The sequence below is a fragment of the Melospiza melodia genome, chromosome 7, assembly GCF_035770615.1.
Source record: "Melospiza melodia melodia isolate bMelMel2 chromosome 7, bMelMel2.pri, whole genome shotgun sequence".
Classification (NCBI taxonomy): domain Eukaryota; kingdom Metazoa; phylum Chordata; class Aves; order Passeriformes; family Passerellidae; genus Melospiza; species Melospiza melodia.
In genome coordinates, this window is record NC_086200.1 from 26,957,585 (window position 1) to 27,063,638 (window position 106,054).

Consider the following 106,054-nt stretch of genomic DNA (forward strand, 5'->3'; position numbering starts at 1 on the left):
CCCCTGGAGAAGCTGCAGGAAATCACTGAAATCCCTGGGGAGGAACTGGAGCTCTCCCTGGGCTGCCAGCCCAGCCCAGCTCCATCAATGACAAGATTTCCCTCATGCTTGGTGGCCCTGTGACCTTCCTGCAGGGGTGGTGGGGAAGATTAATTAATGTTTGTGAAGAGCTTTGTGATCCTCACATGAAGGGAGGCAGTGAGGGATAAAACATTAATTACATTATTAAATAACCCCACCAGAAGTCACCCCTGCCGTTATTTCTTATCTCACTCTTTGATCACTTTTTTCTTTCTTTTACCCCAAAAGATCAACTTCCCTCTTGCTCCTGTGGGTAGTGCTTTGTCCCAACACCTCAAAGACACCACTGGCTAGGCATCCATCCTCGTTCCAGGTCAAAGGGACCCAAACACCAACAGCACCTCAGCCCCTGCAGCCAGGAGCTTGCCCAGACCCATAAAATCCTTCTTTACCACCCAGGACTTGGTGCTGTCCCTGTCCTTGGATCCTAAATCACACCCTGAGCTCAGCACACACAATGCCAGAAGGTTTGGGTTGGGAGGGACCTTAGAGCCCATCCCATCCCATCCCATCCCATCCCATCCCATCCCATCCCATCCCACCCCTGCCTTGGGACACCTTCCATCACCCTAGGCTGCTCTAAACCCTGCCCAGCCTGGCCTGGGACACTCCCAGGGATCCAGGGGCAGCCCCAAATGTTGTTTTCTTTGTTTTCACAAACAAAAATGAGGAAGGGAGGGTTTCAGGGAGCTGCTGGGGGCGGTGGGACAATCCCAAAAGCTCCCACTCCCATTTGTCCCACAGGTAAGAGGGAGCAAGAAGAACAGATGGATCCCTGGATGGATGGGATCTCTTCCACACAGAAATCCCACAGGAGCCCCCCAGACTGGCTGTGACCATTTAGTTTAGGTAAAACAGGATTTGACACAGAGCAAAGCCAATCCCCCCCTTCCTCCCTGCTGTGCCCACTCGTGTCCCAGCTCTCCCTGCAGACAGACAGACAGGGCTTGATCTGACCCCACAGGGACAAAGGCAGGACAAACAAACCCCTCACAGATCTCCGTGGAACTCCTCAACACAACAATTCCGCAGAAATAATGGCAGCAGGACTCGCCAAAAGGCCACGGTAAAGTGGGGAAAATTTGGGCATAAAGCAAAATATTGCCCAGAGCCTGTGGAAAATGTGACAGCACCGAATCTTTGCCCAAGGTGCAGAAAAGGGAGACACTTTGCAAATCAGTGATATTCCAAATATGGCACAGATGGAAATCTTTTACAGGGAAAAGTGCTTCACAGTGAGGGAAGCCACACTGAAAGAATACAAGTGTTAATGATGATTCAAGAGCCCAAAATGTCTCTGAAAACAGAACATTTGGGGAACTTTATTCATATCCTATCTGCAGGGTCATCAGCTGATTCTCCAATTTTTCAGTTTTGGGGATTGTTAGTAGTGAGCTTATAACCTTTCTTATTTCTGTTTTCTATACCTAACATTGATAAATAGTGACTGCTGTTAATATTACATAAATGTTTTAAAAATATTGTCTCAACCCCTGCAAACACTTGCTGCTAATATATTGACTGATTAACGTGAATTCACTGATTTTTGTGATAAGAATTATTTATAATGTTTACAGCTGGCTTTCATATATTTTACAATCTCTCTGTGTACAAAGGGACAAAGGAGGGACAGCAAAGCCCTCCATGGGCTCCTGGCAAGGACACTTCCCTCTCTCCTCCTGCCAGAGAGATTGGGATATAGGGGATCCCATAAACAGGATGAGGGATACAGGCCCAGAGGGAAAAGCCCACAGGAGACAAGGCAAACCTCAGGGAATGGGGGAAACTGCTCACAAACCCTGATCCCATCCCTGGCAGTGCCCAAGGCCAGGCTGGACAGGGCTTGGGGCACACTGGGATGGTGAAAATGTCCCTGCCATGGCAGGGGTGGCACTGGATGGGCTTTAAGGTCCCTCCCACCCCATTCCAAGGTCCCAGCCAGGGGTGGCACAGCTGGGACAAGCCCTGAGCCTCAGCCAAGCTCCTGATGGAGAGGCCGAGGCTCAGGCTGGGAAGGGCAGAGTCAGGATTGCCAAGGGGACACAGGCTGAGGTGACACAGGGCCCATCCATCGGGACAAGGCAGCCCCAAGGCCCAGGAGTGTGGCCAAGCTCAGCCAGACCCACCCTGGTCCAGAACTGAGCCCTGGCTGAGCTCCCCCAGCCCAGGGTGGTGGTAGGGGGTCCCAGGGTGGTGGTTGGGGGTCCCAGGGGCTGCTCAGGGCCAGTAACCCTGGCTGTGCCCTCAGGGCTCTGATCTGAGGCTCAGAACACCCCCTGCCTGTAGGGGGACACAGGATGGGTAAATGAAGGTGGGATAGAATGGAATCTCATCCCCTGAAGAGTTGTAGCTGAGCCAATTACTAAAGATTAGGAGCAGGCCTGATGTTAACAGGTAGTAACATTGTAGTAAATAAGAACAGTGTTATAAAAGAGTGGATTGGTGGGATCTGGAGTTGGATGGCTGCTGCAAGGACCAGGAGCAGTCAGTGCTTAGAGGAGCTGCCTATGAGAAACATCAAGGAGGTACAAAACTCTGGCAATATGGAATCCTTGCACTATAGTGATAGTGGAACTCTTGATACATAAGACAACGCCTGCCCTCCCTCCTTGCTCCAGGACACCAATATTTAGGGTGGGGCTGACAGTGAGAAATGCCAATGTGTTTTCCTGGGCTCTGCTTCCAGACCAGCCTGCCCTGAGCTCCACACTGGAATTCCTGGGTTTATTTGTGTTTATCCTGGTGCCCTCATGCTCAGGCCTGAAGCTGCTGATCCACCATGTCCCCACCTTGCCTGGCATCTTTGAGCCCAGTCAGGATCACCAGGATGCCCAACCAGGCTCCACTCAGCAGCTCCACAGAATCCAAACGGTGCCAAACAAAAGCACAGCTTGTTCAGCACCTGCAGCTGGCACAGACTGGGCACTCCACGGGGCTGAGTGCCCTGCAAAGGCAGCGGGGGGTGCTGCCTCTTGCCAGGGCCTGGAGCAGGGGGAAAGGGGGGAAAAAAGGTGAATTAAAGCACTGGAAAAATATTTTCAAGCAGGTATCCAAGAAATCTCGGTTCCAAGAAAGCTCTTGACAAACGTCACTCATCAGCTCAGTAATCAGAGATTAAAACTGCACTTTGGGGAGGCTGGAATTGGTGCCAGGGCTCCCTGCCAGCCCCAGCCCCACGGGGGGACAGCCTGGACAGACAAACCCTGCTCTGAATCCCAGGGAGGGCTGGGGATGGCCAAAGGCACAGGACACCCTGTGAACACCTGGGGACATCTTGTGAGCACTGTCCCACAGCTCAGGACACCCTGTGAGCACTGTCCCATACCTGGGGACATTCTGTGAGCACCTGGGACACTCTGTGAGCACTGCCCCACATCTGTGAGCACTGTCCCACACCTGGGGACATCCTGTGAGCTCTGTGCCACAGCTCAGTGAGCCCAGCAGTGAGTCCTTACCCCAGGGGATGTTCCCCCAAATCCCCACCTGGGATGAAGCCACCCGGACTGTCCCATCCCCGGTGTCCCTAAAGCATCCCCATGCTGCTGCCGGCGGCTTAGAAGCCCCAAAACAGAACTTTCTCATCCCAAAACAGAACTTTCTCACCCCAAAATGCCGCTCCGGGCTCCTGCAAGTTCGCGTGGCTGAGCAGAGCCGGGTTTAGGGAGGGCCGGGCACGGCGCCACCGGGGTTTGGCCGGGGCTGCTGAAACCGCTCAGATTTCTGTCCCTGCCCGCTCCGAGCGCTGCCACGGGAATTCTGTGCGGGTTTTGTTCTGAAATCCCCGGCTCAGCTCCGTGCAGGGGCTGCGTGAGAGCTCGGGGCAGCGCAGAGCTCCCGGTGCCCTCGGTGCCCTGCGGCTCCTTCCACGCTGGGCACACGCTGGGGACAGCACCAGCCTGGCCCTGGGTCCCTCCCGGGGCTGGCACACAGCCCTGTAACCCTCCTGGGGTGCTGATGTTGTTTCCTGACCCCAATGTCCCCCTGGGACTGCAGCCAGAGCCACCCCGGGCATGTCCCCACGGCCGCCCCGCCCCAGTGTCACCCAGCCCCAGGGCCACCCCCCCAGTGTCACCCACCGCGACAGGCGGCACTGAGCGGGGGGTGGCTGTCACCTCCCGGGCCCGGCACGCCGGAAACGCCCCCGCGCTCGGCCGGGCCATCATTAAACCCTCTCGGTGTTACTGCCCAGGACGTGCCCGAGCCGTGAGTTTCCCTCCTCTCGCCCCATTTCCAGCTTGGATGCGCTCCGGGGTGCAAAGGCGGTCCCCAAACGCTGCTCCGTGCCCGGAGGGGCTCCCTGGCACCACAGGCTGTGTGTGTGTCCCCCCGGTGTCACCGTGCCACCCGCGGGGTCCCCGTACCTGCCCCGGTGCCGGGCACAGCCCCGGGCAGCGCCGCGCTCCTGCCGCTCCTGGGGACGGGACTGCCGCCACCTCCCTGTCCCCCGAGCTGCCACCAGCCCTGCCCCACGCGGGACCGTGGCACAGCCCATGCCACACCTCCCTGGGCCCTGCCCGCCTCCCTCCGGCCCCTCCTGCCCCCGTTCATTGTCCCGCTCAAACCGAGCCGAGCCGCGGCTCCGCTGGCTCCGCCACACGGTGACACCGCCCGGGTGTCCCTGCCACCGTGCCAGGGCAGGGCAGGCGGTGCCAGGCTGATCCCGGGCAGGTTTGGGCAGCCCCGGGACTGGCTGGTGTCCCCACTGGTGTCACTGGTGTCACTGTTGTCAGTGGTGTCCCCACTGGTGTCACTGATGTCGCCGGTGCCCCCACTGGCGTCACTGGTGCCACTGGTGTCCCCACTGGTGTCACTGGTGCCACTGGTGTCCCCACTGGTGTCGCTGGTGTCGCCGGTGCCCCCGGGTGTGGCAGCAGCTCGGAGGGACTGGGCTGTGCTTGGGCGCTGTGAAAAACGCCAATCACTTGTTTTTTAAAAAAATTTAAAAGTTTAATAGTAATAAAATGGTTGTAAAAATAGGAATACAATTGGAGTGATAATGATTTGGACAATTTGAATTAGGACAATATGAGACAATAAATACAAAGAGTTATGGATGTCTGGGTGCCTTTTTCTGGGCAGCACGAGCCTGAAAAAGGACACAGTTAACAAAGGATTAACCCTTAAAAACAACAGCCTGTTGCATATTCATACACTTCATACATGATGCATAAATTCCATTCACACACAGGATTCAGTCTGGTCATCATCAACTTCTTCCTCCGAATCCTGATAGCACCTTCGAGTGTGAACAAGTTCGTTTCTTCTGATAATGGGGCAATAAATTCTCTTTCTCTGAAAGATTCAGGTGTCCTGTGGCTGCTATCTCGCTGCGAGTCCTTTCTTTAAAAAAGTATCCTACATAGCATCGTTTCTATTTTAACAATTTTTATAACTATATTACTATAGTTACTATACTATATTACTATTACTATATATTACTATACTATACTATATTACTATAACTATATAACTAAAACTATATTTAACACAGTACTTAAGAGAATTAATACAGGATCACTTTCTAACACAACACATATAATATTCATTTGAATATTTGCGAAAAGCCAATTATACAATACATGCATTTTTCACAGGCACCAAGCAAGGCGGGAGGAGGGGACAGCGAGGAAGAGGAGGCCGAAGGCACAAAGGAGCCGCTCCGGGCAGTGCCAGCAGAGCCCAGCTGGGGACAGGGACACCTCGTTAGTGACGGCAGCTAATTAATGAGGCCGTGTCCGCCCCGCACACTCGCAGTGGTCCCGCATCGCCGGCATTGCGTTAATTACTGCCGGCAATTAACGCGGGGACCCGGAGGCGATCACACAGCGCCCGCCCCGCAGCCCATGAAGCGTTTACTGCACAGCTCGGTCCCTGTGTCCCCATTTGTGTCCCCACACGTGTCCCAACACATGTCCCCTTGTCCGCATGTACAACCTTGTACACAGAATTTACAACACCGAAAATAACAATCCCAAACAAAACAACAACCCTCCTAAACTTTTAACTGAAAATTCAATTAAAAGCTTAGAAGTCCCAACTCCAAACCAAGAACTGTTATACAAATGTCTTACATCATTACTAAATATTGTCCCTTAAAACAAAATAACAGCACCTGACAAAGTTATCACACAACAAAATAACAACCCCCAATGCCAGCCATGCACAGCAGCACAAACACCATTTTACACCCATCAAAACCACCAACCTCCCACTGCAACACCCCCCTTGACCACTCCTATTATTGCAAAGAAAAAGAGAGACAAAAAGTTCTACACAGAAATAAAAAAAAAAAAAAAAACCCACATCTACAGAAACAACTCAAACATGTCCCCATATGTGTCCTCATGGGCCTGTGTCCCCATAGTGGCCCTCACATCCCCCTGCTTCCACACCTATCCCCATGTCCCTATGTCCCAATGTCCCCATACATATCCCAATGTCCCCACATGTGTCCCCATGTCCCTATACATGATGTCCCCACATGTATCTCCTTGTCCCCATACATCTCCTGATATCTCCACGTGTGTCCCCATATATGTCCCAGTGTCCCCACGTGTCCTCTCGTCATCACAGATCTCCTGATATCTCCATGTGTCCCCATGTCCCCATACATGTCCCCATGACCCCATACACATCCCAATGTCCCCACATGTGTTCCCATATCTCCATACATGTTCCCATTTCCCCATGTGTCCCTGTGTCCTTACACATGATGTCCCCGCATGTGTCCCCATGTCCCTATACATGTCCCAATGTCTTCCTTCCTTCCTTCCTTCCTTCCTTCCTTCCTTCCTTCCTTCCTTCCTTCCTTCCTTCCTTCCTTCCTTCCTTCCTTCCTTCCTTCCTTCCTTCCTTCCTTCCTTCCTTCCTTCCTTCCTTCCTTCCTTCCTTCCTTCCTTCCTTCCTTCCTTCCTTCCTTCCTTCCTTCCTTCCTTCCTTCCTTCCTTCCTTCCTTCCTTCCTTCCTTCCTTCCTTCCTTCCTTCCTTCCTTCCTTCCTTCCTTCCTTCCTTCCTTCCTCCCTCCCTCCCTCCCTCCCTCCCTCCCTCCCTCCTCTCCCTCCTCTCCCTCCTCTCCCTCCTCTCCCTCCTCTCCCTTTCCTGTCGCTCCTGTCGCGATCCCGCAGGTCTGGAGCAGTCCCCACAGGGAATTTCGGTGTCACAGCCATCACCTGCCGTGTCCCCCGCGCTGTCCCCTCCCCTCGGGTGGCACCGCAGGAAGCTCCAGCGGCCCCTGAGCCCCAAACCCGCCGTGCCCCGAGGGTTTCGCTCCCTCTCGCCCTTTCCGGATCCCTCTGGAGCAGGGACAGGGACATTCACACCCCGCTCCTAGTGGTGGCTTTGGGCGCCCGGGGACGGCCGAGGTCACCCTGGCAACAGAGGCCGGTGACGGTGACATTTTCCCAATCAATCGCCCTCTGCAATTAGCGGACACCCCCCCCGCCCTTGCAGGGTAATTAATGAGCGCCGGGAGGCCGGGCCAGAGGGAGTCCCTGGGGCGCTGCGGGGTTTGTCCTGCTGTGTCCGTGTGTCCCTTCCCTGGGCACCACGGGGTTTGTCACTGTGTGTCCTCTCCCCACCACCGCGGGGTTTGTCCTGCTGTGTCCGTGTGTCCCTTCCCTGGGCAACACGGGGTTTGTCACTGTGTGTCCTCTCCCCAGCACCGCGGGGTTTGTCCTTCTGTGTCCGTGTGTCCCCTTCCCCTGGCACTGCGGGCTTTGTCCCCGTGTGTCCCCTCTCTTGGCACCGCGGGGTTTGTCTCTGTGTGTCCTCTCCCCAGCACTGCTGTGGCTGTCCCCGTGTGTCCCCTCTCCAGGAGCTGCCCCCTGTCAGCACAGGGATGGGTTAAACCTCCGAGCCCCGTCCAACCCGGCTCTGTGTCCTCCTGTCCCTCCACGAGCGTGGGGCTGGCTGAGCGCTGCTCCCTTGGGACCGGGGCTCTCATAACCCTAAAAATCCCACCTGCCTCCACCCTCGCCCTGGAGGAGGCTCGAAGGGTCCCTGTCACCCTGCAGGCTCCAAAAGAGAAAAAAAAAAAATTAAAAATAAACAAAGCAAAATGCTTTTGTCACTGCAGGCGTTCCCTGATGTCACCTGGGCCACCAGGTGAGCTGCAAGGGGGGAGCAGAGGGACCCTCGGGGATGGCGAGGTCACTGTCAGAGCAGGCAGTGCCACAAAAGCCCTCGGAGGTGGCTGAGAAGGCTCCAGGTGTGACTTTTACAGCCTCGGAGCGGCCGCTGCCATCGCCGAGCCATCAGCCGCGTTAAATAAAACACATTGCCTGTGAGGTCATCTAATGGGCCATTATTTCTTTATTTGAACTTTTTACCTTCACCTCTTCCTCCGTGCTGAATCAGCTCCTTGCCTTGGCACTTCCATTCCTACCCCATTTGGGAGATTGATGCGGGCTCTGGGGGGAGCCTGGCAGGGCCGGGGATGCCGATGCTGTAGTGAGTTTTTATGTTTTATTATGGTTTTGTCTTTGTATCTCCTTATTTTCCTCAGAGGTTTTGTCTTTGTATCTCCTTATTTTCCTCAGACTGTGTCCCCTCCCTCTACCTGTGTGATCCCTTTCCTTTGCTGAGATCATCCCCAAATCCCCACCCTGGCTCTCTGTCAGTCCCTCACCATCCCATCCCCTCCATCCAGAACTTTCCATCCAGGTGATCAGCCAGAGGCCAGGGGTCACCCCCAGGTGTCACCCCATATCCTGTCCTAAATGTCCATCCATCCAAATGTCCTCCATCCCTCAGGGTCACTCATTGGTCAGTAAATGTTTTCTACTTTGGGTTTCCACCTCCCTTTCAATGTGACCCTGGCACCTCTCAGCAGGAGCCCCCTGAGGTTTGTGGGGACTCCTTGGAGCTCCTGAAATAAATTTTGGATTAACCCCTGATAAGAGTTGGCTCCTTTATCCTCTGCCATTGTTCCAGCATCTCCTCTGCTGCAGGGGATCAGCCTGGCTGCCTTTGGTACCCCTGGGATCAGCCTGGCTGCCTTTGGTACCCCTGGGATCAGCCTGGCTGCCTTTGGGGCTCCCTCAGCAGCACTCAGAGGCACCAGAACATGCCGGGGCTCTGGGGGGAGCGTGGCAGGGCTTGGGATGCCGAGGCTCCGTCCCGGCCCCGGGATAAGGCAGGAGGAGCTGGGATGTGCCCGGGAACCCCTCGGGGTGTGGGGTTGGCACAGAGCGAGGGTCCGGCCGCGACCCCTCCTCCTGGTTCAGTCCGGGGGGTTGGGATCGGGCTCTGTCCCAAAGGAGAAGCACCGATTTCATCCTTTTTTCTTGGGATGTCCTGGAGGGGCAGGGAGCAGCGGGAGCGGGGGTGGCCTGGGGGAGGCTGGGCTGGGCTGCAAAACCGGCCAGGGGCACACACAGGAGTGACTGACAGAACCAGAGCACACAGCCTCGAGCTGTGCCAAGGGAAATTCAGGTTGGATATCAGGAAAAAGTTTTTACACAAAGGGTGATAAAGTTCTGCAATGGCTGCCTGGGGAGGTGGTGCAGTCCCCATCCCTGGGTGTGTTTAACAAAGCCTGGATGTGGCACAGGGTGCCAGGGTTCAGTTGAGGGGTTGGGGCTGGGATGGACTCGATGATCTTGGAGGTCTCTTCCAACCCAGTGATTCTGGGATTCTGTGAATGCTGTGATTCTGTGAGTTGGGGTGTGGGCTGGGGGCTGTGGACAGCTCAAGGACTGAACAGGGGTCTGCAAAGTGATTCTGTGATTCAGTGAACAGCGGCTGTGAATTGAGGAGTAGAGGAGTCACGGAATGGTTTGGATTGGGCAGCAGCCGGGTTCCAAAAGGGCAGAGGGGGGACAGGATGGGACACCTCAGGGTTGGGACCCCGCTCACCCCTCAGCCCATGAGGCACCTGTGTCACCCTGTGCCAGAGCGGGGGGGGGGGGGGGAGGTGGGGGATGGGACACACCTCTAGGAGCCCCACAGGGCCACCCCCAGGCCCCAGCAGCAGAATGGGGTTTTGTCGCTGCTGCTGTCACAGAATCATGGAATAGTTTGTGCTGAAAGGGACCTTAAATCCCACCCAGTGCCAGCCCTGCCATGGCAGGGACACCTCCCACTGTCCCAGGCTGCTCCCAGCCCTGCCCAGCCTGGCCTTGGGCACTGCCAGGGATCCAGGGGCACCCACAACTGCTCTGGGAAATCCATTCCAGGGATGGATTCCACAATTCCTGATTCCCAATCTCCCATCCAGCCCTGCCCTGTGGCAGTGGGAGCCATTCCCTGTGTCCTGTCCCTGCAGGCCTTGTCCCCAGTCCCTCTGCAGCTCTCCTGGAGCCCCTTCAGGCCCCAAAAGGGGCTCTGAGGTGTCCCTGGAGCCTTCTCCTGTCCAGGTGAGCAGGCCCAGCTGTGCCAGGCTGGCTCAGAGCAGAGGGGCTCCAGCCCTGGCAGCATCTCCGTGGCTCCTCTGGCCTGGCTGCAGCAGCCCCACGTCCTCCTGCTGCTGTTGCCCAGGGCTGGGGCAGCTCTGCAGGTGGGGTCTGAGCTGAGCCCAGGGGCAGAGGGGCAGAATCCCCCCCTGCCCTGCTGCCCATGCTGGGGCTCAGCCCAGCACAGGGGGGGTTTCTGGGGCAGCCTGAGCCCCTCACCCACCAACAGCCCAAGTCCTTCCCTCAGGGCTGCTCTCCCTGAGCTCATCCCCAGGCTGTGCTCAGGGCTGGGATTGCCCAGACCCAGGGGCAGCACCTTGGACATGCCGAACATCCAAGGTCTTCTCCAGGTCTTCTGCAGCTTGGGAAGGATCTTCTGGGAAGCCTCTCCAGCCCCTCCCAGCCCCAGGATGCCTCCAGCACCCCCCCATCACAACCCACCAGCAGGCAGAGCAGTCCCAGACTCGGGGATGTGCATCTAGTCAACACTCTTTTATTAAAAACAATTACAAAAAGTTACAGGTTACAATCGTTCTGTACAACCCAACCAAACCTCTGGTGCCTGGGGAGGTGATGGCAGCCCTGGGCCAGGACAGGCTCTGAGCACACCCATGGATGTGGTTCCACCCTCCCAGGGACATCCCTTGACACAGACACCCCCTCACCCCCACCCCAACAGCCTCAGTGTAGGCTGACCATGGGGACAGGATGGAGGATGGAGCCAAAGCTGCAGAGCAGGGCACAGCACGGTGTGCCCATGGCTGTGCCAGGGCAGGAGCTGCTGTGGGAGGCTGGGAAGGAGCAGGGGCTGCCTGTGAGGAACAGGCAAGAGGCAGCTCTGCTCCAGGGACATTCCATCCCTGCAGCCAGGGGTGAAGATAAACGGGGGATAAACGTGGCAAAGAGGCAGAAACAGAACAAACCTTCCCTCCCCAGCTGTGAGGCACTGAACTGTCTGTCCCACAGCCTGGGCTGGGGCAGCTCTGTCCCTGAGGCACTGGGACACAGGGACAGCCCAAGGGCTCCCAAGGCAGGGAAGGAGCAGAGCTGGATGTGGAGCACTGGGGGAGCTGCATCCCCAAAACCTGGGGTGAGGAATTGGCTGCCAGAGAGAACAAGGATGGGCTCAGCAGCACCAGGAGTCTGTAGAGCCCCACTGCTCCTGGATCTCCTGCAGAGCCTGGCAGAGGAATCACCTCCCTGCCTCTGAGGGCAGCATGGGATGGGAGAGTCCACCAGGGCCAGAGAGGGGCTGGAGCAGGGACATCCCTGTCCTGACCCCAGCCCTGCAGCAGGGACATCCCTGTCCTGACCCCATCCCTGCAGCAGGGACATCCCTGTCCTGACCCCAGCCCACAGCTGGGCCAGCTCAGCAGGACCTGCAGGGGACACAGAGCTGTCCCCAGACCCTGAGCCCAGCAGGGGCACAAAGCAGTGAGCAGGACCTGGCTCTGACAGGAACCAGAGCCCAGCAGCTCGTCTGTCCCCAGAGTGACACAGCCAGGGGCACAGCAGCCACCAAGGGACACAGGGACACAACTCCAGTGCTGCCAGGGGGGCTCAGGGTCCCTGCTCTGGGGTGAAGGTGCTCCCTGAGCCCAGCTGAGAGACCATGGGCTCCATGGGCATTGCTCCCCTCAGCTCTGCTGTCCCCACAGGGAGCCACCAGTGCCACCCAGTCACCCCAGTGACAGTGACACCCAGCAGTGCTCCAGTCCAGGTGCCACACACACAGCTGGGTCCCTCACTCTCTGCAGAATCCCAACACGTGAATGAGGTGAAATGAAGGAATTTTGAAGAAATAGGTGAATTTTTCCCCTATTGCTTTTGCCTGGGCCAAGTCCCTGCAGCAGGGCCAGCCTGGTGGGGAGCCCTGCACTCTGCTGAGGCCACCCTTAGGTGCAACCCCCAAAAACCTTGTTCCCTGAGCACGAGCTCACCGGGGCCCTGCTGGCAGCTGAGGGTGAGGGAAGGATCCCTGTCCCACCCTGCAGTGATGGGGTGCAGCCTCTCCCTGCCTCTGGAGCTGTTTGTCCCTGTCCTGCCTCGTGGCTCCCTGAGGTCGGGGCAAGGGGAGACACTGGTGGGTTCCCCCTTTGCACTGCCTGCAGAACCAGGTGCCAATTCCCAGATCCCACCTCATTGCTGTCCTTCAGAGCCTTCCTCTCCTGCAGCTCCACAGTGGGATTGCACCAGGATCCCTTCCCAAGTGCTTGATCCCCAGCTCTTGCTTCCCACACCAGCTCCACAATCCCCTCAGAGCTTCCTGCCCAACCTTCTTCCATCTCCCCCCTCTCCAAACACTGCTTTGGAGTACAGAGGCAATTTAAGTTACATTTGGGAGAGAAAAAAAAAAAAACAAAAAAGTAAACAATCTACCTTTAACTGAACCAGAAAGATCCTTCTGCACATCTCCAACCTACCTCTAACAAGCTTCTCCTAGGAACCAACAAGTTCTGCTTGTGCTACTCCAAACCACCTTGCCAGGCCCAAAAGGCAGAGCTTGGACCACAGAGAATCCCTCAGGTGGAGCCTGAGGATCTGAGAGCCACCAGCTGGGCAGGGGGGCTGCAGGTGTGAGTGCAGGAGTCCTGCTGGGGTGGTGGGGAGCAGGAACATGCTGCTGGCACGGGGGACAGAGTGGCTGTGGGCATTTATTGCACTTCTTCTTCTTCCAGAGGTGCAGGAGAACGGCAGAGACGCCACACGAGGTCATCGCTTCACCTTGGCATCCTCTCTGATCTTCCACACCATCAGCTCCATGCAGGCTCTGGCATCCTCACTGGAGTCGTGTCCTTCCACTGGGGACACAAACACAATGCCACTGACCCCTCTGCCTGCTCAGCCCAGCCCAGGGAGCTCCCCAGGCAGAGGCAGCTCCTCCCTGGCCCTGCAGCCACAGCCACACCTGGGAGCCCCCTGAGCACAGCTGGGATTGACAGGATTCCACACAATCACAGAATGGTTTGTGCTTTATGGTTTGTTCAAGCCCACCCAGTGCCACCCCTGCCATGGCAGGGACACCTCCCACTGTCCCAGGTGCTCCCAGCCCTGCCCAGCCTGGCCTTGGGCACTGCCAGGGATCCAGGGGCAGCCACAGCTGCTCTGGGAAATCCATTCCAGGGATGGATTCCACAATTCCTGATTCCCAATCTCCCACCCAGCCCTGCCCTGTGGCAGTGGGAGCCATTCCCTGTGTCCTGTCCCTGCAGGCCTTGTCCCCAGTCCCTCTGCAGCTCTCCTGGAGCCCCTTCAGGCCCCAAAAGGGGCTCTGAGGTGTCCCTGGAGCCTTCTCCTGTCCAGGTGAGCAGGCCCAGCTCTGCCAGGGAACAACTCCTGCCCAATAGCCCATCTAAATGGGATTTTTTCCCATCTAAATTCCACTTCTTTAAGTGGGAAGCCATTCCCTGTGTCCTGTCCCTCCATCCCCTGTCCCCAGCCCCTCTGCAGCTCTCCTGAAGCCCCTTCAGGACTTTAAGGAGTCCCCAAAGCCTTCTCTTCTCCAGGCTGAACACTCCCAACACTAAACATGTATTTTTCTCCACTAAACCCACACTTTTTGCTGGGTTTGAGCCTGACACCATCAGCTATGGAACAGCTGGCAGCTTCCCCAGCAGTGTTTAGAATGACAGGAGGAAACAGGCCCCACTTCCAACAGGAGGGTCCATCCCAGCTGAGCAGAGAGAGAAGGGAGGGCAGGACCTGACCTCAGTAGAACCACCCTCATCCTTCCCACATGCCTTCCTTGGTCCCACTCAGCACAGGGAGAGCTCTGCCCTCGGAACAGGGGTCAGACAAATGAACTGTGGCTGAGGTTCTGTTGTGGTGTGCTGTAATGTCCCATTTTGGCCTTCCAGGTCATTTCCCCAGGTGTGCCTATACCTCTCTCCCTTTCCCCTTGCCCCCATGCTGAGTGAGTCCTGTCAATCAGGCTGAACATTCCAGCAAGGCGTCGTGTGGTTGGTCAAGTTCAAAGGATGCCCCTATGCCCAGAGGTCATTGGCCTGTCTGGGTGTCATCTTCCCCTGAGACCCTGCCCCTCTCACCTGGTTGGGGCTCACCTGTACCTCCCCTCCCCCTGTCCCTGAGCTTAAAAGGTGAATGAGACCATGCGGGGGGATTCTGTTGGAGCAGTTGCTCACGTTCAGACCTCTGTAACCATGGAATAAACCTCTGGACATTAAACCCTCCAGCAGAATCCTCTCCTTTTTCTCTTCACCATCACCTGAAGCTTTCCTCCTGAGGTAAACGGGGTTCCTAACAAGCCTGGACTTGTTCAGTGCCCAGCTGCAATCTCCAGCAAGCCAAGGTATCTCTGGGGTGACACACCACAGTTGCTGCCTTTGGCCCAGCAGCGAGGGTCAGACTGGCCCAGGCACAATCTAACTGGGAATATTGGGAGCCATATTCCAATAAGGTTCCTTACACCACACACATGCAGGGCAGAAAACACAGTGCCAGGAGGGCTGGGGAGAGCAGAGGAAGGCAGGGCTGAGGAGAGCAGAGCCAGCAGGTCCCTCAGGGCTCACCATTGTCCTGGATGATGCGTTTGAGGTAGTCGGCCATCAGCGTGCGCAGCGCCCGCTTGTAGGGCAGCCCCAGGCGGTGGGGGAACACGATGGCTGTGTCCACCACAGTGCCATGGATCAGCTGGGGAGGAGCACAACGACAGCCTTAGACCCCATTCCCACAGGTATTGTATTGTATTTCATATTTCTCCAGTCCCATACTCTTGTTATGATATTCTTAAAGTCACAGAATCACAGAATTTCAAGACTGGAAGAGACCTATAAGATCATCCAGTCCAGCCGATGTTCTAACTGTTCAACTAGATCATGGCAGCAAGTGCCACATCCAGTCTTTTTTTGAATTCTTCAAGGGATGATGCCTCTACCACCTCACTGGGTAAATGATTCCAGTATCTGACCACTCTTTCTGTGAAGTATTTCCTTCTTACTTCTAACTTACATCTGGCTTGACGCAACTTGAGACTGTCCTCTTGTTCTATCCATTGTTGCCCGGAGAAAGAGGCCGACCCCCAGCTCTAGCTGGTTTTCTACCATGTAGCTCTTCTCTGTAGCACAGTTCCTCATGGCTTCACAGGGGCTCCTCCTGGGCTCTTGACCCACCCCCTTTTATCCCAGTTATCTTTGCAAGCCACAGCTGCTGCCCAGCTAAGGACTTCACAGCTGTGGCTCATTTGGAATAACTGGGACCCACGTATCCAATACATAGGACTCTCACTACACACAGGGACAGGCTCTCCTGGGGATCAGCAACCTCCTGGTCAGCTCTGGGCTCAGGGCAGTGCTCTGTGCAGCTTCCAGCCCAACCAGTCTGGCAGGAGGCTCTGGCTGGATGTGGGCACCCATGCAGGGTGTGGGCACACAGCATTCCCACTGCTGTGCCAGCCCCACAGCCCTGGAAGCTCACACTCAGGAGGTTTCCTGAGTCTCAGCAGAGATTGGGGCTGATCCAGCGGGACAGGGCCAATCCTGAACCCCCCCCCAGCCTGGAGAAGCTGGAATAGTTCTGGAGTATTTCCCAATTAAAAATGAAACTGAAGAAGCAGCTGACAGCTCAACAGTCCCTGTGGGAGCTGCAGCAACCTTCCAGCTGCTTCTCAGGCTGGTGAGGGGCACCCTGCCCATTGGAACTGGGTAATCTTTGTGGTGCCTTCCAACCCAACCACTCTGGGACAGAAGTGGGCAGGATGTGCACACATGACAAAGCAGGATGTACATCCCAATGCTGCCTGGCCTTCAGGGTGCAAACCAACCCCAAATCCTCCCATCCACCAGCAGTGACTCAACAGGAAGTTTTTAACCAGCACCAGCTCAGCAAGGATGGAATGGGAGAGGGAAATTCTATCACTGAATCATATCAGAGAGTGTTTTGAGTTGGGACTTTTTAAAGGGCTTCTACTCCATCCAGTGCCATGGCAGGGACATCTCCCACTGTCCCAGGCTGCTCCAAGCCCTGTCCAGCCTGGCCTTGGGCACTGCCAGGGATCCAGGGGCAGCCCCAGCTGCTCTGGGAAATCCATTCCAGGGATGGATTCCACAATTCCTGATTCCCAATCTCCCACCCAGCCCTGCCCTGTGGCAGTGGGAGCCATTCCCTGTGTCCTGTCCCTGCAGGCCTTGTCCCCAGTCCCTCTGCAGCTCTCCTGGAGCCCCTTCAGGCCCCAAAAGGGGCTCTGAGGTGTCCCTGGAGCCTTCTCCTGTCCAGGTGAGCAGGCCCAGCTGTGCCAGGCTGGCTCCAGCCCTCTAATCCAACAGCTCAGCTCTGAATTGTCACCAAGCTGGAGCAACTGGGGATGCTGACCAGCTCAAAGTGCTCCCTGCCCTGCACCAAGGGGGCTGGGGACAGCCAAAAGGCCCCACCTGAAAAGTCCATAATCACAGGGCAGGCTGGCTTTGCCTTTTTTAACACTGATTTCTTCCTCTCAAGTTAAAACAAGATGAATTCTCTGCTGTCATGAGCTGCATTCAGTGGGAGCTGGAGGAATGTGGGTGAGGGCAATCCCACATCCTGAGCACAGCAGTGAAGGGCAGGGCCTAAGAGATAAACCTGTGTCCTGTCCCAACAGGGATAACTCCAACAGGACCCTGATAATCCCCTCTCCTCTCTGCCCCCAGGCACCAGCTCATGCTGCAGGACAACCCATAACTCCATCAGGAACAGCTCCACAACTGCACTTCAACAGGAACAACCTGCTCCTCTCCTCAGAATATAAAACTGCCAATGTTATGGATAATCTCCCCTGGCCTGCACTCAGCCCTGGCACCCTCCCAGACACACTGGTAATTACTTATGTAGATCAGGAAGAGTGAGGAAACAGGATAATAAAGCCTTAAATAAAACTTGAAATGCCATCAGCACTTGGAAGTTGCCACAGCCATTAGTGAGATATGGCTTTAGTGCCACAGCCCTGGGCCATTCTGCTGTGACACCCCACACTGCTCTGGGCTCCTCCTCTTGGCAGCAGCTGTGGTGCTGAGAGAAAATCAAGCCTCTAAGAGGCCAAGGCAGTCATCTCGAGCTGATCTAACTGGAAATAATGTCTTTCTGATTATGATGAAGCCTCTCCAAGGCTGGGATAAAGGGTGCCACGGAGAGGTAAAGTGTTTTACAGGCATTAAAAGCTCCTGCTTCCAAGCCAGCCCAGCCCTAGGAGCTGGCAGCCACAGAGGCTTCAGCAGGAGAGGTGTGGGACAAAGAATGGCTGAGGGCAGTTCTGGCATGTGAGCACAAAGACTTGGCTCCTGCCTGCCACATGCCCTCCTGGTGAGCCAGGACAAACCCCCCAGTGCAGGACACACACCCTGGCAGGGCCCTGGGCACACCAGGCTGCTGAGGGCCAGGCAGGAAACAGGACAGGTAAAAGGTAAAAATAATTTCACCAAAGTAACACCACAATTCCTAGAAAAGCTGGCACAGGACAGAGAACAGATCAGGCAGGGGTGAGAGGCAAATTATTCGGGATCAGTCACAGAATCATGGAATAGTTTGGGCTGGGAGAGACCTTAGGGACCATCCTGTTCCACCTTCCAGCAGCCCAGGCTGCTCAGAGCCCTGTCCAGCTCTGTCACCCTGGGCAGCAGCAGCCACTGAGAGTTCAGGTGACACCAGGAGTGACAGACACGACCCCACTGCCTGCACTGCCAGCACAGGCAGCTCCACACAGGCTCAGAGACTGGACAGACCACGGAATCCTGGAATGTGCTCAGTGGGAAGGGACCCTCAGGGATCATTGATCCCAGCTCTGTCCCTGCCCAGCCACCCCAACAGCCCCACCCTGAGCAGCCCTGGGAGCTCCTGCAGCTCTGGCAGCCTTGGCACCATTCCCTGGGCAGCCTGGGCAGTGCCCAGCAGCCTCGGGGGGCAGAACCTTGCCCTGAGCTCCATGCCAAGGCCTGGCACAGCTGCAGCCCTTGCTGGGCTCCTGTGTCTGGTCACGAGAGTGAAAAGATCAGCCCCTGCCCCTCCTCTTCCCCCATGAGGATGCTGAAGACCACAATGAGTCTCCTCTCAGTCTCCTCTAGGCTGAACAAACCAAGTGCCCTCAGCTGCTCCTTATGAGGCCCCTCCAGACCCTTCCCCATCCTCACAGCTCCTCTGGACACTCTCTAATGGGTGCATGGCTTTTTTATATTGTGGTGCCCAAAACTGCACACAGGATCTGAGGTGAGACCACCCCCCCGATCCTTGGAAATAAACTGCTCCTAAATCCCACCTAACACCCCCAGGGTGGGAAAGCAGCCCAGGGAGATGTGGAGGGAGAGCCCAAGTTACCTTTAGTGCAAATAAGTCGCTTTCCAAGCTGTGCCCTATCAGAATGGTGTCTGCACTGAACATGTTCAGGAGGACGGCTTGGACATCTCGCAGGGTGATGCTCGTGTTCTCCAGGTCCTCTTCTGTCACACCTGAGAACCTGCACAGCAACAGCACAGAACAGGTTCTGTTCCTTCACCTGAAGAAACACCTCAAAGCCCCTCAGCCCTTAAGGAGTGGTGGTCAGTGGAGTTTCAACAAGTTCCTGAGAGAGCACAAAGCTCTGTGCCAAGGGAGACCCTCCTCACCTGGTGTTGTAATCCACCACCTTGGAGTCTGGCTTGACAAAGGTGTCATACACCACCTTCAGCTCTGAGTTTATCACAGTCACTCTTGTCAGCTCCAGTCCTTGCTTAGTGTAGCACTGCAAGAACAGGGCAGATGTGATGAGAGGCACAGGCCAGAACAGTGTGGGATCAGTGGAGCCCCTCAGCCAAAGGCTGCAGCTCCCAAAATGTCCAAAATGCCCAAATAAAAAAAGCCAAAATGCCCCAAAAAAATCCAAAACGTTTGGTGCAGCAAGGCCAGGCAGCAGCACTGCCCAGCATGGGCCAGTCAGAGCCTGCCAGGGCTGCACAGCCCTCAAGCCAAACACAGCAATCAATAAGAGCTCATTTGCACCTCCAGCACCAATATTCAGAACAGAGAGAATCAGGTCAGCAAGCAGCTTCCCTCCAGCCACTTGTGTCACACCTCAGGCAGCCCCAAAAAGCTTTGTTTTGGCTTTGGACCCACCATTTCACAGTCTAAGGCATAGATCCCAGGGTAGCCATCAGTTGTGGGCAGCTTCTCAAAAGTCTTGACAAAACCATCCAGGCTCTCCTTGCGCCCATCGTGCACGTGTTGCTGAGAGGAAAAGAGAGACAGCTGGTGAGCAGAGGAACAAAAAGCCAAAGAGCCCACTGCAACAAACCTCCACTTCAACAAAAGTGGGGGTTTAATGATTTCTTAATGAGGAATAAGTTTTGAGAAGTTCACAACCACAGCAAACACACCATGGGCAGCCCTGATTCCAGTGGCACGTCAGGGCTGGTGGCATCGTACTGACAGCACATGGAGGAGCAGGACATGTCTGGGGAGGGGGAGCTTTCAGTCTGGAGGAGAATTAGTCAGGGAGGGTCACACTGAGGCCTGGCTCTGCTGGAACTTCAGCTCCTGGTTCCTGTGGCCAAGACAAGGCCAGGATCCTAAACCCAGACTCTCTTGGGTTTTTGGTTGTTAATTGCTGCCCTGAGATGTGCAGGGTGTCTCTGCTTCAGCCCACACAACTGAAGAACGAGTCTGGACTCTTCAGTTTTCTGTCTTGAGGTTGTTTATTAATTCTTATCTATAATATTTTCTTTCTGCCCAGCCGAGATCTGCTCAACAGGGCAGCCACAGGCACTCTCTGTGTTGTCTTTTATACTACAAACTACATATAACATATTTACACTTAATTCCCAATACCTATCACCTGTGTTAGACAGTGAGCTTCTACTCTAAACCAATCCCAAAGTGCCAACATCAGACAACTGCAGAAAATGGAGAACAAGAAGAAGAAGGAGAAAGGCTGGACATGCCCAAGTTCCTCCATCTTGTCCCCATTACCCCCATACCAAAAATCCTAAAATCTACATTTTCACCCTGTGATCATTTTGTTACTACACCATTCAAACCTCTGTGACTTTCGGGTCCTCATTCAAAGCTGATAACTTGCTCCAGGGGTCAAAATCAAATCCCCAGGTGCTCTGGGCTGCGTGCCAGGGTGTCCGAGCCCCCTGATGGGGTCCCAGCAACTCTGGACACCCAGAGGGATGCACTGAGCTCTGACAAGACTGTGTGCACCCACACCCAGCCAGCCACACCCACAGCAGCTCCAGCCCACCAGGACTTGAGGCAATAATGGGCATTTCCAAGCACTCTGCATTGTTCCCAGCTCCAGGGTCAACAAGATCCAGCAGGAAAACTCAGCGAGTGATTTCACAAGTGGTTTTAGCCAGTGCATGACTGAGCTGCTGTTGCAACACAGGTACTCCCACACTCCTCCACAGCTCAGATCCCACTGGTTACCCTGAAACCCTCCTGGCAAGCAGGGGATCTGAGCTGGAGGAAGCTTAAAGGGGAAGCAGGAACAGGTAACAGAGGGCAAGGCAGAGCTGGGACTGCCCTTTTGCCTGCTGACATGGTTTTGGTACAACCAAGCTGCACCACACCCAGAGGTGATGCTCTCCCTCCCTTATTCCCCAGTGGGGTTTTTGTTGTGCTGAAGTTTTGCCTGTCCCTAAATCTCCATGTACCTGTGTACAACCACAGCAACCTGGGCACAGCCTCCTTTGCCATATCCAAAACCAAGGAATCACTGAATCCTTAAGGCTGGAAAGGACTCCCAGGGTCATCAAGCCAACCCAGCAGCCCCACCATGGTCACCACTAAACCATGTCCCCAAGTGCCACACCCACGAGCTTCCTGAACACTCCCAGGGATGGTGACTCCACCACTGTCCTGGGCAGCCCCTTCCAATGCTTTACAAACCTTTCAGTGAGGAAATTTTCCCAATATCCCACCTAAACCTCCCCTGGCACAGCCTGAGGCCGTTCCCTCTCCTCCTGTCCCTGTTCCCTGGGCTGTCCCCTCCTGTCAGGAGCTGTGCAGAGCCACAAGGTCCCCCCTGAGCCTCCTTTTCTCCAGGCTGAGCCCCTTCCCAGCTCCCTCAGCCTCTCCTGGTGCTCCAGACCCTTCCCCAGCTCTGTTCCCATCTCTGGACATGCTCCAGCCCTTTCAGATCCTTCTTGTCATGAGGAGCCCAAACTGCGCCCAGGATTTGAGGTGGGGCCTCAGCAGTGCCCAGCACAGGACGGAGCTTCCCAAAGGTCTCACCCTACAAAGAATGAAACTGTTCTGGTTTGTCCCAGGATTAAAGGCTGGAGAGAGGAGGAACTGAGGCCCTTGTAAAGCTGCCATGTGTGGGCAGAGAGGAAACCAAAGCAGGATTTGCATATTTTCCTGCACAGGTCACTGCTGCAGGTACAGCCAGAGCACAGGAACTGCATCATCTGAAGTTAATGAGGCAGCTGGGCCAACACTGAGGCCAATCTCTCCCAGATTCCACAGCCAGCACTGCTCAAAGGCCTCATGGATCACAGCTGCACTTGTCCACTCTGCACCCATGGCATGGAACTGCTCTGCTGAGGAACTGGGGAGAGCAGCTCAGCAGCCAGGAGACACCAAACACTTCTCCCTGGCAGCTTCAGCCCTTCCCTCCCTCTGTGATACAACACAACTAAGCTGTGAGTGAAAAAAAAAAAAAACCATTAGGTATTTTTGTTGTCATGAAAATGCCCAAATCTTCCTGGCTGGGAGGAGGGCAGGGAAGTTGCTCCTGTTTTTTGAGGAAGCACAAAGAGCAGCCTCTGCAGGCTCCCTGGAGCAGCACAGCTCCCTCCTGCCATCTCCTGCCTCCCTGCCTAACTGCAGCAAACCCAGCTCACTCACACAGCTGAGTGCCAAATTCTGGGTTTTCCCACCACTGCAGGGCAAAACAATTTAAGTTGCACTTGATTTATCCATTTAAGGGAAGCCACTGTTCTGCTAAAGGCTTAAACAAAGATTTCCCTGCCCTGTGCTTGAACACACACAAGTTTTCTGACCAGCTTACTGCTCCAGTTACTGAGAATGGTGTCTCATTACAAATATTTTCTGTTTTCAAAGCATTTCTTCAAAACTGAAGGATTCTGTGCTCCCTAAAACCCTAATATCCAAAAATTTCACTGCATGCTCTGATGCTGAGCAGGCTGTGGATTCAATCTTGAATCTACCAAAAGGTGCTGTGAAAACTGGGGGCTTATAAAAAGGAGGGAGAGAGACTTTTTAATACTGGTATGGAAGGACAGGACACAGGGAATGGCTCCCACTGCCACAGGGCAGGGCTGGGTGGGAGATTGGGAATCAGGAATTGTTCCCTGGCAGGGTGGGCAGGCCCTGGCACAGGGTGCCCAGAGCAGCTGATTTTTTAAAAATCCCAAATTCATGTGGAAAAGAACAAAAAGTAATAACCTGATGCCATCCAATCCAACTGTGCAGGGCAGGCTTTTATGGTGTAAACAAATAAATTGTAACAAACCTGGAATTTTGCCCAGAATCACCTTCTACCTCTAGCCTTTGGTTCTCCCCTTGTGTGGCAGCTGCCAAATGTAAAAATGCCCCTAAAACAATGACAAGAAACATGCCCAGAGACCTGGGAGAAAGGCACAGGACAGACTGGGGATGTGGGGTGGCACACCAACTCTCCTGCTGCCTAAGGGAAAGAAAAATGCACCTGTGCAAAGGTACCCAGACCCTCTGCTCCATCAAACTCCACACCTGAGAAGCTTTTTCATTCTTTTTCTAGTGCTGGGCTCCCTCAAAAGGAGTTTTGTGATATTTTGGAGTTACAACAGGCTCCTTGGGAAGGTTCTTCCCCTCATTACAATCAACAAAACTTGTGAGAAAAGATCTGTCCACCAGGATAAAGTTATCTTAGAATGGGAATCTGGAAAGGAAAAGATGGGAAAAAGGGTTTGGCACTGTTGCCAAGGCCATGAAACTGCTGCTTAAAAGGAAATCCCTTATTTCTCATTCCTTCTGTGATTCACTGAAGAACATGAGCTTTTCTATGTCCCTCAAGCAGATGATAAATGATCAGGATAAATGAACCCAGCCCACTCCAGACAGCTGAGTGTCAAATACTGGATTTTCCTACTACTGCAGAGCAAAAAAAAAAAAAAAAAATTAAGTTGCACTTGTTTTATCCCCTTAAGGGAAGCCACTGTTCTTCTAAAGGCTTAAGCAAGGATTTCCCAGCCACTGCCACTGTGAGCAGGGCACAAATGTCACAGAGAATAAAGAGGTGTTGTTCCATCACTTACTTTAGCAACCTGGCAGCCTGGTGACCCCACAGCTCCAGAGCAGCAGCTGTAGTGAGTTTCCCACCCACCTGGCACTGAAAGAGAAAGAGAGGAAGGGTCAAGGAGAAAATTCTTGTTAACAAGAGACCTGAACTTCAGCTTTCACTGCAGATCCCCTGGATAAGCACGACAAGAATGTGTCAAACACAGGGGGAAAATAACTGTGGATTCACAGGCAGCAATCTAAAGAGTTTAAGTCTCTGGTACTCAGCCAGACAAACTCCAGAAGCCACTCAGTGATGGAAAACCAGAGCAGAGCTCAAACTAGGTTAGTGCCTTGCTGCAAATGAATTCAGCCAAGATCAGTGAACTCTCCTGGGAGTGACAGACCTCTAGTGCTCCCAGTCAGCCTTTTAAAGGGCTGATTCATTTCCAAAAGCACAGGGAGGTTTTTTCCTTTACTTTTCTGAAGAAAGATGAAACCCCCTGCTGCAGCCCCAGTGTCACATTCTGAGGGCAGCCAAGCCCAGCAGCTCTTGGTGAGGTCATTGCAGTGACAGGCACAGAACTGCCACCACCTGGGGGTGTGACAAGCCCCAAAATCAAGCTCAAAGCTGAGGAAGAGCCTGTGTTTGAGGCTGGAGCATGGGCAGCAGGGCCAACCTGTGGTTATTAATTATTGTGGGGTTGTTGTGGGTCCCAGGACAAGGTGAGAATTGACTCCAAGTTCTCAGAAGGCTGATATTATATTATATTATATTATATTATATTATATTATATTATATTATATTATATTATATTATATTATATTATATTATATTATATTATATTATATTATATTATATTATATTATATTATATTATATTATATGGCATTATTATAAAATTATATTATTTACATTTATATTATATTACATTATTATATTATATTATATTATATTATATTATATTATATTATATTATATTATATTATATTATATTATATTATATTATATTATATTATATTATATTATATTATATTATACTATATTATACTATATTATGTTATACTAGATTATATTATATTATTATATTAAAATTATACTAAAATTATATTAAAATTATATTATATGAAATATATAGTATATAAAAATAATATTATATTAAATGGCATTATTATAAAATTATATTATTTACATTTATATCACATTTCATTATTATATTATATTATATTATATTATATTATACTATATTACACTATATTATGTTATACTAGATTATATTATATTATTATATTAAAATTATACAAAAATTATATTAAAATTATATTATATGAAATATATATTATATCAAAATTATATTATATTAAATGGCATTATTATAAAATTGTATTATATGATATTATGATATGATATGATATGATATGATATGATATGATATTATATTATATTATATTATATTATATTATATTATATTATATTATATTATATTATATTATATTATATTATATTATATTATATTATATTATATTATATTGATATACTAAAACTACACTAAAGAAAGAGAAAGGAGACATCAGAAGGCAAGCAAAGAACGATAACAAAAAACCATGACAGACTCAGAGAGCCCAACACAGCTGGCTGTGATTTGCCATTAATTAAAAACAATTCACATGCTGGGTAAAAAATTCTCCAAACCACATTCCAGAGCAGCAAAACATGGAGAAGCTGAAGTTTCCCAGGAGAAGCAATGGTGGCAAAGGGATTTTTAATAAAATAAATAAAATGTGACAGGGCTGTACCTCTCTGCTTGCGCAGCCGCCCCCAGTGGTGCACGCACTCCTCCCTGCGGATGCAGCTCCCCGAGGCTGACACCATGTACTCGGTGCCACAGCGACAGCAGATCCTGCATGAGGCTTGGGGACAGGAGACAAACAACAGCCAGGTCACTGCAAGCAGCCCTTCCTACCCCTCACCTGGCCAGAGCAGAGTAAATCACCATCACTCAGCCCCAAATGCTGGGAAATTATGTTTTCTGTTATAAACTATTCCAAATATTGTTGCAAACTTCTATGAAAGCACAGAAATCCCTCTGAAATCTGCCCCCACCCAGAGGCAAACACAAAGACTCTCCAGTGGCTTTGGTTCACATAAGCTGCCCCCAGTTCCAGCAAGGTTTGCTGCATTGTTTCTCCATGCACAGCAAATTACGTTGGAGTCTAACACAGTTATTTTAAGAACAGGATAAATAAGTCATTCTTTGGACACCAGAGCTAATGAAACCTGGTTTCCAGGGGATCTGTGCCTTGTCACTTCCAAATGACATTTTAGCCCTTCTAGGGCACAGCTTTTCTGTCAGGATTTTCCAGCAGGAGCACTCGGGTCAGGGCCTGGCAGTCTGCAACAGCTCCCTCCTACCACCTCAACTTTTACTGCCCAAAATTTGGGGAAGGGAGATGCAAAAAGCCACTGGGAAGGAGCTATCATCCTTGAGATCTCCATGCAATTCCATGATTCCACCAAAGTTCCATTTTTGTGTGAGCATTAAAGCTGTTAGCACATTCCCAGCTCTGCCCAATTGGTCACAGTGGCAGCAACAGCTTTAGTTAAACAAGGAGAAATTCAAAGATCCTGCAGCATCTGCAGGAAACTACAGGAACAAAACCAGGAACATGGGCTCAGGTTCATCAAGGAGCTGGCTGGTTTCTGGGAAAAAAGGGCTCTCACAAATACAGCACTTGACAGTGTTAATGCAAGAGAGCTTTTGCCCAGGTTGCTTCAGCAACCACAGGACAAATGTAGGCACAAGGTGTTAACATGGATGAGCACTTAACACACTTTAGTGAGGTCTCTCCACACACATGCTCAGGGGAGCGTGGCAAAGCACCTCAACAGAAATCACCAGTCTGGATTTTATCCTGCTGCAGCACAGCCTGCTTTAGGCAGGGACTGAGGAACAGAAATCTTGCCATGAGTTCAGAAAATTCAGAGGAAGACCCCATCCTGTGGGCTGACCCAACCTGTGGGTTCAAGGCTAGGTTGGATGTGGTTTGGAGCAACCCAGTCTGGTGGAAGGTGTTCCAGGGAGTGGAATGAGATGGGCTTTAAGTCCCTTCCAATTCAAACTGTTTTGTGATTTTATGATCACTGCACAAAGGGCTCTGGGGAAGTGTTTGGCCCAGCAGTGCCATGAGATCAACAGAAAACTCTGCAATCCAGAGCAGCAGAGCAGGACCCACTGCAAAGCCAGCCTGGTCCTGTGTCAGTCCTTATCCCACCAGAACAGCAGCTCACACAGACTGAGACAGAAAAAAATCCTTCCCCTGGGAGAGGGGAGGGTCACCAAGTGCAGAACAGGAGCCTCTTCCCAACTGGTGAATTGCTGTTCTTTGGCAGCACAGAATCCTGGAACTGCTGAGGTTGGGAAAGAGCTTTAAGATCAAATCCAACCATCAGCACCACCACCATGGTCACCACTAAACCATGTCCCCTGTGCCACATCCACACATTTTTTCAACATTTCCAGGGTGATGACTCCACCACTGCCCTGGGCAGCCTGTTCAATGCTTCACAACCTTTTCCACAGAGAAATTTTCCCTTATATCCAATCTAAACCTCCCCTGGTGCGACGTGAAGCTGTTTCCTTTCATCCTAACACTTGTTACCTGGAAATTAGAAATTAGAAACCTCCCTCAGCCTCACAGACTATAAACTCTGGGTCAAAAATAGCATTCTGAGGATGTGAAAGCTGAAGAAAGAAACTCTCCATGCAGCAGAGCTCTGCAGCCACACTCCCCATCCCAACAGCACCAAGGGGCAGCTCCTGCTGTGTCCAGCAAGCCCTGCAGAAGGAAAGAGGCAGCAGAACTTACAGTCAGTGACTTTCTTCTCCTCTGCAGTGTAGAGCACAGCCCGTCCAGCCTTCTCAGGGTGAGGCATGGGGTACCCATTCTCCTTGAGCTGCTCCTCAGTCATCAGGTACTCCTTGAGGCGCCGGTACAGGGCAGCTCCTGCACACAAACACACAACTCAGCTCTCAGCACCAAAGCACTGCCTGTGTTTCTGCCTTTACAAACTCTCCTGCCTTGATAAATTGAACTTCCCCCACTATTCTGAGCTTGTCTCAGCTCAGGATGGACAGGGGAATAGGTGTTGGGTGGTCATTTTTAAAATCTGGCCATTATTGTACAAGTTGATTTTTAAACTCTTTGAACAAGGAGCATTAAGTCTGGAAAGCACAGCTGGAAGAGAATTCCTCCAAAAGGTCCATCTTCAGCCTTGCTGTTACTGATAGAACCAACACAATTTGGGTTGAAGGGACCTTGCAGATCAACCCATTCCACCCCTGCCATGGCAGGGACACCTCCCACTGTCCCAGGCTGCTCCCAGCCCTGCCCAGCCTGACCTTGGCCACTGCCAGGGATCCAGGGGCAGCCCCAGCTGCTCTGGGTACCCTGTGCCAGGGCCTGCCCACCCTCACAGCCATGAATTCCTGCCCAATATCCCATCCATCCATTATCCCAATATCTTATCTATCCATTCCCCATCAAGCCATTCCCCCTTGTCCCATCACTAAATGTGAGATTTCTCCCATTTCAGTGTTTAAATGCAAATATATCTGATAATTGGTAACACAGCCCTCAAATACCCCTCAAAGGCCACCCACAGCTCCCTAAAAACTTCATTATCCAAAGTTTCTTCCTGCTACTGATCTCAGGCTGCTTGTTTCATTTCACTGAATAATTATAACTTCTTGCACTCTGCTCAATATCTCCTTTGGCTGCTGCATTAAACCCTTCCAATATTCCTGGGTGCCCTTTGATGTTGCTTAGCTGAGCTATATTGGCCCTTTTAAGCTTTCTCAATGTCAATTCCTTCTGCTCCATGGCCTCCCTGGCTCTCCTCTGATCTCCTCCACAATTTGCCTACATCTCTTGGCAACCAAAATACCCATAACTGATTTGAGCCCACATGAAAAATGCTCGTGGCACAACCCTTTGGCTACGATACGACCTTACTGTGACATTGGTGAGAGTGAAACTGAGCCCTGCAGAGATGGAGGTTTTTAAGTTTGCCTTTTAATCTGACAGGCACACTGTAAAGAACTGCTTCAGGGCAAGAAAGCTGAAGTAAAATTATGCCCAAAGCACAAGAGGCAGCTCTGAATGGTTATTGATGCTCCATCAAAGCCAGCCAGGCTGCAGCAGTGACCTCAGAGCCCCAGTGAGGATGGAAGGAGGGCACTGGTCAGTGGTGCCACCATCCCCCAGGGGACCCTGCAGCTCTGTGGTGCAGCCAGAGAACAGAGAAATCCCAGCAGTTGAGGTCATAAAATCCTGAATGGGAAGGGACCCACAGGGATCATTGAGCCCAGCCCCATCCCTGCCCAGCAAGGGCTGCAGCTCTGGCAGCCTTGGCACCATTCCCTGGGCAGCCTGGGCAGTGCCCAGCAGCCTCGGGGGGCAGAACCTTGCCCTGAGCTCCATGCCAAGGCCTGGCACAGCTGCAGCCCTTGCTGGGCTCCTGTCCCTGTGCCAGAGCAGAGCTCAGCCCCTGCCCCTGTGCCTGCCCTGGGGAGGAGCTGCAGCCCCCGAGGAGCCTCCCCTCAGTCTCCTGGGCTGCAGCTGAACGAGCCAAGTGCCCTCAGCTGCTCCTCAGCCCTTCCCCAGCTCCGTGTCCCTCCTCTGGGCACTCTCCAACAGCTTTGGGTCCTTCTGATCTCGTGGTGCCCAGAGTGCCCCCAGCACTGGAGCTGAGGCTGCCCCAGGGCAGAGCAGAGTGGGACAATCCCTCCCTGGGCCTGGTGCCCCCAGCACAGGGGGGCCCTTGGGGCTGCCAGGACCCAGCAGTGACTCAGATCCAACTTGCACTGACCAGGACCCCCAGGGCCCTTTCTGCAGTGCTCTGGCCCCAGAGCCAGATCTGCTGAGATGCCTGGAACAGTTGCTGTGCACATCCCAAGGGATGCTCCAGCCTTAGAAGAGCTCAGCTTGGGCACCTTGGTCTGGTTCTCTGGGTGTCTGCTGATTTCCAGGACATCTGGGTCCTGTTTGGCTTTGGGATTTGCTGCTGCATTTCTTTTTTCCTTCCCCAACTCCAAGTCCCTCCTTTGGGCACTCTCCACCAGTTTTAGATCCTTCTGGCAGTGTGGTGGCTAAAATGCCCCCACAACCTGAGGTGAATGCACCAGCCAGATCCTGATCCTGCCCCCCCAGTCAGTGGCACAGCTCAGCCCCCCTCAGCAGGGAGAGCCCAGCAGGAGCAGCTCTGACCTGTCAGATCCTCGGCTCTCAGGCTCCCTGAGCGGTTCAGGGTGAAGCTGGTCTTGGCAGCAAGCTTCCCTCCCAGCACAGCCTCGTGGGACACCACCTTCTTGTTGCTTGTCTCTGCAAGGAGAGGGAGCAGCACAGGGGGACAGAGATCAGGTACCCAGTGGGTGACTTCAGTCCCAGTTTGGGACACTACACACGGGCAAAAGGATGATTCTGTTTATTCTCTTTAACTCTTGTTTTGCTCCAGAAATGGATTCTCTGTGCCACATGCTGGCCCAGCATTTCCATCCCAGCACCACAGAGAGTATTCTGTTCACACTGTCAGCCCACAGCAATTTTAAGGGCAGCAAAGACACTTTTCCAGTTCTGCTAGACTTGTAGCTCTCCCAGCTCACTCTGCACAGCAAGCCCTCTGACTGACCAGAAGAGAGGAGCCAGCACAGAAACAACTTGACCCCTTCATGTGCTGTGTGAGGGCATCACCCACCCTCAGGAAGCAGCTTTGATTCTGGGGCTCTGCAGACCAACCTCCCACACAGGATCCTTCAGCTTCTTTCAGAAAGGAGCTTCAGAGCTCTAGAATATGCTCAACACATCAGACAATGGCAGAGAGGGGCTTTTTACTAATCATTAACTGGCAGCCCTCTCCTAAAGGCCAGCCTCCAAGTTCAGCTGCTCTGCCTAATGGCCAGGAACGTAATGAAGACAGAGGGGAGAAAAGGGAAGAGACCAAAGAAAAAAAATTCACAAGAACAGCACAAATTGATTGTTTAATGTACCCTCTCGAGAGCCAATAATGAAATGTCTTAACCCTCTTCGTTTCTCTCTTGAAGCTTAATGTGTGTAACAGATTTCTGTGGTGATGGACGAGTCTATCACTTTGAAGGCATCATGTGAAAGTTACTCCATTAGCAGGGCTTTTCATTTGAAAGAACTTGTGCTAAAAAAAACCCACCCATGTGGCATTATCTCCATTTAGGCTGAGAAAGCCAACAAAGCATTGCAGGACCTGCCTCTTGAAGGCCCATTAAGGCTTGCCAGGCTATAAAAAGCTTAAACTGGAGCTGTTTGCCTTTCAGCATAATGCTGCTGAGAAATGGGTTCTGGCCTTTTGAAACGAGTTTCTCTGTGTGGTTTGTAATCCCAGCAGGGCTCCAGCTGCCCAGCTGCAGGGTTGGTACCTACTGTTGGTGCTGGCTGGGGAGTTGGGCACGAGGCTGCGGAGCTTCTTCAGGGTGTTCACAGCCACGTTCAGGTAGATGTTGCGGCTGGTGCTGCGCTCATAGGCCACCTTCTCCTCTGCCAGGGCCTGGGAACAGCACAAATCATCACCACACACCCCCTGCACTGCTCACAGAACCCCAGAATGGTTTGGGATGGGAGGTGATGAGGTCTCTGGTGTTCAGATGACCCCAAGGTGTTGGAAAGTCTCTTTTTCCCAGCCCCGGGATAGAAGAAGGCAGCAGAATTCCTTGGCTCTGGTTCTCAAGGTTGTTTATTGTGACTGTGGTCACAGGGGCTCTTGGATGAGGGAAGAGATGAGAATGTTGACTCCATGTTCAGAAGGCTTGATTTATTATTTTATTATGTATACATATATATTACATTATAACTATACTAAAGAGAAATAGAAAGGAAGGATTTCCTCAGAAGCTAGCTAAGCTAAGCTAAGAATGGAATGGAATGGAATGGAATGGAATGGAATGGAATGGAATGGAATGGAATGGAATGGAATGGAATAGAATAGAATAGAATAGAATAGAATAGAATAGAATAGAATAGAATAGAATAGAAAACAATGATAACAAAGGCAGCTCTCTCAGACTCTGTCCGAGATAGCTCGATCCTTGATTGGCCATTAATTATAAACATCCAAGGTGGCCCAATCAAAAATCCACCTGTTGCATTCCACAGCAGCAGATAACCATTGTTTACATTCTTTTTCTGGGGCATCAGCTTCCCAGAAGGGAAAATCCTAAAGAAAGGATTTTTAGTGAAAAAGATGTCTGCGACAGTTTATTTGTTCTTATCTAACACATTGTCTGTCTGACTTGCTGAGATCTGTCTGGCAGGTCAGGTTGGGGCACACTGACCACCCTCAGGGCAGGGTTATCTTTTTATACTAAAAACTTTGTGTACTTTATTTATAATAATTTTCCAATACCTATCACCTATGTTAGACAGTCTGTCTCTACTCTAAACCAACCCAGAAGTGTCACGATCACAGCAGAAGATGGAGGACAAGAAGAAGGAGAAAGACAGAACACACCCAGATTCCTCCATCTTGCCTCTTGAACCCCCATTCTAAATCCCCAAAATTCTACTTTTTCACCCTGTGGTAAATTCACTATCATTCTATTCAAACCCTTGTAACTCTTCACACAAAGTTGGGAATTGTTTCCATGGGCTAAAATCAAAGGCACAGGTGTTTGTGACTCTGTGCCAAGGTCTCTGAGCCCCCTGCCAGGGTCTGGAGTGCTCCAGAGCAGCCAGAGCAATGTCCTGGGTTCTGACAGGGAGGAACCTCAAAGATCAGTTTTTTCCACCATCCACTACCCCAGATTGTTCCAACCCCATCCCACCTAGCCTTGAACACTTCCAGGGATGGGGCAGCCACACTTCCATGGCTTCTGGATAAAAGAAATGTTTGGTTCTTAAATACAGACTCCAAGTAGTGATGCCTCAGGTTTGAGCTTTTCCATTTTTCACATTCTGTGCTGCTTTAGTGGCTGGGACTGGGTTCATATTATGGGATGGTGAGCTCTGTGCACAGAACAGGGAGACAAAACAATTCCTGCTCCAGCTGGGCACCAAGGACAAAGGATCCAAATCTCAGGCCAAGAGCACAAACACCGTGGGCTGGAGAGAGAAAAACAAGCAGGGTGGGACTGCATGGGCTGGGGCTGGAATTGGACAATGAACTGCAATGTGCAAATGGAGCAGAACTTAAAAAATTGAGACCCTGTGACCAGGTGTTCATTTTGTGACAATTTTGGTTCACCTGGGGTGCAGCCCTGGCTGGGCTCTTGTGCTGCCCAAGGTGCATCCACTGAGGCCTTCTAATGAATCCCTGCTTTATTCTTTAGTTCCATCTAGTCTCTGTTCTAGCTCAGCCCTCACAAGGCATCAGTAGGACCACAAAAAAAAAAATGCCTGACAAGGAATTGACTTATAAAGCAGAATATGGCACCAATATTTGCTGGTAAGTAAGAGGAAAAAAAGTAATTTTATTTTAAGCAAAGTGCTGGAAAAAGCACTTTCATGTGAAAATTTCCTGAAGAGATTAATAAAACTTTCCTACTTAGCAAAAAAATTTTTTTTCAAACTTTAACATATTTTAAATTGGTATCATCCCTTTTCTTTTCCCCCAGTATAAAGTCTGCTGCCACCTTGGTTGAAGTATTCCAGAGCTGCTCTTGCTCCCAGGAATATCTAACCTTGCCATGTTTTCATCAAGTAATTCTTGATTCTTGTTCTTGGAACTGCCTGGGCAAGGCTGCTTTCCCCACTTTGGGGCAGTGCAAGATCTTAACTGGTAAGGGAAGGAGGTTTGGCAAAGGGTGACTCCTGGGGAAGGTGGAATCCCACAGCAGAAATCCTCGTGGTGTCTGCTTTGTTTTGGGACACACCACACAATGCCCCACATTTACCCAACTACCAACCAAGCTTTTCCAAGAAAATGTATTACTCTCTCCACTCTGCTTTTGGATATCCTACTGTACTGTCCCTACTGCTAAAAAGCTCCTTAAAGTCTCCTTAAAAGCCTTCAGAAACAGCAAGGAACCAATTCCCAACCAAACACACCTATCCCCAACACTTCCCTGGGCTCAACACTGATTCCAGGAGGTGTTTCTGGCTGCAGTAAAGCAGAAACTCTTTGACCACAATGAACATTCCTCTGTTTTCCTCTCCTGGGGTTATTAAAGCGCTCAGGCAAGATTTCCAAATGAAGGGAAAGATGGGATTTCCTACTGGAAGCCCCCACTGGAATGACACTTGCTGTTGTTCATTGTGGTGATATTTAATGCCAGTTGTGGATAGGGGAATCTTCAGGGAATCAGGGAATGGTCTGGCTTGGAAGGGACCTTAAGATCATTGAGCTCCCACCCTGAAGTTTCTGCAAGCATAAATGCAATTCAGTTTTCTGGATTTGCTACCATTTCAGAAGGTTTTTGTTGCAGACATCTTTTATAGAAAATCCTTTCCTTAGGATTTTTCCTCCTGAGAAGCTGAGAGGCCTCAGGAACAAAATGTAAACAATTATTATCTGCTGCTGTGGAATGCAACAGGTGGATCTTTGATTTGCCCATGTTAAATGTTTGTAATTAATGGGCAATCACAGTCAGCTGGCTCAGGCTCTCTGTCCAAGACAGAAGCTTTGTTATCATTCTTTGCTATTCTATTCTTAGCTAGCCTTGTGATGAAATCCTTTCTTCTATTGTTTTAGTATAGTTTTCATATAAAATATATTTTATTCTATATTTATATAATAAAATATAAGTTATATAAGTATAATATTAATATATTTATATATAGTTTTAATATAATAGATATTATATAAAATATATATTATAGAAAATTTATGTATTATATAAAATATATATTCTATAATATATGTTTTATATTATATAATATATAATATATATTTTATATATTAATATATTATATATAATACATATTATATGCATATAAAATAATAAATCAAGCCTTCTGAAACATGGAGTCAGATCCTCATCTCTTCCCTCATCCAAGAACCCCTGTGAACACCATCACAGGTTCTGGCCAAGGCAGAGGATGCCATTCCCTGCTGCAGTCATTACTCCTGAGAAGCAGGGATGTGTACAGACCTTGTCAAAGGCTTCCTGGGAGGAGGAGCAGAATTTCAGGCACTCATCAATGAAGAGATTGAGATACCTCTGACGAATGTTGGTGGGGACTTTAGCACCAAACTCTGTGGGAATAACAGGCCTCTGTAAAGTGGTGCTCTGGAGGTGAGACAGAGAGAGAAAGAGGCTGGTCAGGCTCCAGGAGGTTGCTCTGAGGCTCTCTCACTTCCTGTTATTAATCATGGGGTGAGTTCCTTTTTGAAAATCTGCCCAAAGCCAAACTTAACACGCAGCACTTTTGGTACTAAGAATACCACTTGAGGCTTCACCACCTTCAGTGCTCTAAGTCCTTCAAACCCAGCTGTATTTCACTCTAAGTCAGCCAGGAGCCAGGGACTCCAGGGGCATTAGTCACACACAGCATTCCAGAGCAGGGCATGCTGACATTTCCAGTGAGAGGGCCAAGGTGAGGATGGCACCAAGCACCACTGGAGCCATGAACACACACCACAGTTATGGGCACCACACACAGGTTTGGTTCTCTGGCTGTGAAAAGAGAACAGGAGGCCCCACCTATCCCACCCCCATTCCTGGAGCATTCCTGCAAATTGATTGCATTGGGGGTTTTCCTCCATTTTTAATGCCAATCATGATGATCCTAAAAGGATTTACCCCTTCAAGTTACTGGCATGTTCTTCAAAAGCTGCATGTTGGGCTGAGCTGTGACTCACCACTGCAGCTTTCCATTTCACACCAGTTTATCCCCCCATCACAGCACACCTGCCCCTTTTTCAGAGAGGAAAATGTTCATCCATCTCTAAAACACCCAATTGTTTTGTCAGTTGTCCTCCATCCCACCCAAGAGATATCCATTAGCCAAGCCATCTGCTGCAATCTGGAATGAAAACAGCTCTGTGGAAGGTGTGAGGTTGTTCCAAGCTGGTCCTCTCTCAATGGGAGAAGTGCTCATTTTCCCCAGGAGACTCTCACCTTGATACTCTGTTCAAAGGGATTTGGTCTTTTTCATTAAATATATAAATTCTCAACCTCTAATATTATATCCTTAAACACCTCTGTAACTCTGCTAGATATTTTATCCTTTCAGTTATTTCTCTTATGTTTAATCAGCTTCAAGTTCTTTGTTACTATGGTGGCAGTTTGGGTGGAAAGGAAAAAAAATTACTTTTCACTCTTCTAGAAATAATCAGAGCAAGTTATGACAGATCTTGACACAAACCATCATCAATAAATGGATTTTTAACCAAGTCCTGGCACTAACCAGTTCTGCCATCCACTCCAGCAAACAGCTCCTTATGCCATCCCCAGGCTGCTCCAGGAGAATTCTGCTCTCAGTTGTCTTAGCAAATAACAGATTCCCAATGCCCATGGAAAGGAGGGAACTTTACAGAATCCCTGAAAGGTTTGGGTGGGAAGGGGCTCTAAAAATCATCCCATCCCACCCCCTGCCATGGCAGGGACACCTTCCACTGTCCCAGGCTGCTCCCAGCCCTGTCCAGCCTGGCCTTGGGCACTGCCAGGGATGCAGGGGCACCCACAGCTGCTCTGGGCACCCTGTGCCAGGGCCTGCCCACCTTCACAGCCACCAATTCCTTCCCAATATCCCATCTAACCCTGTTCTCTGGCAATGCTCTCTCCCTGTGTCCTCTCACTTTGCTTAGGAACTCACAGCAAAGGCACCCAAAGGCTGGGCAGAGATCCCAGGGGATAAAGAGAAACAAAACAAAAGCAACTAACAAAGACAAAATAGTCTTTTCTTTAAACACCAGCAGCAGCATGAAGTTCAGTGCTCACATTTTACTATCTAGGTCACAGAGGGACATTATTCATAACCACCAGTGTGGCCCACAGAGCCTGGCAAGGCCATGAATCCATCCCTGGCTTTTGAGCACAGGAGGTTCCAAGCCCCTGACCCAAACACACCCAGACCAGTCAGCACAAGAGAAGGCTCAAATTGGAGACAAATTATCAATATTCACAAAGATCAGAGCAGCATTTAAGTATTTCTACCTTTTTAAGCTCCTACCACTTGAGTGTTTAATTTTTTATACAATGCTATCTAGGAAAACCACAGGAAGAAACAAACCCACTCAATCAACATAATCAAAACACCACTCTCAGGGAGTGCTAAGTTTGGAACAGCAGGATCAAACATTCCACCCTCCCTGGGGAATGGCAGGAAAAAATTCAAACTCCCCTTACCTGTAAGGAGGGAACATGTGCTACCCTTTTGGGCACGATGGTGCTGGTGGTCTTGGAAGCCATCCCAGCCAAAGTGCAAGGCTTCAGAGGAAGGGTGGAGGCTTCAGAGTCATTGGAAGGTGTGACACTCCTGCCACCAACAGCTGCCTTGCTGCTCCCAAGGCCTGCAGGGAACAAAAAACACTCAGGGACAAATCCTGCCACTGGGCTCCAGGCTGCCAGAATGAACTCACTATCAAAGGCCAGTACTGCAAGCTGTGATTTTCTCAAATCCAGGTCTCCAAAGGGACACAAATTGGGCAATTTTACCACCTTGCAGGCAAGGATGAAGAAATCATCTGCCAGGAAACGTGTCTCATTTGGGTTTGTTTGGGGTGACTGAGTCAGCAGAGTTTAAAGAGGTAACTCTGGCAGCTGGAGGCACTGACACCCCACACTCAGCTCTGAGTCCTTCCACCACAAAGGCTCAGCAATGAGCCTTCATTAGCACTTCCCTCCTGCTCTGCCCACCCCCCGAGGCTTCAATGGAAGAGGGAATGAAGAGCAAACACAATCCAAGGAAGAAACAGAAAAAGGAGAGGCTGAAGTGAGGGAGGTTGGGTGAGACACATCAGGCTGGACACGTCTGACCTGCTGCTTTTCACAACAGGGTGGAATTTCTCAGGGAAAGACCTTCCACTGGATGCTACCAGCAGAGATTCGATGCATGGCCAGTCCTACACATCCCCTGACAGTTTTACACGTGCTTAGGAGAAATGTAAACCCAGGGGGAGGAAGGACAGGACAGCGACCCCAAATCCCACCGCTGCCTTACTTTGCTTGGCCGCTGCGGTGAGGGCTGCATTTGGCACGTGAGCAATCCTCCTCTTTTCTCCTGGCAAACAGAGAGAGGTCTTTTGAGCAGCCCCAACCAGCTGTGCTGCCTGCTGCTGAGCCAGCTGGATCCTCTGGTAACACACCTCCTGGGCCGTGGGGGGACGGTAGGGCCGCACCACCGGCTTGCTCGGGGTCTCTGCCTGCACACACAAACAGCATTTAGGGCCAGCAGCTCCCCTGCTCCATCCACACCCCCCAGAAAGGTCTCTTCTCCTCAAGCCCTCTGTTAGTTTTGAGAGGACAACATCCCAAGTGTGTTCCAGAATGAAATAATTAAGAGTCATCCTTTAACAAGCATGGCATTAATGATTCATGCTATGGGAAGGCCTCCCAGCTCACTGGCACGTTCCTCAATTCATGAGCTGCTTTTAGTGGCTGTGCCCAGCCCAGTCCTGGGTTCTATCAACACCCTCAGCCTTGCCCTAGCACACAGATCCTGTGCTGCCTACTTTGCTTTTTACAGCAATAAAAAGGTGACACCAATTCTCCAGTCCTCTTTGCCACAGGACACTGAGCTCCACTGCTCCCTCCCTGAGGACACCTGCACCCACCTCTGCACCACAGCAGCTCCCACCTCTCTGCAGCCCTGGAACTGCTTAAAAGCCTCACAGAGAAGTATTTATGGCATCAGAGCATTACATAAACTGATTTTCTGAATTTCAAACAGGCTCTGTCCCTGCCCACTTCTGGAGGTACCTCAGTTACAGCACAAACAGGTCCCACACGAGTTTCCTTTGATGGCCAAATTTAGGTTTGCAGGAAAAGTGCCAGAAATTATGTCAGCAAAGAGAGAAGTTTCCTAGCAGCAGAAGTGCAAGAGAAGCAGCAGTAGTACAAACTTCTCCCTCTACTTCACAGCCTTTGAAATGTGAGGAACAGGCCTTGAATCTCCTTGGAGGAGGGTGGCCTGTGAACACCTGGGGGCAAAGCTGGCACCTCCTGCATTCCCGGCCTCTGATGCTGACAGCAGCTTCTGGATACCAAACTGGGTGCAGTCAGACATTAAATTATAATTACAGACTTCCAAGCAGCACAGGCCACTCATTTTCTGCCTCACCTGCAATTCCTTTGGCCCCCATTTCCCCTGGCAACCAACCCTGAACTCGCTCCCTCCCCTCCTCCTGCTCAGTCCCTGAGCCATAAATCATGAGCAAGACTGAGCAAATATTCCACTTGGAGGGACACAGCAAGGCACGTTCTGAGGTGAAAAGTGGCAGCTGAGGTGTTCCAGCACCTCCTGGGCAGAGCTCTGAGCTGACAAACTCCAGGGAATTCAGGTGCTGGAGCTGAGCACACCAGATCAGCTCTGTTTGCCCAAGCAAAGGCTCTGCTGAGGCTCCCATCTTTGGAAAGCATTTTGGGATCAGCTGTCACATTCAGAAAATATATTTGAAGGTTTGTACATGTCTAAAAGGTGCCTCTTTGCAACAAATATTTGAGTTAATGAATTTCCAAGCCATTTGCTTCAGTCTCTTATCTCTTCACTTTGGAAGAAAGGGCCCTTATCAAACCACACGAACTGGCTGGAGATATGTAGTTAAATAAAACCCATTGTATTGACCCCAGGGCTTCAAATTATTAAAGGCAAAAAAATCCTTCCTAGGCAGAGAGGAAAGGCAGAACAATTAATTTGGACTACCCAGCTCAAATTAGTGCACAAGCCTCCACTCTTATCCTGCTGCAACATAAAACTAATCTGAGATCAGCACCTGGAGGGAAACACATTAAACCCTCAGAGAAAACATGAATTAAAATCCCAGGGAGAAAGGAATAAAAAAATCAGATTTTTTTGCTTCTTCTTTGCCTTTTTTTTTTTTTGTTTTGTTTTGTTTTAATTTTTCTCCTCTGTATTTGTACAATTGGGAAAAAAGAGTATCCAAACAAATACTGCTGAGATCTTGGCTGATTCAGAGGAGATGTAAGGTAATGGTTTCAAACATCTGATCATATTCCTGTAGTATCTTAGTATCTTTTAGATCCACAAGGCACAGAAAAATACCAGCAGATACAGAGTGACCTTGTGTGCAGTTAATTTTTATTGAAATCTCTAAATTAAGCTGTACTGGAGAAAAATGAACACCCCAACCTATCCCAAAGGGTTACCAAGAGCACAATCCACTCACTCTTCCCAGCCTACCCTTGGTTTTAGGAAGGTTTTTTGTTTTGCTGCCACTTTTAACAGATTCTAAACATGGGAGATTTTTGAGGAATTGGAAAGAGAGGAAATAAAACAGCCATAGATTGATTCCAGCACAAACAGCTCCCACACTACTGCCTGGCCCTGGGAGTGCAGCCTTTGCCTGGGTCAGGACAGAAAATCCTCACTTGGAACAACCTAAACTCATCTGCTTCTAATCTGCTTTTAAATCTGCACTTACATTTCCTTGTTTGACAAGATGAGAGATCCTTCTTTTTTGGCCAGGAAACAAGGTAGTTAAATTATCTTCTGTCTTTTCTTCATTTCCTTCCTCTTTGGATGGCTGGAAAACAAAAGAACAGAAGAACAGACTTGAAGATCCCTCACAAGAGGGAGATGTGGAAATTCTCCTTTTGGGTTAATCTTGCAGAGGACAGGTGGGAACACGTGGCCAGTGACAAGAACCTTCCAGAAGCCACCAAGGAACAGCAGCAGGACATTCCCAGCCCAGCAGCAGCTCCATGAGCTGGCATGGGGCAGGATCAGCCTTACCTGGCACAGGAGCCTTGACCAGCCCTCCCCTGGCAGCCACTCACACTCCTCACCTCCCATGGCATTTTCAGAGTCCAGGGGGGTTAGGGTGGATTGGTTTTTAAGAAGTTGGGAACTGACTCATTCTGCCCTGGGCAGTTGCTGACACCTGCTCAACACTAAACCATGGTGTCCTCACCCCACATTTAGGGAAATATTTCCTGCAGGCTCAGCCACAGCTGTCACTGCAGGAAGACTCTGGTGACACAGTGCAGGTCACATCCAGACACTCAGCAGGAGGCAGAAACACCTCTCCAGCCAAAGCTACTCCAAGGTGACACCTCAGAGCAACTCCTGGACAAGGAGAACCCCTTGGAAATCTGCTTGAAATTCAACTCAGTTGTTAATTGATAGAAACTTGTTAAGTGATTTGTTTCTCAAAACCCCAGCTGCTCTCCAGACAATCTTGGTTTGAGTTTCTCAAAACAACTCCTGGCAAAACTCTGACATGAGCCTGACAATCTCTGAAATTCAGCAGCAGAGCCAAGGCTGGATTTAGGGATGAGCTTGGGCACCACTTGGGACAAACCTGTGTTCATCACCACAAGGGCACCCCGAATCACCTGGTTCCCCAGGAACCCCAGGGTTTGTTAATTCACTTCCACCCCCAATAAACTCTCACAATGCAATTCTGCCAGGCAGAAATCACTGCACTGCCACATGCAGCTCCTGCAATCACAAACCCTGGAGTATCCTGAGCTGGAAGGGACCCTCAGGGATGATCAGTGCAGACCCTGTCCCTGCACAGCCACCCCAACACCCCCACCCTGAGCACCCCTGGGAGCTGTGATTCTGTTGTCCAAACTCTCCTGGAGCTCTGGCAGCCTTGGCACCATTCCCTGGGCAGCCTGGGCAGTGCCCAGCAGCCTCGGGGGGCAGAACCTTGCCCTGAGCTCCATGCCAAGGCCTGGCACATTATTGAGCCCAAACAACACAGGGTTGTGCTGGTTTTGCACAGCCTGGTGTTTGGTAGTGGGGGAGGCACAGAGGTGGCTTCTGTGAGAAACTGCTGGAAGCTTCCACCATGCCCAGCAGAGCCAATCCCTGATGGCTCTGAAGATGGACAGGCTGCTGGTCAAGGCTGGGCCAATTAGAGGAGATGGGAACACCTGTGTGATAACAGATTTAAGAAGAAAATCAAAATAAAGTGAGGCATGCAGTTTTCATTCCAGCTAGAGAAAAGGAGGCAAGACATGTGAGGGAAACAATGTGGAGACACCAAGGTCAGTGGAGAAGGAGGGGCAGGAGGTGCTACAGGCACCAGAGCAGAGATTCCTCTGCAGGCTGTGGTGATGACCATGGTGAAGCAGCTGTGCCCCTGCAGCCTGTGAGGATCCATGGGGATGCAAAGATCCACTCTCAGCCCTTGGGGATGCAGAGATCCACTCACAGTCCATGGGATCCACAGGGGATGCAGAGATCCACTCACAGCCCACGGGTGAGGCGCCCATGCTGGAGCAGTGGATGCCTGGAGGGGGCTGTGATCCAGTGGGAGACCAAGTGGAGAGAGAGAGAGAGAGAGGGGCTCTCCTTCCAGGCTGGAGCAGCCTGGCCTTGGATGACTGCACCCATGGCACAGCAGCTTTGGGGGGCTGTGTGCCCATGGAAGGGACTCTCATTGCAGCAGTTTTGGGGGGCTGTGTGCCCATGGAAGGGACTCTCATTGCAGCAGTTTTGGGGGGCTGTGTGCCCATGGAAGGGACTCTCATTGCAGCAGTTTTGGGGGGCTGTGTGCCCATGGAAGGGACTCTCATTGCAGCAGTTTTGGGGAGCTGCTGCTCCTGAGAGTGGACCCACATTGGAGAAGTCCATGGAGAGCTGTCTCCCCTGGGAGGGACCCCACAGCCTCACAAGGGAAGGATTCCTCTCCCAGAGCAGTGGAAGAAAATCTCACTGATGAACTGACCAAACCCCCATGGCCTCTCTCCCTGCGCTGCCTGTGGGAAGGAGGGGAGGGCTGAGGTGGAAAAAGCTGTTTTAAGGGCCTGTTTTACTTCTCATTAGATTCTGATTTTGTTAGCAATAAACTCACTTTGTACCTCTAAGCTGAGCCCTTGGAGTGCTCTCTCCTGGTCCTTACCTCAACTCATGAACCCTTGGTTTGAATTTTTTCTTTCCTCTGTGCAGCAGGGGAGGGAAGTGAGTGATTTCCATGGGTGCCTGGTGTTTGGCCAGTGTCAAACCACAATGGGTCCATCTAGGAAATCACTCCATAAACAAAAACAATGTCCCATGACCAATCCCACCCAGACACCCATGTCCCAAAGAAGGATCCCTGTGCTGCAGTGAGCCTCCTTCCCCAAGGAGCAGGAAACCAAACCTGAGCACAGGGATGCAAAGGAGCCACATGTGGCTGCTGACAGCTGAGCTTTTGTCACTCCAGGCCACAATTAACTCCAGGCCTCTGGTTCAGCACTTTCTGAATTCACTGATCAGTAACTCACAAAATTTCACAGAATCACAGAATTTTCAAGACTGGAAAAGACCTATAAGATCATCTAGTCCAGCCGATGTTCTAACTGTTCAACTAGATCATGGCAGCAAGTGCCACATCCAGTCTTTTTTTGAATTCTTCAAGGGATGATGCCTCTACCACCTCACTGGGTAAATGATTCCAGTATCTGACCACTCTTTCTGTGAAGTATTTCCTTCTTACTTCTAACTTACATCTCCTGCTACAGATCATGTGCCCTTCAACTATTTTCTTGTTATGTAAATACTGTCTGTTTTATCTCCTTAGTCTGAAGCCTCTGGTGCCATTGGAAGAAATTTTACCTTCAATTTTTTGCTTGCACCACCCACAGGTATCCAGAGATCCTGAGCAACTACCTGTAATACCCATTTAGAATAGGGAAGATGAATTTGGAGAGTCTCCAAAGTGTCTGACAAGTACTGGACTTGCACCAACACCCTGTCCAGGTTCTACCTCCCCCATGTTCCTTAAACTCTGCTGCAAGAAGAAGGCAGTGCCCAGGCTGGCAACCTTAGATTGGCATTGAAAACCCCAAAACTGACTCCCTGCAGCCTTTTCTCCAGCCATCTACATCCACAAGGTTCTCAGGCCAGATGGAGACAGAAGTAATTGATAATCTTGAAAGCCTTCCACACAAGAGGGGACTGAACCCTCACATTTCACAGCAGCTTTGAATCCAGCAGGTAAATTCAGGAGCAAACACTTCCAGGCACTCAGTCACAACAAGGAAGAGATTCTACCAACACATGGAGTCTCCCTCTTCAGCTACTTGAGATAAGCAGCACCACTAAACCAAACCAGAATCCTTCCACCTTTGGAGGGGAGAGAACCAACACCCCCAACCCAGCATTACCTGCTTGCCCAGCCTTCCCTTGTCTTCAGTTTTCACATCTTTAGATTCATTAAAGATCCTGAGACACTCCTCCATGGGATCTGACTCAAAGTCCACATCTTTCTCAAGGATGGAATAATCAATGTCATCAGATGTAGAGGAGGATGATGAGGATTTGGATAACTTGGAGCGCTTTGCTTTCTTTGTCCTGTCCCTGTCACTGTCAGAGGCTGAGCCAGAGTCAGCCCCATCCAAGTCTGAGCTCACATCAAGCAGTGAGGAGGACAAAGGCCGGCCCCTGTCATCCTCATCTCCACTCTCATCCCCAAACAGGTCCACGTGACTCAAACTCTGCTGTTTCTGACCCTTCTTGGGGTCTCCTTGTCCTGCACAAGTGACCTTGTCCTTCTTTCTCTCCAGGGAGCTCTTGGTCCCTTTCTCCTTGCTTTTACGACCAGAGCTTTCCTTGCCATTTTTCACATCAGCAGTTTTGCTCTGAGGATCCTTCTTGCTGCTCCCCACTTTCTCTGTGCCCTTGGTGACACTCTCACTCTTGCTTTTCCCTGAACTGCTGCTGCTGGACTTGGATTTTTCTTTCTTACACCCATCCACTTTTTCTGACTTGTGTTTTTCAGGTTTTTTCAAGTTCCCATCTGTTTTCACTTTGATGCTTTTGTCTTTGCAGTTTTTCTCTTCATGCTTGGTTTTTAATTTTTCTTCTTTCTTGAGCACTTTGTCTTTGTCTGCATTTTTATTTTTCTCCTTCTTCCCAGCCTCACTGAGGCCTGCTGTTTTACTAACATCAATTTTCTTCTTTTTTGTTTTGTCTTTGGATTCCTTGTTTTTATTTTCAATGTCCTTGTTGTTCTTACCAGAAAACAACTTCACTGCCTTTGAGTTCTTGTCTGATGAGCTCTTGGCAAGGTTTTTCTGTGAATTTGGAAGGTCCTCCCTGTGCTGTGCTGCTTCTTTGCTCCCCTGGGAAGCAGAGCCTTCCAATTTTGTGCTCTGCTCTTTGCTAGAGGACTCATTTGACTCACTCTCTGAACCAGCTTTTGAGGGTGAACTACCAGAAGCTGTTTTATATTCCACCTCAGCCTCATCTTCAGAGGAGGAGAACCTGGCCAACACCTCATCATCATCAGGATCTTCACAGAGCTTCTTCCTTGACGGAGAGTAGGAATCCTCATAATCAGAGGCTCTGTCCCTTTTGGACCCCTTGGTTGTGCCTTTGCCCAGCAGCCTGGCAGAGTAATTGGAAAGGGGGTCATATTCCAAGTCTGTGGAAGGCTTGGAGTCATCAATCACATATTTGTTGTTGGTGACAGTGCTGCTGTATTTTTTATTCTGCACCACAGCCTTGGGGACGTACTCCAGGGAGCTGCCCTTGGAGCGGGAGGAATCCAAAGTGTATTTACTGGAGCGGGCAGCAGCAGCCAGAGGAGTGGGGTTGTAATCTGAGTTATTATTGAAGTTGTAGCTCCCTGGATTGTACTCCAAGGAGGCAAAGGAATCACTCTGAGGCCCAGCAGCTGACACAGGTGTGTTTGAAATGAGTGAGGAGCCCTCTGAAGCACCAAACTCCTTCGTGGTTTCCAGCAGCTCCTCGTACTTCTTCTGCTCCCTCTCCACTTCGTTCTTCACTGCCTCAATGGCCTTGTTGACCAGCTCCAGCTCCAGAATTCCAGGTGTGACATCTGTGATGTCAGCCAGAAAGCCATCTTCCACCTCCAGGGAGGGCCTGGGCAGCTCAGGGTTGTAGGGATCATAGCCTCGCTCTGCAAAGAGGAAAAAATCATTTACTGCCAGCAATTCAAGTAAAATTTAAAATGAGATCTTTTTAAGGTGTGTTTTGATCAAACCCCAACACTGAATGACACAACCAAAAGCCACATTCTTACACCAGAGAATAAATACCAAAAGCCACCAGTGATGTTCTCTGGCCTGGACTAAACCAGATTGTAAAACTTACTCCCAGGACCAAAGATCTGCTAAGTGCTTCTAAGACTCATGAAAAAGCTCTAAGAGCTCTATAAATTAAATATTCTTCAAGGCATCAAAGAATAATCCCCTGTATTAGGAGCTGACTGTGCACAGAACTATCTGCTAAATTCAATGAAGCCACCAAGAAGGAAAGAGGAGAAGTGAGAAACTGTGGATTAGGTTCTCACCTCCCAATGCCAACACCTAAAGCCACCAAAAGCCTCAAGGCTCAGAGATTCTTATGGCTGCTGCAGGAAAATCACTCTGATCTCAACTGACAAACTGAGAACTGCTGGTAGGAAGGAAAAACTGCAACAGGAAACACAACTCAACTACTCATAGCAGCCACCAAGACAAGAACACCGAACATCAAAATATTTCCCTTTTCCACATTCCCCTTTCCAGAAAAGTCCCTTTGATGGCCTCTCTTCCACATCCAGCCTGGACAGGAGAAGGCTCCAGGGACACCTCAGAGCCCCTTTTGGGGCCTGAAGGGGCTCCAGGAGAGCTGCAGAGGGACTGGGGACAAGGCCTGCAGGGACAGGACACAGGGAATGGCTCCCACTGCCACAGGGCAGGGCTGGGTGGGAGATTGGGAATCAGGAATTGTGGAATCCATCCCTGGAATGGATTTCCCAGAGCAGCTGGGGCTGCCCCTGGATCCCTGGCAGTGCCCAAGGCCAGGCTGGACAGGGCTGGGAGCACCTGGGACAGTGGAAGGTGTCCCTGCCATGGCAGGGGTGGCACTGGATGGGCTTGAACAAACCATAAAGCACAAACCATTCTGTGATTGTGTGGAATCCTGTCAATCCCAGCTGTGCTCAGGGGGCTCCCAGGTGTGGCTGTGGCTGCAGTGCCAGGGAGGAGCTGCCTCTGCCTGGGGAGCTCCCTGGGCTGGGCTGGGCTGAGCAGGCAGAGGGGTCAGTGGCACTGTGTTTGTGTCCCCAGTGGAAGAACACGACTCCAGTGAGGATGCCAGAGCCTGCATGGAGCTGATGGTGTGGAAGATCAGAGAGGGTGCCCCTGGATCCCTGACAGTGCCCAAGGCCAGGCTGGATGGACTTGGAGCACTCTGGGATGGTGGAAGCTGTCCCTGCCCATGGTGGGGGGTGGCACTGGATGATTTGAAAGTCTCTCCCAACCCACACCATTCCAGGACTCCAACAATGACAGAAGTTTCAGGAACATTAACAGCTGCTTTTTGACTCTGAACCGTTTTCAATCCTTGTTTTATCACAGCATCTCTGGATGCTGACATTCCAGAGGAGCTTTTTGTTCTCTGCTACAAGGACAGTACAAAACTGGCTCTCTAACATGGATATGCTAAAAACCAAACAAAGAGCAAAGAGAAAGAAAACAGAAAATTAAAAACCTCTCAGGTCTAAGAGGGATGAGAGAATTTTTCATAACAGGGTTAAAAGAGCTGTTTCTACCATTCTCGTAAGACTGAGGGGTTTGGGGTTTTTTTTGGGGGGTAGGGGTAGTTTTGGGGGTTTTTAGAGAGAACACATAAATGCAAAGCTTCCTTTGGCAACAGGAAAAGGATCTCTCCAGCAGTTGGCAGAACTGGCCCCCGAGGAAGCAGAATGAAAGAGGCTGGGTTAAAATCAAGGCAGCAGTTTCAGAAAATACTTTTTATTCCTTTGGGTTTGCAAGGTTTTTTTCCAAACCAATTAGCTCCTGATTGAACAGGGACTCTGGGCAATGGCAGAGTGATGTCACCACCCTCCACAGGCCTGCCTGAGCCCTGCTCAGAGCCAGAAACGTGGAGAAAGAGGAACAAGGTGCTATTTCTACAGCCAGTTCCCCTCCAGCTATTGCAGAGAGCTGTAATGATGACACAAAGAGTGTTCCCAAAGCCAGGGTGTGCTCCTCCCTGGGACACAGGGAGGGAGCAGGTGACAAACCAGGGACACAGCAATTCCTGGTTAGAAACCTTGAAGAAAAGCAGCCAACAAGGCAAAAACATGAACAAACCCATATGCAAACAGCAGCAGCATCAAGGCAAGACTATGTAGAGGTTATCAGAATTGTTAGGGATAAAATCAGCCTAAGGAGTGAGAAGGAGCAGACAGCTCATGTCTGACCATGGGTGAAACATCAGCTCCACGCTGGCAGAAAGCAGCAGGAGTCAGCTACTACCCTCTAAATCTGGATTGAGACCTCACATGCAGCACAAATATTTGAAGGGAACAGCTGAAAGGCTGATCATTCATGCAGGGCTAAATATCAGATGGCCTGCAAACAGAGAACACAGAGTCTGGATCTAGAGACTTGCCAAAAAACAAAGCAACAAACCCTAACTAAACAAAAGCCACCTTGTACATGCAGAAAACCAAACTATTTTAAACATATCAGGATCAGGGAGAGCAGAGGGCAAGCCCAGCACAGACATGGTGGCTGCTGCTTATCTCTAGCACAAAACTGCTGGCACATTTTCTGTGGCTGGAATGATGAAAACACACATTATAACCTCAGGACATGCCACAGGCTGGGAGGCAGGGCAGGGAAAGAGCTCTGTGCAAGTGTGGGGGAGGCCTGATGGGTTCTCCAGCACTGCTGATCAAAGGCTGCCTGCCCATGAAAGGCTGTGAAAGTGGCTCCAGGATGCCCATCAGCACCAGCCCCTCAGGCCACCAGGCATCTGCAGAGAATGCAGCAAAAACAGGGCAGCAGAGGTTTAATTAATACAAAAACAAATATACAAAAAAAAAAAAAAAAAAAAAAAAATATATATATATATAACATTTTAATATATTTTTGTACAAATGTTACAATATCTATAAATATGTATTATATATAACATTTTATATAGAACAGTCATACAAAAATATTTATATATAAATTGAAATGTATATTTATATATTTATTTATATGAATAGAAACAAATATATTATTATAAAATATACTATTTTATATAAAAAATATTTTAGCATATAGTATGTATAAAATATATAAAAATAAATAGATTGTTTATATAAATATATATAAATATATATTATCTATATAAAATAGATATCATTTATGCTGTATATAATATATAATGTACATTTTTATAATTTATATAAATTCTATTTATATAAATATATTTATATTTTATAGAATATGTTTATATTATAGTATAGTTGTACTATACTATAATATATAGTATATTATACTTATAATATACTATATTTAGTATATTATATTTATACTTTATTATTTATATTATATAAAATATATATTTATATTCATATAAATATTAATATTTAGTATAGTTGTGGAATATTTATATTTTAGTATGGTGGTGGGATATTTATATAGAATTGTGTTTACATTTATATATTATATATTTTATATGATTATTTATAGTTCTACATTTATATATTTATTTAATATCAATTTTATATCTATTTATATGTATACATATATGATGAGGCAGAAGCACACAAGTCTCCAAACCACAGATGCTCAACCTGCCATTTGAAATCAGCTTTTCAGCTGCCAAACTAATCCCAGGAAGCAGGAAAGGGAAGGATCCTGACCTCAAAGGAGTCTGCTTTGTGTTTTCCTTTCTTCCTCTTCCCTTCCCCAAGCTGGGCACTCAGAGGTGCAGGATGAGCTGCACTGGGTTTGCTGCTCTGAAGGATTGAGGCACTGCTAGGGAAGGAATTTTTTTTGGAGGGATGGAAAGCAGAATCTGCTCTGACCCTTGGGAATCACGAGATAATGAGACTTGAGATGCCAGCTCCTGGCAGGATTGTGAACTAAACACTTTATAAAGTACAAACTATTAAAATAAATTATTGTACCTCAGACACATGAGAAACAAAAGGTGAGGTTACCATCAATATTATAGAAAACCATTTATTAATATTAAACAAGTTATTGATATTAATCTTATTAATATATCATTAATAATTATATCCATTATATTAATAGAGACACAGAGGTCTCTATGCAGAACCTCAGTGAACATTTTATTTAACCTCAGTGAACATTGTATTTAACCCAGGACTGCTTTAGAACACACCCAGCTGAGCTGTGCTTCAATCAGCCACTGCAGCAGAGAAAATACAGAAACACAGAATAAGATTTTACCTAAAAAAAACAGGCTGATGGGTTTTTTTTCCTGGTTACTGTCAGGATGATTGAGGGACACAAAGCCTCAGTTCCAAGGTGGAGCTGGATTATTACAAAGCTTCTCTGAGCCAGACTCCTCACTGGTCCTTCTAGTTTGGGCAACAGGCAAGGGCAGTAAACAAAGCTGACATTAAAGAAGAGTGGGAGGACAAGGTCACCTGTGTGAAGGTAAAACTTATTTTACAGTGAATCATTCCAGAGAAAAGTCTTTATTTTATTTGTCCAGGCCTACCACAGCACATAGCTGAGATGCCTGAAATACAGAAAAGCCCAAACGTGTCACAGGTGAGCTGTATGATCATGGCAAACCTGCAGGTTTTGGAAAAGGACTCCAGCTCTTGAATGTATGTGGGAGACAGAATCCCAGACTGGTTTGGGTAGGAAAGGACCTTAAAGCTCACCCAGTGCCACCCCTGCCATGGCAGGGACACCTTCCACTGTCCCAGGCTGCTCCCAGCCCCATCCAACCCTGGACACTCCCAGGGATGCAGCAGCCACAGCTGCTCTGGACAGCTGGATGGCAACTGCTTCTCCCAGGTCCAACAGAGCTACCCAGCTGCTGCTGCTGCCAGACAAAAAGGCTGCAAAAATTAGAAATTTTCAAATTTACAGCAATTAGGAATTCAAACAAAAGGCTCTGCTGGCCAAGCTGCAGAGGGACCAGCATGGGTCAAAAGACATTGAGCATTTCTTGTAGTGAACCCACAAGAAGGACATTGAGGGCGTGAGGGTGTCCAAGGGAGGGAATGGAGCTGGGGAAGTGTCTGGAGCACCAGGAGAGGCTGAGGGAGCTGGGAAGGGGCTCAGCCTGGAGAAAAGGAGGCTCAGGGGTGACCTTGTGGCTCTGCACAGCTCCTGACAGGAGGGGACAGCCCAGGGGTCAGGCTGTGCTCACAGGGAACAGGGACAGGAGGAGAGGGAACGGCCTCAGGCTGGGCCAGGGGAGGTTTAGATTGGAAATTGGGAAAATTTCTTCACAGGAAAGGTTGCCAGACATTGGCACAGGCTGCCAGGGCACTGATGGAGTCCCTGTCCCTGCAAGTGCTCATAAATGGTGTGCATGTGGCACCTGGGGACATGGTTTAGTGGCAGGGGTGGCTGCTGGACAATGATCTTACAGCTCTTTTTGATTTCCAAGCCCTGCTGCTGCTGCTGCTGAAGGCACCCACTGCCCTGGGTCACCTGCAGCTGGCAACAAAAGGTGCATTCATGGGGAGGTGGGGAAGGTGGAAGCTGTTTGGAGACTCTTTGGGAAAGGAAAAAATAAAGGCATTTTTATTTCACGTCATCGGAACAGCTTTGTTGGCTTAAGGGCTCGCTGTGTTTACAGTGCCAGCACTCAGCAAAGGGACAGCCTCTGTGATTGCAGAAAAATTATCACCACTGGAAAATCATTCTGAGCTTTGCATTTAACACTTGACAGAAGGGACAGTGGTGCCTCAAGAACAGAATGTTTCAGAGAGGTTTTAGCAGCAGCCTGAGTTCTGCTACTCTTCAGAATTAAAGAGCACACAAGAAATGGCAGGTTTTGGCACAGAGCTCGTTCACCAGGACCCAAAGCAAATTTCCAACAATTAATTTAACAATAACATGCAACCACTTGGAAATCATTAACACTGAGATTTAAAGTAGTACATTTCAAATAATCATCCAGAGGAAATGGGTTAGGAGGGCAGCAAAGGGGAGCTAAGAAAAATGTTTCTTCAACTTCAATTCCAAACCTAGTCCAAGGATTTGCTTTGATCCTTTTTTGTGTTTTTCGAAAAGTAAATCTAAGTATAAAATTAAGTGTTAAATGCAGAGATAACCCTGTGTTGGTCAAGGAGCACCAGGAGCAAGGTTTGAGATGCATTAGAGGCAGAAGAATCCCAATGTTTCTTCAACTTCAATTCCAAACCTAGTCCAAGGATTTGCTTTGATCTTTTTTTGTGTTTTTGAAAAGTAAATCTAATTATAAAATTAAGTGCTAAATGCAGAGATAACCATGTGTTGGTCAAGGAACACCAGCAGCAAGGTTTGAGAGGCATTAGAGGCAGAAGAATCCCTGTGCACTCCTTGGATTTGTTCTCCAGGGGAGGTATTTAATGCCACAGCCTCAAAGTACATCATGAACCTCTACAGTCATTTCTTTAATGGAAAAAAGGATGCTAATATGAGAAAAGAAAGTCTGATATTAGCAAGACTGAAAAACAGTCTGAACAGTCATCTCTCACTCCAAGGTATTTTTAGCCTGCTGGGTTCCAGCAGGGCAGTGCTGGTTTCCCCAGGTGTTGTGGCCAATGGGGCCACCTGTCCCCATGGGCTGAGCCCCAGGGGTCACACTAAGGGACAGGAGCAGCCAGACAGCACCTCTGCACTGCACCCTGAGCTGTGTGCTCAGCCCAGCCACCCCAGACTGAGAGCAGGCAGTGCCCAGAGAGAAATCATGCAATGGTTTGGGTTGAAAGGGACCTTAAAGCCCATCTTGCTCATGGACACTTTCCACTGTCCCAGGTGCTCCCAGCCCTGCCCAGCCTGGCCTTGGGCACTGCCAGGATCCAGGGGCACCCACAGCAGCTCTGGGAAATCCATTCCAGAGATGCTGTGATAAAACAAGGATTGAAAACAGTTCAGAGTCAAAAAGCAGCTGTTAATGTTCCTGAAACTTCTGTCATTGTTGGAGTCCTGGAATGGTGTGGGTTGGGAGAGACTTTAAAATCATCCAGTGCCACCCCCTACCATGGGCAGGGGCAGCTTCCACCATCCCAGAGTGCTCCAAGTCCATCCAGCCTGGCCTTGGGCACTGCCAGGGATCCAGGGGCACCCTCTCTGATCTTCCACACCATCAGCTCCATGCAGGCTCTGGCATCCTCACTGGAGTCGTGTCCTTCCACTGGGGACACAAACACAGTGCCACTGACCCCTCTGCCTGCTCAGCCCAGCCCAGGGAGCTCCCCAGGCAGAGGCAGCTCCTCCCTGGCCCTGCAGCCACAGCCACACCTGGGAGCCCCCTGAGCACAGCTGGGATTGACAGGATTCCACACAATCACAGAATGGTTTGTGCTTTATGGTTTGTTCAAGGCCACCCAGTGCCACCCCTGCCATGGCAGGGACACCTCCCACTGTCCCAGGCTGCTCCCAGCCCTGCCCAGCCTGGCCTTGGGCACTGCCAGGGATCCAGGGGCAGCCCCAGCTGCTCTGGGAAATCCATTCCAGGGATGGATTCCACAATTCCTGATTCCCAATCTCCCACCCAGCCCTGCCCTGTGGCAGTGGGAGCCATTCCCTGTGTCCTGTCCCTGCAGGCCTTGTCCCCAGTCCTGATCTCCTGAGACAGGGACCTGCCCAAAGGGGTTCATTCAGCCACAGCAGCTCCAGAGGGTCCTTCCAAAGCTGGAATTGTTATCAGGGAACTCATCAGGGCACATCCCACAATGCAGCTCAGACAGAAACAACCTGGGATGCAGCACCCACCTCCTCAGTTTATTCAAGGCAACACAACTTTGGGCATGTGAGAGATGAGTAATGCAATATTTGACTGTCACAATTAAAAGGCAAATATCCTGTATATGTATTAAGAGAAATTTTATAGATTTATAGTTGTGTTTTACCCCTTTTGTGCTGTTATCAGGGTTGCCCTGGGTTTGGGACATTTAGGAGGGTGGGATTGTTACTATGGCAGCACCTGAGCTCCAATCAGGATTTAAGGCAGTGAATTGCACAACTGGACAGCAAAGAAACCAATGGACAGAACTTTGGGGGGACTAAAGGGTTAAAAGGCAAAACCTCCCCTGTGTGGGCAAGCACATGGTGGGAAAAATCTGCGACAGGTGCTGGAATATTTTCTCTATTCAGTCTGCTGTTGTATTTTTATAAGGTTTTAATAACCCTTTTACATTTTTGGAAGTGAGTATAACTTCTCGCAGGCAGTTTTGTCTCTGGTGCAGCAAAAACAAGAATCTGAAAGATCCTCGAGCCACTGAGCATGGCAGGGAGTCCCCAAGGCCACCTGGGGCTGTCACTGCCTCCCACAGCAGCACCACCTCAATCCAGGGATGCAAAAGCCAGGACAGGATGACCTGGCCCACACCAACCCATCACTGCCACCCCTCCGTGCCCAGAATCACTGACAGTCCCACCCACCCTGCTGCAGAACAGCAGCAAGGTCTGTGAGACATTCTCCTAAGAGGAAATCACAGCACTGGCACATTTCTCCCATAACTTAGGAAAAATGTGAGAATCCCAACTGGGTGGATTGGCCAGGACAGGCAGAGGACAAAGACAGGCACCCAAAATACACCCTGACCCCACAGCCTGTCATGCACAGGCTGGAAGGAGTGTCACCATTTGAAAATCTGGATATTTGATGTTTGGGTTCTTCGGAGATCTTTCCATTCCCCCTCTCATTTTTGCTATAAAGTTACTCCTCAAAATACAGGAGAAGTTGAAATTCTCTTTGGGGAAAAAAAAAAACAAAACAACAAAACAAACTTAACAGAGACTTGGCTTTTTCCTCTGAGGAAAAGGCCAGAAACCATTTCCACATCTCCTGTGTAATAAAATTAAAGATATACTCAAAAATATAATTAGCAGAGCAAGTCTTCTTTTCAAAGAAAAAAAAAATTAAATATTTCAGGTATTCTGGTAACTTCTCTCCATTCAACTTCACCTTGAAAGCTTACTCCAACCAGCACAGTCACAAGCAGCAACACCAACCAGTCCTTTAATTTTCCAGCTTTTTTCTGCATGCTCCAGATAAGTTATCTTCTCAACACCTGTCTGATTCTTTAACTATTGTGGGGGGGTAAATTCCCGCTTGAGACAAGAAAAAAAGAAAAAAAAACAAACCACAAAACCCAAAACTCAACTATTTCAACTTAGTCACGACTGAACATTTGGAAAACAAAGTTAAAAGCTAAAGAAAAACAAACACCTTTCAAGCTGTATTACATTAAAATATTAAAACATTTTAGGTGTGATGTATGAAAACGTAAAAGCAAAACTTCAACTGTTTTTAAAACCTGTCTGGCTTTAAACAATTCAAAAGCTGGAATTAAAACTCTGCAGCTCCTTTAGGTCTCAGACACCTGCAGCTTCACAGCCACCTTTCACCACAGAACCCAACACCCCAGCACAAACCTCCCTTCAATAAAATCCCAAAATCCACAGGGGGATTAAAAACCCTTGTAAACCAAACCCTCCAAAGGCAATGTGGGCTTTTTGCACAGCATAATGAATATCCCAGAGGCAGGTGACACTCAGGTCCCTGCTCAATGAATGGCCACCATGTGAAGCCTCCCTGGAGAAGTCGCTTCTCTCCAGCTGCTCCTTCCCAGCTGTGCCCCCCAAACCTCCACCAACCCCGCAGGACTCCAAAAACCACAGGAAGAGTTACCTGAGCTGCCGGGGCTCGATAAGCACTGCAGGTATTTGTTCATGCCGGAGCTGGCCGGCCGGGCTGGCGGCAGCACGCGGTGCGCGGATGCTGACACAGCACTTGGTGAGCACCGGGGCAGGACCGGCCCCGGTCCCGCCTTCACCCGCCCGTGCTCCCGGCTCGCTGGGGCCCATCAGAGCTTCCCGAGCCCGTTCCTCTTTCCTAGAGCTGCTGCCCTTACTTTGGGGAGTTCCTGACCTCCTCCTCCTCCTCTCCCCAGTCCCCACCTGCGGCTGCTTTCGCCTTGGTCTGAGCTCCGCACCCTGCGCGCAGCAGCGCCGCAAACTTCCATCCCCGGCCGTGCCGAGCCAAAGCCCGCAGCTCTGCAGCCCCCGGGACAGCGGGACAGGAGGTGACACGGCTGGGACACAGCCTGGGGAGGAGGTGACACGGCTGGGACACAGCCTGGGCCAGCAGGGCAGGAGGTGACATGGCTGGGACACAACCTGGGCCAGCAGGACAGGAGGTGACACGGCTGGGACACAGCCTGAACCAGCAGAACAGGAGGTGGCACGGCTGGGACACAGCCTGGGCCAGCAGGACAGGAGGTGGCACGGCTGGGACACAGCCTGGGGAGGAGGTGACACGGCTGGGACACAGCGTGAACCAGCAGAACAGGAGGTGACACGGCTGGGACACAGCCTGGGACAGCAGGAGAGGGGGTGGCACGGCTGGGACACAGCCTGAGGAGGAGGTGACACGGCTGGGACATAACCTGAACCAGCAGAACAGGAGGTGACACGGATGGGACACAGCCTGGGCCAGCAGAGCAGGAGGTGACACGGCTGGGACACAGCCTGGGCCAGCACGGGAGGAGGTGGCAGGGCTGGGACACAGCCTGGGCCAGCAGGGCAGGAGGTGGCATGGCTGGGACACAGCCTGGGACAGCAGGAGAGGGGGTGGCACGGCTGGGACACAGCCTGGGCCAGCACGGGATGAGGTGACACGGCAGAGACACAGCCTGGGGAGGAGATGACACGGCCAGGACACAGGCTGGGCCAGCAGGACAGGAGGTGGCACGGCTGGGACACAGCCTGGAGAGGAGGTGACAGCACTGGGACACAACCTGGGCCAGCAGGGCAGGAGGTGGCACGGCCAGGACACAGGCTGGGCCAGCAGGACAGGAGGTGGCACGGCTGGGACACAGGCTGGAGAGGAGGTGACAGCACTGGGACACAGCCTGGAGAGGAGGTGACAGCACTGGGACACAGCCTGGGGAGGAGGTGACAGCACTGGGACACAGGCTGGAGAGGAGGTGACAGCACTGGGACACAGGCTGGCCCTGCCTGTCGCCGCCTGCCCCAGCCCACGGGAGCCACCCAGCGTCTCCGCCCCGGGAAGCGCTGCGTTACTGAATTGTGCTTCCCAGTGCACGGCGGGGCTCGGCTGGAGATTAAAAACATAAATTAGAGGAAGTGTTCACATGTCAGGGAGGAGAGGAGTTTTTCAATCCCGGGAATGCAGAGAGGAGCCAGGGACTCACCAGCACTGGCACAACTCCAGCTGTGCCAAACTCAAGATCCTGCTGGCTTGATGAGATCTGCTCCTACCTCCTGCTTTTCACACACCTGGAACTGCCCCACGTGGGGAGACTCAGATGCAGGACAGAATCTGCCCACAGCCACAGAAAAACCAAATATGAGAAGTGTCCTGAGAGGCTTGATGGAGATCTGCTCCCACCTCCTGTTTTCCACACATCTGGAACTCACCCACATGGAGAGACTCGGATTTTTAGGGAAAAATCTCCCCACAGCCACAGAAAAACCAAATATGGGAAGTGTCCTGTGAGGCCACACTGATATCCTGGCACTAAGGGCACGTGCACCTGTCCACCCACAGGAACACCCCAAAAACAGCACAGGGAAATCACCACAAATCCCAAACTGCTGAAAAGACTCATTCTGACCTCATCACCAACTGGTTCTTCACTCTTCGTTTCAAAACTTGGTTAAAAATAAAATCCATTGGTGGCATTTTGGTAATTATTCTCCTAAACACAGATGTGGGGGGGGAAAGCAGAATTGATGCCCCCTCCCAGTTCAGACTGGAGCACCCAACACTGAACACCTGTGCTCTGCTCTGTCAGTGAAATGATACTGAAAACACTTGGGGTTCCACTTCTGCTGCAGCAAATACAGTAATAAAGCTCTCTGCTGAGATGATCGTGCACAACATCAGCTCCAGGAAGGAAAATGCACTGGGAAAGATGTTTTTTCATCTCTTCTCCAACACAGTGTGAGCATGGCCTGCAATGTGAGTCATGCCAAGGCTCTAAATCCCAACCTGTGCCAAGGCTGCTCCCACAAACAGGCACAGCCCCTCAGCAGTGAGGAACTCAACAATGGCCCTGAACCATTTGGGGTGATTAAAGATGGGTTTTAGCTTCTAAAAAGCCTCTCTAGGTTTTACAGAGTATCACAGAACCACAGAATGTCCTCAGTTGGAAAGGACCCTCAGGGATGATCAGCCCAGCCCTGTCCCTGCACAGCCACCCTGTCACAGACATCTTTTATGAAAAATCCTTTCCTTTGGATTTTTCCTCCTGAGAAGCTGAGAAGCCTCAGGAATAAAATGCAAACATTGATTATCTGCTGCTGTGGAATGCAACAGGTGCATCTGTGATTGGGCCATGTTGGTTGTTTCTAATTAATGGCCAATCACATTCAGCTGGCTCAGACACAGAGCCTGAGCCACAAACATTTGTTATCATTCCTTCTTATTCTATTCTTAGCCAGCCTTCTGAGGAAATCCTTTCTTCTAGCATAGTTTTAATGTAATATATATCATAAAATAATAAATCAAGCCTTCTGAAACATGGAGTAAGATCCTCATCTCTTCCCTCAACCTGTGAACACTGTCACACCCGCCCAACATCCCCACCCTGAGCACCCCTGGGAGTTCCTGCAGCTCTGGCAGCCTTGGCACCATTCCCTGGGCAGCCTGGGCAGTGCCCAGCACCTCAGGGGGATCATCCTGGTCACAGCCATCCTCTGTGGCTGCTTTTGGGCAGAAGAAGGGAGAGGTGAAATGATCCTTGCACCAGTGACAGGACCCAGGGTAAAGCTGGGGAGATAAGCCCAAGGATTTCTCCACACTTGACCTGAGCCCCACAGTGTTGCAGCAGCTCAGTGTGTCAATCACACAGAGGAGCAGAACTCTGTCCCTGACACCTCCCACAGATTTGATCCAGGTCTAACCAGCAAAGCTTTGTACACCCAGAGAGAAAACTGCTCCACAAGCTTTGGGCCACATCAGAGAACTGCTGAGCAGCTCAGTGCACCCCACTGCAGAACAAAATACCTCAGGCAGGGTGCTGAAAGCCTGGCTGGCTCTTCCCATCCCACAAGAACACAAGGATCAGGACCTGAGGGAGGGGCTGCAGCTGTGCCAGGCTTTGGCATGGAGCTCAGGGCAAGGTTCTGCCCCCCGAGGCTGCTGGGCACTGCCCAGGCTGCCCAGGGAATGGTGCCAAGGCTGCCAGAGCTGCAGGAGCTCCCAGGGCTGCTCAGGGTGGGGATGTTGGGGTGGCTGGGCAGGGACAGGGGTTGGATTTGATGACCCCTGTGGGTCCTTTCCAGCTCTGCACATTCCAGGATTCTGTGATCAATGCAGACAAAAGAGCTCAGAGCTCCAGACCTGGGTGCAGCTTTCTGCTCTGGGTTCAAAAACATCCACCTCCAAACCACCCCCAGACAGCATCAAACCAGCAAACCAGGGCTGCCTACCTTAAGATATTTATGAAGAGCTGTATTATGCCTCTTTTATGTCTTTCAGCATACTCAGGACCTCGACTTTAAAGAGAGACCTATTTTTCCCCTCTACAGCTCTTGAAAAGACGCTTTTAGGACTGAAGGCAGCTCTTCCCTCCTCCTTACAGCGCACGCTTTCAAAGCACTTCACACACATTCAATAATCTTTTCATCCTGCTCTGAAGCAGGTGGGTTTTAGTCGTCTCAGAGATGGAAAAAGCACTTCAGCCAAGTCAGGATGAGAATTTGCAATCTCCAGATTCCCAGTCCTGGACAGAAAACCCCATCAGCCTCAGCTCAGCACAGAATTTTCACAAACCTCCAAAGCAGGATGAGAATTTGCAATCTCCAGATTCCCAATCCTGGACAGAAAACCCCATCAGCTTCAGCACAGGATGTTCACAAACCTCTAAGGCACCAATATTCTGTTACCACACAGGTAATTCCTGCAATAAAACACTGGAATAGATTTCCCACACCAAGCATTCCATGTTTCAGACTCCAGCTCAAATGTGCCCCTGTCTTAACATGTTTGTATTTATGGATCTGCTTCCAGATGAAGGGAAAGGGGAAAGGGGAAAGGGAAAAGGAAAGGAAAAGGGAAAAGGGAAGAGGGAAGAGGGGAAAGGGAAAAGGGGAAAAAAAGGGAAAAGGGAAGAGGGAAAAGGGAAGAGGGAAAAGGGAAAGGGGAAAGGGGAAAGGGAAAAAAAGGGAAAAGGGGAAAAGGGGAAAAGGGGAAAAGGGGAAAAGGGGAAAAGGGGAAAAGGGGAAAAGGGGAAAAGGGGAAAAGGGGAAAAGGGGAAAAGGGGAAAAGGGGAAAAGGGGAAAAGGGGAAAAGGGGAAAAGGGGAAAAGGGGAAAGGAAAAGGGACTCCTGACAATCCAGCAGCAGTCAGGGAAAACTCAGTCCTGCTCCTGCAGATCTGCAAGAGGAATAGAGAGCTCTGCAGCACTGCCCCCAGCACTGTGTGTGCAAAACAGAGATCATTTATGAACACCTGAACCTTGGGAAGCCTGGAGCAGTGAGGGTGGGCAAAAAAAGGAGGGGAACAGTGCTGCATCCCACTAATTCCTCTTTCCACGTCCTCTCTGCTCCACCTGGCACATGTGCATGTCCTCCCCCTCCCACAGCCTGCCAGAGCCAGCTCCACTTGCAGTTTTCAAAAGCTCCTTTCAAAACTACGAAATTGCACCAAGAGTTTTGGGGTTCCTGCCAATCCTCTGGTGATCCTCAAACATCAAAGCCAGCCCCAGCCTCAAATCAATATGCTTAGCAGGCTGCTCCTTTAGATGTTATCCTTTTTTTCTAGGCACCATCCCAGAAAACACCAATCTGTGCTGTAGCTCTTGGTGTAGAAACCAACCTGCCTTGGCAAAAAAAAAAAAAAAAAAAAAAAAAAAAAAAAGACATTTTTAAAGCTTCTGTATCGAGTGATGTGATTAAATAGGTCAGACCTGCCCATGTGCATGGTTAGGAGGCTACTTCAAAACAAAAGCAGTTCCCCTGGCAGGGAGCAAGCCCTGGGGGATGGAGAAGCTGCTCCCAGAAGATGGTTGCCTGGTTCTGGCTGAGCTACTGCACCCTCTAGTGTAAAACCTCCAGATCCTTGCAGGCCAGGAGCCTGGGGCAGGCAGGGAATGAGAGGAGCACTTCAGCCAGAATCCTTCCCAGGAAACTGAGCCAAGCACTGCAAAATAACTGCAAAAGTGTCTCCTTGCTCCTACAGGAATCAGGAACATTTTGTGATCTGCTGGAGTCTGTTCTAAAAGCCTGAGATTGCAGCAGGACCATTGCTCATGTCCCATTTCTCAGTTGGAATCACAGAAACCCAGAATGGTTTGGGTTGGGAGGGAGCTCAAAGCCCATCCAGTGCCATGGCAGGGACACCTCCCACTGTCCCAGGCTGCTCCCAGCCCTGCCCAGCCTGGCCTTGGGCACTGCCAGGGATCCAGGGGCAGCCCCAGCTGCTCTGGGAAATCCATTCCAGGGATGGATTCCACAATTCCTGATTCCCAATCTCCCACCCAGCCCTGCCCTGTGGCAGTGGGAGCCATTCCCTGTGTCCTGTCCCTGCAGGCCTTGTCCCCAGTCCCTCTGCAGCTCTCCTGGAGCCCCTTCAGGCCCCAAAAGGGGCTCTGAGGTGTCCCTGGAGCCTTCTCCTGTCCAGGTGAGCAGGCCCAGCTGTGCCAGGCTGGCTCAGAGCAGAGGGGCTCCAGCCCTGGCAGCATCTCCGTGGCTCCTCTGGCCTGGCTGCAGCAGCCCCACGTCCTCCTGCTGCTGTTGCCCAGGGCTGGGGCAGCTCTGCAGGTGGGAGCCAACACAGAACCAACATTAAAAAATGTCTGGAGGCAAACCCTGAGCTGAGAGAGAACTCCCAGCTCCCTGTTATGCCAGCTGTGCCATGTGCTGCATGCCAAGGGTTTGGCAAAGAGGCAGGAACAGGCTCTGAGCTGCCTGCAGGGAGCAGTGCCTGGAGCTCAGCCTCCTCATCCTGCTCCTTCCACAAGTGACAGAACCTTCCCCTGGGAAACCAGGCCCACACTGGGGCTCTTCTGTGCCAAAAAGCTCTCCTAAATGCTGTAGATTAGGTTGGAAATGAAGAAAATATAGAAATTATATAGAATAGATTCTATACAAGAATTTCTATTGAGAAATAAGAATAAGACTAGAATATTAAGACTATAAGAATAAGAATTTCTAATAACAAATTCTATAAGAACCTCTGTAAAAGAACCTCTGTAAAAGAACCTCTGTAAAAGAACCTCTGTAAAAGAACCTCTGTAAAAGAATCTCTGTAAGAATCTCTATAAGAATCCCTATAAGAATCCCTATAAGAATCCCTATAAGAATCCCTATAAGAATCCCTATAAGAATCCCTATAAGAATCCCTATAAGAATCCCTATAAGAATCCCTGTAAGAAATTATTTAAGAAATTCTATAAGATTCTATAAGAAATTCTATAATAGTTTATTCTATAAGAAATTCTATAAAGAAATTCTATAAAGAAATTAAGAATATAGAGAATAGAGACTATATAGAATACAGAATATATAGAATATAGGGTTAAGAAAATAAATTTCTTTCATAGAGAAAGTTGTCAAGCACAGCAGCACCTGGGGCAGACCAAAGTGAGCAATTCCAGTTCCAAAACTGACACTTCACTCAGATATTTAAAAACCTGCAGGAACAGCACACTGAAAGATAATTATAACATCATCTAAAGAACCATCCTAAAGCATTCTAGGAAGCTTTTAAAATTTGAAAAAACACCAAAATTGGCAAAAAAACACTTATCTTTTTAACAATTATCTGCCTGTGACAGCCCTGAGAATGCTTCTTTTACTTTAAACTAAACCAGCAGTGGTGGTATGCTGACCTGGTAACCAGGAGACATCAATAATGAATCCTCTTCCAAACTTGAGAGCAACCCAAAGTTAAATAAGCACATAAAAAACACAACTTAGGCTTTGTTTTGGCATTTTCTGCTTCAAATTATTAGAAACTGTCCACACCAGCATTATTATCCCATTACACCTAACAGAAATAAAGCTTTGACATAAAGAAAGCCAGCAGGGCTCTTCTGGGGAGAAGAATGCAGGCTTTTTTTCTGCCAATAAATCAGCAGAACAGCAAATAATGTGAATAAATAAAATGACAAGAGCTGCTGGAAGAAGGGCCAACAATAGCTCACTATTGATCCTGGTGGGTCTGCTCCAGCTCAGGATATTCCAGGACTGCCTGAATCACTGGGGGTTTGTGCCAGGCTGCCTTTGAGAGCCTGGCAGTGCCCTGTGCCCCACAAGCTCCTCAGGGGCTTGGAGCACAGCCCCAGCACATTCCAGTATTCCCAGTATGGATCACTGGGGATCACTGGGCCCAGCGTGGAGCACAGCCCCAGCACATTCCAGTATTCCCAGTATGGACCACTGGCCCCAGTATGGATCACTGCCCCAGCACATTCCAGTATTCCCAGCATGAATCACTGCCCCAGCACATTCTGATATTCCCAGTATCGACCACTGCCCCAGCACATTCCAGTATTCCCAGTATGGACCACTGCCCCCAGCATGGACCACTACCCAGCACATTCCAGTATTCCCAGTATAGACCACTGCCCCAGCACATTCCAGTATTCCCAGTATAGATCACTGGGGATCACTGGGCCCAGCGTGGACCACTGCCCCAGCACATTCCAGTACTCCCAGTATAGACCACTGCCCCAGCATCTTCCAGTATTCCCAGTATGGACCACTGAGGACCACTGGCCCCAGCATGGAGCACTGCCTCAGCACATTCTGATATTCCCAGTATGGACCACTGGCTACAGCATGGAGCACTGCCCCAGCATCTTCCAGTATTCCCAGTATGGACCACTGGGGATCACTGGGCCCAGCATGGAGCACTGCCCCAGCACATTCTGATATTCCCAGTATGGACCACTGGGGACCACTGGCCCCAGTATGGCTCACTGCCCCAGCACATTCCAGTATTCCCAGTATGGAGCACTGCCCCAGCACATTCTGATATTCCCAGCATGGACCACTGGGGACCCACTGGCCCCAGCACAGACCATTACCCCAGCACATTCCAGTATTCCCAGCATGAACCACTGCCCCAGCCCCCAGTATGGAGCACCACCCCCAGCATGGATCAACCCCTGGCACGGACACGGGGGGTTCTGGCCGACCACAGCCCCCCCAGAGAGCCCAGCCCGGGCCCTGCCTCCCGCTCCAGGCGGCTCCAGGATCTAACGGGAGCTGTCAGCAGCTCTGGAACCGGCCTGACACCTCAGCCCCACGTGAGCCCAGTGCCCGGAGCGACAAACAACGGGACCGGGGCAGCGCCGGGGCCGTCCCGGAGCCTCGGGACGCTGCCCGCCAACCCCCGGTGGGATCACACCGAGCCCAGCCGCCCTCAGCGCTGAGGCTCCTCCAAACCCTCCCGGACCCCGGGGAGAGCTGACGGCCACGGGCAGGGCTGGGCTTGGCCGGTGACACCGGCAGACCGCGGGATCTGCACTGCGGAGGGGCTCGGGGGCTGAGCCGAGCCCTGAACGGCGGGCAGGCGGCAGGGGAGGCGGCCAGACACGGGTCTGCCCTCACCGGGGGAAAACACACGGGGCAGGGGGAGAAAGCACCACCGGGCCGGGGCCGCGGGAAGGTGAGGGGGCACCGCGGCCGGGCCGGGCCGTACCTGCGCCGTGTCCGAGCGGGAGCCCCACGCTGGGGTCGCCTGAGGCTCCGGCGGCTCCGCACGGCGCCGGGGCCACCGGGGGGTGGCGGAAATGGCAGTAGGGCCTGCGGCACCCCCGGCCCGGCCCCGACCCCCCGGCGTTGAGGAACGGGCAGTCGATGCCGCGGAAGTAGCCGGTGGATCTGAGCATCCCGCCGGCTGCGGGGCGGGAGCGGGGCCGGGCGGGCGGAGGAGCCGCGGGCGGCCGGGACGCGCTCCCGCCTCACACGGCCGGTACCGGCCCCGCCGCCATCTTGGGAGCGCCGGGCGCGGCAGCGAGGACCCCGCGACGCCGCTGCCCGCACAGGGCTGCCCGCGGCGCGCCTGACAGCGGGGTGGGGCGGGCGGGGCTGAGGGAGGGGCGGGAACGCCCACGGGAGCGGGAATGGCCTGAGGGGGATCGGGAATGGCCTGAGGAGGACCCGGAGTGTCCTAGGGGGGTTCGGGAATGGCCTGAGGGGGACCCGGAGTGTCCTAGGGGGGTTCGGGAATGGCCTGAGGGGGACCCGGAGTGTCCTGGGGGAGTTCGGGAATGGCCTGAGGAGGATCTGGACTGTCCTGAGGGGGATCCGGAGTGTCCTGAGGGGAATCTGGAGTGTCCTGAGGGAGATCCGGAGTGTCCTGAGGGGGATCAGGAACGTCCTGAGCGGAATCCGGACTGTCCTGAGGGGGATCCGGAATGTTCTGAGGGGGATCCGGAGTGTCCTGAGGGGGATCAGGAACGTCCTGAGGGGGATCGAGAATGGCCTGAGCAGGCTCCGGTGTGTCCTGAGGGGGATCTGGAGTGTTCCGGGGAGGATCCGCAGCGATCACGGATCCAGCCCCTGTCCCTGCACAGCCACCCCAACAGCCCCACCCTGAGCAGCCCTGGGAGCTCCTGCAGCTCTGGCAGCCTTGGCACCATTCCCTGGGCAGCCTGGGCAGTGCCCAGCAGCCTCGGGGGGCAGAACCTTGCCCTGAGCTCCATGCCAAGGCCTGGCACAGCTGCAGCCCTTGCTGGGCTCCTGTCCCTGTGCCAGAGCAGAGCTCAGCCCCTGCCCCTGTGCCTGCCCTGGGGAGGAGCTGCAGCCCCCGAGGAGCCTCCCCGCAGTCTCCTGGCTCCAGCCTCAGCTGCTCCCGTTCCCCCGGGCCCGGCCGGGCTGCAGAGCCACCATGCAGAGCCAACGCTCTCAGGGGGGCTCAGGGTGGGATTGTTTGGTATCTGCAGGGCTGGGAGTTGGACTCAATGATCCTTTTGGTTCCCTCACATCTCAGGAAATTGTTTTGTATTACTGAAATTTTTATTTTATTTTTATTCCCTAATGAAGAACTGCTATTCTCATTCCCATATCTTTGCCTGAGAGCCTCTTAATTTCACAATTGTAACAATTCGGGGGGAGGGGGTTTACATTTCCCATTTCAGGGGAGGCTCCTGCCTTCCTTAGCACACACCTGTCTGTTTAAACCCAGACTGGGGCATCCACAGCCTCTGGGAATCCCCTGGCACTGCCCCTGGTGGGGGCTCAGAGCAGGGAGACTCCACCTGCAGCAGGTGAGGAAGGTGCACAAGGAGGAGCTGGCCTTGGCCAAAGGGAGGGACGAGGGAAAGATTGCAGAGCTGTGTTTTGTAATAGTGTTAAGTGAAAAAAACTTCACTTTGTTTTCCAAATTTGGCACAGGCTGCTGCCTCCTCCTGCCCATTGCTCCCATGGCATCCCAGCAGAGCCCAGGAACCAGCACGGAGCAGAACCAGCAGCTGCTGCTCCTGTGAAAGCTGAATCATCCCTGAAGAGCTTCTAAAAAACAGGAAACCTCAGGAGGTAAGCTGCCTTCCCTCGGGCAGAAACTCTGCCCTGGTACTGGGGAGGGCTGGGCTGAGACCCCACCCAGAACTCCCCACCAGGCCTGGGAGAGCAGGCTCATTTCCCCCCACAAAAACACAGTGGTTTCATTTTTATAGTGTGGTTAAATCTATTTTATAGAACTTCAGCTGTAACAGAGAAGCTTCAAGAAAGACACACACATAAAAGTTCAGATACATGGGCTATTTCCCTGCTTTATCATTCTCATCCTGTGCTTCTTCAACTCACAAACCAGCAAAAGAAAATGGTATAAATGAAATGAAATGAAATAAAATATAAAAGAAACAAAAAGAAGAAATAAGATAAAATAAGAAATAGAATAGAATAAAATAAGAAATAAAATAAAATAAATAAAATAAGAAATAAGATAAAAATGAAATGAAATTAAATTAAAATAAGAAATTAAATAAGAGATAAAATAAATTCAAAATAAAATAAAATAGGAATAAAATAAGATAAAATAAGAAATAAAAATTTAAAAATAAAATGTAATAAATAAAATAAAATAAAATAAAATGCTTGTTTCTGCCCAGGCCTGGAGGCCCCCACACAGAAATCCTTCCCAAAATTGATGCTGTTCTTGCTGTTGCCTCCTCACTAAGCTCAGCTAACTGGGATACCCACTCAGCTCCCAGTCAGGAGCACTGGGAAAGCTCCCAAGGCTCCCTGTGCACACCCAGGCAGCTCCTCTGGAAGCAGCACCCCCAAATTCCCTCCAGCCCTGCCAGGACCTGAACCCCCCCAGTGTCCTGGACTGACCAAGGGACCCCCAAACCTCACCCCAGCACCTCAGAGCTCCTGAGCCTCTGCAGAGAAGGGAGGGGACCCCAGACAGTGAGGGGACCCCAGACAGAGGCTCTGATTCCAGAGCAGGAGGCACGAGCTGGGCCAAGGGGGTACAGCACAGGGTGGGGCTGTCCCTGACCCTGCAGGGACACGGGCACAGGGGTTTGGTCCTCACCTCCCCAGGAGAGCCAGGCAGGGGCAATGGCACTGCAGAGTCACCCCTGGCACTGCCCTTCCTGCTGCGGGGGGACACAGGGAGCTGTCCCCTGTGATAGGGACACACCACACTGTGCTGGGGGACACAGGGACCTGTCCCCTGTGATAGGGACACCCCACACTGTGCTGGGGGACACAGGGACCTGTCCCCTGTGATAGGGACACCCCACACTGTGCTGGGGGACACAGGGAGCTGTCCCCTGTGACACCACACTGTGCTAGGGGACACAGTGACCTGTCCCCTGTGATAGGGACACCCCACACTGTGCTGGGGGACACAGGGACCTGTCCCCTGTGATAGGGACACCCCACACTGTGCTGGGGGACACAGGGAGCTGTCCCCAGTGACACCACACTGTGCTGGGGGACACAGGGTGACACACTGTGCTGGGGAACAGTGACCTAGAGACCTGTCCCCTGTGACAGGGGGACACACTGTCCTGGGTGACAGTGACACAGTGACCTGTCCCCTGCAACAGGAGACATCACACTGTGCTGGGGGACACAGGGACCTGTTCTCTGTGACAGGGGGACACCACAGGGTGCTGAGTGACACAGAGTGACAGAGAGACACCACACTGTGCTAGGGGACACAGGGAGACACAGGGACCTGTCCCCAGAGACAAGGGGACACCACACAATGCTGGGTGACACAGAGACCTGTCCCCTGTGGCAGGGACACACCACACTGTGCTGGGTGACACAGGGTGACACATTGTGCTGAGGAACAGTGACACAGGGACCTGTCTCCTGTGACAGGGGGACACCACACTGTGCTCACACTGTGCTGGGTGACACAGGGTGACACAGGGACCTGTTCCCAGTGATAGGGACACACCACACTGTGCTGGGGGACACAGGGACCTGTCCTGGTGCCAGGGTGGCCTCATCCTTGCTGGGTGTCCCCACACTCAGGATCAGCGGTGGCCCAGGAGCAGCCCCAGGGCTGCCAGGGGGTCACTCCTGGGTCCCTGCCCCCCCCCCCCAGCTGCTCCCTGCCCTGCCACCCACCCCAGCTGGGGAATGGGGGTCGAGTTTTGGGAGAAGAACCCAAAAAAATGGAAACCAGACACTGGTGTGAGCAGAGCCTCCCCCAGAGACCCCCAGTCCCTGCTCCTTGCTCTGCATCACCTTATCTGAGCTCCCAGGACGAGTTCCTGCTCCCCAGGGGGGAGATTTTCTCTGAATCCTCATGGGAACATTTCCAGCCTCAGCACGAGGTGCCAGAGGGGTTTGTGGAGCTGGAGAAGGGGACAGAGCTGGGAGAGCAGGAGCTGCCAGGACATCCTCACCTGGGTCCCACCTGCCCAGGGATGGGCTCACCAGGAGGGTGACATCACTCCCAGCACCTCACCCTGGTACCACCCTACATTTAACACCCCATGGTCATGTCCCCCATGGGAGCTCCTTCCCAGGCAGGGGTTCTCTGTGACAACCCACAATGCCATCCACACCCTGGGCAATGGCCTGGCTGCTGCCTCCCCCTGCCCAGCCCCAGCCCACGTGGTACCAGCCACCCCTAAGGGATGCTCCAGCCCCCCACGGTTCTTCTGGCACCCCAAAGGGATCCTTTCCCCTCCCCACAGGTGTTTCCAGTTCCCCACATTCTTCTGGCATCCCAAAGGGATCCTTTCCCCTCCCCACAGGTGTTTCCAGTTCCCCACATTCCTCTGGCATCCCAAAGGGATGCTCTCCCTTCCCCAGGAGATGCTTCAGCTCCCCATGTTCTTCTGGGCCCCCAAAGGGATCCTTTCCCTTCCCTAGGGAATGTTTCAGCTCCTCACAGGTGTTTCCAGCTCCCTACAGATGTTTCCAGTTCCCCCCAGTTCTTCTGGCACCCCAAAGGGATGCTCCATGTCCCCACAGGTGTTTCCAGCTCCCCACATCCTTCTGGCACCCCAAAAGGATGCTTGCCCTTCCCCAGGGGATGCTCCAGCTCCCCATAGTTCTTCTGGCACCCCAAAGGATGCTCCAGGTCCTCATGGGTGTTTCCAGCACCCCACAGTTCTTCTGACACCCCAAAGGGATCCTTTTCCTTCCCCAGGAGATGCTCCAGCTCCTCACAGGTGTTTCCAGCTCCACACAGTTCTTCTGGCACCCCAAAAGGATCCTTTCCCTTCCCCAGGGGATGCTCCAGCTCCCCATGGGTGTTTTGAGCTCCCCACAGTTCTTCTGGCACCCCAAAGGGATGCTCCATGTCCCCACAGGGGTTTCCAGCTCCCCACAGTTCTTCTGGCACCCCAAAGGGATACTCTCCCTTCCCCAGGGGATGCTCCAGGCGCCCATGGGTGTTCCCAGCTCCCCACGTTCTTCTGGCACCCCAAAAGGATCCTTTCCCTTCCCTAGGGGATGTTCCAGCTCCTCACAGGTGTTTCCAGCTCCCCACATTCCTCTGGCACCCCAAAGGGATGCTCTCCCTTCCCCAGGGGATGCTCCAGCTCCCCACAGTTGTTCTGGCACCCCAAAGGAATGCTTTTCCTTCCCCAGGGGATGCTCCAGCTCCCCACAGTTGTTCTGGCACCCCAAAGGAATGCTTTTCCTTCCCCAGGGGATGCTCCAGCTCCCCATAGCTGCTCCTGGCACACCAAGGGGCTGCTTCCCACCCCCTCCTCCAGGATATTCTGGTCCCTCTATGGGATTTTCACCCTAAGGGGATGCTCTGGCCCCTACAAGGATGCTTTGCCACGAGGGGCTGCTACCGGCCCCCCAAGGAACATTTCCGTCCCGCAGGGTGTCCCAGCCCGGTGCGGGGTCCCAGCCGAGCTGTCCTGGCGCTGTCACCGCGGGGCTGTGGCGGCCCGTGGGCCTCCCTTGGCCGTCCCAGCCTCCAGGAACGCTCAGGCATAGGATGACAAAGGGAAGCTCACAGGGGGCAGCGGGCCCGGCCCCGCACTCCTGAGAGAGCTCCTGCGGACAGAGGAGAGACGGGAGGGGACAGCGAGGGGGGCTGGGGGATCCCGGGGAGCTGGGAGATTCTGGGGAGCTGGGGGGATTCTGGGCAGTTGGGGGATTCTGGGGAGCTGGGGGGATTCTGGGCAGTTGGGGGATTCTGGGGAGGTGGAGGATGTGGGGAGCTGGGGGATCCTGGGAAGTTGGGGGATCCCGAGGAGATGGGGGGGATGTGGGGAGCTGGGGATGTGGGGAGCTGGGGGGATTCTGGGGAGCTGGGGCATCCCAAGGAGCTGGGGAATGTGGGGAGCTGGGGGGATTCTGGGGAGTTGAGGGATCTGGGGGAATTCGGGGGAGCTGGGCAATCCCAGGGAGTTGGGGGATCTGGGGAGCTGGGGGATCCCGGGGATCTGGGGTAATCCCAGGGAGCTGAGGGATCCTATGGCATCCTGGGGTTCCCATGGAGCCAGGGGAGCTGGGGGGTCAGAGGGAGCTACAGATTCTGGGGCTGCCCCACATCTCCAGGAGGTGAAAGCAGCCCTGGGTGTCCCTGGCACGGCCCTGGCAGGGCTGAGGTCCCTGGGGTGGTTTGGGAGGTGCAGGAGGAGGTGCAGGGACTGCTGTGGAACCCAGGGTGAGGAGAGGGGCAGAGGGGGTGTGTGCACATCTGTGTGTGTGTAAGTGTGAGTGGATGAGTGTGTCTGAGTGCATATCTGTGTGAGTGTGAGAGGATGAGTGTACATCTGCGTGTTGTGTATATGTCTGTGTGTGTGAGTGCACATGTGTGTGTGTGTGTGTGTGTGTGTGTGTGTGTGTGTACATCTGTGTATGTGCAGGTTTGTGTGTGTGCAGGTCCCTGTGTGTCTGCGGACACCTCCTGTGCGTGTGTGCAGGTCTCAGCAGGGCTGTGCACATTCCTGTGCGTGTGCACACGTGTGCAGGGGCCCCTGTGTGCACACCTGTGCATGCACACGTGTGTGCTGTGTGCCCACCTGTGCACAGGCAGAGCAGGGTGGGGCCATCCCATGGATTCCCACCCAGGCCCAGGGTCCCAGCCCAGCTCAGGGACCTTCATGAACCACAACCACCACCTGCCACCCCTGTCCCAGCCCCAGCCAGCAGGGCAGGGCTGGGTGCCCCCCTGGATTCTGGGTGCCACTCATGAGTTCTGGGTGCCCTCTCAAGGTTGTGGGTGCCCTCAGGGTTGTGATGTCCCCAGGGTTCTGGGAGTCTCCAGGGCTGTGGGTGCCCTCTCAAGGGTGTCCCCAGGACTCTGGGTATCCTCTCAGGGTGTCCCCAGGGTTGTGATGTCCCCAGGGCTGTGGGTGCCCTCTCAGGGTGTTCCCAGGGCTGTGGGTATCCCCAGGGTTCTGGGAATCCCCAGGGCTGTGATGTCCCCAGGGCTGTGGGTGCCCTCTCAGGGTGTCCCCAGGGTTGTGGTGTCCCCAGGGCTGTGGGTGCCCTCTCAGGGTGTCCCCAGGGCCGTGGGTGCCCCCCTGCCCCCCTGCCCGTGTCTCACCAGGGAGGTGCCGCCGGTGTCGCGGTGCAGCCTCGGGCTCGTCGGGCTCTGTGCTGCTCGGGGAGGGGGACACAGCTCTGCTCCCCCAGCTCTGCTCCCACAGCTGTCCCCATTGTCCCCACTGTCCCTAAGGCCTCCACCTCACTCAGCAGAGCCCACACATTCCCCCCTCTCCTTGTCCTTTCTGTCTCCTTCCCTCCACCTCAGCCAGCACCGCGCTGTTCTCTCACCCTGGCATCCTCTCCCAACGCTGCCCCTTCTCCCAGCCCGACCTCCGAGGGATCCTTCCCCTCTGCCCTTTTATACCGTTTTTGTTCATATGACAAGCACGTGGAAAACCAGAGCAGAGCTCGGAAAAAAGCTCCTTAAGTTGCTTTAATTCACTTTCCTGGATCCCATGACTGAGCTCGGCCTCTGAGCAAGGTCCCATGACTGTGGCACGCAGGCCCCGGCCATCAAAAGCCTCATTTATGCCCCAAATGAGACTTAAACCCCTCTTGGCCGGACCCAACATCCCCCATGCCCAGCCTGGGCCCCTGGGCCCCCCTGGCTGGGGGCTCCAAACCGGCCAGAGGGACACCTGCCCTGACCCTGGCCTGCTCTGGCTGCAGGAGGGACTCTGGGGACACTCAGGGCCTTGGCTCTGCCTGTCCCCTCCAGGAAAGGACACTGCAGAGTCCCCATCCAGGGACCAAAACTGTCCAGCCCTGTCCCCCAAAAAGTGTCCTGCCTTCACCCCAAGCTGCAGCACCAGAGGAGGGGACAGAAGTGTGATCCCAAAGGGGACAGAAGTGCCATCCCAGTGGCTCGTGGCCCAGTCTGACCCCAGGTGGGGGTTCCTGTGCCCAGGACCCCCAGCCCATGCCCCCTGAGGCCCCTGCAGCTCTCATGGGCTGAGTGCTCCTCTGTCCCTCCCTGCTCCAGCTGCTGAGTAGGGATGGAGCCTCATCCTGGGCCAGATCCAGACCCTGATCCCAGTCAGGGCTCCCCACCATGGAGGTGGCACCCAGCAGTGCCCATCTCCATGGACTCCCATACTCCCAGCCTGCCCTCTGGACTTTGGGGATCAGGCTGAACTTTCCTGACCTTTTGCTTTTATTTTAATCTCAGACACAGGAAAAACAACCTGGAGCCACTTCAACATCCCCCCAAAGCCAAGGAGCTCTGAGCTATCCTGCTGGCGAGGCAGAGCTGGCCTGAAGCATCCGCAGCTCAACAGGAAACGGCAGCAGTAAGAGGATAAAAATACCCTGGGTGCACACAGAACGTCTCTGTGCCAGGATTAGGGAGCCCTGGGACAGTGGGGCCAGAGGGAGCTGGGCTGGGCAGCTTTGGTTTCCCACACACGTGTGAGCCCAAGGCTCCTAAACCACCTGGCCACTGCTGGGATGGGGATGGGGAAGGAAGGACTGGGGGACTGTGCAGGGAGAAGCCAGACATGGCAGCTCCTGGACCCCAAAATCCCCCTGGGAATGAGTGAGGCCCCCTCCAGAGCCACCCACTCCTCTGCCAGCTCCAGCACAGCCCCAGCACCAAGGAAGGCTCATCCCTCCTGCTCTGCTCCTGGGGGCAGAGGGATCTGTGGGGAGCAGGGGGTCCCGTGCCCCCCACCTCGACCCCCCAGCCCCAAACAATGGGTGCATTGGAGTGCTCAGAGCGTGGGGGTGCAGCAGCCCCCCCGCCTGGCCCCTGAGCCCCTAAGGAGATTAAATCCCTCCTCACATGAGCCTGGCGGGCCCCAGGGCCTCTGTCGGGGACAGGACAGGGACAGGGAGGGGAAGGGAAGGGCTCAGCAGTGTTTTGCTGTTTGGGCTGCGGCCAGGGATGTCCCAGGGGCAGGAAAACACACAGATAGGCAGCTCTTCCTGAGGTGGAAGAGCAGGCACTGTCCCAAAAAATCACCAACCAAAGCCTCTACCCTTCCCTGGGGCAAATCTCCTGTGTGCTGGTGGGAGGGACTGTGGGACACCCCTGCACCTGCCCCCACGGCCTGAGCACCCCCAGAATCACTGAGGTCCCCACACAGCTCTGGTCAGAACTGGGCATGGAGCAGGTCAAAAGTAAGGTTTGCTCTCCCAGGACCATCCCATGGACCCCAGAACCACCCTGTGTCCACCCTCGCTGTGCTGGCCTGGTACAGAGCAGGACATGGGGATGTCCCCCTTCCCCTGTGGCACACCCAGCCCCAGGAAGGCTGAGGCCATCCTCCACCTCTGCACCTGTGGGACCCCCTAATGACACAGGAGGGGGGAATGGGCTCCTGCTGTCCCCAAGTCCCACTGGACACAAAGAGCTTTGGTACCAGGGGCCAAGGGCATCTTCCCTGCTCCTGTTGGCACCTTGGGGTCACCCAGTCCCCAGAGGAGGGTGACAAGCACTGGGGACCTGGCCAAGGGCAATCTTGGTAAGCTGCTGAACAGGGGGAAGGCTGAGGGGCTGGACAGCCTGGGGCTGGCTCAGGAGCCCCCAGGGGTAGCCAGGGAAAGGGCACACACAGGTGAAACGTTAAACCTCTGCTCTTTATTTGCTGCCTGCCTCCCATGCCCCGAGGAGGTTTCCAGGGGTGACCTGAGCACCAGGAGTGCTCTGGGAAGGCCGAGCAGCCCAGACTGGAGGAGGTGTGGGGCAGGGGGGCACCTCCTCCATGCATCCCCATCGTCCCCGTGGGGACACGGCTCTGCCCCAGCCGGGGTGAACACCGGGCACGGCCAGCGCTGGGCCCAGCAAAGCTCCGTGGAGAGCAGGAACTGCCACCTCCCGTGTCCCAGGCACGGGGACACCGCGAGGGGCCGGCCCAGCCCCTCTCCAACTCGCCTTATTGCTATGGTCAGAGCAGCAGAGCGGCCGGGAGGGACTCGGGACGTCGCCGGTTTGGGAGAGGGGACGAGGACGTGTCTGAAGCCAAGGATCCACCCCCGGAGGGTGGGCTCATGTCTCTGGGGAGGGGCAAGGAGGGAGCTGCCGTCTCTGGCCAGCCGGGCCGGGGGTGCCAGCAGCGCCAGGCTGGCACCAGCAGGGAGGAGAGCTGTGCTCACATCTGAGAGCAAACACTGTCCATTGCAGGGCCTCCTGCCCTCTCCTGAGCCTGGAGCCGAGGCTGAGCAAACTCATTACAGCTCCAGCAGCAGGGACTGGGGAGAGCTACTGGGAGAACTGGAGAAACAAGCAGAACCCCCCTGCCTGTGGCCCTGGCTAGTTGCGTTGGCTGGCCAGCTCCTGGGAGATGAATTTCCGAAGGCGCTCGAGGTACTGGCTGTAGAGTTCAATGTCATTGTGCCCTGCCCCGTCCACCCACAGCGGCTCCACGGCCTTGGGGCAGCGCTCAAACAGCGCCAGGCCGTGCGAGAAGTCGATGACTTCGTCCTCTGTACCGTGGATGATGAGCACAGGAGAGGTGATTTTGGAGATCTTCTCGATGCTGTCAAAAAGGTGGATGGGGGAGAGAGGAGAGAGGGGGTGAGCACAGGGAATGAGACATTTCCACTCCTCCTGCCCCCAAAACATCCCCTGGGACAGGGACCAGGAAATTCTCTTTGATCGTGGCAGAGCACAGGGACAGGGAGGGACACAGAGCTTCTGCCAAGGAAAAGATCTGCCCCAGTGTGACAGACAAGGAGCAGACAGCAGTGACAACATCCCCGTGGGACCTCAGCAGGGCTGATGGGAACTGCAGCAGGACAGCCCTGCCCTGCTGAGCTCTGAGGAAGGGAAGCACAGGTCCCAGCCCATCGCAAAGGCCACGTGAGGCCACCAGGATGCAGAGCGTGGGCTGGTGGCTCCAGCCACAGCTTCCGGCTCAGGGACTGTCCCTTGGGCCCCACGGGCCTGGCTGCAAGGGAGAGGCAAAGGAAAAGCTCAGCCTCTCAGCACCCCTCCTGAAATCTGAAGAGCAGGAAAATCCCCAAGGAATTACTCTTGGGGGACAGAGGGGTCCCAGGGACACCCAGGGCTTGTGACACCTGCCAGGGGCCAGCGGCACAGCCCCAAAGCTGGTGGGCAAAGCCACTGGGATGGGGTGACCAGGGGGTGATGGCACAGGGGAGTGGGGTGCACACATGGCACGGGGAGGGGGCACAGTGACCCCAGGCAGGGCTACAACTCAGGAGGGGGCACAGGGACCCCAGGCAGGGCTACAACTCCCAGAGGGCCCCAAATACAGGGCAAGAAGATGCCGAAAGGGGATATTTAAACCTATCACAAAAAACGGTCCCCTGGCTGTGAGCAGAGCTGCTCTGGGCACTGCCCCTCCAACCCCCCATGCCCCCTGCCCAGGGCACTCACTTGGGGAAGGCATCGAACCAGTAGGTCTTCTTGGTGTCGGGGAAGGCGACGCGCATGCCGGAGGTGAGCGGGGAGTGCAGCACGATGGCCGCGCACTCGTAGCGCGAGGCCAGGTCAACCGTGGGCACGGTGCCGATGCTCTGTCCGTACAAAATGATGTTCTCCGGGCTGATCCCGTACCTGCGTGGGACAGGGCAGCTCAGTGGGCAGGCAGAGGCAGCTCAGGGGTTACTCTGTGCTGGTCACTGCACCCACAAAGCTTCCGGCAGGTCTGGGGTCTGTCTGGCCCCCTGATCCTCCCCAGCTCCTCATGACTGGGCCCAGAGCAGCTCCCTGAGCCCCCAAAGGACCAGGGAGCAGCCAGGGCTGAGCTGCCAGCTGAGATCTGGGGGATGTCAAAGCTTTCCCTCACCAGGTCAGAGTTACAGGGTGTTCAGAGCCTGGACTGCAGCCAGTGGGGCAGCCCCAGCTCTGGATCACACCATGAACCAGGCCTGAGGAAGAAGAGGCAGAGCCTGGCATGGGGCTGCACCCCAGGCCTGGCATGGAAACCAGAGCTGAGCCTGGCATGGGGCTGCTCCCCAAGCCTGGCAGGAGAACCAGAGCTGAGCCTGGCATGGGAACTAGAGCTGAACCTGGCAGAAGAACCAGAGCTGAGCCTGGCACAGGGCTGCACCCCAAACCTGGCATGGGAACTAGAGCTGAGCCTGGCATGGGGCTGCACCCCAAGCCTGGCATAGGAACCAGAGCTGAGCCTGGCATGGGGTTGCACCTCAAGCCTGGCAGGGGAACCAGAGGTGAGCCTGGCACAGGGCTGCACCCCAAACCTGGCAGGAGAACCAGAGCTGAGCCTGGCATGGGGCTGCACCTCAAGCCTGGCATAGGAACCAGAGCTGAGCCTGGCATGGGGCTGCATCCCAAACCTGGCAGGGGAATCAGAGCTGAGCCTGGCATGGGGCTGCATCCCAAGCCTGCCAGAGGAACCAGAGCCGAGCCCGGCACAGTGACACAGGAAGCACAGCTTGTGCCAAGGTCATGCCCCGCAGCATCCCTGCCCCTTGAATCCCCCAGCTGCTCCCTCTACAGTTTTCCAGCCACCCCTTCCTGTCCCCAGCAGCCCAGGGTTGCCCTCCTGGGTGTTTCCTGTTTTGCAGGCTGCTGAGCCCAGGCTTTTCCTGCGGGGTTTCCACGCCGTGCCCGCTCACCGCGTGCGCAGCGCCTGCCAGGCGGCGTCGATGTCGGAGTAGAGGTTGCGCTCCGAGGGCCGGCCCGTGCTCACGCCGTAGCCGGAGTAGTCGTAGGAGAAGATGTTGCAGTTGATGCGCGTGCCCAGCCCGATGTAGAAGCTGCTCATCTGCCCCAGGTCCACGGCGTTGCCGTGGGAGAAGAGCACAGTGTACCTGGATGTGGGTATGGAATGTTAATCTGGGCTCTGCTGGAGCTCCAGCAAGCAAACCCTGCACACAAAGGGCCAACACCCCTCCAGCCACCAAGGGAGCTCCTTATGACACCCCCAGACCCTTCCCTGACAGAGCCAGGGGCTCACTCCCAGCAGGAACAGGCAGCTTGATGATTCTGTTGAAGTTTTTGAGTCTATTTTTGGTAAAAAGCTCAGGATTTGGGGCCGTTTGCCCAATGGGGATTTCAAGTAAGAATTCTGACAGCGGGTTTTTTCTCTCCTGAGCCTGGCAAGACACCAGATGCTGAGAGAGAAGTGAATTGTGGGAGTGACAAGGCACAAGAAATTTCCACCATAAGGGGAAAAACAATGTTAATCATAAAAATTAACACTAATAGCAGACTGATGAGAGCTTGGCTCCCTTCTGCCAGAGGGAGGGAGCAGGACTCACTCCCTGCTGAGCCCCTGCAGCTGGTCTGAGGGGTCTGTGGCCAGGCTGAGCCTCCAATCCTGACCTGGATGCCCAGGGAGCCCCAGATGGAGTCAGTGACAGGATGAGCTGGGGGAGGTCAGACAGCCAGCAGCACCTGATACCCCAGGTTTGGCAGGCCTGGTTCCCCCCGGCCCAGGTTCTCCCCTGCAGTCTGGGATGCTGCTCCTTGAGGACCTGTTGTCGCTGGGAGGACATAGGAAAGGGGTCAGCTGGGGTGACATGGCCACCCTCTGCACCTGAACCCCCAAATTATGTCACTGCTCAGGGAGCAGCAGCCAAGTACCCTCCTGGCAGCAGGAGGGCGTCTCCATCTCACACTCCAAGGTGCCAGTTCAGACCCATGGGAGTGACCAAACCCCTCCTGGCTTTCACTTCCATCACTCTGTTCCTTGAGGAATCAAATGTCCCTGTGAATTTGACTGAGCCAGGCTCTCCTGGCTGGCACATGGTCACCATGGGGAGAAGCAGCTGGTGCAGCCATCCTGGTGCCCCCAAGCTCCGTGCAAATACCTGGAGCATTGCATCACTGCCATGACACAGGGGCCTGTGAGACAGCCTGGGGAATCCCCACACTCCACAGCCTCAGCTTTGCCTCTGCTCCTGCTTTAACCCCACTGCCAGGGCGGCCAGACCGGTCCTGGGAGCGCAGCTCACCTGTGCCATTGGAGCCTCCAAAAGCCCGGGGCAGGGCCAGGCAGGGCCAGCTCCTCCAGCCAGGGGGAAGAGGGGCCAGGAGCCCCCAGGGCAGCCCCGGGGCAGCCCAGCAGAGCCCCAGCCGGCACACCCGCCGTGACTCACCTGGCGCCGGGCACGCAGCGGACGTACATGCAGCCGACGCGGTTACCCCGGCTGCTCTTGGTGACGAACACCTCGATGTTGTCCAGCTCCCGCTGGGAGTACTGGAAATCCGCCCTGTCCTTCAGGTGCAGCTTCCAGCGGCCCGCGGCGCCGCGCAGGGAGCCGGTGCTGCCCACGGGCTCGGGCTCGGGCACCATGGCGTAGGTGGGCTCCGGGGGCAGGAAGGCCAGCTTGGCCGCGATGCGGCTGGGGCAGGGCGGGCAGCAGAAGAGGCAGCACAGTTGGCTGATCGACAGCCCGTTCATGGCTGAGGCGGGAGGGGAGGCGGCCGCGCCCGGAGCGAGGGAGGATCCCGATCCCACAGAGGCCGGCAACGACGCCCGGCCCGGAGACGCCCCGTCCTCAGCTGGCCCTGGGCACGGCTGGCGCCGGCCGAGCAGCGCGGGCCGGGGCTGCCGTGTCCATCTGTCCGTCCGGCGGCTGCGGGGGCCTGCGGGCAGGGCGGGGGATCTGAGGGCTCTGTGTCCCCTCCGTGACCACACGTGTCCCCCCGCGTTCCCTCCCTGCAATCCGAGCTCCTGCCACACTCGGCAGCCCACGCGGAGGGGGCGAGGACGAGCGCGCATCCCACACACGCCACCCCCACGGCAGCCACACGGCTGGTGGGACAAAGGACGCCGCTCCCCCGGGGCCACCCAGGCGCTCGGGAGTGCCGAATCCCGAGGAAAAAGGGGAAAGGGGAGAGGAAGGGGGGAAGAGGAAGAAAAAAAGAAAGGAAAAAAAAAAAAAAAGGCAACTATTTTCTGCAAGTTTGGGCATAGGCTTGAGCTGAGGAATGTCAAACCAGCCCACACCCCGAGGAATTCGCTCCATCTGCTTCCGAAGGCCTGGGAAAGGGGAGGAAAGGGTGGAAGAGGGATATGGCACCGAGGCTGGGATTTGGCACTGAAATGAGCCAAAATACCGGGAGTGAAGGGATGCCCCGCGCCCCGGTGGGAGCCCCGTGCCCACCCACAGCAGGGCCAGGCCGGTGTGACACCGGGCACGTGGCCGCCGTGTCCCTGCCGGGGCTGGCACTCCCGGGGCAGGAAGGGGTGTCCGGTGGCACTACGGGCACTCACACCGCGTGTCACACTCGTGCCGTGTGTCCCGCACACGCTGGGACAAAGCCAGGCACCAGCTGGGGACAGCCCGCCGTGGGTGGCCAGCCCTGCCCGGCCCCTGCCCCGACCCACCGCACACACACCGACCCCACACCCACCGAGGGGGGATCTCTGCTGTACTGACCTCTGTGGGGCCCCCACCACGGACTGCTGGGGCTTCCCCCTACCCTAGCAGAAACGGGACCCTCACCCGGCACGGGTTCTGGGACCCTCACCCCGCACACCCTGACCGGGCTGTGGGACCCCCACCCTGACTGCAAACACGTTTCCTTCCATTGCCCGCTGCTGGCCTCCCCCCAGCACTGACCCTTTCCCCCTCCCCAGCACTGAGTTCTCCCCCTCGCTGTCCATTGTGCAGACAAGCATGGAGACCCCCCCCCACTGATCCCCCGACTGCTGTTGGCCCCAATCTCCTCTCTGATCACTGGGGGACGCCTGAACAGTGGGACCCTTCCCCGATCACTGAGTGCGTGTCCCCCACAGCCCCACAGGACCCGATCCCCCCAGTGACCTCCTCGAGACCCCCCCTGACTATTGAGGGGGTCCCCGTGCGCCCCCACTGCCCCTGCCCTCACGCTGCCCACCGGAGCCTCTCCCGCCTGCTGGGGGGGCTCACCCTGCCCGGCCTCTCCCCTCCCCTGCCCGCTGGGGGGGTCCTGCACCCTCACCGACCGCCCCAAACCGACACTGACCACTGCATCCCCCATCACTGAGCGTATCTCCCCCTCACCGACCACTGCGTCCCCCCCTTCACTGGCCAGTGTATGCCCCCATCACTGACCACTCTGCCCACCCCTCATTGACCACTGTCTCCCCCCGACACTGACCACTCTGTCCTCCCCTCACTGACCACTGTAACCCCCCCCCCACACTGACCACTGCGTCCCCCCCACTGTGCCCCCCCACACTGACCACTGCGTCCCCTCCTCACCGACCAGCGCGGCCTCCCCCGCGTGCCGGGGCCTCCCCTCCCTCTGACCGCGCTGGGGACCCCCACCAATACACCGTGACCGCCTCACCGCCGGGCCCCGCTCCCCGCAGGCCTCCCCCGGCCCGTGTGCCGGTCCCCGGCCCGTGAGGCCGTCCCCACCCGGTACCTGCTCATCCTCCCGGCCCCGCTCGCCGCTGCCCGAGGCCCCGCGGCCGTTGCGGCCTCCCAGGCGGGGGCGGCGCTGGCCCCGCCCCGGCCGGAAGTGACGCCATCGTCGCGCGCCCGTTGCCATGGGAACAGCGCGGCCGCTTCATGGCGGGGAGGCGGCGCGGCCTCTGCTCGGCCCCTGGAGCCCAAAATCCCAAATGGATCCCAAAATCCCAAATAGACCCCAAAAGGGACCCGGAGATCATCCAGGCCGGCCTTGGCCACCTGGAGCACGTGGAATGTCTCCGGAGAGGGAGACTCCACCACCTCCCTGGGCGGCTGCTCAGTGCTCTGCCACCCGCAGTGTAAAAAAGCTTTTCCTCACGTTGAGGTGGAACTTGTGGTTTAATTTAATTTATGGCCATTGCACCACTGGAAGGGGTCTGGCACTCACGTTGGAGATATTTAGGTGGATTGGTGAGATCTCCTCTTGTTGGACAATATACCAAGTTTAAAATTTTTATTTCTTAACTTTAGCCACGTTTGTTCGCCTTTGCCCCGGGGGAAGGGAACGGCAGTTTCCCTCCAAAGCATTGCTCCACCAGGAACAATGAGATCGGCATCACAGGGGCCGAGAGATACACGAGAGATAAGGGCCATCAAGGGCGAAACATCAGCGAACATCTACCCCAAATTAGGAGTGAAGACCTAATTAACATCAGAGGCAAGGAAATCCGTATCCAATAGGAAACCAAATACTAAGAACTGCGCAACTCGGGACCAATGAACATTAAACCGATGGATTTCTATGGGTTTGGGACTGTATAAATTTTGACAAAAACTGAGAAGTTTGCAAAGAAGTCATGGAGTGCGGTCCCCTGCGGATGAAGGGCAGCGGGGGAGCCCTGGGGGCCGGCAGGTGGGAGAAGGAGGCGAAAGAGAAAGCCCCGATGCCGGAGCAGATCATGGGCAGCGAGGAGGAGGAGGACCAGGTGGAGGACGAGGAGGAGGAGGAGGACGATGAGGAGGACAACGAGGAGGAGGATGAGCACGAGGAAGAGGAGGATGAGGATGACGAGGAGGAGGAGGAGGATGAGGATCAGGAGGATGAGGACCAGGAGGAGGAGGAAGAGGAGGAGGAGGATGAGGACGAGGAAGAGGACATGGAGGACGAGGAGGATGAGGAAGAGGATGACAAGGAGGAGGATGAGGAAGACGAGGAGGATGAGGAAGAGGACGAGGAAGATGAGGAGGACGAGGACCAGGAGGAGGAGGAGGAAGAGGACGAGGATAAGGAGGACGAGGAGAAGGACAACGATGAGGAGGAGGATGAGGATGAGGAGGACGAGGAGGATGAGGACGAGGAGGAGGACAAGGATGAGGAGGACGACGATGAGGAGGAGGATGAGGAGGATGAGGACCAGGAGGATGAGGAGGAGGACGAGGATGAGGAGGATGAGGAGGATGAGGAGGACGAGGATGACAAGGAGGACAAGGACCAGGAGGAGGAGGAAGACAAGGAGGATGAGGACGAGGATGAGGAAGAGGAGGATGACGACGAGGAGGATGACAAGGAGGACGAGGACCAGGAGGAGGAGGACGAGGATGATGAGGAGGAGGATGAGGAGGACGAGGAGGAGGAGGATGACGAGGATGAGGATGACAAGGAGGACGAGGACCAGGAGGAGGACGAGGATGACGAGGAGGAGGATGAGGAGGAGGATGAGGACGAGGAGGAGGAGGAGGACGGCTGGACACGCGCACACTGGCTCAGATGGCCTTGGAGAAGATGCAGGAGAAGCGGCCAATGAGGGGATCCTGAAGAAAGCGCCGCAAACCCGCGAGCAGCGAGTGGAGGAGTTCAGCGGCACTCGGACATTCTGATCAGCACTGCGACATCCCAAAGGCAGCTGCACTCCAGGCACGGGCTGCTTGGCACTGCTCTGCAGCTGGGGTTGCTTTGGATCGATGTAAACCTGCCTGTTCTCCATATTGTTATACTCCCAAATGTAACTTCGGAGTTTTGTGACTTTAAACTGTCTTATTTTATAGTCTTTTTAAAAAAACCAAACATCCAACACTCTCTGTCTTTTCTGGATGAACCAAGCCCGGCTCCCGTGGTCTCTCCTCATCAGAGAGAAGCTCCAGACCCCAAATCATCTCTGTAGCCTCCACTGTAGCTCCTTGTCCTTCTTGTCCCAGAACTGGCCAGAGCACCCCAGATGTGCCCCCCAAGCAGAGGGGCAGGGTCCCAGTGTCCCCAGGACACTCTGCTGGCTCAGGGACAGTTTGCCACCCCCCAGCACCCCCAGGTTCCTCTCTGCAGAGCTGCTCTCCATGGGTCACCCCCAGCCCGTGCTGGCCCCTGGGGGGTCTACAAGGACTCTACACTTGCCCTTGTTGACCCCCCCAGGTTTGCCCCCACCCAGCCCCTCAGGGTCCCTCTGGGTGGCAGCAGGGCCTGCAGGTGGATCGGTCACTCCCCTGCTCTGAATCACCCTGAAACCCGATCAGGATCTGATCTGTCCCTCGGCAGAGGGGCTGGAGGAGGTTCTGATGCCTCGGGACAGCAATGGGGACAGGGGGCTCTGCTGTGCCCACCAGGCCCTCGGAGCTCTGCCTTCATCCAGGCCCTCCCTCCTGGCCATCCTCCCCCATTTCCCGTGTGTCTCCCCACAGAGATGCCACCAAGCCAAGCCTTGCTGAGGTCAGTCCTGGTGCCACACACAGCCCAAATGCCCCACGTGGATATGGGGAAGGGGAGGCTTTGCTGTCCCAAACTCCCTTTCCTGCCCCAAGGGGTGACAGCACACAAGAGGGAACCCAGGAGAACCTCAGAGCCCCTGAAACCCAGCCAGGGCTTCCTGCTCATCCAGACTTGTCAGGGTTGCAGTGACCTCTGGGGATCACCCAGCCCAGCCCCTGGTGGATTTGAGATGTGGGGGTGCAGGTCTGATCCCCAGCCAGCTCCAGGTACTGCCAGTGATCATCCACAGGTAAACTGAGGCACAGAGCCCCAGAGCCACCCCAGAAGTGCCAAGCCAAGCCCCACAGACATCCCTGCCTGAAAGAGAGCACCCACAGCATCCAAGCAAACTAGACTGTGTTGTATTTACACTCATGGACAGGGAGGGAGAACAGGGAAAGGGATGGTGCTGGAGAAGCAGGTGGCTGTGGGCTTTTTTCCCAAGGGATCCATGGGAGCTGCTGCACTTCCCTGGCGCTGGTGGCTGCAATTCCTGCATCCCCCGAGGCTGAGGGATCATCCTCAGCCAAAAGCTCAGTGGCAAACCCAGCCTGGCCACGCACCAGCTCCAGCTCCCAGGTGTGTGCAGGGCTGCAGCCACTTGCCTGCCCCAGACATGATGTCAATGTTATCCAGAAGGAAAAACCTGAGGAAAAGGCTGGTGAGGGGCAGCCTCACTCCTCTCAGTGCTGGAGGGGGGTTTGCAGCAGTTTGGGAGGTTCAGATGCTGCTGGCACAGAGCACACACTGCTTTGGCTGGAGCAGACTGCAGACACCAAACACTCAGAGAGATCCCCCCAGCAGCACCTGGGCAGAACTGCCACAGGGAGGGCAGGAAAACAGCCCCTGGAAGGAAGGAGCTGCTGAGATCTCCCCCAGCTGGGCCCTGCAGCTCTGCTGACACCGAGGGAAAGCTTCCAAAGCGTGGGATGGCCAGCAGAGTGGGACAGAGGCTGCTGCTTGTCCCCTGGGACACAGCCGGGTTTCTCTGCAAGAGAGCCAGAGCCCCATGGCCACAGCCCTGCTCCTGGTGTTCCCAGGAATTCCCTGGGCATGGCACAGGCTGTGGCTGTGCCCCAGGAGCCTCTGCCAGCCTTGTGCTGCATCCCTGAGCCCCGGGTCCTCCCAGCAGAGCCCTCCAGGTGCCCTTTCTGCAGTGGTACTGAGTGGCATTTGGTTTTTCCTACACCTCCCTGTGTGAGTGTGTGCACCCCCAGAGCCTTCCAAGTGGCTTTTGGGGTTCTTGAGGCTTCTGAGGATGTTCACTGTACCCCAAAGTTCTCCTTCTGCCTTCCCTTGCACCCCAGAGCCCTCCCTGGGCCTTCCAGCACCTCAGGGAATTCTCTCAGTGAGCCCAGAGCCCTCCAAGCACCTCTCCCTGCTCCCTGGGTCTCTCCATGGGCATTTCTGAGCCCCCACCTGGACCTCTGGGCACCCTGGGACCCTCCTTGTGACTCTCCCTGTGCCTCAATTCCCTCTGTCTGGCTTGCAGAGCATCTCCTGGGGACCTGGCCCTGCCTCTCAGCCCACAGGGAGGGAGGAGGCAGAGGAGGGCAGCTGGGTGGGCTCCCCGAGCTCTCCCCAATGCCAGCATGGCCCACATGGGAGGAGGGGACCCCACTGTCACCTGGATGCAGGGACAGGTCCAGAAGCAGAGGTGTGGGGACCTGAGCTTTGTGCACAACCCTGATGAGAGCGACTTGTGTAAGGCAGAAGGCAGGGAGAGAGGAGAGAGAGGGGAGAGAGGGGAGAGAGGAGAGCAGGCACAGGCAGCACTGAGGGACACACACCTTGCTGGGAAAGCAGCCGGGGTTATCCAGGGGTGCTGGAGCAGGAGGCTGGAGCAGGGGTGTCCCTGCCTCCCTCCCTGTGGGGAGAGGCACAAGGCAGCCAGCAGAACCTTCTGGAAGGTCCTGCCCTGCCCACCTCACTTCAAGCCGCAAAATCTCTTCCCTGTGCCAGCGTCACTGCTCAGCTCCCTTGGTGCTTCTCCAACGGCATCAACAGAGGGCGGGGAGAGGGGTGTGGGGTGCTGGAACTACAGAATCAACTTCTCTGCATGGGAGAGCAAACACCTCCCCGGGAGCAGACGGCAGCCTGGCTGCCAGGATCCCCCAGCTCCCGGGGCTGCAGGCAGAGGGACAGAGCCCAGGCTGCTCAGGGACTGCGGCCACAAGCCCTGGGTGGTTTGCAGGACTCGGAGTCGCCGGGAAGGGAAAGGCTGAGCCCAGCTGAGCCCGGCTCCTCCCACCGTGCCCAGCAAGAGGCGAGTGCGAAGGTCTCAGAGCCAGAGCAGCGGGGCAGGACGGTCCCTTTTCCTTTGGGAAGCTGGTTGAGAACACATCAGCTGAGCTGTGGCTGTCGGGCAGGCGGGGAGGGAGAGGAGGAACACGAGTGACTGCCGGAGGCGCGAGGAGGCCCCGTGTCCAGGGGCCGGTCTGTGTGCGCTGCCGGAGCCACCCTCGCACCGCCGCGGGGGCTGGGAGGAGGAGGAGGAGGAGGAGGAAGGCTGGGAGGAAGGGGAGGAGCACCAGGCAGCCTGGCTGCAGTTCGAGCTGCTCGGACCCCTTCACAACTTCTGGATCTTCTCGGCGATAACGATGGGGTTTTCCTTGCGGATCTTCTCAGCAGCTTCTGCCTTGTAGTCGTAGGGGCAGGCGTGCATGTCAGAGTACCGGTGAATGGCACAGAACAGGTTCCCGCAGCGGCAGTCGAAGCCTGAGGGGAGGAAGAGCAGAGACAAAGCCACATCAGACCCCATCCAGCTGGGCAGGAAGGCAGCAGGGCCTGGCTCCTTCCTGCCATGCCAGGAAATGCCACCAATGCAGAGAGAGGGCCAAGGGAGGGGGGGCTGCAGCTCCCCACAGGCCAAAGGGACTCTTCATTCATGGGTGGCTCTTGGCTTTGCTCTGGCCCAGGAGCTCTGTGTGCTTTGGGCAGCCCCAGCTGTCACATGGTGGGAAAGGCTCCCAGAGCAGCTGCTGTCCACATTCCCCGGGGACAAGGGACGAGCCAGGCACTGCAGAGTGCCAGACTGTTAATCCAGACCAGGCTGCCCAGGCAGCCCGAGCTGGAGCTGAGCCCTCCAAGCCAGCCCAGCTCCCCAGGAGCAGCTGGGCTGACCAGCAGCAAGCAGCAGAGCTGTCACCACCATAGGATCATGTCTGAGCTACTTAGGCTTCAGAATTCCCAGTTTAGTCACTTCACTCAGGGACAATGCTCAGAGTGCTACCATTAACACAGCACACTGGGAAAGCAAGGCAGGGGATGTGCTGCAGGACAGCAGGGAATCCATGCTCTGTCCCTTCATGTTTTTCCAGCTATAGGCCCACAAACACCTTGCTCCAAGGTGCCAGTTTACTCCTGGTTTAGAAAAATAATTTTATCCTGAATGCCCTGAATTCACAGGAGTTCTCTGTAAATTGAATCCTAAAGAAGAGAACTTCTCATAGTTTAAAGGAAACCCTCATCCAGGAAAACAATCCTCTCTGCAACCTGAAGACTGGGCAGAGAGCACCCAGCCCAGATCCCCGTTTATAAACCCACCCCTATTCTAGGACAGTGCCCATGGATTTCCAGGCAAGCTCAGGTTCAAACTTTCCAGTCTAGACTTGGCCAAAGCCTCTTATATCCATGAAAACAGCCAGTCCCTGGCTGCTGGATGCCCCAAGCAGGCCACAGAAGCAAGTGCTCTGCCAGAATAGCATGACCTGCACAGCTCCAGAGTTAACTTTCTTCCAGAGAAGCACTAAATGCCAGAGATAATTTAGGGGAATGATGTTTTTATTAACAAACCACAGCCAAATTAATTGCTTCACTTTCCAGAAGCTGTTTTCCCATTGATTGCAGTGCCCTGACACCATCCCAGCACTTCTCTCTCCAGCTTTACAGGCTGCATGCTGAGAGCCATCCTGCTCTCAGGAAGCTAACAGTGGAAATCGGGCAGCATTAACAAATGAGATGAGTCTTGGAGAGGGATTTTCCATTTGGGTCTAGCTCAGTTCATGTCACTGTTACGAAAGCTTTACCACAGACCTGACCGGGAGCGGATTCCGATCCACAGCAAGCTCTGCCTTCCTCTACAGAAGCTTCTGCCAAGAAGCAGGAACAACCAAGAGGTGCTGCTGCATCCAACCCTGCTCCCAAGGGCTGCCAGGACCCTGGCAGTGAGTGGGATGTTCCCAGCCTGCTGCCTCAGCCAGTGCTGCTGCAGGTCAGAGCTCTCCTCCCTCCTCTCCTGCAGCACCACAGCTCCAGGATGGATTCAGGGGGAACCTCCAGCCTCTGACCCTCCAAACCCAGCAGCACCACAGCACTGTGCTCACAGGGCTCTCACTCTGGGCTGCCTGGGGCACAGGGAAGCTTTCCCAGAGGCAGGCACTCACCAGTCAGCCCAATCTTCTTCCGGCAGGTGAAGCAGCGATTCTTCTTCGGTTTCGGTTTTTCCGAAGCCGTCTTGCCCTCAGCCGTGTTCTGGGATATCTCAAGCAGGGTACCTGAAACAGAGGCAAGAGTTTTTGCTGCCTTTCTTGATAAACCAAATATTCATTTTATTACAGGAGCTGCTTGAGGCTCTGATGACTCTTTGTGTGCCCTGGCTGTCATACCACGAACTGTGAGATTTGCCTTGTTCCACTGAGATCTCCACCTCACAGCTTTCTCTCTGTTTCAAATGCCTTAAATCCAAAGCTGAATTGGCCACTGGACAGTGACTGGATAGTCACTACAGCTCAGCTGCTGTACAGCAACACAGCTGTCAGCTGAGCCCACAGTTAATCTTCGCAGGGAGAAAAAAAATTAACCCCTTGTAAGTACTACTAATTATTTTTGCTGACTCTTATGTAAGTGTTCCCCAAATGTAGGTCTTAGAATGCTTTACACAGATATCCATCACTGCCTCTAATCTACCAAAGGGAAAACTGAGCTCTCAAAGCCAGATTGTTAAAGGTCATTGATGCTTAGCAGGATTTCCTCCAGTACCTAAGCAGGTTAGAGAAGTCAACAGGAGGGAGGAGCTCCAACTGCTCCTTGGAGCACCTGTGGTGCAGGCTGCTCTGAGGAGACAAAACAGAGACAGCTTTGTGGAGCTTACCCTAAACAGCCTCCTAAAAATTACACAGGCAGATGAAAGGGGCAGGCTCTCCCAAGCCTCTTTTTAACAGCCTCTCACCTGCCTGTTGTAAATTGTCCCCTGGGCTTGCAGGCAAGCAGAGATTACCTAACCCACAATGCCCAGCCATGTGTGGTGACTAGAGCCTGGCTTTTTGGCAACCAACAGCTCCTGGGCTTTTTTAGCTTTCAATGCAAAAGCTGTCAGCTGAGCAAAGGAGGGTGTCTGCATGCACATCACCTGCTCATGGCATCAGCTGGAGGATGTGCCACACTGGGCAGTGCCTCTGCTGCTCCTCCCTGTGTAACGCCCCCCGAGGGACAGCTCCCCCACCACACAGGGTGACAACAGCAGGCCTCCAGTACCCCCAGGCACTGCCACAAAGGAGTCACCTCTCTGCAAGGCTGGGATGTATTGGAATATGGCTCCCAATATTACCAGTTAGATTGTGCCTGGGCCAGTCTGACCCTTGCTGCTGGGCCAAAGGCAGCAACTGTGGTGTGTCACCCCAGAGATACCTTGGCTTGCTGGAGATTGCAGCTGGGCACTGAACAAGTCCAGGCTTGTTAGGAACTCTGTTTACCTCAGGAGGAGAGCTTCAGGCGATGGTGAAGAGAAAAAGGAGAGGATTCTGCTGGAGGGTTTAATGTCCAGAGGTTTATTCCATGGTTACAGAGGTCTGAACGTGAGCAACTGCTCCAACAGAATCCCGGCCGCATGGTCTCATTCACCTTTTAAGCTCAGGGACAGGGGGAGGGGAGGTACAGGTGAGCCACCAACCAGGTGAGAGGGGCAGGGTCTCAGGGGAAGATGACACCCAGACAGGCCAATGCCCCCCAGGCCTGAGGGGCATCCTTTGAACTTGACCAACCACACGACGCCTTGCTGGAATGTTCAGCCTGATTGACAGGACTCACTCAGCATGGGGGCAAGGGGGAAGGGAGAGAGGTACAGGCACACCTGGGAAAGTGACCTGGAAGGCCAAAATGGGACATTACAGCACACCACAACAGGGATGGATCCCTCTCCCTGCCTCCCCCTCGGGAGCTGGCAGGGGAGTGCCGGCAGCTCAGGCTGTGGGACGCTCCGGGCTCGCTGCCATGCGCTGGGAGAGGCGTCATGGAAGATTATCCTCCTGCCAGCCACTCCAGGGCTGGCAGCCACTCAGCCCTCAGCCCACAGAGCAATCTCTATCAGCCTGCCCTCGAGCACTGCATTTGCTCTCCTCCCTGTCACCAAAATAAGTTTCCTCCTCAGCTCTCAGGTGTGTCTTTACTGCCGGGAGGGGACACACCCCGGGGTCAGCAGCTGTCCCTGCTGCTCCAATGGACTCCTGAGCTCAGTGGCACTCAGATCTGTGCAAAGAACAAACCAACCACCCTACCTGATGAGGAAGAAGCCGATGAGGCTTCATCTGTCTTGCTGAATTCCTCTGTCTCGTTGCTGGTTTCCTCTCTGGATATGCTCATGGCTGTCATCTGATGGGTCACAGGAGTCTGAGCGCTGGGAGCATGTGCAGCAGACAAACAAAAAGAGAAAACACAAGTATTTTCATTTGATAGACAGTTAGTTATGTGGGAGAGACCTTCAGCCCATAAAGTTTATTTCCTTATATTCAAAAGTAGGTCAGGAGCACAGCAGGTCAATTCCCCTTGAGATCGGGGATCAAAGTTCTTTATAGACATAGATGGAATGAATCTGTGATGATCTCAGTTTCCTTTTGCACCCAATTATATCTCAAAGACAAGGCAACAGCCTATCCAAACAAGTCCAGGGGGAGAAAAACACAGTTATGAGTCAGGGCTGTAATGTGATGGTAGAGCTCAGTGCAGCTCTGTCCTCCTCCCCATCAAACAGGCCCAAGGTCTCTAATCCTGCTGTCACAGCTCCCAGACTGGGTCACCAGCAGGTGCTTTCACTTAGAATCACACGACATTCTGAGCTGATGATCCTCATGACCTTTCCAAGTCCAACTCTTGGCCCTGGACAGGAAAACCCCAAAAATCCCAATACCTGTGACTGAGCAGAAACTGAACAGTTGAACAGAGCCAGGGACAAACAAGGTGCACTGGCTCCAGGAGAACCAAGATAATTTACTACCAACCCTCTGATACCTCACTCTACACATCAGACATCAGCAGCAGCAGATTGAGGGACATTTCAATCTTCCAAATAAACCAGAGTCATAACACAAAGTCTGACCCAGCCTGTTCACAGTCATATAAAAAATAACAGCCTGTCCCTTGTGTTCCAGAGCTGGATTTCAGCAGGGTTTAGATCCCCTCCCCTGCCGACTCTGCCCCTACCTGGCTTTTGCATCCTCAGGTGTGGAGTCTCCCTCTGCACACTGTCCTGCAATGGCCTCGGGGGCCATGGGGCTGCTGCTGGGACCACTGGGTGCTGTGAGACAAGAGCAGGCTTGGTCAGGTCTCTGGGCAGTACCAGCCAGTTCCTCAGGTGCTGAACAGTCAAGGAGAAAGCAGAACAAGCACTTCCAGCAGGCCTTACACTCCTGTTCCACACTGGAGCTGGGAGAGCACACCCCTGTTGGGATCACTCCCATATCCCTGTTCCTACTCCAAATTTGTGCCAAATTTGGGACTCTGTGGGACACCAGGGCTGTCTGGATCTTGAACCCAATGGCACTTTGTAACTTCTCCAAGGTGTAAAAACCAGATCCTCATCTGCTGAAAGGAACAGGCTTCAACAGACACATATGGGTTTGTGTCAGCTGAGGATCTAAGCTGGGGTCTTAGGAAGAGCCTTTGTCAGGAGAAGTCATGTTCCTGAGCATATTTTGTGTGGGTGACTCAAGGGAAGCCATGATGAATTCCATGACTCCCAGGAATAAACTGTGGAAGAACTCTCAGAGGCATTTCTCACTCTGTACGTGTGGTACTGCACAAACCCCCAGCAAAAGAAATCCCTGCTCACATTTGCAGGAGAGCATCCTTCCCCTGCTCCCATCCCAAGTGCAGGAAACAAACCTTGTAAGTCATGGCTTTTAGATATCACACTGTTAAGATAAGAATATAATAAAAATAGGCCAAATAAAACTTCATTGTGGGGCTTTGTCATGGTTCCCAGCAGTCAGCACCTCATCAGGGAGCAGGAAATAGCTGAAAGCTGGGATCACCATTAGCACATGTGAAATTCTGCAGTTTACTGGGAGGTGCTGGCTGGCATGGGGCTTCACAAACTGGTGAGACTGGGAAGAAAGCAAGTGCCCCTCCTGACAGGGAACAGAAGTGCTTGAGGGCTTGGGTCCTTGATTTAGAGCCCTGGGTATCCATAGAAAGGGAAAGATGATTTTTCAAGGAGGGGGTAAATCTGGTGGCCAAGCAATTGATTGAACACAGTTTGGACCCAGACACCCATTTAGGACAGATTTCCAAGAAAAAAATCCTCTACCTGGAGGGCTTATCCGGTCACTGCTCTGCTGCCTCTGCAGGAACTCCTTGTAGCACACGGAGCACATGCCGTTGGTCCGGGGGCTGCCGTAGAAGCCGCAGCCCGTGGTGCACAGCAGAGGCACCTGCGTCTGGTTGGTCTCCTGAGCCATCCTCGCCCCTCCGAGGCACCGAGCTGCAGCCAGCAATCACAAATAGACAGCTGTGAGGGCCTGAGCACCCGGGCATTGTGTGCTGCAGCTGATCAGGAAGGAGCACAAAGGATCCCAAGAGAGCCCGGTTCCTGCACGTGCAACACCACGCCAGGCCCCCAGACCCTCGAGCACTCAGGGTTCCTAAAATCCATGTCCTGGGGCCCTAAGTCACCCAGAGCTGCCCAGAGCCAGACTGCAAATCCAACAGGAACTGGCTCCCAGCTCTCCCTGCTGCACCACGAGGCTCCCTAAACTCCCGGTGACACACGAGCACGTCAGACCCCAACAATCCGCTCTGCACTGGTACCAAATGTGCCCCCACAGCACTGCTGATGCCCCCCCCCGAACACCCACACCTCACACGCCCAGTGCAGGCCCAGTCAGTCACATTTTGGTTTTCATTTCGAGCCTGGTTTAGTTTTTTAATTCTCAGGAAGATGACGCAAGCGATGCAGAAAGAACCCACTGACGCTCTGCTCTGACATACGTGGGTAAGGGGGATGTTAGCATGGTTAGGCTGGAAATAAAGATAAGGTTTTCTTTCCAGCAGTAAGATGTGATTCCAGAACACCTTCCCAGGGAAAACAGCTGACACGCTGAAACCTAATTTTAAATTTAATCTTAATAATTTCTCTCTGGATCACATGCAGTTACCTCCAACCCCAGGAACCGGCCCCTTCCAGCCACACACGGTGTAGCATTTACAGGGCCAAACCCACCACAGTGCTCCAAATGAGAACCATGAGGCACAAACAAAAACCACACACAATTCCAATGTGTGTGGACAACGTGGCTGCAGCCAGTCCAACTCTGACACAGAACAAGGGGAGAGGATGTGCGCAGGACCATGGTGGGTGCGGGGGGCTCCAGCTCGGGCACAAAGCCACGGCGTTGGTACCAGGAGCTCCCAGCAGTGCTGCCTTTGTGGGGTGCATGAAGCACCCACGACCTCCCAGCCAGCCTTGCCGCTTCCCTTCCTGCTCCTACAAAACTTGCCTCACCGAGGGAATAAACAAGACAAACACGAAACCATTACCCTGCCAGGAGCGCTCCCGTGGGACGGAACCGGATCACCTCTGGTTTATCCCTCCTTGTCCTCAGCTGGGGGATGCGGGTTTCGGCTCCGCACCCGGGGTTCCCCGCAGAGCTCAGACCAGCGCTCCCATGGCCACACCGGGACCCTCCCGGCCCGAACCGGCCTCTCCTCGGGCACTCGCAGCCAGGGCAGCCCCGGCAGCCGCGGATCCCTCGGGGGTCCCGGCCGGCGCCCGCTGCCACACGGACAAACCCTGGGCAGCTGTTATCGATCGAGTCCCTGCGGAGAGAAGGGGCCGCGGGCTCAGCCCTCCCCGAGCGCCGCACGGCCCAGCCGGTCGGACGGGCCGAGCCGCGGTCCCCGCCGTGCCCGGGCGGCCCGGGGCTGCCGGGAACCCCCGTCCGGCCGGGGAGACACCCCCGCCCGCCCCCTCCCGCGGCCGGCCCCGGCCCGCCGCCCCCGCCCGCCGCGGCCGGGCCCCGCGCCCCGCTCCCGGCCCGCGGCGCTAATCGAGGCCGAGGCTGCGCGGCCTGCGCGGAGCGGGAGCCCCGGGCCGGGCCCCGCTGGCCGGGCCCCACTCACCGGCGGCGGAGGAGGGCGGGCGGCCCCGGGCCGGGCCGGGCCAGCCCCGGGAGGCTCAGGCGGGCGGCGGGCACGGAGCGCTGCCGGGAAACATGGCGGGCGCGGGCCCCGAGCGCCTCCCCCGGGGAGGGCCCGGGACGGGGGGGACGGGACGGGGGGGACGCGAGGCCTGGGACGGGCCCGGGGGTGTCGGAGCGAGCCGGGGACAGGGCAGGGGGCTGCGACAGACCCCGGGGACACGGACGGGGCGCAGGGCAGGGGCTGGGGTGTGGGTATGCTCGGCAATAGCGGGGCGGGCTGTGACCCCCCGGCTGTGGGAACAGGAGTGTGGATGGGCTCCGGGAATAGCGGGGAGGGGGCTGTGAGCCCTGGTTGTGGGGACAGGAGTGTCAGTGGGCTCCGGGAATAGCGGGGAGCACTGTTAGCCCTCCCTGCCCCGGCCATAGGGGCACAGGGCAGGGGCTGGGGTATGGGTGTGCTTCAGCAATAGAGGCGAGGGCTGTGATCCCCTGGTTACAGGGATTGCGGTGTACGTGTGCCCTGACTGTAGGGGAGGGAGCTCTGACCCCCTTGGCTGTAGGGCCGGGGTTATTGATGTGCCCCATCTGTAGCTGAGGGGCTGAGACCCTCATGTGGGTGTGTGGGGCGGGACACAGCCCGCTCCCATGCAGAGAGAGGGGTCACAACCACAGACAGGCTGTAGGAAGGAGGGTGAGACCCTTGTCCCTCGAGTTACAGGGGCTGGGACACAGATATTGCATGGCTGTAGAGGCTGGGACACTGTGGGGACTTCAGCTGCAGGGCAGGGGACTGGGGACATGGCTGTTACCGCTGGGGAAGAGCGTGGACAGCACCCTGCTCACACCCCATCCATAGGGGAGGAATGCCAGCTGTGCCCCAGAGGCAGGAGAGGGGCTGAGACCCCCAGCTCTGAGGTCTGGGGCCGTACACCATCCATAGTGTGAGTGGGATGCTCCAGGAGCCTCCAGCTGCAAGGGATTCCCAGCTACAAACTGTTCCTGCTGCTCTTCAGCAAGCACTGAAAGTGCTTCAGTCAAAGCTTTGCTCACGGGGCCCATTCCCTCCAAAACTCGTGTGCCCAGCCCTGCGTGCAGGACTCCCCTCCGAGCCCGTGTGTCCCTGCTGGGCTCCAGGACTCTCCTCCAAGCCTTTGCCGGGGGTCCAGCCCTCCCCACTGCCACTACCATGGGCACAGACCCCACAGGAGAAAACGCCGCTCCCAGCTCTGCTGGGGAGCACCGAGCAGCAAAACGCCCGGGAAGCCACGGCCAAGGAGTGTCCCCAGCACCTCCCTGCCCCAAGCCCTGCAAAGATCCATGCCCTGAGCTCCGGCGGGGCTCGGCCCGGCTTCGGTTCGAGGAGAGGCGCGGGCCGGGCTCCGCTCCGGGGGTGCCTTAGGGAGCCTTGGGGCACGCAAAGCTCCCTGCGGGGACAGGCTGGGACATTGCCGGTGACACCAGCCCGGGCCGGGAGCGCGGCCACCAGGTGGCACCTGGAACCCACGGACGTGGGCACGGGCACCCAGAGAGGGTGAGGGCACAGAGGGTGGTGCACAGGTACCCACAGAGAGTGAGGGCACAGAGGGTGAGGGCACAGAGGGTGGTGCACAGGTACCCAGAGAGGGTGAGGGCACAGGTACCCACAGTGGGTGAGGGCACAGAGGGTGGGTACACAGGGATGGTGGGTGTGGGTACCCGGGGAAGGTGAGTGCACAGGTACCCAGGAATGGTGGGTGCACAGGTACCCAGAGAGGGTGAGGGTACCCACAGAGGGTGAGGGCACAGAGGGTGGTGTACAGGTACCCAGAGTGGGTGGGTGTGCAGATACCCAAAGAAGGTGAGGGTACAGAGGATGGGTGCACAAGGACGGTGGGTGTACAGGTACCCACAGAGGGTGAGGGCACAGAGGATGGGTGCACAGGAATGGTAGGTACACAGGTACTCACAGAGGGTGGGTGTACAAGGACGGTGGGTGTGGGTGCCCAGGAATGGTGAGCACACAGGTACCCAGTGACAGTGGGTGCACAGGTACCTGGGGAATGTGAATTCACAGGTATCTGGGGACAGAGGGTACCAAGGTACCAAGGGATGGTGAGTGCACAAGTACCCACAGACGGTGGGCACACAGGTACCCAGGGACAGTGGGTGCACAGGTACCTGGGGAAAGTGAAAGCACAGATACCCAGCATGGTGAGTGCACAGATCCCCACAGAAGATGGGCACACAGGTTCTCCTAGAGGTGGGCACGCAGCTCCATGGGGATGGTGAGTACACAGGTACCCTGGGAAGGTGTGAGCAGGAGTTACCAGGGAAGATGTGTGCACAGGTAACCGGGACGAGTGGGCATAGAGGTGCCCATGGAGGTGAGGGCACAGGTAACTCACACCCCTGCAGCCTCCCAGGCACCCCTCACCCACTGCCAGCCCTGCAGAGGGGGTCCCTGGACCCTGCTTTGTTAGTAAGGGTCACTCAGCCAAAAAGGCTCTCTTGGCTAATGAGGTCCCTTGGCTCTTGCAGACTGGCAGGGTCCTGCAGCTCCAGCCCAGTGTGCCCCTGGGGCTCCCCACGCCCCCTCTGGTGCTCCCCAAACCCTTCAGCTCTGGGGATCAGGGCACCTTCTGTGGGGACAAAGCCCCAGCAGCCCCGCTGGGCAGGTGGAGCACAGGGGCTGCTCTGAGGGCAAGGGGATCAGGAGGTGCCTGACCTGGGGGGCTCTGAGATCCCACCTGTGGCTGGGACAGCACGGCAGGAGCTGTGGGGAGGCGGGGGCACCAGAGCAGGGCAGGCTGGGCAGTGTGATATTAATACACATTTCCCCGTGGTGTTCTGGCACAGTTTTCAGAGCCAAAGCCGGAGGGAGCTCCTGGCTGACACAGCCTGGGTTTGTTGCTCTCCCTCCTCACTCTCCCTCACCCCCAGATCCAGTGGTCCCCCCACCCCTGTGGCTCCCACAGCACCAGGACGTGTTGCTGGAGCATCGCGTCCATCTGTCCTTGAGCCGTGGGAGAGGAGAGGGGAGCAGCCCCCATCCCTGCCGGCATCAGCCCTCTCTCCACAGCATCATCTCCGCCTGGGTTATCTAATGGCTGTGGCAGAGCCTTTAAATGTCACCCACTAAAGAGAGCACGACGGCGTCCGGGAAGGGAGGGGAGGCTGGGTGAGACAGGATGGGAAAAACAGGAGCAAAACAGTATCGATTTCCAGCCAATTATCACTGTTATCAAAGCAGAGCAATTAAAGGATGAGGCCACATCGCCAATACCCGGCTGCCCCTCCGAGGCGAGGCGCGGGCTCAGCGGCTCTGTGGAGCACACACAAACACACGAACACATCCGAGTTCCCTCTGTGCGTGTGTGCTCGAGGCACACGCGTGCACACACACACACACACACACACACACACACACACACGCACGGGTCCTGAGCTCTGCCGTGTCTGCTGCCCTTGTTTTCCCGGCGGAGTTAATCTCCCCAGCCCGCTCCACCGCCCCGATCTCCGCGCAGCCAGGACGTGCCTCCCTCCATCTGGCTCTGCTGAGCCCAGGGAGGGCGGAGGGCGCTGGGGACGGCTGGCAGAGCACTGGAGGGGCTGGAGCTGCGGGAACTCAGCGCATTTCTCTTCTCAGGTCGGCTAAAATGTTCTCTCTCCGTGTGCCCGTCCCTCTTTCTCCCTCCTCCTTCCCGCCGCCCACGGTGCAGGGCCTGGCTCCGACCCTGCTGCGCCCCAGGGCTCTCCAGGCTGCCAGCTGGGCACTCGCCCTGCCATGGTTTTGGCTTCTTATGCTCTTGCAGGATGGATGTCGGAGCCACACAGCTCCAAATCACCATCCCTGTCCTCGGTTTGTCCAGCTGCAGCCCAGGAGACTGAGGGGAGGCTCCTCGGGGGCTGCAGCTCCTGCCCAGGGCAGGCACAGGGGCAGGGGCTGAGCTCTGCTCTGGCACAGGGACAGGAGCCCAGCAAGGGCTGCAGCTGTGCCAGGCCTTGGCATGGAGCTCAGGGCAAGGTTCTGCCCCCCGAGGCTGCTGGGCACTGCCCAGGCTGCCCAGGGAATGGTGCCAAGGCTGCCAGAGCTGCAGGAGCTCCCGGGGCTGCTCAGGGTGGGGTTGTTGGGGTGCCTGGGCAGGGACAGGGGCTGCACTGATGATCCTTGCTAGTCTTTTCTCACTCAGGATATTCCAGGATTTTCTGATTCTATGATTCCATCACTGGTGGGTGGTGTTTGGGAGCACCAAAGATGCCAGCAGGGACCAGACCTCTGGCTCAAAATGCAGCCCAGAGCAGTAATGGGGGTTACAATGCACTGTGTCACAGCCCAGTGACCCAGTGGCACTGGCACAGGGTGCCCAGAGCAGCTGGGGCTGCCCCTGGATCCCTGGCAGTGCCCAAGGCCAGGCTGGGCAGGGCTGGGAACGGCCTGGGACAGTGGGAGGTGTCCCTGCCATAGCAGGGGTGGAATGGGATGGGCTTTGAGGTCCCTCACAACCCAAGCCAGTCTGGGGTTGTACAAACACCCCCAGTGAAGAGCCTGAAACGTGGTGGTGTGGTTCCATCACTGGGAGGGTCAAACCACAGCCTGGGTCAGACCCCAAAGCCTCCCCCTCCCAGCCTGGCAGCCTTGGACCCAAGGGCTGCACTCCCCACATCCAATGGCACAGCTTGAGAGCAGCATTTCCAGCAGCCACCCCAGGAGATGCTTCCTGGGCATCTGGGGAGGAAGGGAAGCTGGGCTCTGGTCCTATTGCCTGGGAGGGAGCTTATATGGAAAACCACAGAGGCTGACAGCAGCAGAAACCCTTGTTTGGCTTTGGCCACACTCTCAGCAGCTCAGGAGCCCCGTGCTGGCTCTCACCACTGGGAATTGCTGCTTCCGTGGGGAATGGCAGGACCTGAGCCCTGACACCTTGCCTGCTCCCTGCTCCCCCCCATGGCCTGTCCCCTGTCCCCTGGCTGTGCACAGCTAACACATTAACCCAGTGCTGCCCCCGGCCCCGTGCTCCCTGCCGGTGTGACACACATCTGGGCCAGCACAGAGGTACAGGGGGGCATCAAATCCTTTTAAAAGGCTCAGTGGGTTAGAAACCCCCTTGCAATTACCACCTTCTCCTTGTCTGGTGCACACAAAGGAGCCTCCGGCGCGCTGGGCATGTTCCTGACAAACCCAACAGAGCCACGGGAGCCAGGAGGAAGGGACGGACGCAGGAGCCTTTTCAGACTCTGCTATTTGGTTGCAAACTGCTTAATTTCCTGAACAAAACGATATTTTTGTTGTTGCTGTTGTTTTGATGGAAAGGACAGCACTTTTTTGGCATGGTACAATCCCAGGGCTATTCATCCGTCACCACAGCAACGAGCTCCATCAATGGCCATCCGAGATTGCGGATGATTAGAGACAACATGTAAAAGGTGGAAGACGCTGGGCACCTCGAAAACCTCGTCTTCCCAAATGACTTGAATTATCCTCATTATTTCTCCCCGGCCAATTCTCTCCCCAGTCCGCAGGAGACGTCGCTGTTATATAAACACGGGAAGAGCCAAGTTATGAGAGCAGGGAATGGTCCCTTCTGAAGGGGACTGACCTGGAAAGCTCATGACATGGAGGATGAAACCCTCAGAGGTGCTCAGGGCATCCTTCTGTGCCTGGAAGTGGGGAGGAGTGGGGCAATGCTGCTGTCAGGGACCATGGCTGAGCCTTGGTTGGGGTAACCACAATTTCTGCTTTTCCCAGTCCTGCAACTCTTCCCTGAACTGTGCCAGCCCATCCCAGGGACACAGTGAGGAGCTTTCTGTTGGTTTGAACCTCAAGGACCCAGCCCATCCCCACCACCAGTTTTTGGGGTAAACCAGAGAGAAAGAGGTCACTGGAGCCTGGAGAAGGTGTGACACATCCCGGTGGAGGGATTTCCTGTGGTGACAGTGTCCTGAAACATGGCAGCCCTGAAACTTTAATGCCCACCTGCAATATTCATGGTGCTTCCAACAGCAGCAAGGTGGGAATTGTGCAGAGCAGCCTGAATATTTCATGGGGGGCTCTGCACTGGGATTTTGGGGATGGTTTCCTGCACTGCCACCACAGCCCCACCCTGCCATGGAGTCTGAGCCATCCGGTGTGGAGGAAGAGTGACGACACCCTGAGTCCCTCAGAAATAATCAATGGTTGTTTTGGCCCTGCCCAGGGTGGGAGGAGAGGTCGTGTCCTTTTGGGCATCTCTCTGCTCTGGGGGGATCAGGAGACCCCAGGTCTGCAGGGTGACCTCCCAAAGTGGCTTTGGTGGCTGTCCCCCACTCTGAGTCCCACAGAGCATCACAGAGGGGCCCCTAGAGCCCACCCTGGGCTGGGATGTCCTGGTGTCACTACAAGGGACAGGGACAGCAGCTGTCCCCAGTCCTGCAGGGTTGTTTCCTTGCTAGAGGCCCTTGTCCCGGGGCCATGGGAGGTGACGGTCACACGGGTGGCTGGGATCCAGGTCAGCTCTCCATTGGGACATCCCCTCTGTGAGCCAGGTGCTCAGGGCCAGCCTTACACAGGATCCTGGCCCAAACTGACCCAGCCCACGATGGCAAAAGGTCCCCAGAGCAGTGACACCACCATGGGGGGGAGGTGATGGTGACAACATCAGGGGACAGCGGCTCCTCCCCACCCTCTGCAGCCCCTCCTGAGCACTCCCTGCCCGGGGGCTGCTGGGGGGTGGCTGCACCTGAAGGGAGCCCCAGGGGCAGCAGAGCCCCCACCACGGCAGGGACAGGGCTCAAGCACCCTCGTGGTTCCAGCAGAGCCACCAGCTCTGCCAAGCCCATCGTGGTGCGCATGTCCCCTCCTCACTCCGTGCCTCAGTTTCCCCTCTGCACCCTGGGGGTGAGCCCTCTGTCTAGGGTGTTTTCCAGGACCTCAGGTGAGAGAATGGGATATCAGTTATAGGAATGTGCCCTCTGTTGATGGAGTGACAAAACTGTCCTTTGTCCCCTCAAAATAGAAATAAGCCCAGAAGTTTCTCTCCTCAATTACGTGAAAAGGCATCTCATAGGATCTGGGGGACTTCACCTCAAACTTAAGGATGGCCAATTGCACAGGAGCTAAAAAGTCCCACCTGGGCAATTTAGAAAAAGAGGAGAACAAAGAAACTAATGGCTTTTGTGAGGTGTTTTACCAGAAGCAAGAACCTCTTGCACCTGGCTGGGGTTTTTTTCTGTAAAGAGTTTTGTTATTTTGCCTTTTATTAAAACGTTTTTGTTTCCAACACTACCACAGAAGCCATCCTGCTGATTTTATGCCTCCAAAGATAGCTGAGCTGTCTTGGGTGAGAATAGATCTCCAAGAGCTTATGAGACCTGGCTCAAGAAGGCTCCTGTTACTATCAGTGGGTTCCTGACTCCATCCAGGGACAGACCCCAGCCCTGAGCACACAGACGGGGGGGGGACACGAGTGCCCATCCTTCTCTTCATCAGTGGAGCAGCACAAGGAGGCAGAGTGTGGGTGCTTCCCCTGAGCCCAGCACCAGGCAGGATCAGCTTTGCTGCCTTTCTGGAAGGTTCTGGGGCTTCTCCTTGGAGCAGGGGGCTGGGGACTGCTGTCACCTCCCCTGAATGGCTCCTGGGGTACAGGGGCACGAGGGACAGCTCTGCCCCAGTGTGGGAAGGTGTCCTTGGGGCAGTGTCTGCTCCTGGAGAGTGAACCCTGTGCTGTTTTTTCCTCCTTTTCTGTGGAGCCACCCTTGGTGGCCCCCCGTGCCACATGTGAGGTGCTGGCACCTCTGCCCTGGGACATTTTGGCCATTCAGGGCTCCATGTGCTGGCTCCTGCCTTGGGCTCTTCCCCTCCTTCAGTCCCCACCCTGGTGTCCCAGACCCCCTGCTTAGGGAGCACCCCCTGGCCAGGAATGCCCCCCAAATCCCACCTTCCCCCTGCTCCCCAAGCTCCCCTTTGGCTCCCATCTGCTCCCCAGCACCCCCAGTAGCTCAGGGCAAGGGGAGGAATGGCCAAAACCACACCAGGGAGCCGTGGCTCTGATCAGGCTCGATTGGAGCCGATAATTAACAGCAAGAGAAGATCGATATGGGAAGCAGCTGTGCTGCAGCCAGGGACAGGGACAGGGACAGGGACAGGGACAGGGACAGGGACAGGGACAGGGACAGGGACAGGGACAGGGACTGGACTGGGGCCCCTCCTGCCACCCCGGGGGTGTCCCCTCAGTGCCAGGGCTCTGCTGGCATCCTGCACTCCCACAGGAGGAGGAGGAGGATGGAACGTGCACACTGAGGGCTCGGCCACGTCCCCCGGGGAGCCAGCCACCACCACCACGCTGGGGGTGACAACGGAGGGACCCCCCCTCATCCCACACACCCCAGGCCACACAGACAACGCAGCCGGAGCCCACGCTCCAGGTCAGGGAGCTGCGGGGTGGGAGAAGGAGTTAATTCCTACACCGAAAAGCTCTTCGCCGGCATCTCGTCTCTAATGGAAGAGTCATGTCGGATTAGCGGGAGGGCGGACGAGGCGCCGAGCGAGCGTCCGGCCCGGCGGGCCCGGCCCCGGGGACAGCGCGGGCAGCCATGCGGAATGGCAGATCTGGGCCACTGTGCCAGCGCCGCCGGGGCCAGCGCGGACCGGGGAGCGGCTCCGTGGAGATCCCACCCGGGATTCCATCCCCAGCCATCCCCATCCATCCCCAGCCACCCCCCGAGCCCGGGGATGCTTCACCTGTGCGCCCACCCGGGGCTCGGAGGGGAGGGAGGGAGGGAGGAAAGGAAGGGAAGGAAGGGAAGGAAGGGAAGGAAGGGAAGAAGGAAGGAAGGAAGGAAGGAAGGAAGGAAGGAAGGAAGGAAGGAAGGAAGGAAGGAAGGAAGGAAGGAAGGAAGGAAGGAAGGAAGGAAGGAAGGAAGGAAGGAAGGAAGGAAGGAAGGAAGGAAGGAAGGAAGGAAGGAAGGAAGGAAGGAAGGAAGGAAGGAAGGAAGGAAGGAAGGAAGGAAGGAAGGAAGGAAGGAAGGAAGGAAGGAAGGAAGGAAGGAAGGAAGGAAGGAAGGAAGGAAGGAAGGAAGGAAGGAAGGAAGGAAGGAAGGAAGGAAGGAAGGAAGGAAGGAAGGAAGGAAGGAAGGAAGGAAGGAAGGAAGGAAGGAAGGAAGGAAGGAAGGAAAGGAAGGAAAGGAAGGAAAGGAAGGAAAGATGCTCCGGGAAGGGCGAGATGAAGCGAAACCCTCGGGGCACGGCGGGTTTGGGGCTTAGGGGACACTGGACCTTCCTGCGGTGCCACTGGAGGGGAGGGGACAGAGCGGGGGACGTGGCAGGTGATGACTGTGACACCGAAATTCCCTGTGGGGACTGCTCCAGAGGGAAGGGAAGGGAAGGGAAGGGAAGGGAAGGGAAGGGAAGGGAAGGGAAGGGAAGGGAAGGGAAGGGAAGGGAAGGGAAGGGAAGGGAAGGGAAGGGAAGGGAAGGGAAGGGAAGGGAAGGGAAGGGAAGGGAAGGGAAGGGAAGGACGCTCCGAGCCCCGGGGCTCTGCAGCCGCTGCAATCCAATCGCTGAGGGCCAGCGATGCCCGGGCGATGGAAAAGTGGGTCAGGCACATTGGACACCATGTGCTCCTCCTCTCCTTTCACACTCCTTATCGCAGAGCCGATGGTAAATAAACCAGCCCGTCTCCCCAGCAACCCCGGCGGGCGCTGGGCTGTGCCGGGAGCGGAGTCCAAGGTGAGCCACGGTGGCAGCCATGGGAGCCAGCCCGGGCAGCTGCGAGCCCGGCATGAGCAGGAAGCCCCAGCCCGTGGTGGGAGCAGGGTCTGCCCGGCTGCCAGGGACCCCCACCCCGGTCTGGTGGGTGGGAAATGTGGGGAAGGCCCATGTCCTGTGTGATCTGCCCCTGCAAAGGGCACTGAGTGCTCCCGAGCTTCCACTGGTTCTGGCAGACCCCAAGATGGAAAAACTCCCCAAAATGGGAATATTTGCCACGAGGAAGCACTGTGAGGTATTTGAGGTGCCTTGTCTCCCTTGGGATCTGTCAGCAGGAGAGCACCAGAGCATCCCTGACCCACTGACCTGCTAAAAGGAGGCATCCCAGAGGGGTCCCACCCTATATCACCCCACCGAGCATCCCCCTTCTCGGGTAACCCCAGTGGCTCTCCCGAGGCAGGGCTGGGTTCCTGCCACCCCCCTCCAGCTGCTTAAATCAAGCAGAGCCCTTTGTTTTCTCCTTTCATATTATTTAATTCTCCTCTCCTCACTTGCACTGCAGGGGCAGTGGCTAAGCCCAGGGCTTTGCTAAGCTGGGATCGTATTAAAAGAGCAGAGAGGAAGAGAGTTTCTGGTGCTAAGCTGCTTGTGGTAACAAAGATGGATTTAAGGAAACTGCTCCCATAGCGATATTATTGCCCAAAAGCACCCAAACCCCAAGGGAGAACACCTGGGGATGCAGGGAGAGGCCTTGGGGTGTCCCAGCTGGGATGCCCCGGGCGCTGCAGGGCTGGGGGTGCTGTATGGGGCCCGCAGGTGATGCCACAGCAGGAGCTGGGACCCACCAGCAGACCTGAGCCCTCAGGGGGGGCTGGCACGGCCCTTTGGGGCTGGCAACAGTGGGTGGCTCACCTGGGCTTTGGCTGCATTAAAAGCTAAACCCTCTGGCAGGGCTTTTTCCAGAGCAGCAGCCAAAAAGGCGCTTAGGGGCCGAGGCGGGCGCCTGCCAAGCCCTCATTAGGGCTGCTCAGCGGGGCTAAAGCGCAGCCCCGGCTCTGCAGGGCGGGGCTGAACCACCCGGGATGCCACTGCTGGGCTTGGGGTGTTTGCTGGGAGAGGGGAAATCATCCTTCCTTCCAAAAAACCCTCCTTCCTTCCAAAAAACCCTCCTTCCTTCCAAAAAACCCTCCTTCCTTCCCAACACTGCACCACGTGGGAGCTGCCACGCCTCCCTTTGGGCTTGGCATCCCCAAACCAGCGGGATGCACTGACCAGAGCCCGGGCACAGGGAGGGCCAGCAGCAGATTTCTGGGCACTTTCCTCCTCCCTGCTCTTCACCTCGCCTTCTCTCTGCATTAACATGTTAACTTCGGCCAAGAGCTTTTCCCACTGACCTACTGATCTTTCCTATTTCGGTGCCTGGAATTAAGGGATTGCTGGGATTAACTTGCACTAAAGCCTCCAGATCGGCTCTGGAACGGGACGCCCAGGTACGGGCACCACGGGCAGCCTGGGGGCAGGAGCCTGGCAGTGCCCAAGGGGCACAACGGGCACCGGGGGCAGTGCCCGAGGGCTCCAGCACAGCTGGGACACGGCAGCACCCTCTGTGCTGCCAGCTCTGCTCCTGCTGCTCCCATTGCCAGGGTTTTGCCCCCAAACGCTCCCACCCTCCCATTGGCAGCGTTTTGGACCTGCTGTGCCCAGGGCTGGGCACCCACACAGGTGACAGGAGGAGAGTCCTGGCTGCCCACCCAGAGCTCTGCCTTGGGAAAGGGGCTTGGAAGCTGCACAGCCCCTCGGTGGCATCCCTGCTGCCAGGACAGGACCTTGACCAGCAGCATTTTCCTGCTGCCAGCCCCAGCCTGGGGTGCCACAGCCATCCCCAGCCCAGGATGCTCCTGGCACCTGCCACATGCTCTGCCTGCCCCACAGGGTGATGCCCCAGTGCCACCAGTCCCCAGAGCCTCACTGTTGGTGGCAAAACCAGAGCCACAACCTCGGTGGCCCTGAGCGCTCTTTTTGCAGCATGTCCACAATATTCCAATACGGGGGCAAAATAAAATCTCCAAATTTACCCTTTTCACCCCAGATTGGAGGTTCCCCTTAAAGGCAGGTGGCTTTTCCAGCTGGAGGGACCATCCCCTATCCCTGCCCTAGGGTCTGTGTCACTGCCAAGTGCCCCCCACCTGCCCTGGGACCCCCATGCTTGCTGCCAGGCACAGGAGAAGCAGCATCACATGAAACTCAGCAATTTTGTGGCTGGGAAGTTCAAAAAGATGGAGGTGAAGGAGGGGCTGAGGGGGGGCAGGAACAACCCAGCTTTGAAGGTGCCTGGAGATTAACTCAAGGCCATGGTTGAGGCTCGGAGACTTTTACAGCAAAACCTCATTAAGGCGGGAGCGGGGGGAAACGGGGGGAGTCAGGAAATCTTCTAAGCAGGAGGAAAAATGTTTG

General features: G+C 54.2%; 3 protein-coding genes and 1 long non-coding RNA gene across 6 annotated transcripts; 1 reads left to right on the top strand and 3 right to left on the bottom strand.

The window, feature by feature from the left end:
* Positions 1–10,945: 10,945 nt before the first annotated feature.
* Positions 10,946–64,546, bottom strand: REXO1 (RNA exonuclease 1 homolog). Of its 2 annotated transcripts, none has more exons than XM_063160841.1 (16): positions 64,340–64,546; positions 43,897–45,653; positions 40,221–40,322; positions 37,781–37,982; positions 36,967–37,130; positions 34,768–34,905; positions 31,106–31,229; positions 29,921–30,034; positions 27,521–27,658; positions 25,451–25,564; positions 23,693–23,766; positions 19,545–19,655; positions 19,058–19,173; positions 18,771–18,909; positions 15,002–15,122; positions 10,946–13,273 (listed from the first exon to the last, which is right to left on the bottom strand). In XM_063160841.1, exons 1-16 carry the CDS (start codon positions 64,527–64,529, stop codon positions 13,185–13,187), a joined length of 3,693 nt encoding a protein of 1,230 aa, XP_063016911.1. In that variant the 5' UTR covers positions 64,530–64,546; the 3' UTR covers positions 10,946–13,184. The 2 variants fall into 2 exon arrangements, with proteins under 2 accessions (XP_063016911.1, XP_063016912.1); XM_063160842.1 differs by lacking the exon at positions 64,340–64,546 and adding an exon at positions 55,355–55,416.
* Positions 64,547–65,444: 898 nt separating this feature from the next.
* Positions 65,445–73,184, top strand: LOC134420639 (uncharacterized). 2 transcript variants are annotated; one of them, XR_010028402.1, is made up of 3 exons: positions 65,445–65,909; positions 66,037–66,177; positions 72,740–73,184. It is a non-coding gene; the product is annotated as an uncharacterized LOC134420639 (long non-coding RNA). The 2 variants fall into 2 exon arrangements; XR_010028401.1 differs by lacking the exon at positions 72,740–73,184 and adding an exon at positions 66,340–66,459.
* Positions 73,185–74,127: 943 nt separating this feature from the next.
* Positions 74,128–79,084, bottom strand: ABHD17A (abhydrolase domain containing 17A, depalmitoylase). Its single transcript, XM_063160843.1, has 4 exons — positions 78,601–79,084; positions 77,116–77,310; positions 75,911–76,090; positions 74,128–75,047 (listed from the first exon to the last, which is right to left on the bottom strand). The coding sequence occupies exons 1-4, from the start codon at positions 78,903–78,905 to the stop codon at positions 74,822–74,824; spliced, it is 906 nt and encodes a 301-aa protein (XP_063016913.1). The 5' UTR covers positions 78,906–79,084; the 3' UTR covers positions 74,128–74,821.
* A 4,843-nt stretch (positions 79,085–83,927) lies between these two features.
* LOC134420640 (AN1-type zinc finger protein 5-like) lies at positions 83,928–93,572 on the bottom strand. Its single transcript, XM_063160844.1, has 6 exons — positions 93,338–93,572; positions 92,109–92,282; positions 91,004–91,097; positions 90,082–90,200; positions 87,973–88,083; positions 83,928–86,305 (listed from the first exon to the last, which is right to left on the bottom strand). The coding sequence occupies exons 2-6, from the start codon at positions 92,257–92,259 to the stop codon at positions 86,157–86,159; spliced, it is 624 nt and encodes a 207-aa protein (XP_063016914.1). The 5' UTR covers positions 92,260–92,282; positions 93,338–93,572; the 3' UTR covers positions 83,928–86,156.
* Between the last annotated feature and the right edge of the window lie 12,482 nt (positions 93,573–106,054).

Bases quoted from the DNA above. Each gene is read 5' to 3' on its own strand.
- REXO1 (XM_063160841.1), bottom strand. From the start codon at position 64,529: ATGCTCAGATCCACCGGCTACTTCCGCGGCATCGACTGCCCGTTCCTC. The intron at 34,906-36,966 runs GTAAGGGGAGTT...TCTCACCTCCAG, and splicing joins CACATGTTCCCTCCTTACAG to AGCACCACTTTACAGAGGCC. The intron at 23,767-25,450 runs GTACAGCCCTGT...TTTCTCTTTCAG, and splicing joins GCGGCTGCGCAAGCAGAGAG to TGCCAGGTGGGTGGGAAACT.
- ABHD17A (XM_063160843.1), bottom strand. From the start codon at position 78,905: ATGAACGGGCTGTCGATCAGCCAACTGTGCTGCCTCTTCTGCTGCCCG. The intron at 77,311-78,600 runs GTGAGTCACGGC...ACCCACATCCAG, and splicing joins CGCTGCGTGCCCGGCGCCAG to GTACACTGTGCTCTTCTCCC. The intron at 76,091-77,115 runs GTGAGCGGGCAC...TGTCCCACGCAG, and splicing joins TGGCAGGCGCTGCGCACGCG to GTACGGGATCAGCCCGGAGA.
- LOC134420640 (XM_063160844.1), bottom strand. From the start codon at position 92,259: ATGGCTCAGGAGACCAACCAGACGCAGGTGCCTCTGCTGTGCACCACG. The intron at 90,201-91,003 runs GTAGGGGCAGAG...ACATGCTCCCAG, and splicing joins CCTGAGGATGCAAAAGCCAG to CGCTCAGACTCCTGTGACCC. The intron at 88,084-90,081 runs GTAGGGTGGTTG...CCTCTGTTTCAG, and splicing joins ATCGGCTTCTTCCTCATCAG to GTACCCTGCTTGAGATATCC.